Source organism: Lithobates pipiens, unplaced genomic scaffold (genome assembly GCF_037356315.1).
Source record: "Lithobates pipiens isolate NorthernLeopardFrog02 unplaced genomic scaffold, aLitPip1_a1.2 Scaffold_10, whole genome shotgun sequence".
Taxonomy (NCBI): Eukaryota; Metazoa; Chordata; class Amphibia; order Anura; family Ranidae; genus Lithobates; species Lithobates pipiens.
The window spans coordinates 188,434,587-188,574,123 of record NW_027507686.1 but is presented as its reverse complement, the minus strand read 5'-3'; the positions used below and the strand labels follow the sequence as shown (position 1 = coordinate 188,574,123).

Genomic DNA, 139,537 nt, shown 5'->3' with positions numbered 1-139,537 from the left:
CCCTGGGGGGGGTCGATTTGGGGGCCACCTCACCTCCTGATCTTCTCTCCCAAGTCCCTATCTCCCCTTTTCCCTCTCCCTCTGAGGGGTGTGTGTGTTCGCTGGATTCTCACCTGTGGGGGCTCTGTGCGGCTGGCGTTGGTCCTGGTCCCAGCCTGGGGGGGTCCCAAAAGGGTCTGTGGAGGTTGTTCTGGCTGTAGGCAGGCAGCACTGTTCTAGGTTTGTTCTGTCACCGCATGGCGCTGTCTGGCGGCCATCTTGGGTGTGGGAAAGGCTGTATTCCCCTTGTGAGCTTCAGCAGCCATCTTCTTTAGGATCTCCAATTAGTTACATTGGTGGCCATTTTCTTGAAGCCCGAGCGCTCTTTTCGCCGCAGTTCTCTTGTGGCAGCATTACATGTGCTCTCACTTGCTGTTTCCTGTGTCCACTGTGTGTACAGGACGCTGGATGGCTCCTTGCTGAATGCTGAAGCTAGCTCTGCAGAATGTTTCACCACTGTTATAAGCAGCTGCTGCTGACACAGTGTTCTCCTCTCTGCAACTGGGAACCTTCTAGGGACTACAGGCACTGCTAGTGGCATTCACAGAGGCCCCAGGGTGGTGAGTCTAGCGCTAAGTACACCCCCCCCCCCCCCCACGTGGCGGCAGCAGGAGGGTGGGACCTTCACTATCCTAAGTCCCCTAGCAGGTGGGAGACAGGCTAGGGTCTGCATGGCTTCAGAAACTGGTGTTTCTTCCCCTGAAATCCAGGCTATTGCAACCGATTCACCTGTGGATGGCGCGGTGCACGTGTGCACCCTGACGGCGGTCCTTGACACTTTTGTTGCAAAGATAGGGGCGGTGCACGCAAGAGGCCCCTGCCCTCCTGTCCTCTGGGGAGAGCTCTGATGCAGACTCGGGCCCTGCTCTGACCTATCAGACATAGCTGACCAGGACCATTCGGACAGTGAGGATGAGTCCCCGTTCGGGTCCGTACACGATAAAGCGCTAGTTGGAGCACTTATCACAGCTGTGTGTGATACCCTGAAGATACAGGAGCCAGCGGATCCCTCTGCTGATGTACAGGTCCCTTTTGGGTCCCGCAAGCCAACACGTTCACCTAAGGTGTTCCCGTATTTGACTTACTTTGACAAATTCATCTACAGGGAATGGGGTCGCCCGCAACGGACCTTTTCGGTCACCAAAAATTTGGCGGTGCGTTACCCCTTTGAGGAAAACCTTTTCAAAAAATGCTCGGCTCCTCCGGTCGTGGACCCCTGTATCTAGGTTAAATAAAGTAACCACAATCCCGGTTGAGGGGACTCCTGCATTCAAGGATCCCGTGGACAGGAAGGCCGGGGCGGTGGCTCGTTCCTTGTTTATGGTTGTGGGGTCAGCCGTGTGACCTGTACTGGCATCCGCACTGGTGTCGCAGACGCTGACTGAGTGAGCAAAACTTTTGCACCGCGAATTGGGAGAACAGAACGCCTCCCCTGTCTCGGTGGAGCTAGCAGACCAACTAGCGTAAGGTCTTAAGTACCTTTTGTGACACGGCCCTGGATACTCTCCCTCTGTTATCCAAGGCTTCAGTGTCAGCTGTGGTGCTGAGGCGCCTAATTTGGCTAAAATGCTGGTCTGCTGACCAGACATCCAAGAAAGCCCTGACGGATCTTCCCTTCCTTGGCGAGCGGCTCTTTGGAGCCTCGTTGGATGACATTATTAAAAATGCCACTGGTGGTAAAGCCCCGTACACACGAGCGGACTTTTCAACATCCAAAGTCCGTCAGACCGAGTCCGTCAGACTATCCGATCGTGTGTGGGCTGCAACGGACTTTAGCTTCGCAAAAGTCTGACGGACTTTAGAAATGAAGCATGCTTCAAATTTTCCCGACGGAACTCCGCCGGACCCGGTCCCCTTCGAAAAATCCGCTCGTGTGTATGCTACTCCGACGGACTAAAACCGACGCTAGGGCAGCTATTGGCTACTGGCTATGAACTTCCTTATTCGAATCCAGTCGTACGTCATCACGTTCGACTCCGTCGGAGTTTGGTGTGATGGTGTGTGTCCAAGTCCGTTTGGTCGAAAAGTCCGCCAGAACTCCGTCGGAACTCCTTTGGAGGTCTGTCGGACATAAGTCCTCTCGTGTGTACGGGGCTTAAGAGTACCCTACTCCCACAGGCCAGGAAGGCTAAGGAGCCTCGCTTACAAGCGGCTTTTTCGTCCGCCCAGTGCTTCGGCAAAATGCCCCCAGCCCGACAGGACGCCCACAGATGGTCAGAATCATCCCTGAAACCGCAAACTTGTGACCAAAAGTGCTACGGCATGAAGGTTTGCCCCCCACCCACTTATCGGGTGGGGGGGGGGGGTCATCTTCGGGAGTTTGCAGCCCGATGGACCTCCCGGTTATCCGACCAATGGGTCTGCAATCTGATTTCCACAGGCTACAAGATAGTTTCTCTCTTGGCCGCCAAACAGCTTCTTCCCCCTCCAGCATACCAGTGTCCCTGGTTCGCCGGGAGGCCCTGTTAGGGGGTGGTAAGGGACTTGCTGAATCAGGGTGATTGTACCGGTTCCGGAATTGGAATGTTTCCAGGGGGTTCTACTCAAATCTGTTTGTGGTTCCCAAGAAGGAAGGGATACGCCTGATCTTGGACTTGAAAGCCCTCAATCACTTTGTGAAGGTGCAGAGGTTCAGAATGGAATCAGTTCGCTCAGTAGTCGCTGTCCTCCATCAAGGGGACTACCTGGCATCCTTGAACATCCAGCATGCGTACCTGCACATACCCATATGCCTTCGGCATCAAAAATTTCAGCGTTTGGCAGTCGGGGAAGCCCACTACCAGTTTGTGGCTCTTCCGTTTGGCCTGGCATTAGCCCCCCGAGTCTTTACCAATGTTCTGGCTCCAGTATTGCCGTTGCTGAAGCAAAGTGGAATCGCGATCGTGGGTTACCTGGACGATCGCCTCCTGAGAGCATCTTCCGCCTCAGAGTTAGAGGAAGATGTGGCGATCACCATGCAGACACTGAGAATTTGGGTGGCTGTTGAACCTAAAGAAGTCTGTGATTGTGCCGACTCAGCGTCTGGAGTACTTAGGCTTGCTATTGGACTCCAGGGTAGCGGGGGTCTTTCTTCCCTCGGACAAGTTGCAGTCTCTCAGATCTGTGGTCAAGCTGCTGATGAACCGCAAGTGGTCGTCGCTCCGCTTTTGCATGCGAGTACTGGGGCTCGTGGTAGCCTCTTTCGAGGCAGTACCTTATGCCCAGTTCCACACCAGAGTCCTGCAGAAGGAGATCTTGACAAAATGGGACAAATCTCCGGACGCCAGGCTGGGGTGGAGTGATGGGAATTCAGTCGGCTCAGGGCCTCTGGTTGACGGACGAATCCAAGTTGCCAATCAACCTGCTAGAATTTAGGGCGATCAGGCTGTGCCTCCACACATGTTCGACGTGTCTTCAAGGCCGTCCGACCAGGATACGTTCCGGCTCTGTCAGCCATTTACATCCCGGGGGTGGAAAATTGGCAAGCGGACTATCTGAGTCGTCAGATGCTGGACCCAGGAGAATGGGCGTTGCATCCAAAGATATTCAGGCTCCTGTGCCTGAAATGGGGCACACCAGATGTGGATCTATTGGCCTCCCATCTCAATCGGAAGGTGCCAAGATTTGTGTCCAGGACTTGAGATCCGTGGGCAGATGTGTGAGACGCGCTGGTGGCTCAGTGGGATCAGTACCAGCTGATCTACGCCTTTCCTCCGCTAAAGCTGATACCGCACCTGCTGCGCAGAGTGGAAGCTCTGGCCAGAGGTCAAGCCTGCCCACCCAGTAGTCCAGGGGTTCATCACTTCTCAGATCGTCTATATCGGCAGTTAACCCGATGTAGTCGGACACCTGTCGGTCTAGGCATTCCCTGATGCTGGATCCGGATAACACCTGTCGATGGGTCGGCTGAAAGAATGACCTCATATCAGAAGTCACCAACACATATTCAAACAGCCCTCTTCTTGCAGGTGCTGTTGGATTGGTACCCGCAACTCTTTCTCTGGGAGTGGGAATTCCTCCTCTGCCAGCGCATGCAAAAGCAGAATGCAGCATTTCTCGAAGCAAGGTCTGTAAGTGCTCCATTCTGACAACCCTCTGTGATGGTGGCAACATTTCCACCATTTTGTGTTTGTACCGGGGGTCTAAGTACGTTGCCACCCAGTACTGGTCCTTGACCTTTATGCTTTTTATACGGGGGGGTCCCTGTTAAAACACTGGAGCATGAAGGTCCCCATTTGCACTAAACTGGAAGCGGTGTGGTGGCCTGGCTCCTGCTCATCATCCAGGATAATGTCATCCTCCTCGTTCTCCTCTCCCCATCCACGCACAACAACAGGGATCCCAGAAAGGTTTAAAGCATGCTCTTCTTGCTTCTCCTCATCCGCCCCCGCACCATCCTCCTCTGACTCCTCTTCAGACTCCTGTTGTTGACTTGTCTCAGATAGAGTAGCCCCCCCCCCCCAGGAATTCATTCAGCATTGCAACTTCCTCATCTTCCTGCTCCTCCACGGCTTGATCAATGACACCACGCAATGCACGCTCCATAGAGAAGGCATAAGGTACCATGTCACTGATGGTGCCATGGCTGCGACTGACCAGTTTGGTGATCTCATCAAATGGACGTAGAAGTCTGCATGCGTCGCTCATGAGCAGCCACTGGCGTGGTGTAAAAAAAAACAAAAAACAAGCTCCCCAGAACCTGTTCTGCACGTTTCTGCTGGAGCAGCCTATCAAGCATATAGAAGGTTGAGTTCCATCGTGTCGGGCAATCGCAAATCGACGTCTGACCGGCAGATTGTGTCGCCGCTGAATGTCAGCAAGGCGAGCTATGGCCATGTGAGATCTTCTGAAATGGGCCGAGATTTTCCTTGCCTGCTGCAAGATGTCCTGGACCCCAGGGTATTTGACAACTAATCGCTGCACGACCAAGTTAAAGAAGTGTGCCATGCATGGCACGTGTGTAATTTTGCCCTGTTTCAATGCGCTAAGCAGATTGGCACCGTTGTCACACACCACTTTACCAACTGTCAAATTGAGTGGTGTTAGCGACTGATCTGCCTGTGAACGCAAAGCTGAAAGGAGTGCAGGGCCAGTGTGGCTCTTGGCTTCCAGGCACAACAGACGCAGCACATCGTGGCAACGTCTCACCTGGCATGTCGAATAGGTTCTGAGGATCTTGGGCGGCGCAGCGGAAGAGACGCTAGCAGCGGAAAAGGAGGAGTCAGCCGAGGAGGATGGGGAGGAGAAGAAGAGGCAGGCCTGCATGCAATCTGTGGAGGTAAAACCAAATCTACACGGGTGCCACAGGTTACATGCTTGACGGCTGTCAGAAGGTTCACCCAGTGGCCAGTAAAAGTTATATACCTTCCCTGCCCGTGTTTTCTAGCCCACGTGTCTGTGGTCAGATGTATCTTGGCATCGACACTATGTGCCAGAGATACATTCACTTGCCGCTGAACATGGCCATATAGCTCTGGGATGCCCTTCCGTGAGAAATACTTCCTTTCCACGACCTTCTATTGTGGTTTTGCAATGGCCACAAATTTTTGAAAGGCCTCGGAGTCCACCAGTTTATATGGCAGTAGTTGGCGGGCTATCAGTTCTGACAAGCCAGCCGTCAACCGTTGGGCAAGAAGGTTATCCAGTGTCATCATTTTTTTACGCTCGAACATTTGGCCCACGGAAGCCTGCCTTTTTCCAGAAAAACGTGAGGACGGCATGATGGAAGGTGGAGTGGAGGACAATTGTGAGGAGAGATGAGAAGGAGAAGTAGAAGACGAGGCTGAACGGTAAGAGCCTGGAGTGTGGCTTTGTGGGTTCCGTTGCTCCCGCTGGGCTCGGTGATGGCAGCTCATGTGCCTACTTAAGGCGGTTGTCCCTAGGTGAGTGTTGGGCTTACCGCGACTTATGTGTTGGCTGCAGATGGGAACACTATTGTCAGCAGTGGACACGTTAAAAAAAGCCCACACTGCGGAGCCATGTGCCGGCATCCTGGGAGCGCCAGATGTGACCGTACATGGTTGATGCCTCGCTCCTGATACATTAGCAGTCTGCTTTGTCCCTCCTGCGCAATCTAAGTTCCGCCTGCTTCTCCTCCCTATCTGTTGGTCCATATCTCCCTCTGAACTCCCCTCCTCTTCCTCTCTTGTGGGCACCCACGTGACATCACTAGACACGTCATCATCGACGTCACCTTCCCCACCGCTATAATTAGAGATCTTGGAGTAGGCAGCAACACCAGGGACCAACCTCCTCCCTGGGCTGATCTGGGTACTGTCGTCAGACTGCTGAGTGGCGGTTGTTGCTACCTCCTCTTCCTGATCCAATGCCAAGAGTGGCTGCGCATCGGCAATGACTTGTGATGGATCGGAAAATTATTCCTGTGACTCAAGCGGAGGGTATATGGTGGTGGTGGTGGTGTTGGTGGTAGTGTCTTTGGGGGTGCACACAGCAGAGAGTGAAGAAGAGGGTGCAGATCGAGAGGATGAGGAGGGTGCAGAAGAGTAAGGCTGAGTGAGCCACTCAACCAAGTCTGGTGCGTCCTTTGACATAATCGCACACACCTTCTGCAATTTGCCACTTTGGCTCAAGCCTGCTGCTCCTGCCCTACCCCTATTACCCCTGCGGAAAAGCCTGCCTCTTCCTCTGCCTGTCATTTTTTAAATGACCCTGTGACAAAAGTCTCTACAGAAGTATGTATGTGGAAGAAGGTATATAATACCCCGCTTCAATCTGTCGTTTTGGGGGGGGGGGGGGCACTGATCTATCACACGAGTTATAATACTTTTTTCTAATTGCGTTTGTCACTCTTTGTAGTATCGCTGCAGAACCGCTCAACAGTCACAATGCTGCACAGTGAAAATGCACTATACTATGCTTTCTATATGTGCAAGTATTTTATATGTGTATTACACCCCTATATACTGCACACCAAATAGTACACCTATACCAGTCCTTAAAAGTACCTTTGTGGACCTAGTAGCTAGTGTTTTGCAGACTGTCCCTCAGTCCATACACTGATAAAAGACAGCTGCAGAATCGGTCAGCAATCAGCTCAGCAGTCAAGTATAATATGCTTTCTATATTTGAAAGAAAGTATATTATACGTGTACAACCCTATATACTGTACACCTATACCAGTCCTTAAAAAGGACCTTTGTGGACCTAGTAGCTAGTGATTTGCAGACTGTCCCTGCTCCAAACACCATACTGTCCCTCCCTACACTGATAAAAGACAGCTGCAGAATCGGTCAGCAAGCACTCAGCAGCACAGCAGTCAGTAGTGCACCATAATATACTTGAAAGAAAGTATATTATAGGTGTATTACAACTCTATATACTGTACACCTATACCAGTCCTTAAAAAGGACTTTTGTGGACCTAATAGTAATAGCTAGTGATAGACTGACTGTCCCTGCTCCACACAGCATCCTTTTTGCTACACTGACAAAAGACGGAATGTAAAATGGCTGCCAGATCAGATCTATTTATAAGGTAGGGGGTAAGTCCAATTGTCCATGTGCTGAAATGTCTCAATTGGCTGTCCTGTACCCCATGATGGATGTGTCATGGGTCAAAGTTCTTCACAATGTAAACAAATATGGCCACGCAAACAGCTCCAGAAGTCCGCCGGTTTGGCGAATCGCGAATGAGCAAAATTTGCCGTGAACCAACCGCCGGGCGAACCGCAAGGCCATCTCTATCCACGAGGACAACAGAGTTCATTGTTGTTGAAATGCATGCACCGCAAGATCTGTGTCCTGGTCATGGAGGCAGAGAACACAGGCATATGGTGAATTGGGTCAATGGACCAATATGACCACAACTGACTCTTTTTAGTTATGCCTATGAGGGGGAATAGGCCCAGGAAGGTCTTAAATTTGGAGACCGTAATTGGTCTCCAATCAATGGCAAGGGAGGACTGGGGATTAGTGGCAATGAACTGACCATCGTACAAATTACTTTGGTCCACAATAGATCTATAGAGATCTTCGGTGACAAACAGTGAATAAAAATCAAGTGACGTAAAATCAACTGTTTCCACCTGAATTCCGGGTTAGCCAGTGAATGGGGCAAGTAAGGGTGCTGCAGAAGTGGTGGGTTCCCAATTAGGATTAGTGAATGCAGCAGGAAGGGCACTTATGGGCTCGACAGGCCTGTCTTTGTCTTCTTGGTGGCAGCAGGACACTACTTGTGCTTGCCACCTCGCCAGCTTGAACTGCACTTATGGGACTCGCCACGTCACCACATGTTACTGCAGTGCTGGTTTGACTATGAGCCGGGTGTACTAGGCCACTGGTGCTTGCCAGATCACGAGAAGGATGAGCGGCACTAGTACTTCTCTGCTCCATATGAGAGCCCTGTGGTTCTTGCACCTCAACAACAGCAGAAGAAGAAGATTGGGGTCTGGTATGCCTGACCTTGGCAGGGACCACAAGTCCATCGTCAGAGCTATCTGTCATGGAGCCGCTGTGGTCTACAGGATCATATTCTGAGCCTGAATCTGACAGATGAGTGACTTCCTCTTCACCATCTGTCATGCTCAGAAATGTGTATGCTTCTTCACTAGTGTACCTTCGATTTGCCATTTTGGGCTCTAAATTTACTGGTACACTAGTAAAACTCACAGGTAAAAAAAAAAGCTCCTAGGCTGTCAGCAACTGTATCAAACGCTATCAAAAAACTGTTAGCGATTGCTAGTATTTGTTTAGTGACAGTGATCGATAGATACTGCACTTGAGTGGGCTGGGCTGTGCGGAGGGGCAAAACGCAGGTGCTAGCAGGTATCTGGGCTGATCCCGCTAACACTGCGTTTTTGGAAACCCTAAACTGCTGGGGACACTAGTATAGATCTGATCAGATCAGATAGCGATCCGTTACACTATAGACACTATACTGCTAAGGGAGGTGTATGCATGGGTGTTAGCGGTACTGCCACTAATCTGACGCTGCCTGGGGTGACGCAGACCCTATCTGACCCTAAAACCTAACTGATATCACCACTGGGCGATCATCAGGGGGTTAAACCTTTATTGGGTAATAAACGGCGTGTATAAAAAAACGAACTAACCAGTGTCACCCGTAACACTTCTATGGTGATCACTGGTGAAAGGGTTAACTAGGGGGCTAAAAACTTTATTAGGTAGTATATGGGGGTATCTGACACTATAAAAAGCTGATGTGAACCTAAATAACTAACAGGCTAACTAGCGTCACCGTGACACTTATACAGCGATCAGAAAAATGAACGCTTAGTGACACTGGCGACGGGGTGAAAGGGTTAACTGGGAGGTGATCAAGGGGTTAAACCTTTATTAGCGCAGGTTAGGGGGGTACCCTAGACCTAAAGGGGCCTACCACTAACTGCCCTAACACTTATAACAGTCACAAATAACACCAATGCAGTGATCAGGAAAAAAAAATCTGCTATTGATGTCAGTGTGATGGGGGGGGCGGGGTGTATGTGCCTATGTGTACTGGTGTTGGTGCAACTCACATTGATGTCTTCTCTCCTCGGGAGCTGAAATGAAAAGGCTCCACGAGGAGAGATGACATCACTTCTGCTTACATTACAGAAGCAGAGGAAGCTTCTCATTCGTCAGGAGCAATCGTGAGCGATTGCGCCCCCCGCCTGTGGGAGGGGATTAACGTACCCATACATTACTCTGCCTGTCCGTACCATTCTGTCATAGTATATCTACGTGAGGCGAAGTGGTTAAGAGTTGTATGTTTTTTTTGTTTTTTTATTTTAGCTTTAGTTAAATTACTTTCTGTGCCTTTTTATAGATTGAAACAAAAAAGGGAAAAGCTGTATATGAAAAAGAATCTTATAATTTGTGAAAACAGTTAATGGATAAGTTCACCTTTTTGTAAAATGTTACAGATGCACCGGTCTCTGCCGATCCCCGTTTTGACAGCGAGCGGCGGGGATCTTCTCCCATGTTCGCTTTCACAATCTTAAAAACAAAACAAACAAAAAAACCCCGGCTCACGCCTGCTCGGCCGCTTCATTAATTTGCCGTGTTCTGTGAATGTGAAAACTAGAAGTACCAACAGTCTTTGTGGCTGTCAACTTGTTCTCATTGAACTACCAGGGCGCCGTTGATCGCTCTTGTTAGTTCATTGAGTCTTCCTGCCAGAGTATAAGGCTGGCCATACATTATCCAATTTTCTTCTATAGATTTCCTTTAGATTTACCAAAACCATATAATATGAGGTCAAATCTCAACAGTTTCAGTTTGTGTGCAATCAGGCAGGCCCGTGTACTACACAGTTGAAGGTAAATCTAAAGGAAATTGAATAAGAAAATTGTATGGTGTATGGCCAGCTTAAGCTACACAAACAGTCTGCAGGACTGTGGGCACAATGCTTTGTAGGTCACTTCCTAACAAAAAAATAAATGCTTATTTTACCTGCAAATAAAATGTGTATTTTTTTTTTTTTTGGGAAAGCTGAACTTCTCCTTTACCCTGGCCCTAACCATCATTTTATAAGATTGCCACCTTCACTCAAAAGATCAATTTGGGTTTGAGATAATCATCTCCCTAGTGTGAGCAGTAATACAGACCTATGAAGTCCCAGTGTGAACACCTGCCCATGGTCTATTACTCCACTGATAAACTCCCTTTGCAGCACGGCCTGGGTTAAGTTTCATCTCATTATATCAGTAGTAGGGATGAGCCGAACACCCCCCGGTTGGGTTCGCACCAGAACTTTCGAACGGACCGAAAATTTGTGCGAACTTTAGAACCCCATTAAAGTCTATGGGACTCGAACATTCGAATTAAAAAGTGCTAATTTTAATGGCTAATTTGCAAGATACTGTCCTAAAAAGTGTTTGGGGACCTGGCTCCATGCCTAAAATGTTTTTAAAAATGGCCGTTTTTGCAGGAGCACTGATTTTAATGACAATTAAAGTGAAAAAAAAAAGTGAAATATTCCTTTAAATATTGTGCCTGGGGGTGTCTATAGTATGCCTGTGAAGTGCCACGTGTTTCCCGTGTTTAGAACAGTCCCTGCACAAAATTACATTTAACAGAAAAAAAGTCATTTAAAACTGCATGCGGTTTTAATGTAATATCTGGTTCCGGCAATATGGATGAAAATCCCCTTTGGGTCTTGTACGGATATTAATGGGAACCCCCTACCCATATTAAAAAAAGGAAAGACGTGGGGCTCCCAGGCCCTATATACTCAGAACAGCAGTATACAGGCAGTGCAAACAAGATAGGGACTGTGTAGCTTTGTTGTGCTAAGTAGAATCTGTTTGTAATTTTGAACTGGTACATTTTTAAAGTGTAGCTCCAGTCAAAAAATCTATTTTTAAGCTTTTTGGAAAACATAGGGAAGGGTTATCACCCCTTTATAATTTGTTTTGTCGTCCGTCTTTTTTCATCTCACTTCCTGTTGTCTCCTTCCGTTTGCAAGTAGCAGACGTTTGTAAGTTGGATGTTTGAAAGTAGGGGCCTGCCCTATATGCTCTGCAGAAATGGCGGAACAAGGTGTTGGTGTTGCCACAACATTGTAAGCCCTCAAAGTGACTCTTGGTGGGTGCTGGAGTGCCCTGCTGTGAACGATTATATCAAGAATTGTAATTACATGCCATTGTTGAACAGTGGTAGAAAAATTGGGCCTTTGGTGGTTGTGGTGCTTGTGTCACAACACTATAAGTCCTCACAGTTACTCTCGGTGGGCACAGGAACGGGCCCTGCTGTGAAATATTATATCAAGAATTGTAATTACATGCCCCTGTTAAACAGGGGCTGAAAAATTGGGCTGGTGGTGCTGGTGCCACGACACTGCAACCTCTCCCATATACTCTAGTTGTAGTGCAGGAATGAGCCCTGCTGCAAAGCATTGCATCAAAAATTGTAATTAAACAGGGGCTTAAAAATTGGGCTGGTAGCATCACCCAGAACCAAAAATGTTCTTCCAAGATATCAGCGGAAAAATCAGAATTGTGCGAGGTGTAAATTAAGATCCGCTTAATAGTAGCCAACATCCCAACATGAAATACTATAGAAGTTTTCCCCTTAACCACTTGCTTACTGGGCACTTAAACCCCCCTCAGTCCCAGACCAATTTTCAGCTTTCAGCGCTGATGCACTTTGAATGACAATTGCGCGGGCATACAACACTGTACCCAAATGAAATTTTTATCATTTTTTTCCCACAAATAGAGCTTTCTTTTGGTGGTATTTAGTTACAGCTCGGAGTTTTATTTTTTGCTAAACAAACAAAAAAAGATGCAAAAAAATAAAAATAAATAAATCATGTTTTAATAGTTTGTTATAAAATTTTGCAAACGGGTCATTTTTCTCCTTCATTGAAGTGCGCTGATTAGGCGGCACTGATGGCTGCATTGGTGGGCACTGATGGGCTGCATTGGTGGGCACTGATGGGCTGCATTGGTGGGCACTGATGGGCTGCACTGGTGGGCACTGATAGGCATAGTTAAGGCGGCACTAATAGGCACAGATAAGGCGGCACCGATGGGCACAGATAAGGCGGCACTGATGGGCAAAGATGGGCACATAAGATGGCACGGATGGGTGGCACAGATGGGTGGCACGGATGGGTGGCACGGATGGGCACTGATAGGTACCACAGATAGATGGGACTGATGGGCACTGATAGGTGGCACTGATAGGTGGCTCTGATAGGTGGCACTGCTGGGCACTGATGGGCGGCACTGCTGGGCACTGATGGGCGGCACTGCTGGGCACTGATTGGCGGCACTGGGGTGCAGCACCTTTGAGGCAGATTGGGTGGCACTGTGGGTGGCACTGTGGGTGGCACTGTGGGTGGCACTGTGGGGTGGCACTGTGGGTGGCACTGTGGGTGGCACTGTGGGCACTATGGGCACTGACGGGGGGCACTTACTTTTGCGTTTTATTTTACTTCAGGATGGCACTGCGGGAGGCAGGTGGGCACTGGCAGGTGGCAGGTGGTCCCTTGTATTGATGGCCGTGATCGGGACTGATGTCCCGATCACGGCCGCCGGTGATCGGCTTTTTTTTTTTCTCCTCGTGCTGTCAGCGCGAGGAGGAATAATAGCCGATTACCGGCTCCGTTCTATCACATGATCAGCTGTCATTGGCTGACAGCTGATCACGTGATAAGGGGTCGGGATCGACCCCTTGCACGGATCGGTGATCAGGCGAGTCTCACGGACTCGCCGATCACAGAGCGCGCCGCGCGCGCCCCTCAGGGGGCGCGCAGGCCGCTCGTATCCGGGACGACGTCAATAGACGTAGTCCCGGAAATGTAGGTCCGCGCTGTTGCCGTCATTTGGCAATAGCGCGGATCTGTAGTGGTTAAAGAAGGCGGGACTTTTTAGGCATAGACTGTGACACCAATTGATTTGGTAGAAATATATAAAAAAATAATTTTATTTCAACATAGAAAGAAAAAACAAAGAATATTATATTAACATACATTTCCGAACAGGAGAAAGGGACACATTACTTCCTCCATGTGCATATATTTATAGAACCAGAAAACATTTGCTTCCTACATCTTATTCCAAAGGAACAGACTTCTATGACATTGTATATAGGCGTATTCAAAGCATTCTACAAACAAGGTCAGATTGCGTTAATATTGTGCATCCAATGTAACCTACGCGTTACGGAGTTATCTTACTCCTTCTTCAGGGATGATCCATTTTAGCACACTTAAATTTACAAAATAGTAGAATCTATAAAAACATAAGAAATATATATATATATATATATATATATATATATATATATATATATATATATATATATTGTGGCAGCAGGCAGGTGAAGTCACCTGGTTGTATCCAGGATGGTAAATATGTGTGTCCTAGATTCAGGCTTTATGCAGACTTTTACAATTAGAGGGGAAGAGTTAATGAGCCCAGCTGAAGCAAGTGGGCTCATTAAGGCCTCTACAAAAAACCCCAGCATGCATAGGGAGATGCTCCATCCTGGAACCAGTTTTGTGTTGTATAGACTGGGGAGTGTGTCACCTGTACTGTGCGGTGAGTTAACGCCTGTGTGGCAAAACCTTTACAACAAAGGCAGGGACTGGTACAGCACAAGGCTGTAACCAGTTGTTAGACAGGGAGCCTATGTGTGTAGTTAGAGGTCAAGCTGACCAGGATTTATTTTCTTGTTTTATTTTGTTTGGCTGTTATATGTATCACTGCATGGAGCATAAATAAACCGGATCTTTTGTTTTTTGAACCTACACCGCTGTCTGCTGTGCCTGACTTTGTGTTGTGAACCCATCCAGGGGGTCACACACACCCGCTGCCGAGCTAACCCCTCACAGTTGGTGGAGAATGCGGGCACTTTTTTTTTTTGTTAAGGCCAGCATGGAGGAGATACTGAGACAGCTGGCTCTAGCAAATGCAAACCAGCAACAAGCAAATGCAAATCAGCAGCAAACAAATGCAGCTTTACAAAAGAGCCTTGCAGCTCAACAACAGAGCCTTGCAGCCCAGCAGCAGACAAATGCAACTTTGCAGCAGAGTTTGGAAAATCAGCAGAAGGCTCACCAGCAGAGTTTGGAAGCTCAGCAACAAGCCCAGCAGCGATCTGAAGCCCGCTTCATAGACCTGTTGCAGAAGCAAGAGCAGAATTTTCAACAGAAAATAGAGACATTAATACAGCAACGTCCGCAGACCAATGAAGCAAGTGGTTACAATAATACCGCATCCTTTGGTGTGAGCCGTTTACTGACAAAAATGGCTGGAGAGGATGATCCAGAGGTGTTTTTGACCACATTTGAAAGGACTGCTGAAAGGGAAAAGTGGACTAAGGAGCAATGGGCTGGACTGGTGGCCCCTCTGTTAACTGGGGAATCGCAGAAAGCTTATTATGACCTAGAGCCTGACCAAGCAAAAGACTATGTGGTGCTAAAAGCAGAAATATTGGCACGGCTGGGTGTCACCCTGGCAGTCCGGGCTCAGCGTGTGCATAACTGGACTTTTCAGGTTGGAAAACCTCCCAGGTCTCAAATGTGTGATCTCATTCACCTGAGCAGGAAGTGGCTGCAGCCAGAGACTTTGACTGCACCAAACATTGTGGAACGTGTGGTTATGGATCGTTTCCTGAGAGCTCTTCCTACTGCCATCCAAAAATGGGTAAGCCATGGAGACCCAGAAAATGCAGATAAACTTGTGGATCTGGTTGAGAGGTACTTGGCTACAGAGAACCTGACCACCTCTTCCAGGGACTCACAGACTTTCCCCCCTAAGACCAGATCATCCCCAGTGGCGGGTAAGATGACTCCAAGGGGTGAGGGTGGAGAGAGTGAGAGGGTGGGAGTTCTACCTAAGGTCTGGCGGGAGCAGCCCAGGAAGCCCATGCTGCAAGAGGCAGCGAAAAAGATTATTTGCTACCGCTGCCGGCAAGAGGGACATATTGCAGCCAATTGCCCAGTTGTGGATGAGCCTATGCAATGTGACTTTATAAGGGAGAGACGTCAGTCGCTGTTTGCGACAGTTGCATGCACTGCCATTCGGGGACCTGAGAAACATTTATGTAAAATGTGTTTTAATGGTAGACATGTTGATGTGTTGCTAGATTCAGGTAGCCTGGTAACATTGATAAAAGCTGAATTAGTTACTACAGAGGTCTCTGGGAAGAACAGGGTGGCTGTTATTTGTGTGCATGGGGACACCCGAGAGTATCCTGTAACTTCAGTGTTTTTTGAGACCCCCAAAGGTAACCTCTCTCATCAGGTGGGGTTAGTGGCTCACTTACCACATGATGCTATTGTGGGAAGGGATTTTCCAAAATTCTGGGAACTCTGGGATTGTCCTGAGGCCCCCATTGGTGCCCCTATAAACCAGGAAGATGACCAGAATTCCTCTGGGAGTGGTGAGGACTCTCCTGAATTTCCCTTGTCGGTATTGGCGGGGGAAACTCGAGAAACTGGGGAGGAGCCAACATCCTCAGATGAAAACATGCCGTCTGTGGAGTTTTCGGATCTTGAGGTTCACAGGGAAAATTTTGCCACAGAACAGTTAAAAGACCCCACCCTAATAAAGTCACGGGAAAATGTGGTGAAAATAGATGGCGAGTTAGTGAACCCAGATAAGACTTGCCCTTATCCTTACTTCACTATGGAAAGGGACCTGCTATATCGAGTGGCTCAAAGGGCAGAAGAAACCATTGAGCAACTTGTAGTGCCCAAACCTTACAGGAAGTTGGTGTTAGAATTGGCTCATGGACACATTCTGGGAGGTCATCTGGGGACAGAAAAAACCAGAGAGAGGGTATTGCAGAGATTCTATTGGCCTGGGGTCATGAAGGAAATAGAAAAGTATTGTTCCTCCTGCCCTGTGTGTCAGAAGTCGGCACCTATGCCACATTTCCGTAACCCACTGGTACCTCTTCCTATCATTGAGGTCCCCTTTGAGAGGATCGCAATGGATTTGGTAGGTCCGATAATGAAGTCTGCTAGGGGGCATCAGTACATTTTGGTTATATTGGACTATGCCACCCGTTATCCGGAAGCAATTCCTCTCCGAAATACCTCGGCCAAAACCATAGCCAAAGAGCTATCCCTTGTTTTTAGCCGCGTGGGTATTTGTAAGGAACTGCTTACGGACCAAGGTACACCCTTTATGTCCCGGGTTATGAAAGAATTATGCAAGTTGTACAAAGTGAAGCAATTGCGTACATCTGTGTATCACCCCCAAACAGATGGGTTGGTTGAAAGATTCAACAAAACCCTAAAACAAATGTTAAAGAAGGTGGTGGATAGAGATGGAAAGAATTGGGATTGTCTAATACCTTATCTGATGTTTGCCATTAGGGAGGTACCCCAATCCTCTACGGGTTTCTCACCCTTCGAGTTGCTCTATGGGAGACACCCAAGAGGGCTGCTGGATATCGCCAAGGAAACTTGGGAAAATGAGAGTTCTCCTCACAGGAGTGTGATTGAGCATGTCGCCCTGATGCAAGATAGAATTGCACAAGTAATGCCAATTGTAAAGGAACATTTAACCCAAGCGCAGTTAGCACAGCAGAGAGTGTACAACCGTGGGGCCAAGACCTGTACTTTTTCCCCGGGGGATAGGGTCTTGGTGCTAGTCCCTACGGTTGAAAGCAAATTTCTGGCCAAATGGCAAGGTCCATATGAAGTAATTGAAAAAATTAGTGAGGTGAACTACAGGGTTAGACAGCCAGGAAGGCGAAAGCCGGAGCAGATCTATCACGTCAATCTGCTGAAAGCCTGGAGGGATAGGGAATCCCTAGTCGCAGAGACTTTGTCACAAGTACAGCCTGATTGCTTAGTTCCTGAGGTTGGAATAGCAGACACCTTATCGAAACCCCAACAACAGGAGGTTAAAGAGTTTGTACTTCGTAACAAAGAGATTTTCTCTGAGCTTCCGGGACAAACATCTGGCGTAGAGCATGACATTATCACCCCGCCAGGAGAAAGGGTAAAACTAAAACCTTATAGAATACCAGAGGCCCGACGGGAGGCAATACGTGGGGAGGTTCAAAGGATGCTGGAATTGGGTGTGATAGAGGAGTCCCAGAGTGACTGGTCCAGTCCTATTGTACTAGTGCCCAAACCTGATGGGAGCTGGCGGTTTTGTAACGATTTTAGACAATTAAATAAAGTTACAAAATTTGACACCTACCCCATGCCACGTATAGATGAGTTGATTGACCGGCTGGGAACAGCCCGATATATGACAACTCTTGATCTCACCAAAGGGTATTGGCAAATTCCCCTGGCCGAGTCGGCCAAGGAGAAAACTGCGTTTGTAACCCCAGATGGGGCATTCCAATATAAGAGAATGCCGTTTGGGTTACAGAATGCACCGGCAACATTCCAGAGGAAAATGGATAAGATTCTGAGGCCCCATCAGAAATATGCTGCAGCTTACCTGGATGATGTGATTATCCATAGCACAGACTGGGTCTCACATTTGCCAAAAGTACAAGCAGTCCTAGACTCTATCCGGGAAGCTGGGTTCACGGCCAATCCAAAGAAGTGTACCATTGGACAGGAGGAGGCCAAATATCTTGGGTACACTATTGGGAGGGGGGTGATAAAACCCCAAGTCAATAAAGTCGAGGCCATACAGAGTTGGCCACGTCCCAACAGCAAGAAACAGGTACGAGCCTTTCTGGGAATCGCTGGCTATTATCGACGATTCATTCCCCATTTTGCTTCTCAGGCTGTGCCCCTCACCAACCTGACAAAAGGGAAAGAGTCGGTTATGGTTAAATGGTCCCCAGAGGCTGAGGAAGCATTTCAGTCCTTAAAAACAGCCTTATGTAGCCAGCCAGTGTTGTACTCACCAGACTTCTCTAAGGACTTTGTGGTACAAACTGATGCATCAGACGTTGGGTTAGGAGCAGTGTTATCCCAGGTCTGGAACGGGGAAGAGCACCCAGTCATTTACCTCAGCAGGAAGTTAAAGTCCCATGAGGTAAATTACTCCACGATTGAGAAGGAATGTTTAGCAGTGAAGTGGGCTCTAGATTCCCTTCGGTACTATCTGCTGGGTAGGCACTTTGACCTGGTGACTGATCACGCTCCTTTAAAGTGGATGGCTCAGAACAAGGAGACCAATAGAAGAGTAAATAGGTGGTTCCTGGCCCTACAGGAATTTAACTTTACAGTTAAGCATCGCCCTGGTGTTAAAATGGGGAATGTGGATGCTTTGTCTCGGATACATGCGTGTCTGACTGCTGGTGTTACAACCCCAAGGTTGAAACAAGAGGGGGGGGTATGTGGCAGCAGGCAGGTGAAGTCACCTGGTTGTATCCAGGATGGTAAATATGTGTGTCCTAGATTCAGGCTTTATGCAGACTTTTACAATTAGAGGGGAAGAGTTAATGAGCCCAGCTGAAGCAAGTGGGCTCATTAAGGCCTCTACAAAAAACCCCAGCATGCATAGGGAGATGCTCCATCCTGGAACCAGTTTTGTGTTGTATAGACTGGGGAGTGTGTCACCTGTACTGTGCGGTGAGTTAACGCCTGTGTGGCAAAACCTTTACAACAAAGGCAGGGACTGGTACAGCACAAGGCTGTACCCAGTTGTTAGACAGGGAGTCTATGTGTGTAGTTAGAGGTCAAGCTGACCAGGATTTATTTTCTTGTTTTATTTTGTTTGGCTGTTATATGTATCACTGCATGGAGCATAAATAAACCGGATCTTTTGTTTTTTGAACCTACACCGCTGTCTGCTGTGCCTGACTTTGTGTTGTGAACCCATCCAGGGGGTCACACACACCCGCTGCCGAGCTAACCCCTCACAGTATACACACACACACACACACACACACTTTCAAAAAAAAAAAAAAAAACACACACCACAACGCACCACTAAAACGCATCACCTATATATACGATCTTCACTCCAAGATGCAGGTCTAGGCTCATAATAAGGGGGGGGATGTTTGACCACCTTCTTGGATGGGAACCGGGACCGCAGTGATAGGCGGACTGTAAGGGAGGAGGTGTACAAGTAAAGTAAATGCATGTCAAATTTTCACATGCCTAGATTTTAAATAAGTATTGCATGTGTTTTACTACAGCGCCAATAATGGCAGATAAAGGTTCTATATGTTAACCCTCTTGTATGACTTCCGTCATTACATTTGTACTAAGAGGGAAACACCCCTAAAGAAAGGGGGGAACTTTATCTAAAAAAAGCTAATAATATTGCAAAATCTTTAAAAAAAAAAAAAAATCTTACCCAAAAGCGTTTCATAGAGTAGTTTGCTGTGTCCCGAAGGGAAAACACCTGAGATTCCTATGTTAGAATTGTTAAAATGAGATGCCCAAATGTTGCAACTCTCTTAAATGTTTAAGGCAATCTATTTGGCTTAAAGTCGCCGCAATCTCTCTGTAGTCCAAGGATTTTGGTGCTATGGGAGAAAAGGATTCCCCCAAGAGATAGACGTGTCAGGTCCAGCCTAAAATGGGAAGGGGAAGGACAATTATATCCGTTAAAGCGGAGGTCCACCCTAAAGTGGACCTTCCGCTCATCGGAACCCTATCCCCCTCCGGTGCCACAATCGGCACCTTTCAGGGGGGAGGGGGGTGCAGTTACCTGGATAATCCAGGTAACTGCACCCACTTCCGGGACAGCTCTCTGCGGAAAGGGGCGCAACTTACGCCCCTTTCCGCAAGTGCCCGCCCCTTCCCGCAAGTGCCCCGCTGCCTGCTGGGAAACACACAGCTCCCAGAGGCAGCGGGGAGCATCCTTATTGCGCAGCGCAATTCGCGCATGCACAGTAGGGAACCGGGAAATGAAGCCGAAAGGCTCCATTTCCTGATTCCCATACCCAAGATGGCGGCGGCAGGACCCGACAGACGACCTAGCGATCGGCTTCGGGTGCCGACATCGCGGGCGCGCTGGACAGGTAAGTGTCACTATTTTAAAAGTCAGCAGCTGCAGTATTTGTAGCTGCTGGCTTTTAAAAAAAAAAAAAAAAAACGCGGAGTCCCGGTGGACTCCCGCTTTAATTCCCCTTCATTTTTCAATAAGGCTGCATACAGACCAACATAAAAAAGTATATATATTTCCTTACCTTAAATTGTATCTCTCAGCAAGTCACCTCCTCCATGGCCATTGCAGACTGATAACAGACTGCTCCTGGCCCATTAAAGTACCTCACCGCCCCACCTCCTTCCCTCCCCTTCCAGGTGAAGTAAATATTACTCACCTGTGAGTCCTATCACCTAAGCGCGGTTCCCCGGGTGTGCGGCGCACGACGTCGCCCCATGCCCACATCCAAAATGGCGCCATGGGAGGAGTGACGTCATGCGTCACGCTCCCACCGACAGGCATGCGCAGATCGTACCTTAGCCCTGGAGTTGGCCAAACAGTGTTGTTCATTAAACTACATCCCCCAGGAAGCACAGTGCCAGCAAAAGTGTCAGCAACTGCACATTCATGTAGGATGTGTAAACGCATATAACCTCACGTTCGTCCGAGATGTCTATAGGGCGAGCATGGGTGAAAAACCTAGGGAGACAGAGAAACGGGAAGCTGGGGTGATCAGACTCCCATCCCATTTCTGTTACAGGTATACCGATGAGCGAGAGAAAAGGCCACCAGGGGGGAAAAACAAAAGGTACCTGCCAACCAAGGGCAGGCTTCTCCCCTCCATAGTGGCCTTAGCGTGCCGGGATCCCATCCAGAAGAGCCCCATGGTGTTCAAAGAGCCAAAATTCACCTAATCGAGGGGGGAAGAATCACTGCGGTCCCGGTTCCCATCCAAGAAGGTGGTGTTTTTTGTTTTTTTTTCTTTTTGAAATTGTACGTATATATATATATATATATATATATATATATATATATATATATATATAAAAATTATTTCTTATGTTTTTATAGATTCTACTATTTTGTAAATTTAAGTGTGCTAAAATGGATCATCCCTGAAGAAGGAGTAAGATAACTCCGTAACGCGTAGGTTACATTGGATGCACAATATTAACGCAATCTGACCTTGTTTGTAGAATGCTTTGAATACGCCTATATACAATGTCATAGAAGTCTGTTCCTTTGGAATGAGATGTAGGAAGCACATTTTTTCTGGTTCTATAAATATATGCACATGGAGGAAGTAATGTGTCCCTTTCTCCTGTTCGGAAATGTATGTTAATATATTATTCTTTGTTTTTTCTTTCTATGTTGAAATAAAATTTATTTTTTTATATATTTTTACCAAATCAATTGGTGTCACAGTCTATGCCTAAAAAGTCCCGCCTTCTTTAAGGGGAAAACTTCTATAAGATATCAGCGGAAGAGGATAGACAATCAACATAACATGACAGTCAATCAGCATAGGCAGTCTTGAAGGGATGTGATATTTAAAAAAAAATTATTCGGTTACATCAGCTTCAGGTGCTTGGTAGCTGTGGGTGATCCAAGACTGATTCATCTTTATGAAGGTCAGTCGATTAACCGAGTCGGTGGACAGGCGCAACCTGTGATCAGTAACAAAGCCACCAGCAGCACTGAAGGTGCGTTCCAAAAGAACGCTGGATGCAGAATAGGCCAGTAGCTCAATTACATACTGTGCAAGCTCTGACCAGTGATCCATCCTCAAGACCCAGTAAGCCAGAGGATTTTCGGTGGGAAAGGTGTCCAAGTCTGACCTTGCCCCTAGGTATTCCTGCACCATGTAAATCAGACGCTGGCGATGGTTGCTGGAACCGATCATACCTTGGGAATTGACTAAAAAATTGTCTGAACGCATCGGTCAGACGGCCACCTTCTCCACCGCTCCTTCTGACCGATGTCTCAGCAACACGTTGTCCAGGACCAGGAGTTTGTAACCTCCCAATCTATGGGAACGCGTTGCACAGACCTTTCTGCAAGGCCGGAGATGTCTCATCCTCTGTACCGTGGATCAAGGAGAGTGGCCAGCCAGTAATGGTCCCTCTCCTTGATCCGAAGAATATGAGGATCCTTCCGCAGGCTTTGCAGGATCAGGGAGGCCATGCAGCGTAGGTTAGCTGAGGCATTCGGTCCGGAGTCCTCTGGGTCACTAAGGACAACATGATCCGCAGCTACCTCCTCCCAGCCACATACAAGTCCACGGGTTTCTTGGGACTGTAAATCATCCCTACAAGACTGCTGCTGCTGCTGATGCTGAGTGCCAGCCTCCACCTCCATGCTGACACAATCATCCTCCTCCTCGTCCTCTTCCTGTGTGATGGATGGGACAGCAGGAACACTGTCTGGATAAAGGGGGCCTTGAGAGGCAAGGAAGTCCTCCTCTTCCTGCCTCTGTTCTGCCTCAAGTGCCCTGTCCATTATTGCACGGAGCGTATGCTCCAAGAGATGGACAAGAGGTACAGTGTCACTGATGCATGCACTGTCACTGCTCACCATCCTTGTGGCCTCCTCAAACGGTGACAGGACAGTGCATGCATCCCTGATCATGCCCCACTGGTGTGGTGAGAAAAAACTGAGCTCCCCTGACCCTGTCCTGGTGCCGTAGTCGCACAGGTACTCATTGATGGCCCTTTGCTGTGTGTGCAGCCGCTGCAGCATGGCCAACGTTGAGTTCCACCTGGTGGGCATGTCACATATAAGGCGGTTCTTGGGCAGGTTCAACTCCTTTTGGAGCTCAGCCCACCTCTCGGCCTGCCCCTGCAGAGCTGACAATATATCTGCCCCAGTGTGGCTCCTGTCCCCCAAACAAACCAGCGCAAGCACGGCATGGCATATTTTTGCCTGGGTACTTGCGTAGCCCCTTGAACGCCTACGGAGCACCGCTGGTTCTTCGGACAGAGCACTGGAAGAGGCCATGGAGGAAGAAGAAGAGGAGGGGGTGGAGGAGAGAGGTGTGTCACAACCAGTAGTAGCATTTTGGAGGCGTGGTGGCGGAACAACCTCCAACACTACTGCACCTTGTCCTGCATCCTTCCCAGCTGCCAGAAGAGTGACCCAATGGGCCGTGAAAGACAGGTAACGTCCCTGTCCATGCCTGCTGGACCATGAGTCAGCGGTAATATGCACCTTACCGCTGACTGCCCTGTCTAGCGAGGCAAGGAAATTGCCTTCCACATGCCGGTAGAGAGCAGAAATTGCCTTCTGTGAGAAAAAGTGGCGTTTGGGGACCTGCCACTGAGGAACCGCACATTGTACAAACTCACGGAAGGGGGCCGGGTCTACCAACTGAATAGGTAGCAGTTGAAGTGCTAGCAATTTAGCCAAGCTAGCATTCAACCGCTGGGCATGTGGATGGCTGAGAGTGAACTTCTTTCAACGGTCCAGCAGCTGGGGCAGGGAAATTTGCCTGCTATAATCGGACGTGAATGGACTGCTAGCAGAGTGCCCGGAAGCACTTGGCTGTGACACACCTAATTCTACACCTTCATTCCTCTCAGAGCAGGTTTCAGAGAGGACTGAAGGTCTAGTGGGGTTGGAGATCCCAGCTGATGTCCGCTTTGTTCTTTGGTGTGGGTCTTTTAGGTACGCTTGCCAACGAGCTGCATGGCAGGTCAACATATGTCTGGTCAAGCATGTGGTGCCCAAGCGGCTGATGTTTTGGCCACGTGAGATACGCTTGAGACATATGTTGCAAATAGCAGCGGTGCGATCTGATGCACTCGTCTCAAAAAAGGCCCACACCAAAGAACTTTTAGATTAACGCAGCTCGGAGGTGTGATTCAGTCAGTTTGCTGCCCCTAAGCTGGCCCCCGGAGGGCATCCTGCCTCGTTGGACATGTGCCTCCTCCTCCTTCTCCTCTCTCCTACCAGGCACCCACGTGGAGTCAGTGCCCTCATCATCCCCTCCCTCTTCATCGCTGGAGCAAACCTGGCAGTATGCTGCAGCTTGTGGAACATGACTGCCAGATTGCTGTCCTTCTTGAGCATCCCCTCTATCTGCGCTCACGCTACTGCCTTCCTCTAGCTGAGTATCATCATCAGAGCCTACAAAACACTGGGCATCCTCCTGGAGCATGTACCCAACACTGTGCTCAAAGAGTTCAGGGGACTCCTTAGGAGGACGTGGTGGGTCTAGGGAAGGAGTCACTGATGATGACATTGAGACGAGGGAAGAGGATGCTTTGGCAGCTGCTTTGCTAGTACCCTGAGCCTGGGTGAGAGAGGATGAGGAGGATGAAGAGGGCTTGGTCATGCACTCTACCAAGTCTTCGGCATGATGCGGCTCAACACGTCCAGCTGCCTAAAATAAGGACAAGCATGTCCCATGGCCACGTGCTGATGATGACGATGCACCCCATCCACGACCAGCGCTGTTGTCTCTAGACACAGAGCCTGCTTGCCCTCTTTTATCCACTCGTGCCTGTCTGCCTCTCCTTGTTGGCCTTCCAGACATGGTAATGGCCTGAAGGGAGATGGGAAAACCAGCAATTGGGTAGTGTATATTGTGCTGGAGGCACACAACACCCACTAACTCCTGCAGATGCCTTTATTATAGAACAGGAATTAAAGGGTAGATACTGGTGTATACTGTGCTGTGCTGGAGGCACACAACACCAACTAACTCCTGCAGATGGCTCAATTAGAGAAGAGCTATATAGGTGGATAATGGTTTATACTGCGGTCAGGGCACACAGACAACACCCACAATCTCCTACAGCTGACTGAAAGCTCTATTACAAAAGAGCAATATAGCTAGCTGTATAGGTGGATATAATGGTGTATAGTGCGGTCAGGGCACGCAGACAACACCCACACTCTCCTACAGCTGACTGAAAGCTCTATTACAGAAGAGCAATATAGCTAGCTATATAGGTGGATATAATGGTGTATAGTGCGGTCAGGGCATGCAGACAACACGCACAATCTCCTACAACTGACTGAAAGCTCTATTACAGAAGAGCAATATAGCTAGCTATATAGGTGGATATAATGGTGTATACTGCGGTCAGGGCACGCAGACAACACCCACAATCTCCTACAACTGACTGAAAGCTCTATTACAGAAGAGCAATATAGCTAGCTATATAGGTGGATATAATGGTGTATACTGCGGTCAGGGCACGCAGACAACACCCACAAACTCCTGCAGATTGCTAAAAGCTCAATTACAGAAGAGCAAGAATGCTAAATCGGCTGATAACGAACGGTGTATACTGTGTTGAAGGTACACAAACACCCACTAACTCCTACAGATGCCAACACACTACACAAGGCCGCCGCGCTGGCGGTCTTATATAGTGTGGGGCGTGTACTACACAGCCTGAGCTATGATTGGCCACAGGCATCCTGCCTGTGGCCAATCATGGCTCTCCTCGCTGCCGGCGCTGTGATTGGCCAAGCATGTGGGGTCACAGTGCATGCTTGACCAATCATGAGCCAGCAATGCACTTTGATGGCGCAGTGCATTGTGGGCCGTGAGCGCCACACAAATTTGGCACGAACGGCCCATAACGTGCGATATTCGCCGAACGTGCGAACAGCCGATGTTCGACTCGAACATCAAGCTCATCCCTAATCAGTATAGGGATCAGCATTGCTGGAGCAGCAATACAGAATCAAGGCGCTTTCTGCAAGAGCTCTATTGAGATAAAATAAATGTGGTATGGCTTAAATCCTAGATGTTTAGCTGTATGCCAAAAGAGTTGAGTAAATCCCTTTTTTTTTTTCTTTATATAACCATGTAAACTATTGATAAAAACAGCAGCAAAGAGGGATAACTGTATGAAGTTGTTTCCCACAGCCACAGCAGCTAATTAGGTTGCACCCAATATTCTTTGGGATAATAAAACAGGAAATCATATTGCTCACTGCAGGAACCCCCCCCCCCCATCCTCAACCCCCGTACTTTTCGTCCGGCTTTATAAACAGGCATTTGAGCATATAAGTTTAGTTTTGGTGTTGTTGGAGGAGCTAGAAAATTATGAGAGCATACACAATGGGGCAGGAAGAACACAAAAATTGTGCAGATGGCGTGTCTGCTGGAAATGAAACACAAGAAACTTGTACTGAGAGAACATTGCTGGCCTCTCCTTATAAAAGTACTAGTTACTTGGCTGTCATTCTGATCCAGTAGCTTCAGTATGCTTGTTCCAGGTAAGTGCATCAAGGTGCTGAAGCCAGACAGGTAAGTAGCATTTTTAATAGGTGGTCTGCAATGGCAGCCTGCATGTTTCTCTCAGGTTACTTTAACTGGATACTCCAGTCAGCAAGGTGTGTAAAAATATAACTGTATAACTGTGTACTCCTTTACAAACCCCCCCCCCCCCCCCCCCCCAATCACTGAGCTACAAATTGCAATTCCATAGAAAAGAACAAATTTGCTTTAAAAAAAATAAAACAGTTCCAAGTAATTTACCCATAGCCTTTACTTAAGATACAGAGCAGTTTAAGGCACCTTTCACATGGGTAACCGAGAGGGGATCTTAGGCCTCTTTCACACGGCCGATCCATTCAGGTCCGCCTGTCAGTTATTCAGGCGGACCTGAACGGATGCTCCATAGAGCTCTATGGAGCATCGGATGTCAGCGGTGACATGTCCGCTGCCATCTGACCCGCTCCGATCCGAAAAAGTGTGACGAAGAAAAAAAAACTATTTTTCCACCCGTCATCGGATCGGGTGACGATGGACTCTACGGTCCATCGTCACCCGATCTCCCATAGGGGAGAGCGGCGCTCTGACACGTCCGTCCCTGTGCAGAGATGGACCTGTCATCTTCCTGCTCAGTGGAGATCGCTCCGGCGATCCCCACTGAGCAAGCGGATATCCATGGGGCAGATCAGCACTGATCCACCCCAAGTGAAAGAGGCCCAAGACTGATCTCCTGCTGGGTCAGGTCAGAACAATTTTCCTGTGATGGAGGGAGAAGGGACCCCTGTAATTCCTATGAGTGGCCGGATGTAAGTGTACATGTGTTCATCTATATCTGCCCATATAAGGGTCAGTAAAAGCAGACTAGGGACACAAACCTACTGCGCTTGTTCTGATAAACCTGAATGTGAAAGGATATAGACAGACGAGCCACCTGTAGAGATATAGTGCTGTCAGTTTTTGATCCATTAATCACAATTAAAAAACATTCCTGGAACACCCATTTGGAGGGGTCCAGCATTCCTGTGTGGCTACCTTTCCTCGTCTACCTACCCCCTAAATTTGGGCTTTATGTGACCCCTGGTTGCCGAGCCACGACCCTCAAAGTCAATCTTTTTTTTAAATGGCCATATCTTAAGGGAAGAGGCCTGGAGCTGCAGCTCCAATAGCCCCGATGTTAATCCGGCCCTGCCTATAGCAAGCTACTCAAAATCATACAAAAATTAAACCCGCCTACCTTGCATCACATTCATTGCTGATGGGCCACTAGGTGGTGCTGTGCTATATAAATATATATTTTTACTTGTTATGTATAAATAGCTAGCGGAGCATAACCAATCACATGAAGATCCCTGCGTATAAATCCCTACTGCCCACACAATAAACACACATTTTTATACAAAATAAACAGGTTTACAATAGTTTTATTAAGTATAAAAATAAGCAGTAAGGACAGCACACTCCATGGAGTAGTTCCACCAACTCAGCAGGTTACACGACTTTGTGCTGATGATATCTGTTCCACATTCAGTCCATAGACTAGTCCAAAGAGTTCAGGCAAGCTGTTTACTCTGGCCTGCCCTTGTAGTCCTCCAGGTGAGCAAGGATCCATCCAGATGGAATCAAGAAAACTGAGAAAAATGCGACCAGTCCAATGGCTTGGTCCTAAAAAAGATACAAGGTAGATGGTTTACCCAAGTGGAAAAGTTCTACAGTTATCACTGTCAGAGATTTGCATGTGTATGTAATCAAGAACTAAAGTGTATTGGGAATGCTGATATAAATAGATAGTGGCGATTAACTGTACCTGAGCACCATAAACCAAAAATGCTATTTAATTCATTTTTAATATTCAAAGAGAACTCGTCCATGCTTTATTTTGTTGAGAAACCACTTTGGAAAGCACCCCCCTAACATTTCTAGCCACTGTTAGACTGTATTCATACCTATGCATTTTTATTGCTTTTTTCATTTTGCAGATTTGCACTACAGAACGTGTTCTATAAGAAACCATGTTAAATGGACTGTAGTGCAAATCTACAAAATGCAAAAAGCACTAGAACTGCATAGGTGTGAATCCAGCTTTACTACTCTTGAGTAATGGCAGATTATTCATGTAGAATTTACTTCCTGGAATTCATCTACCCTTAGCTCAGGCATGCAGACAAGAAGACGTACTTAGTGAGGGGGGAAAAAAAGTATTTGATCCCCTGCTGATTTTGTACGTTTGCCCATTATAATTTTAATGGTAAGTTTATTTTAACAGTGAGAGACAGAATAACAAAAAAATCCAGAAAAACACATTTCAAAAAAGTTATAGATTGATTTGCATTTTAATGAGTGAAATAAGAACTTGACCCCTTTGCAAAACAGGACTTAATACTTGGTGGCAAAACCCTTGTTGGCAATCACAGAGGTCAGATGTTTCTTGTAGTTGGGCACCAGGTTTGCACACATCTCAGGAGGGATTTTTGTCCCACTACTATTTGCAGATCCTCTCCAAGTCATTAAGGTTTTGAGGCTTTTGATACTCTTCGGCTCCCTCCACCTATTTTCTTTAAGGTCTGGAGACTGGCTAAGCCACTCCAGGACCTTAATGTGCTTCTTCTTGAGCCACATAATGTTTCAACCTCCATGTTTGACAAAGAAAAAGCATTGGGATGTATGACATCATTTTGGTTTAGGCCAGAAACCAGGAAGCAAATGAAGAAGAGTTTAGTTCCTCTTTAAAGCATATCTAAACCAAAAAACTAAATATTTTGCAGCATGCAAGTCCTTATATGTAGTGGTTGCATTCGTTTTTTCTTTTTTTTCCGTGATTTTTTTTACCTGATAGTCCTTTGTCTACCATACTTCCTGTCCCTTCATATCTAAACTTATTCTCCATTCTAAGCAGGCAGCCATAGTGGTCACAAAGGTTGGACCTTAAGTACACCCACCTTAAGCAAGCCATTGATTATGCAGTTTTGCACGAGTCAAAATAAAAGAAGAAACCCATTAGTTACTATGGGCAACATACACCAAGTGTATAAGGGGTGTAGAAATGTCTACCTCTACCAAAGACAGTAAGAAAGGGGGGGGGGGGGGGAGAATGTAAGGCCGTCCATAGATCAAAATCGGTCAAATTTAATTTAGATCTGCCTGTGGCTGACCTTACATTCTCTCCCCCCCCCCCCCTTTGTACTGTTTTTTTGGTAGAGGCAGACAATTCTACACCCCTTATATACTTTTGGTGTAATAGTAATGTAATGGATTGCTTCTTTCATTTTCCAACACACATTAGATTTACTAGTAAGTAATGTAGGTAAAACTGTGGTTCACGTAAAAACATCTTGGATTTTTCAAGTGTTTTGAGCAGGAAGCACATAATTTCTTTCCTGTTCAGTGAATATAGTCATATCTGTGAGGAAATCTGTTCTCCGTGCTTCATTTATGGTTACCAGTATATGTTTCTTCAATCTAAACACAAACTGCTGGTCTAAAGAGAAAATCTGACAAATATATGCAATAAAAAATTAAATATAATGATTTTGGTATACACTAAAGTCTGTGTCTATGGCAAAGTGAATCTGCATGGGAGTAGTTTTATAATTATCAATCAGCTGCTGCATCTGCAGGGCTCTAATGAAGAAACTTGCAGGGTCTGCAGCCCTTTATATGTGATCCCCTTTAATGCCACGTACACACGATCGGAAATTCTCGTCGGAAAAAGCTCTGATGGTTTTCCCATCGGAGTTCCGACGGAATTTCGCACAAACTGCCTTGCCTACACACGGGCACACCAAATTCCGACAGTCAATAACACTGCAACATACAATACGTTCAACAGCACTATAAAAGGGAATTTTAATGCTTCTGAGCATGCATCGAATTGTTTACGAATTGTTTAATTTTGCGTGTCGGAATTGCATACACACCATCGGAAAATCCAAGGCTCTCAATCTAAAGTCCATCGGAAATGTCGACAGAAAAAGACTGATGGGCATACACATGGTCGGAAAATCTGATGAAAAGCTCCCATCGGACTGTTTCCATCGGAAATTCCAGTCGTGTGTACGCGGCATTAGAGTATCTCACCAAAAAATAAAATTTTTTGCTGCAGGGGATGCCTGAAATCTAACTTGTATCTTAGTGCAGACTTCTGGGAAAATCAGTAAGCCAATCACACAAGCAGAATATTACATATCTAGGGGGCGTTCTGTACACCATCTGTTTACAGAACGACTCCAGGTAGTCATATTGCATTGCATTTTACAGAAAATCACAGCAACTGCAGATTGAAAAGGAAAGGTAATTTTTAATAACACTCAATTACAATATGACTTGTGTAGCAAATGTATATGCTATATTAGTTACTCTTTAAAGTGTAAGTTCATCTTTCTATACTTTTTTTCTTCTTAATTCCAGCTCCCCTATGTACCAATATAGCATTTATGTACTTTTTTCGCAAAAATATCAAAGCTTTCCATTAAATCTACAGTCACTTTGTGTCTTAATCCACGTTTCCAGACATTTCCATTAGTAATGTCTTCTTCCTGATCAGACTTTAGGCCATGACAAAGGAAGGAGTTGACCAGCTGATCTCATTAGCACACACCCTGCATCATCTACCCACCCATTGCCAGGTCCATTTTTTTCAAATTAATAGCAATAAATCAGTGAGGATCGCCCCTCTCACTAAATACACAATATACAATCAGATTGCATAGTGTATGGCCATGTTTATACACCTAAAATTACTAGTTGCTAATGATTACTGATGGAAATGTCTGGAAACGTGGATTAGGACAAGAAAAGTAAGTGACTGTAGATTTAATGGAAAGCTTTGATATTGTTGCAAAAAAAGTACATGCTATACTAGTACATGAATGCTATATTGGTGCATAGGAGAGCTGGAATTTGGAAAAAAAAGTGTACAAAGGTGACCTTACCCTTTAAAGGGTAACTCCACTTTCGTGGCAAACAAAATTAGCAAAAATGTACGATATTGCAGCTTAGCAATTCTTAGATGTGGTGGCTGCATTAGTCTTCCTTTTTATTTATTTTCAATTGGTGATCTGTCCACTGTCAGTTATTTTTAAACTTCCTTTAACCGTTTGCCGACCATATTACTCACAGCGGGCAAGTCCGCAAGTCAACTCTACTGCGCTGGATCACATACCTAGTATGTGATCCAGCACTTCTGGGTTGGGGGCATGCAGGCACACCGCTGGCGGCCTGCACCCACTGTCATTATACACAGTGGGAGCTGATCGCCGGGTACCGTGGACTCAATGTCTGCCACTATCTGCCCATCGTTCATTACACAGACAGAACGGCAGTCTACCTATGCAAACAAGACAGACTGCCGTTCTGTCATTAGGGAAGGCACGGATCCTGTGTTTCAGCAAAACAGGGACACGAATCAATGCCTTCCCTTAGTGAAAGCAACTCACCCACTGTACACAAGCACTGGCTAGGAACACATTTAATCCTTTGATTGCCCCTGATGTTAACCCCTTCCCAGACAGTGTCATTAGTACAGTGACAGTGCATTTTTTTTGTCAATTAAAAAAATCAATATATGCTTATTGTTATTTTTAACCAAAAATGTGTAGCAGAATACATATTGAGGTAAATTGAAAACATTTGATTTAAAACTTTTTTTTAATTATTATTGGATGTGTTTTATAGCAGAACGTAAAAAATTTTTTTTGTTTATAGCGCAAAAAATAAAAACCACAGAGGCAGTGGTACTAGTAAAAAGGCTTGATTTAAATCAACTCAACACACCCCCTGCACCCAGGAACAGTGCTGCAGCTGTTAATCATAGATTGATCCCTCACCTCACCTTTTTTCGATTGGTGTCAGAAAAACCTGTCATAATGGACTTATGCTGATAGCAGAGAGAAATGACACTTGGAGAGAGGTAAGTAAAAACTTTAGGAATATGCGCTTTGTTCGGATTTCATATCTGAAGTCCACTTTTAAAGGAATAAAGTGGTGTCTTCTCTCAGCAGCAGCAGAATGATGAGATAATCCTTCTGCTTACTCTGATCTCTCCTTCTTTCAGCATGTCCCTTGTCAACACAGTCCATAGGCAAGTCCTGCCAATCCCTTTTGCACCGTAACTTGAAACATAACCTCCTACGCTTTGGTGTGGTGCTTAGGGGTAAGATGGACTCTTCTCTCAGCTTTGACCTTACAAGTATAGAGCACAGGCGTCTTGCTGCCCTCTTAGGACTGTCGGTATCCTTGCACAAACTACAAAACAGAGGGCACACCGACCTAGTGCATATTCATAACAAAATCTATATTAAAAAAGTAAAATAAGTGGGTACTCACAAACAAATGTTTGATACAAGCATGTCTAAAGACATAGACAAGACCACCTCCAATACACCATACTCAGCTGCTGGCATGGGAAGACCTCTAAACGTCCATGGGTGGTTGACGTGTTTTGAGGGCTAGGCCCTCTTCCTCAGTGCAAGAGGTTAGACGTGCTTGTGTCAAATGCAGGTTTGTGAGTACCCACTTGTTTTACTTGAATAAAGATATTGTTATAATAATGCCTCTGCTTTGTTGTTTTGTAGTTTGTGCAAGGAATCCCTTTTGGAGTCTGAGCTCTGTTGTACAGGGGCAGGCAAAAAGCCAATTCCAAGTCAAATTCAGGTGTTTTCATTGGTTGCATTAAAAAAAAAAAAAAACGTTTTTATATATTTATATATATATATATATATATATATACACATACATACATACATACATACATACATACATACATACATACATACATACATACATACATACATACATACATACATACATACATACATACATACATACATAATTTTTTTTTTTTTTTTTATGAATACAGAGCTATGCAAATCTATGTATTTATATCTGCTTGGAGTTACTGTAAAGCCTCATACACACGATAGGACTTTGTACAAACTTTCCCTTGGATTTTTGTACAAAGGGCGTCGGCCCTGAACTTGTATTGCATACACACAGCAGGACTTTTTCAGCCAACTTTCACCAAATCACGTGGTTTTTCGGCTCTTTACCGCCACCTTTGGTCAACTTCTGTATTGTTGTCTGATCTTTTGCATTGGTTCTGAGCATGCCCGTTTGTACTTTGTACAAAAGTCCTATGGTTTTCTGTACACACGATCAGACTTTGCTCCATCGGACTTTTGTTGCCAGAAAGTTTGTCCGTTCGCACAGCCAACAAAAGTCAGATGAAAACCAAAAAAGTTTGTCCGATGGAGCGTACACACGGTCGGACGTTGCTCCAAAACAGCTAATTTGCATGTTTGTTGTCAAAAAGTCTGATCGTGTGTATGGGCCTTAAGAAATCTTAAGATTGGACCTCATATTATATGGTTTTGGTAAATCTGAAGACAGAAATCTGCAGAAAATCAAATTGTGTGTATGAGGTCTAAGGCTCGGGTCACACTGGAACCGGCTGCGGAACGCACAGGAGAGCTGTGCATCCATGTTCCCCGTTTCAAGGACGAATCAGGGCCAAATCTATGCCTGAATTCAGCCCTGAAACGGATCTAAAGACGCACAGCGTTCCTGTGCAGTGCCCTCCGCAGCCTCAACAGAGAAAGGTGAACTGGCTCCATAGGGAGCCGGTCACATTCACCTGCTATGCCAATTGGAATGCGGTTAAACCCACATTCACAGGTGTGAACCCGGCCTTACACTGCATCCTAAATGCATTTGTGTTTTTATTTTTGACAGCTAAACAGCCTTTTGCAATGGGAATATTGTACCACAATTGCGAGCCTAGCGCTTGCGGTCCCATCCTTTTGAAAGGCCCGTGTTTAGCAGTGGAGATCCCTGCTGAACATGACATGGGGGGGATCATTTTTTGCTACTTCATGTGTACACCCCCTTCTGCCTTTACAAGTGAAGCAAGGAGAGGGAGTTAAAAATGTGGCTCAACTGCCTATTTGCACCGCCCCCAAAACCACAATCCTTATATGAGACTGCAGCACACTGCATGATTTAAATAAAGACCATTATAATTGGAACTTTCCTTATAACTTGGGGTATGTGTCCTAGATTGTATTATTGATTACATCTTTTTGCTATTAAAGTGAATTGATTTTATTTTTTATTTCTCTAAGAGCGCACGCCAAGACGGATCTATGTGACCGCTGTGTCCCCTGGGAGTTGCAGGCCTCTGTCTAGTGACGGGGACATTTCCCAAGGTCAGTAGGCTCGTGCCGCTTCCGCCCCCTTTCCATGGAATATTAACAGAAACCTTCACAAGGGAGGGGTAGGGGGCTGCATGCTGCGAGTATTAGAATGAGGATGTGTGAATGAATGCCTGCCAAGCTCTCGCACAGCAGAGACAACCAGTAAATTATAGCATATGTGAATGAGCACTCTGTGGGGGGGGATTGAGGGGGTGAGTATGAACAGATGTATGGAGGATATGATTCTCTTTCACACTCTATAAGATGCAGTTCTGCACTGACCGCGGACGTATTCGTAGAAAGCCGTAGCTTAGACCTATGAGATAATCGTGACTCAGCCTTTCCGGGAAACAGGTGTGCGACTTATGGCGCCTTCGTGTAGCAGAGCTTACGCTCGCAGGGAAGTCGTATTTTTGCCTTAGTCTTGTGACCTTTGCCTCGTTTGCAACCGCCCTCCTTATCATAATTGTGCAATGAGGAAATAAAAAATGTATTTCACAGCCCATAGAGCTTGAGGATTTTTTTTTTTTTTTTTGATTGGTTGAACTAGACTGACTTGCATTTATTTTCAACCAGACAGACTTGGAGGGTTATTTACTAAAGGCAAATCCACTTTGAAAGTGCAGTTGCTGTAGATCTGAGGGGGACATGCAGGAAAAATAAAAAACAGCTTGCACATGATTGGATGATAAAATCAGCAGAGCTTCCACTCATCTCAGATCTACAGTGACTGAACCTCCAAGTGCACTTGTAACGCAAAGTGGATTTGCCTTTAGTAAATCAACCCCAATGTAACTTCGCTTAGTATTGACGTGGGACGTGATACTCAAAGACTTATACAAAGCATCCGAAACCTGATACCCTGAAAAGAGCATGTTTGCTTTATTGAATCCTATTTGCAATGTGCTGCGTTTTGCTGTGACATTCATACAGGTATGTAAAAGATAAATCAACTACAAATACGTGATTATGTTAACAAAACATGAAAAAAAAAAAAAATGTAAAACGTGTGTTTTATTTCCTGTATTTGAATCCCTTTTTCGTAGAAAAAAACAAAACAAAAACACATTTTATTGGAAAGCTAGTTACGTATCACTTTTAAAGCATGCTTCCCCCATAAGTTAAAATTTAACGTCCCACTTCTTGACTTACCATTGCCGAAATTGTAACATTCTCCCTCTTCTGGGAAGCCCATGCCTTGTTGGTGATCCGAGGGTTCACTGTTTGGCGCAGGAGGCCAATCGTCCTGGTAAATAGTGCCATGGCTGTAGTCTCAGCAATTGTCAGCTGCTGCTCTCTCTGCCTGTGTCAGGTGTAAAGTCCACTATCCTTCGACAAGGGAGGGGTTTCCTCTCCCAGCCTCCTATTGGTGATCTGTACGCCGGTACTGTAATGGTTAAAATGAAACGTTCAGATAAGCACGTACATTGATCTATATATACAGACTAGGGCGGGGATAAAGAAAAGGGTGGGGATCTCAATCAGCCCTTTAAATATGTGTCACCTCCTATAATGTCATTAGTACATACAGTAGAGGGAAACTTTCTGTCCTCACCCCATTCATCTGCTGATATTTAGGGGGATTTCTTCTGATCTGGCACTAGAAGTTTTGTTCTTCTTCTGCAGGTTCCCTTGCTGTGCAGTGTGTGCGGTGCTGGCGTAGTGTGACAGCTGTGACAGTCCATCAACCTGTCACTCAACCTCCCACAGCATTTCTTTGACTTTTTCTTCTTTCTGTATTATCTTGTTGCATTTTGTCACGTACTTTTTTTTTTCTGTTCCTGTTCTTGTCTCCTGTCTCGTTGTCATTGTGGTTTCTTCCTTATTCTGAACTTCATGTGCCTGGGCTTGCTCGATCCCTCCCCCTCATACCAGCACTTAGAGGGCTCTGGTTCTTGCCACGCTTTGTTGATAGGAGCTTCCTCTCCAGCAGCAATCTGTTAGGTTGCGCTAGATGCTTTTTCAGCCTGAAAATGCTTCAGAAGCAGCCTGTAGGAAGTATGATCATAGTAATTATTATCACGCATGCTACAATCTGGTCATTTGTTTCAATTGGCAAATCAGTCAATCTTTCATTTGTTTTTATTTAGTCAGAAAAATATTAAGTATTGCATATGAATATTTCTTATTTACCACAACGTGCTCAAATGTGCTCTTCATCACTTCTGCTGAGTTGCTTTAGTGCTATGCAGTGAATAGCCCAGGCAGTTTGATCTCTCTTTGCTCATTGTCTTTATGCAATGCATACTATAATAGCTCAATGAATCAGAGAACATGTCCATGTTTTCTCTTGCTAGCTTATGCTTGTATTTGATTTGTCAGAAGCTGGCCATATACTGGCCATAAAGTGTGAATGGACAAATCTCCCACTGCGGCCTTTTGTATTTTGTCAACCGCCCCTGCTGGCTGTCAAAATACCTTAAGCCCTCGTTCAAATTGGGCCGATTTGGCATGCGATTTGACACGTCAAATCGCTCACCAAATCGGCGGCTATTGCCAGCAATGGCACCTTCTGAATCGGTGCAGTGCCAACTATGCTGCGCCGGTGTAGTGTCATATTTTGCTGCCTATCACAGGATGCTGCGGAAGTGACGTTGCCGCCAGAAATTGCGTACTGCGCATGCGCGATGCGTTCCAAACACTCGCACCGTGCGTTCCAACATAGTTTCGGCAATACAGTTCAGCGAAACCATCACATAATGTTACGGAAGTGATGTTACACACAACACAAACACTGGGCCGAGCGTCACAACACTAATACTTCCCTTGTTACCTAGTATCATTTTTTACTAACCATGCTGAGCTACGTGCCGTGTTAGGTTCTGCATTGCTGGGACTTGTAGTGCCTATCCTGAGCTACATGCTTCAATGTTCAGTGTTCTCAATGATCAATGTCCTCATCCTTATCCCCGTGCTTCAATGTTCAGTGCCTCATCCTTATCCCCGAGCTTCAATGTTCAGTGTCCTCATCCCTATCCCTGTGCTTCAATGTTCAGTGTCCTCATCCTTATCTCTGTGCTTCAATGTTCAGTGTCCTCATCCCTATCCCTGTGCTTCAATGTTCAGTGTCCTCATCCTTATCTCTGTGCTTCAATGTTCAGTGTCCTCATCCTTATCTCTGTGCTTCAATGTTCAGTGTCCTCATCCTTATCTCTGTGCTTCAATGTTCAGTGTCCTCATCCTTATCCCCGAGCTTCAATGTTCAGTGTCCTCATCCCTATCCCTGTGCTTCAATGTTCGGTGTCCTTATCCTTATCTCTGTGCTTCAATGATCAGTGTCCTCATCTTTATCCCCGAGCTTCAATGTTCAGTGTCCTCATCCTTATCCCCGTGCTTTAATGTTCAGTGCCTCATCCTTATCCCCGAGCTTCAATGTTCAGTGTCCTCATCCTTATCCCCGTGCTTCAATGTTCAGTGCCTCATCCTTATCCCCGTGCTTCAATGTTCAGTGCCTCATCCTTATCCCCGTGCTTCAATGTTCAGTGCCTCATCCTTATCCCCGAGCTTCAATGTTCAGTGTCCTCATCCCTATCCCTGTGCTTCAATGTTCAGTGTCCTCATCCTTATCTCTGTGCTTCAATGTTCAGTGTCCTCATCCCTATCCCTGTGCTTCAATGTTCAGTGTCCTCATCCTTATCTCTGTGCTTCAATGTTCAGTGTCCTCATCCTTATCTCTGTGCTTCAATGTTCAGTGTCCTCATCCTTATCCCCGAGCTTCAATGTTCAGTGTCCTCATCCCTATCCCTGTGCTTCAATGTTCGGTGTCCTTATCCTTATCTCTGTGCTTCAATGATCAGTGTCCTCATCTTTATCCCCGAGCTTCAATGTTCAGTGTCCTCATCCTTATCCCCGTGCTTTAATGTTCAGTGCCTCATCCTTATCCCCGAGCTTCAATGTTCAGTGTCCTCATCCTTATCCCCGTGCTTCAATGTTCAGTGCCTCATCCTTATCCCCGTGCTTCAATGTTCAGTGCCTCATCCTTATCCCCGTGCTTCAATGTTCAGTGCCTCATCCTTATCCCCGAGCTTCAATGTTCAGTGTCCTCATCCCTATCCCTGTGCTTCAATGTTCAGTGTCCTCATCCTTATCTCTGTGCTTCAATGTTCAGTGTCCTCATCCCTATCCCTGTGCTTCAATGTTCAGTGTCCTCATCCTTATCTCTGTGCTTCAATGTTCAGTGTCCTCATCCTTATCTCTGTGCTTCAATGTTCAGTGTCCTCATCCTTATCTCTGTGCTTCAATGTTCAGTGTCCTCATCCTTATCCCGGAGCTTCAATGTTCAGTGTCCTCATCCTTATCTCTGTGCTTCAATGTTCAGTGTCCTCATCCCTATCCCCATGCTTCAATGTTCAGTGTCCTCATCCTTATCCCCGAGCTTCAATGTTCAGTGTCCTCATCCTTATCCCCGAGCCTCAATGTTCAGTGTCCTCATCCTTATCCCCATGCTTCAATGTTCAGTGTCCTCATCGAAGCAGGGGGATAAGGATGAGGACACTGAACATTGAAGCACGGGGATAAGGATGAGGACACTGAACATTAAAGCACGGGGATAAGGATGAGGACACTGAACATTGAAGCAGGGGGATAGGGATGAGGACACTGAACATTGAAGCTCGCGGATAGGGATGAGGACACTGAACATTGAAGCTCGGGGATAAGGATGAGGCACTGAACATTGAAGCACAGGGATAAGGATGAGGACACTGAACATTGAAGCACAGGGATAGGGATGAGGACACTGAACATTGAAGCACAGGGATAGGGATGAGGACACTGAACATTGAAGCACAGGGATAAGGATGAGGACACTGAACATTGAAGCACAGGGATAAGGATGAGGACACTGAACATTGAAGCACGGGGATAAGGATGAGGACACTGAACATTGAAGCTCGCGGATAGGGATGAGGACACTGAACATTGAAGCTCGGGAATAAGGATGAGGCACTGAACATTGAAGCACGGGGATAAGGATGAGGACACTGAACATTGAAGCAGGGGGATAGGGATGAGGACACTGAACATTGAAGCTCGCGGATAGGGATGGGGACACTGAACATTGAAGCTCGGGGATAAGGATGAGGACACTGAACATTGAAGCTCGGGGATAAGGATGAGGACACTGAACATTGAAGCTCGGGGATAAGGATGAGGCACTGAACATTGAAGCACGGGGATAAGGATGAGGACACTGAACATTGAAGCAGGGGGATATGGATGAGGACACTGAACATTGAAGCATGGGGATAAGGATGAGGACACTGAACATTGAAGCAGGGGGATAGGGATGAGGACACTGAACATTGAAGCTCGCGGATAGGGATGAGGACACTGAACATTGAAGCTCGGGGAAAAGGATGAGGACACTGAACATTGAAGCTCGGGGATAAGGATGAGGCACTGAACATTGAAGCATGGGGATAAGGATGAGGACACTGAACATTGAAGCAGGGGGATATGGATGAGGACACTGAACATTGAAGCACGGGGATAAGGATGAGGACACTGAACATTGAAGCATGTAGCTCAGGATAGGCACTACAAGTCCCAGCAATGCAAAACCTAACACTGCACGTAGCTCAGCATGGTTGGTAAATAATGATACTAGGTAACAAGGGAAGTATTAGTGTTGTAACGCACGGCCCAGTGTTTGTGTTGTGTTTAACATCACTTCCGTAACATTATGTGATGGTTTCGCTGAACTGTATTGCCGAAACTATGTTGGAACGCACGGCGCGAGTGTTTGGAACGCATCGCGCATGCGCAGTACGCAATTTCTGGCGGCAACGTCACTTCCGCAGCATCCTGTGATAGGCAGCAAAATATGACACTACACCGCAACAGTTCTCACAAGTAGTTCCTGTACTACTTTTGGCAACTTCAGGGCGATTTGAATAGACACCTGTGCATGAACCCGCACAGATGTCTGTCAAATCTCCCCCGAAGTCAGACTGCATTGCCAGTTTGAAATCGTGCAAGTTCAGCTGAACTCACACGATTTCTAACCCACATTAGCGTGAACCCAGGCTAAACTGTTACTAAACTCAGGACCCTGCATTCACTATATCTGGTCGCCCACAGTACACAGAACATGGAAACACAATAGTTTTAGTAAATATAAACTGCTAAATACTTTTTCTCATCAGCAGTTAGAGCAGCCTTGTGATTTGTATCAGCGTGTGGTTAAAGCTTGTAGGAGGAGTTTTCATTCTCCTCTGATTGTCCTGTAAGGCTGCAGGACCCCTGACCCTCTATCCGGTCAGTGCTGATTGGCCCTGTGCTGATCACATGCACTGTCCCAAGAAAAAAAAAAAAAAGAAAAAAAAAAACACACCTCTCTAGCAATACACACCACACTGAGCATGTGCAGCTTGTTCCCTAAGGCTCTGTTCTATCAGGAGATAGATTGGAGTCAGTGGAAGAAGAGGAGGATCAGAGAGACAGGATCACACAGCCTTTCTACACAATGCAGAAGATTAACCCCTTAGGTTCCACAGTATAACAAGCATGTTTTACTGTATATCTCCTAATCCTTAGCTCTTTCACCTTAACCTGCCTGGTGGTATTCCCGAGTCTGGCTCAGGGTGGCATTTCAGTACTATGAGCGGTAACCCCGAGCCATACTCGGGATCGCATTGCAGGATACAGGGAGACTTACATACCTTGTCTCCTGGATCCTGCGATGTCCTCCCCGCTGTGTGTGCGAGCTCCTCCGATCGATTCACACAGTGCCCGAGTGCCGCCGAGCTCCGTTCCCTGCAACGTTATGACGCACGGGAGCGGAGATCGGCGCCAAATTCAAAAAAAGTAAAAACACAAAACACATACACATCCCCTTTGCCCCTAGTGGTCTGCCCAGTGCCCTGCATGCACTTTTATATTATAAAAACAGTTTTTTCTGCCTGGAATTTGGAGATTGTCCATAGCAACCAAAAAGTGTCCCTTTATATCAAAAGCGATTTTAGACCAGCTAGAAAACAGCGATAATAAATTAGAATCACTTGCAGAATTGAGCGATAGCGATTTGTGGGGAGATCCGTCATCAAACACTAAATCTAATGACAGCCACAATTATGCAAATTAGCAAATTTCTGTGTTTTTGGATTTGATAACATTATTAAATAATTTTATTATTTGTTATTATTTATAGTTATTTATTATATTATAAACTTTATCATTCCTGGAGTGTCTACTAGACTCTGGTTTGAACAGATTTTAGAGCGTTATTCCTAAGAATTGCAGGCCTACAATATAAAACACCAAATTTCCATGCAAAAAAATTGTACCGCTTTCAGCACCTAAAATCAGAAATAATCATACCGCCTGGGAGGTTAAATAAATACACACACTTTTTTTTGGACTGCTGCCACTCATCCTACCACCACTGATCCCATTCCCCCACCACTGCTGTCACTCATCTTATCCCATCCCATAGTTGCCAACATTGTAAAAAAAAAAATGTAGGGACACTTTTTAGGCTGTAGGTGGAGTCACATTATAATCAGGGGGCGGGGCATGCGTTAATGAGCGTAGTATGTGGGTAAAGAAAATGTGGCCGGAAAATGGGCGTGATTTGCCTTAAATAGTGGGCGTGGCTTAACGGGGTGGTCCTAGAAGGGGTTGTGGTTAGAGTCTGAGATGAATGAGCAATGGAGGGAGAAACAAAGAGGAGTAGGTAGGTCAAGACATCCAAACTGGTGCACTCACTCACAGGGCTGCTGTTAGAAATTATTGGGCCCCCGTACAGCCTATCTCATTGGGCCCCCCACCCCCTGAGGAGGGAAAGAGGGGGGGTCAGACAGAGAAGAGGGGGGGGTCAGACAAAGAAGAGGGGGGATCAGAGAGAGAAGATAGGGGTCAGACAAAGAAGAGGGGGGCCAGACAGAGAAGAGGGGGGGGTCAGACAGAGAAGAGGGGGTCACACAGAGGGGGGTGGCTGACAAGGCAGATGAGAGAGACTGTGAAACAAAAAATGCAGCGCTAAAGTGAAAAACACAATGACATATGGAAAGTGAGTAGATACAAACAATCCGTGCTTAAAGGAAGAGGTCTCACACTTTTTGTGAGAAAAAAATGCTAAAAATATTGCGTGTAGTATACAACACTCAATACAATATACATACAGCTGTATGTCATAAATAATAATTACGTGATGCAGTGAAAATAAAGCTGTATATTACAAAAAAAAATAAAAAATGGACTAATGTCAGTTCAGACTATGAAAAAAGTCCCTCTTATCATATTAGATGGAAGCAATCAATCTTCCCATCCAAATCATAGATCAAGGCGGGGAGGAAACCAACAACAATAGCCTGTTTGTCTGAAGTGGTATTTGAGGATTCAACCTTGTATGGATACAAGATGGATACTCTTACCGGAAATGTTGGACCCACCTGTCCTACGACAGTGGGTCTAAAGTGCTTGTAATCCCAAAGGATTAGGTTCCAGCTTTCGATGGAGTGAATCCTGGTGTATAATCCTCGTGTAGACATCCTTGGTCCTGGATAAAGGTGAGTATTCCCGAAGGTCACCAGCTGATATTCTCCAGACTCCAGGGCAATGTTGTTTTGGGAACCCAGTGTATCTGAACTTTACGTTGTAAATAGGGGCTCATACGGATGGTACATAAAATAAGAAAAAGAAAGCAAAGGGGCTCCGGATGGTGCAGATCAAAAAAAACTGTTGGTTTTATTAAAAATATATGATATACAAAAAATAATAATAAAAAGTGATCACAAAAGAGACTAGTAAAAAGCAATGTGGGGTGCACGTAATGCTGCCCAACGCGTTTCGACACTAACGGTCTTCAACAGGGGAACACTGTGTCCCCCCCACATTGCTGCTCTATAAATGCATTCGTCTAAAGTCGATCCGCCCAAAAAGTGGGCGGGACAGGAAATTGGGATATGTTATATGCTAATATATCCAACAAACACATATGGCTACCCGTCTGCAATCTTATCCCGATTGCAAACCAAAGTTGCATCCATCTTGTATCCATAGAAGGTTGAATCCTCAAATACCACTTCAGACAAACAGGCTATTGTTGTTGGTTTCCTCCCCGCCTTGATCTATGATTTGGATGGGAAGATTGATTGAACTGACATTGGTCAATTTTTTTGTAATATACAGCTTTATTTTCACTGCATCACGTAATTATTATTTATTACATACAGCTGTATGTATATTGTATAGAGTGTTGCATACTACACGCAATATTTTTTGCATTTTTTTCTCACAATAAGTGTGAGACCTCTTCCTTTAAGCACGGATTGGTGGTATGTACTCACTTTCCATATGTCATTGTGTTTTTCACTTTAGCGCTGCATTTTTTGTTTCACATTTATTCTAACTTTGTTTGTTTGAGTGTCAGCTGCTGGTTTGGTTGTAGTAGCGCAGGGTTTCCCCTCTTCACTACAGATGAGAGAGACTGACCTTAGGAGACAGAGACGCACAGCGTGAGCTAGGACTCACTCCGGCAGCATGCAGGGCTGGTGAAATTACTCACAGACACAGTCCAGCCATGCATCCACATGTGACCAGCAACTCCTCCAGGCGAATCACAGCCCCCATGTCCTCCGTCCATCCCGCACATGATCCGCTCGGCCAATCAATCACAGGACACCCACTGCTGCTCATTGCTGAGCTCAATGTTCTGGTCTTCAGGAAAATGGCGGCCGGCGAAGACATTATCTCCGCCGGCCGTGGACCTCTAGGGAAAAAAAAGGGATTTCCCGGGAAAAAAAATAAAAAATAAAAAAATCGGCAAAAAGTTCTAAATCCCGGGAAATTCTGGACTATTGGCAACTATGCCATCTCACCACTACTGATCCCATTCCATTTTTAGGCAGAGGAAGAGCTAAGGTTTTGGAGCAATATGATAAAATAACATAAAATACAAATATTTAGAGGTCTCCAACTAACCTTACAACAGTTGTGGTGCACCCCTCACCATTGCAGCTCCCCTTTTGTTTTATGATAATATGGATTTAGATAAATCTTCGGTTCTGCAAAGACAAACACAATCAGCGCGTGAGAGATTACAGATAAATACATATATAGTTATTTTGCAGCACTTCCTTCTCCTATAGATTAGGGTGACCAGATGTCCCCGGTTTCAGGACACTGTCCCCGGACCAAGTCTGTCCCCGGATTTGACTTCAATAGGAGCTGGGGCAATTTTTAAAGACAGTCAGTGCAGAATAAAAAATAATAAAAAAAAATTTAATTATACACCCCCGCTCCTACTAGCTTAGGGGGTGTATTTTTTTGCATTATCTGTGTCCCTTTCTGATGATGATGTACTGGTCGGAGCGGATGGACTATTTCTTCAGTTTCCGGCACATGCCCATTCAGCTCCGCTCACATGTTCTTCTGCCTTGGCTCAAATCCCGGCCAGCCGCCTGCCTGATTATCTCTACTTGCCTTCCCCGGCAGAGTAATTTTCCTCCGCTCCCCACCCGGTAATAGCCGGGACCCGGAGAGTGAGACCTGAGAGGCTGTGAGGCAGGTGGCGGCGGCATTGACAGGCAGAGAGAGGCAGCTGAGCTCAGCTAGCGATGTCCAGCAGCAGAAACAGAGGGGAAGCAGATCCAATCGTGGGACTGCCAGTGCCTTCAAGGCAGCAGGTACTAAGTAAAAGTTTTTTTAAACAAAACAAATTGTGCCAAATTCATAAAGACTGGAAAAAGGAAAAGCTATGTGTTGCCAATAGTAAGCAATCATATCCCTAATTTTATTTTCTCAGATCCTCTTGAAAATCGAACCGGATTTCAGTCTTTCTTCCAGTTTTTATAAACGTTGACCAGTGAGGTTGGCTTTAGTCCAGTCTAAGCCCTTGTACACAGGGTCGGAGAATCCGTCGGAATGTGTCCTATCGGACCGTGTTGTCGGATAATCCGACTGTGTGTGGTATGCATCGGACTGATTCCGTCGGAATATCCATCGGACCCAATTTTCCAACTTGTTGGAAATATTTCCCGACCAACTGGGCCGATTGGACATACTCCGATCATGTGTAGAGAATTTTGATCGGACCAAGTGCCACGCATGCTCAGATCAAATTCCTACATCAAAGCTATTGGCTACTAGCCTGAATGTAGTCCTATCGTAACAAAATTACGTCATCACGTTCTGAAAGATCGGATTTTTCGACAACTTTGTCCGACCGTGTGTATGCAACAGTTTCGGACAAGATCCGACGGACAAAATCCGACGGATTTGGTTGTCGAAATCTCCGACCGTGTGTACAGGGGCTAAGACCTGGTACCGGCTGAACGAAAAATTAAAAAACAAAACAAAAACTGACGGATCAATGTACTAAACACACGATGTGGGTTATTTACGAAAGGCAAATCCACTTTGCACTACAAGTGCACTTGGAAGTGCAGTCGCTGTAAATCTGAGGGGAAGATCTAAAATGAGGGGAAGTTCTGCTGATTTTATCATCCAATCATGTGCAAGTTAAAATGCTGTTTTTTATTTTCCTTGCACGTCCCCCTCAGATTTTAACCCCCTCTGTATTAGTAAAGCGATCTCCTCGCTGTGCTATTGTGTTCTGACAGAAGCCGACGCCCCACCTCGAACACAGCGGTCAGTGCTCTCTGCCAATGGACTGCCTATCACAGAGCGAGGACCCTCTTTTAAATTAAATGGACCCCGGGCAAACATTTTCAAAATCCGTTTACTGTGGCAGATCAGGCAGTGATTGTGATTTGTTGCCAGAGGTTACAGCACACGTTACGGCGCACTGATTAGTTGTTAGAGGTTAAAGCACATTATTACTGCTCACTGATTGGCTGCTAGAGGTTACTGCACATTACTGCTCACTGATTGGTAGTGATAGATTACTGCTTATCATTACAGCTCACTGATTGGTTGCTAGAGATTACAGCAGTGTGACAAAATACTAGTCCTCCTGGGATACAATTGAAAAACAAATTCTGTTGAGCATGCTGCAGAGAGTAGTGGGCATGACCAGATTGGGTATAAGAATGGCCTAAGCCAGTGATGGTGCACCTTGGCACCCCAGATGTTTTGACCTGTCAAATCGCATGACAAGTCACACCCTATTGCTGGCAATGGCCATGTTTAAAATTTCGCACTGATTTGAAAAAGTAGTTCCTGCACTACTTATGGTGATTTCAGGTGCAACTTGCATAGACATCTGTCCATGAAGTGGCACAGATGTCTTCCAAGTCACACCTGAAGTCGTGCTCACATGCGGCTTTGAAATAATAAGATTTCAGATTAATTTGCACAATTTCAAAGCTGCAGTCAATGTGAACGGGGACTCAAAGAGAATTATTAAACAGAACCAACCCTTGACCACCTACCTCTAAATGAACTTAGCAGCTGCATCGTTGACTACACATTGCCGTGACATCGATGCTTAGCTTTACTGTGGCGCCATTAAACTTGCCCATTGATGTCACAGTAGCCGCAGCCACAAGCCAAATGTACAGATAATCAGAGACTGCGGATGCGACTTCAGGAAATGACCAGAGACTGCGGATGCGACTACAGGAAATGACCAGAGATTGCGGATGCGACTACAGGAAATGACCAGAGACTGCAGCTGCAACTACAGGAAATGACCAGAGACTGCGGATGCGACTACAGCGAATGACAAGAGACTGCGGATGCCACTACAGGAAATGACCAGAGACTGTGGATGCCACTACAGGGAAGGATCAAAGACTGTGGATGCGACTACAGGAAATGACAAGAAATTGCGGATGCGACTACAGGAAATGACCAGAGACTGCAGATGTGGCTACAGGGAAGGATCAAAGACTGCGGATGCGACTACAGGAAATGACCAGAGACTGCGGATGCGACTACAGGAAATGACCAGAGACTGCAGATGCGACTACAGGAAATGACCAGAGACTGCGGCTGTGACTTCAGGAAACGACCAGAAACTGTAGCTGCAACTACAGAAAATGCCTAGAGACTGCGGCTGCGAGTACAGGAAATTACATAGTATAACAGTGAGTCTACTGTATACAGGCAGTGTGTATTGGCCTGAGAGACCTACCTGGCCAATGTGCTCACCTTCCGCTCTTAGAGATCCGGGGTGGTGCTTTCCGCGATAGGGGGCAGGGCTTTCAGTTGTCCAGGGGAGGCTCTCAGATGTACAGCAGAGGCACTCTCAGCGCTCCCTCTCTGCTCCGAGCCTCTGAGCACATACAGGCTACATGGGGCAGGGCAGGGTCAGAGCTTCAATAGAACTCAGTCCCCACCCCTCCCTGCTGATAGGCTCGGCTTGGGCTGAGAGAGGCTCTATCAGCCCCGGGCCGGCACACCCCAGTGGTCGGATGTTGTAACAGCAGGCTCAGGCAGCACACAACAACAGCATGTGTGAGTCAGTGCCTGCCGAGTGCGGCGATGTAGTTGAAGCACACATAACATTACTACTTCTGCACTGATGCTCTGGGAGCATTTTAACACCCAACCCCCCCCCCCCCCTTATCTACGTCCCTGCTTACATACAGGTATATCATGTTAGAGGCTACATAAACTACTCAAGCATTTACATCCAATCAGGTAGTCTCTAAAGCTGGCCATAAATGGATCGAAATTCTGCCAGTTCAAATTCATTCCATGTATGGGCATCCTCATTGTACACAAGTCGATCCATCAATCGACTTGTGTACAACCAGCATATTGGGTATTTCCCAAACAATTAGTGCCATCGGCCATAGCCAGCAACGCTGATCATTGTATTCTGCTGGCAGGGAAGGCTCCCATCAGCAGAACACAGTAGCGCAGAGGGAAGGGAGGGATTCTCCCATCAATATCGTCTGTGACCCGATGCGCGTGGCCAGCAGGCACGATCATCGCCGGCCAAGCCCGATCACATGAACCAGCATGGGGGTATCTGTGTGTGTAAACACAAAATCCCTGTGCTGTCAGAGGAGAGGAGCCATATCATTTGTTCCTACAATGTAGAGAATGCTGAGGGAACACACATTTAACCCCTTGATCGCCCCCTAGTGTTAACCCCTTTCCTGCCAGTGACATTTACACAGTAATCAATGCATTTTTATAGCACTGATTGCTGTATAAATGACAATGGTCTCAAAAAAGTGTCAAAAGTCTCTGATCTGTCCATTGCAATGTCGCAGTACCGCTAAAAATCACAGATCGCCGACATTGCTAGTAAATAAAAAAAATGGCATTAATCTATAATTGTTGCGCAAACCAATCTACGATTATTGCGATTTTTTTTTATTATAATTATTTATTTTTTTACCAAAAATATGTAGAATATATATTGGTCTAAATTGATGAAGAAATGTTTTAAAAAAAAAACTTTTTGGGATATTTAGTATAGCATTATTTTTCAAAATTGTCGCTCTTTTTTTTTGTTTATAGCACAAAAAATAAAAACCGCAGAGGTGATCAAATACCACCAAAAGAAAGCTCCATTTGTGGGGAAGAAGGACGCAAATTTATTTTGGGTACAGCGTCGAACAACCGTGCAATTGTCAGTTAAAGTGTTGCAGTGCCAAATTGTAAAAAGTGCTTTAGTCAGGAAGGGGGTAAAATCTTCCCGGGGCTGAAGTGGTTAACAATGCATTTGTATGTTTCTCTAAAGAAAGCATGGCACTAAGGGGCACTATACACATTATAATCTGAGCATACAATCAACTTTAGATTTACAAAAACTATGGAACATAAGGACCTACCTAATTTATCCAATCAACCTGTATCCAAGGCAGACTCCTGTACTACATAGTTCATAGAACTTAAAGAGATTGTACAGTACATGTAACGTGTGATGTATAGCTAGAATAAATCTGGTCTTACATGGATTGAAATTCAGCTGGTTCAGCAGGGATGGTCATGGCCACGGTCGTTGAACAGAATTCAATCTACCGACTGGCTTCTGTTCGACTGTCCTGTTGACAAAAATAAAAAGGTTCAATCACTGCTGTAGGCTATAGCTGGCAGCGCTGATCAGTTTATTCTGACAGTAGAGAGGTATCCCCACTGTCAGAATATAATGACACAGCAGGGAGGATTCCTCCACCACCTCAAATGTGTGGATGGGGAAATCGGGCCAGTTCTTTCATTTCTCCCTGCTGGTTGAACAAAAAAAACGGACTCATCTATGACCAGTGGCAGTGCGTACATAGAGGACGCAGGAGCGCCGCCCCCCCCTCTCCTGCACCGCTCTATCACCAATAGATAGATTCATGCATTGCATGAATCTATCTATTGTCGCCACTGCCGCCCCCTATTCAGGTGTCCGGCCCCTTGTCGGGCGCCGGGCATCTGAATTACAGCGGCGGGGTTTCTTTGGAAGTGCCTGACTAGAGCTGTCGGCTCTGATAGGCGTCCTGATTAGAGCCGTGGACTAGGTTTCCAAAAGGGTAAACAGTGTTGTGTTAGAGAAGCGAATACATCGCTTTCCTAACACTGACCCACCTCTCAGCTAATCAGGTTGCCGGGTCTGTGTTACTTGTCAACTGATTGGCTGAAATCACAGGTACTGTATTTGAGCACCAGCCACCACTGTCTATGACCAGCCTGACACTTGTTTCTGGTGCACATGATGAGGAATGAAAATCGAAAAGAAAATGCTTGTGTACTTTGTGGTAGGTGCCAGCCTGCACATGCCTCATTTATCAGGCAGAGAACATAACAAGCCCATACCCCTATAAATGCTGTAACTGCTCTTCTTCAGTGGAGGCTTCCAACAGCCATTCATGGAGCAGAGCTAAACAGGCAGCTCATTGATGGGAAAAAAACATTGAGTACTATGCCTGGAAGGTGGTCTGGCACTGCACACTTTGTTCACAGTTAAATCCGTATTAAACCCAAAATCAAAAATTTAATATTTTGCAGCTTACCAATCATTAGATGTAGTGGTTGCATTTGTTTTCTTCTTTTAGTTGTTTTTCTCTCTGATTTCACCAGGTGATCTGGCCAGTATTACACCTCCTGTAATAGAATGCTCCCATTCAGGATGAATGAGTACAGGGGGCACCTTTGGACAGCAGAATTGTCAGTCTGGGGTGGGGGAAGAACTGTTAGCCCTTGTACACACGGTCAGAGAATCCGTCGGAATGTGTCCTATCGGACCGTGTTGTCGGATATTCCGACTGTGTGTGGTATGCATTGGACTGATTCCGTCGGAATATCGGTCGGACCAAGTTTTCCAACTTGCTGGAAATATTTTCCGACAAACTGGTCCGATCGGACATACTCCGATCATGTGTAGCCTACTCCGACAGACAAGGTGCCACGCATGCTCACATTCAAATTCCGACACGGAAGCGCTCGTTCAGGTAAAACTACTGCTCGTAAGCGATATAGCACATTCGTCACGCTGCAATGTTAAAAATTCTTTCATCAAGCGCATTCTCTTGTTCTTTACAATGCTGCAAGAACGAACTTCTTTTGATGCTCATAGTCACACACACTTCTCCCAAATGTATTTCATTACTCTTTTTTTAACCATTTCAGCAATACAATTTTAGTTTGCGTCACATCTACACAATTTTAGATTTTGTTTATTCTTTTTTGGATGCTTTTTTTTTTGGATTCCCTAAAAATCTCCTTTAAAGACAGCTTGCTCATTTATCCTTTTTTTGGGGTGTTTTGTGTGTGTAAACTTACCACAACATTATTGTATTTTTGAGATTTTCTTTTTTAATCTACAGGAGCTTGTTTAGTGTTGGTGCCCCTTGATATTCATTTCACTAATTTTTTGGGAAATGTACCTGCCTGCTCACAAATAACCTGGCCTTTTGGAAGGAAAACACACACACAAGTATTTCATCAATCAAAAAAACCTTTATTTTGGTCGCAATAAACTAAAAAGAGGAGCACAGCACTGGAGAAACTTGTTACTTTGGTGCAGCCTTTGGCCCCCAGGGCAGACATGAACAAATTAGACTACAAAAATTGGTGGCCTGAGGAGTACATATCTCAGGGAGAGAAGTCTGGTCCCGAAGTCCTAGAGAACAGGAAATTCAGATGCCATTTATGTCCTCAGGATGTGGATCTTCAAGAGGCTGCATCTTCTGGCAGACCAGACTGAACCCAGGCTATCACTCACTCGTCTTCCTTCGGCACTTCCCTCCAGGCATCCTTCGAGGCTGTGGCTGGGCTCCTGTAGTTGGGGCACAAGGAGGAGGGCGTTGGTCAACCTCCGGGCTCCCACTTGCCACAGCCTCCCCCCGACTGAGGTCTTCCTGTGTATGAAAAGGGGACATAGTTTTAGTTTTTTGATCATCAATCACACCATTTTGTGCTCCTGGCTTTTGCAAATTGAATATTACCAAATAGAACAGACTATCATTCTGAGCCCAGCATTTTTCATTCCCGTCCCAATCATTTTTGGTCACTACTGTCTATTGAGATGTAAACCACTTTGATAAATCACAACTTACTGATCAATAAGAACATCTAGTTAACTTCATTAAATGTAACACAAGAAATATGTTCAACAATGCAATACCTGTCTCAAGCTGGGCCCCACCACATGTTGCTGCCTGGAAGGCCCAGGTTGGACATCAGAAGCCTCAGCTGGGGGTGAAGGATGCCTTGAAGGAAGACTGGAGAGTGGTGGCCTGGGCACCCCCTGGTCTACCAGAAAATGCAGCCTGTCAAAGTGAACCATCCTGGGGTAATAAACGGCATCTGTATCTCCTGCTCTTAAGGACTCCAGGTGCTTCTTTCTCTCCCTGAAATATGTAATCCTCATGGCCCCAATTTTCCTATTCAAGCAGTCTAGTCCAGTGAAGCACCAAGTTAAAAATTTTACTTTCGTTTGCACGTTCGTCACGTCCGCGCCTCACTCTCTTCCCAGATCATACGGACGATACACGCGTGTTGCGTTTTATATACAGTGCGCATGTGTGAAACTCCGCCCGCCCCTGACGTTCTTTCTAGACTATTCCCCGCCCCTTTGCTTCTGGCGCAGTGGGGAGAGCACATGGCAGAGAGAACGCAGGTGCGCACTAATAATAGTTCTACTAACGAGGAGGAGGGTGAGGAAAGCCCGGAGCCTGAAACGTCCCGATCCAGGAAGACAAGATTTAAGGCCTCAAATATGTCTTTTGGAGAGATGCTGGACATATTGAACAGGACCTACTATGATGATGATCATGAATAAAGTTGTAAAGAGTCTTCATAAGAATTTTGGGGTACGCCGATCCAAGGATCAACTGAGAAAACGCTGGTCAGACCTGAAACTGAGGGAGCACGAGCAGTACCTAAGGATCAAGCGTGTTCTTTAAAAAAGTAAGTAGTTGTCGTGTGTTCATATGATTATTCTTGCTTGCATACATGTTCCATGTGCTTTGATTTCATGTTGTGCATTTTAAAATGGCCACTTTCAAGTTCATGGTTTCATTCGTTCGTAAGAAACATCGTTCTGCAGGGAAGTATTCCAGCTTAACAAAGTGTACCCAATAATGTTCTCACCTTGGAACTCGGCCCAATAACACAATTGTACAACACTTCCAAGAAATGTTTCAGATTCCTATTTCTGCCCTCTGTGTGCTAATTAATCTTTGTTTACATTCTCATAGGGGAGAGAAGACTCGGCAAGTATGAAGACACCAGGGACCACACCCCTCCCAAAGAAGGCCAACTTCCAAAAGCAGAAACAGAGGAGCAGGAGCAGGAGGAGGAAGGAGAGATCGTGGAGGTTGGGCAAATTGTCACCACAACAGGTGAGTGTCGGAGAACACAGCTTCCGGTAAGCTCAGCAATGTATATCACCATATTTTTATTACATGGTGTGTTTTTTGCTTTATTTTGTAGGTGATGTGGAAGAAGATTCCCGATTTTACCAGTGAAAGTGCCCAGATCTTGAGCAGGGAGATAATGGGGTGCAATCATGATTTGGAAATTATCCAACAAAACATCATTGATGTTTTGGGTAGAGTGTGAAACAACAAAAACTAGATAGGGTTTTATTTTTGCTCTTTTAAAAACTAAATGTTGTATTTATCGAAATTCCAAATTTGGAAGATGAGTGTATAAACATGCGCCATCATGGGGATCAATGTACATGTTTTGTGGAAAGTGTCTGAGATGAAGGGGTTGCAGCCCCAAAGCATGTACATTGATCCCCCATGATGGGAGATAGCACATGTTGACACACTGTGTGCATCTTCCAAATTTGTTTTTTTCAGGGGTGACACCCCATGTGATGGCAATATCAGCCCAGTTTGTACATACTCATGTCTGATATTGTCTTCACTTTTCAAAGTTGAACTTTGTAAGTTCCTGTGTTCAGTATTTTACGGTTTGATACATGCCTGTTCACACAAAAACAACAAGGAAACAAAATTCTCATTAAACTCTGTTTTGGATACACACAATTTATTGGTTTGTTGTAAAAACCTTTTCGAAACGCACATGTGAATGTGCTTGTATTAAAAAGTTTAATTATCAACAATGTGTGGCATTAAAATGTATTTGTAGTCAAATTTTAGTTTGTGCTGAGAAGGAGTGTGATTTACTAAAGGAAACTCCACTTTGCACTCCAAGTGCAGTTTCAGGTGTACTTTTGCAGTGCACTTGTAGTGCATAGTGGATGTGTCTTTAGTAAAAAGCACCCACAGTGATGTGTAAATTTGGACAATCATGCCATTTTCCTGCCATGGTGCTGAAAATGAGCATGATTTTGGTCAGTAATGCACTACATACATTAGTTACAAAAAGAAGGTGTGTGTGTAGCAGACCCACAACATAATAACATTATCTGAAGAAGAGACTGTCCCCTCATCTCGCTCTGAACTTGGGTTTGCACTGTTGGTGAAAAAGGCACAACTTTCAAAAAAATGGCAAAGTGGGAGGCCACAGTCATTCCTGTGGCGTTGAAGGACACTGTGTAGTAAAACAAGAACAAAAATTAGTAATTTGACAAATCAACATTGCAAGCAGATTAGACACCCTCATTTTTGGTCTAAATTAGTATAACATTTTGGGAACTGAGTATTTAAAGCCTAAAGTATAAGGTCCCCTTATGAGAGTCATCACCCCCCCCCCCATGATGGGCCCTTGCTAAAAAATGAGGGGGGATGTTTTGGACAGGTAACCCTCTCCACTTGATTGAGAGCTGAATGCCTAAATAATGTGTGATACTTTGGGAAGCCCCTCCTTACTTACACTATTGGCAGCCCACCGGACAGGTAAGAAGTGTCATAATAACAAAATGAAAACAAAATGGAAGAACATTTTGACATTCTTACATTACATTACATAGCAAGAAAAGTTATGTGTTAAAAAAAAAAATTGCATTTGAAAGTATTGAGGCAGGCCCTTTTACACTACATGCTTTGGTGAATTCGTCCATAAGGCTGGGTTCACACTGCTGCGGGGGGAGATCCGGATGTGATTCGCACCCGCACTGCAGTGCAAATCACATCCGATCTCCGTAGCGATGCGAGTTCAGCCATACAGATAGTATGGCTGAATTCGCATCGCTCCCGCAGCAAACTCGCACGGGACCCTTTTTTTGGTCCGCAACAGAATCGGATCGCATGGGTGTTCACACCATGCGATCCGATTCCTGTGCGAGTCGGCAGATCGCACTGCGATATGCGGACGGATCTGGGGGTGTCATTAACATATCATTGACACTCCCAGCCGTCCGCATAGGGCAGTGTGAACTGCCGGCGGGAGTAATGCGATGCGGGAAAACGCCGTGGATTCGCGGCGTTCCCGCATCGCAGCGGTGTGAACCCGGCCTAAATGTGACCATCAAAAAGGTAGGTATAGTGTGTATTGGGTTTTGTCAAGTCATCAGATATAGGATTGCTATCAGCTGAGCTAGCAGTTGGGGGGAGGGGGGTTCCTAATGAGTTTGACACAACCCCAAAAATTTAAAAAAGGTCACTTTGCATGAATTGAAGCACACACATCACATTTGTAGACATTTTAGGGGGTGTTTAGGGGAAAGCAATACTATGGAGCTGAAAAAAAACATTGTTAAGTGACTAGACTATAGTTTTATGGGCCAAGAAGAGCATGGTGAGGAAGTTAGTGAGGAAAATATGCCTGAGGACAAAGGGGCAGAGCATATGAATTAGAGCATATTGCAATGATGGTAATTAGGGAATGAGGAAAGAAATGCAAGACATTAGCAATCATGAAATACATAGAATGGGATGTTAAAGGATAAAACTTAGCTTCATATAGTCCTTCTGCAGGACCTGAATGATGGCAGAACAGGTCTCTGGAATAATGATCCCCAGAGCCTGGGGGGAGATGCCTGTAGAGAACTTGAGGTCCTGAAGGCTTCTCCCTGTCGCCAAGTAGCGCAACGTGGTGATGAGCCTCTGCTCCGGAGTGATGGCTTGCCGCATGCAGGTATCCTGCCTGGTGATATAAGGGGTCAGCAAAGCCAGTAGACGGTGAAAAACGGGGTCCGTCATCCGGAGATAATTCCTGAAATGATCAGGATTATTCTCGCGGATCTCACGGAGCAAAGGCATGTGAGAGAACTGGTCACGCTGGCGCAACCAATTCTTGGTCCACAAACGCCTCCCCTCCCTGTTCATGGACTGGGCTTGTGTCAAAGTAACAACCCCAACACGAAGCCCCTGCACAGCACAAACTCTATGATGAGTACGTAGACGAAACATGGTTTGAAAACGGTCGGCTGGTCAGAACGGACACCAGAAAGCACCGATAAACAGCAAGTCCTGAAAGAACGACCTGAATAGCAGAAGCAAGCAGACAATAAAAAATGCCTTTCAAAGCGTACTATACCAAGATATAGTCCACAATGAGAAACAAATACCTAATGACTGCACGCACTGATTATCAGATACGCAAAGACAAGCAGAAACCGAAGAGCAGTAGCGATCTGAATCACCAATGTGAAAAGCGCGAATCGTCTCTCCCCAAACTTCTACTAACACGAGATCAGCAGAAGGAGCCCAAAGGGTGCCGGACGTGGTGCTAAACTTCCCTTTTCTAGTCCCGCCGTACACAGCTTAAGTCACCGCGTTCTTGGCAACCGCAAAATCCGACAACTGGGTCCGACCATGTGTATGCAACAGTTTCGGACAAAATCCGTCGGACAAAATTTGACGGATTTGGTTGGCAGAATGTCCGACCGTGTGTACAGGGGCTTAGATGTACTAGCAGATTTAAATACACAAACTAAAGCCAAACTCCAGCTCACACTTTATAAGCAGTTACAGCAAAACATTTTTTTTTTACTTTCGGGATAAAAGTTTAACATATAGAAAAAAAAAGTCTGATCATTGTATGCAGTGTTAAATGGTTTGTATCATCTCTGTAAACCGACACATCTAGAAGAGAGCTTGTTCTTTTGGAAAACAACCGACTTACTGGCTGGATCACCAAATAGAAGAAAGAAAGCCTAAAAAAAGATTCCTAATGCAGCCATCATATCTAAGCATTAATAAGCTGCAATATAATAATTGTTTGCTGTTAGGATTAATGACACTTTAAAGCAGGTGCGGGCAGCAGCTCCGGTGTCCCCTCCAGCAAGGCAGGTGGGCCCCATCTAGGTGGGAAGGTGTGGGCAGCGGCTCCGGTGTCCTGTCCAGCACAGCGGGCGGGCATCATCTAGGTTGTGAGGTGTGGGCAGCGGCTCCGGTGTCCCCTCCAGCAAGGCGGGCGGGCCCCATCTAAGTGGGGAAGTGTGGGCAGTGGCTCTGGTGTCCCCTCCAGCATGGAGGGCAGGCCCCATCTAGGTGGTGAGGTGCGGGCAGCGGTTCCAGGGTCTCCTGATTGGCGGGTAGGAGATTTAGTGTGAAAATAGCAAATATTAATTTGCTATCTCACAGAACTGGGTGGGCTTCGGGAGCAGTGCGCCCAGAGCTATGCTGGGAACTCAGCCTGCTCTCCTCCAATAATCAGACTTGTCCTGACCCCCCCCTGCACAGTCATTCATTGGGGAAGACCAGTGTGTTGCTGTTCTATTATGCCCCGTACACACGAGAGGGATTAAGTCTGACAGACCTCCAAAGGAGTTCCGCCGGAGTTCCGACGGAGTTCTGGCGGACTTTTCGGCCGAACGGACTTGACCACACACCATCACACCAAACTCCGACGGAGTCGAACGTGATGACGTACGTGGATTCGACGTAGGAAGTTCATAGCCAGTAGCCAATAGCTGCCCTAGCGTCGGTTTTAGTCCGTCGGAGTAGCACACACACGAGCGAATTTTTCGAAGGGGACCGGGTCCGGCGGAGTTCCGTCAGGAAAATTTGAAGCATGCTTCATTTCTAAAGTCCGTCAGACTTTTGCGAAGCTAAAGTCCGTTGCAGCCCACACACGATCGGATAGTCTGACGGACTCGGTCTGACGGACTTTGGATGTTGAAAAGTCCGCTCGTGTGTACGGGGCTTTAGATCTGGCATCAACTATGTAGTGGAAGGGCCTGCCTGATTTCATACCAACTGTTTGTCCTTATATTGCATGGTTTTTGGTAAATCTAAGGGCCGGTTCACACTATGTGCGTTCTTCCTCATGGATAAGTAAACAATAGTTTTCTGTGTGTCACATTCACACCAGCACACAGGGCTTGTCTGCTTTACAGAGCTGTGTGATATTACCAGGGCCGGACTTACCATTGGGCTTGAATGGGCTCAAGCCCCTGGGCCCCACCCAATAGGGGGCCCCGCGGGCCCCACCGAGATACATATCCGAGTGTACCCGGCTACTCTCGGGACTGTGAGAGGATCCGAGAGCCGCAGAGAGGACCCGAGAGCCGCAGAGAGGACCCGAGAGCCGCCAAAAGGACCCGAGAGCTGCAGGGAGGACCCGAGAGCCGCCGAGAGCCACTAAGAGGACCCGAGAGCCACCAAGAGGACCCAAGAGCCGGCGAGAGCCGTTGAGAGCCGCCGAGAGGACCCAAGAGCCGCCGAGAGGACCCGAGAGTCGCAGAGAGGACCCGAGAGCCGCCAAAAGGACCCGAGAGCTGCAGGGAGGACCTGAGAGCCACGAGAGCCACTGAGAGGACCCAAGAGCCACCAAGAGGACCCAAGAGCCGGCGAGAGCCGTTGAGAGCCGCCGAGAGGACCCGAGAGCCGTCGAGAGGACCCGAGAGCCGCCAAGATACACAGGACTGTATCTCGGTGGTGCCATTTTTAAACTTCAAGACTGCAATGACAAAGCTACACTGACAAGGCTGCAATGACACTGACAAGGCTGCAGATGGATGGGCAAGGCTGCAGATGGACACTGATAAGGCTGCATTGATGGGCATTTAAATGTAAGTTTTTTCCTTAAACTTCCCTCCTTAGCCCTTGTACACACGGTCGGAGATTCCGACGGAATGTGTCCTATCGGACCGTTTTGTCGGATATTCCGACTGTGTGTGGTCTGCATCGGACTGTTCCGACGGACCAACTTTTCCAACTTTTTCCAACAAAATGCTCCAATTGGACATACTCCGATCATGTGTAGAGAATTCCGATCGGACAAAGTGCCACGCATGCTCAGATCAAATTCCTACACCAAAGCTATTGGCTACTAGCCTGAACGTAGTCCCGTCGTAACGAAATAACGTCATCACGTCGGATTTTCCGACAACTTTGTCCGACCGTGTGTATGCAACAGTTTCGGACAAAATCCGACGGATTTGGTTGTCAGAATCTCTGACCGTGTGTACAAGGGCTAAAAGTTTTTTTCCTTAAAATTCCCTCCTAAACTTGGGGTGCGTGTTATACGCCGATAAATACGGTAATGTATAGAAGGTAGGGCCCCGAAAGTGACTCAAGCCCAGGGGCCCCCAACACCCTAAGTCCTGCCCTGGATATTACACAACATGTTTGATAATATCACACCTCTCTGGATGGCCCTGCATGTCACCACACAGCAAGTGCAATGCGCTGTGCTGATGTGCAGTGATATGAATGAAGTGTGCACTTCACATAATGTTCCAAAAAATATATACTGTCTGTTCACCCTACAAGGTTACCGAAAATCAATACTTAAAGTGTTACTAAACCCAGGACCCTGCATTCACTATATCTGGTCTCCCACAGTACACAGAACATGGAAATGCAATTATTTTAGTAACTATAAACTGCTAAACATCTTTTCTTATCAGCAGTTAGAGTCTATCAGTGTCTGGTTAAAGCTTGTAGGAGGAGTTTTCATTCTCCCCTAATTATCCTATGAGGCTACATGACCCCAACCCTCTGTCTGGACAGTGCCGATTGGCCGTGTGCTGATCACATGCGCTATTCCAAGAAAAAATAAAAACGCTAGCAATACACACCAAACTGAGCATGTGCAGCTTGCCCCCAAGGCTCTTTACTATAAGGAAATGGTTTGAGGACTGTGAAAGAAGGGGAAGACAAGAGAAGGCAGGATTAAACAGCCTCTTTAAACAATGCAGAGGATTAACCCCTTACGTTCCACAGTGAATATAACAAGCATGCTTTACTGCATATACAGACTGATATTACTATTGTGGGTTTAGTAACACTAACAATGGACCGCCCACCATTGTTATACGTTGATACTTTGAAGAGGAGTATCATTGTTATGGCAACAGCTAGCTGCCATAACCCTGGTATCCTCTTCTTCAGCCGGGGGTCCGCTTCAAGATAAAAGTAGTCTCGGCGGCGGAATCACTGCAATTTCACTTTTATCGGCGGCGGAAGATATGCCCTCCGTCACCCTCCGCCGCTTACCGGTGCCAGCGATAGCGGCGGAGGAGATCAGATCCTCTCCCTAGCCTGACATGGAGATGATTGAGGGGAAGATGGCCCACCCATCTCCATATCTTTGCAGGGCGGAAGCGATGTCAAAATGTCACTTCCGCCCATCGCTCTTAAAGACGAAGTAAACCCTGATGGGTTTACTTCCTCTTTCATTCCCTGCAAAGGCAAAGCATAATGGACTACTATGCATCGCATAGTAGTCCATTATGTGTCACTTACCTGACACAGGAGCCAGCTTACACAGGAGCCAGCGAAGTCATCGATCTCCCCTGTAGTCCGACGCATCCATCTTCTCGGTGGGGTCTCGCAGCTCCGCCGCTGTCATTCGGCGAAGCCGCGATGACGTCACTCCCGCGCATTGACGATGCCGCGCTCAGTGCGCCTGCGCGCCGCTACAGCGGTGCCTGTCTTCAGGCAAATATCTCCTAAATCGTATAGGTTTAGGAGATATTTCTTGGACCTACAGGTAAGCCTTAGCCCTTGTACACACTGTCGGAGATTCAGATGGAATGTGTCCGATCGGAGCGTTTTGTCGGATATTCCGACTGTGTGTGGTCTGCATCGGACGGTTTCCGTCGGAATATCCGTCGGACCAAATTTTCCAACTTGCCGGAAATATTTTCCGACAAAATGCTCCAATCGGACATACTCCGATCATATGTAGAGAATTCCGATCGGACAAAGTGCCACGCATGCTCAAATCAAATTCCTACATCAAAGCTATTGGCTACTAGCCTGAACATAGTCCCGTCGTAACGAAATAATGTCATCACGTTCTGAACGATCAGATTTTCCGACAACTTCATCCGACCGTGTGTATGCAACAGTTTCGGACAAGATCCGTCGTACAAAATTCGACGGACAGAATCCGACGGATTTGGTTGTCGGAATCTCCGACTGTGTGTACAAGGGCTTAATCTAGGCTTACCTGTAGGTCAAAGTGGTTTGTAAGGGTTTACAACCACTTTAAAGGGCCATTTTTTTCTAATGACATTTTTTTTCTGCATTTTAGTGTAAATATGAGATCAGAGGTCTTTTTGACCCCCAGATCTCATATTTAAGAGGTCCTGTAATATAGTGATGTTTAAAATTCTTGTAATAGGAATAAAAGTGACAAAATTTTTATTAAAAGAACAGTGTAAAAATAAAAAATAAAAGGTAAAATAAATAAGAAACAAAAATGTTTTAAACGCTCCCCGTCCATTTTCATGTATTCTACATTAAAAGAGAACTGGTGATAGATTCTCATGCTGCAGCAGAAGGAGTGAAACTCCCGATGGGTATGGCTGAACTGGAAATCCTCTTCAACAGACCTGCAAAAACCCAGAAAAGAATAAACAGTTTTGGGTAAACTTCTAGAAGTAAAAAATACCCATTAAAATGTGTGTAAACTGGCAATTTTCTTATGAAAAAATTTACTTGCATAAAAAATCTTCACATGTTGCTGATGGACAGCAATTCGTATCTCTTGATATGTTATATTGTACCCTTCTTATACTCTATGCCAGGGGTATTGGATTAAAATTAATGTCCGATCAGTAAAATTTTCTTCCAGCAAAGTTACATCACCCCCCCCCCCCCCCCACCCCTAGCATTCCTTTCTGCCACCTGGGTCCAGATGGAACATGGACTCAGTCCGCATCCGGGCCGTGGTCCGTCATTTAGGGATGCCTGCTCTATGTTATATGATCTGGATCATCTATATAATGCACACTTTTTGTACTAACCTTCTTTACTTCTTTTTGGTATTTTGTTCTTGCTCTTATTCAATTATGCGTTAAACATTGTAAAACTCAATAAAAATTTACAGAATTAATTTTTTTATATTTTTCCCATGATTAGTATGTTAAAAATGTTTAACTTTGATATTATGCATTAGTGAAAATTAGCTGTCAGACAGAGGCCTAGGGAGCATAGGCACCGCATCCCACAAATGAGAAGAATCCACATAGAACAAAGCAAAGGGATTTTAAGGTGCCAGACAAATTTTGTTATTTTTACTATTTCTTTTTCTGGCACCTTAAAAATCCCTTTGCTGTGTTCTATGTGGACTCCTTTGATATTATGAATTTTCTGCCTAGCTGGTTGTCTAAGTTAGAAAGTGTAATCTAAGCTAGATAATCAGCTGCTTTCTGCTCTTCACCAACAACGGTTTCTCTCTTCAGGTGAATTTTCCAGCTGTCATGCACTTCCTGAAACCGTTGTCGGCCAATCCAGTATAGTATTCATTAACTACGCCGCTGTCCTGCCCAGTCCCACCCAGCACCACCCCATCCCTCCTAGCCTTCAGCAGACTGTACAGGGGGTCCTCCTGTCTTCACATATTTTGATGTGTGTGTGATTGTAAACATAAAAAACTCACACTTCCAGCAGATAAGGCCAGTGCAACACTCGCTGTAGAAGAGTCAGGATGGAACTTGTGGGGCCAAATGTGTCCTGTTACTATGGAAATGGTATAAATGGACAATGTGCCTGGTGATGATGCCTATGCAGTGAAATTAAGAACGTGTAGCTGCCCCTTTAAAAGTTTTTTTTTTTTATTCACTATCACTATTCACTATGGACTACGCAAACTCGCTTTACATAGGATTACCACAATATCAACTTGCGCGATTACAACTGATCCAAAACACAGCGGCAAGGCTGATAACAGGAAAAAAACCCTGGGAATCCATCTCTCCTTCGCTGAGGAGCTTACATTGGTTAACCGTAAAAAAATCGGATCCCGTTCAAGACCCTTTGCCTCACCCACAAATGCGTGCATAGAGAAGCTCCGCAATACCTAATGGAGAAAATAAATCATTACACACCAAACCGCAGTCTTCGATTCAGCCAACAAAAACCTCCCCCTCGTGCCCAAAGCCCGGTATAAATCCAAGAGGGATCGGAGATTCGCTGTCCAAGGGCCTCGGCTATGGAATGCTCTACCAATCAACATCCGCCTGGAAGAAAATCACCTGGCTTTTAGGAAAAAACTCAAGACCTTCCTCTTTTAGCAGATGATCAAAGCTCGCCACAGCGCCTAGAGGCGATTCAGTTCGCATTGTGCGCTATACAAGTATTTCATTCATTCATTCATTCACTATGGAAATGATGCCGCCAAACAGCAGGCATGTGGCGTCATTTCCTCAAATTTATTATTTACTCAGCGTCCTGAATTCTGGGCATGACATCCTGCCAGTTACCTGTTACTATGGAAATGATGCTGCCAAACAGCAGGCGTGCAGTGCCATTTCCTCAAATTATTATTTACTCAGCGTCCTGCATTCCAGAAGAGAGGTCCTGCCAGGTATCTTTGTCACTTCCAGAAATTACGTAGATACCAGCCAGGCGACACACCCAGGAGCGGCAAATAGCGGTGGGCGAACGGATATTGATGAATGGTCATGTGGCATGCGGACGTTGGCTATAAAATAAGCGATAAGGGGACAACTTTAAAACTTTTGAAAAATGCGGATCGGTTAATAATAGTGATTATGTTGGATTGATGGTTTTTGGTGGGGATGCCTTTCCTTCTACTTTAACAGTTAGCATTTTTCCCAGCTATCTCTGTTGTCTAAAAAACACCTCCCCTTTTTTTAAAAGGAGAGAGGAAGGTATTATATGGTCCTAACACACTTCTTTCCTAGGATGACAACGCTGCTGCTACAGGATACAGTACAGTTGTCACCCTAGGACAGGAATTGTGTTCCTGGCAGAATCACCAGGTGAGAATAAAGAAGTAAAAAAATAATAATTCAGTCACCACATCATATGTCTCACACACACGGTTGGATTTTCCGACGGAAAATGTTTGATGGAAGCTTTTTGTCAGAAATTCCGACCATGTGTAGGCTCCATCAGACATTTTCCATCTGCATTTCTGTCACACAAAATTTGAGATCTGGCTCTCAAATTTTCCGACAACAAAATCTGTTGTCGGAAATTCCGATCGCGTGTACACAATTCCGATGCACAAAGTTCCACGCATGCTCTGAATCAAGCAGAAGAGCCGCACTGGCTATTGAACTTAATTTTTCTCGGCTCGTCGTACAACTTGTACATCACCGCGTTCTTGACGTTCGCAATTTCTGACCAATTTTGTGTGACCGTGTGTATGCAAGACCAGTTTGAGCCAACGTCCATCAGAAAAAATCCATGGATTTTGTTCAATGTTCAATCATGTGTACGGGGCAGAAGGCCGGCCTTGCATGATTCAAATCTCAGCCAGTTCAGCAGGAACCGGCTGAGATTTGAACCGTTAATGGGCAGGCTGAATGTACCAAGTTGATCAACTGATTGACTTGAGTATAAACAGCCTGCCATATTCTCTTACAATTATCGTTAGTGGCTGCTATAGCCGCTAGCGATAATCACTGTCTGCTTGCAGAGGCGAGCCGAGGCAGGCACCCACTGGTTCCATCAGGCTTCATCTCACCTGAAGTGGCAAGCCTTCCTTGTCTAAAAGGTAAACTGCAATGCATTCAATTTTGTCCTTGGGTTTAGATATGCTTTAAAGAATATCTCCAATACAAATGTTCATTTTAAAATTGCACGTAAATTCAAAAAGTTTTGCTTTAGATTTGAGTGTGTGGAGGGGTAAGGGCCTCTATTGGGTTTTGTTTTGCTGACTGTGTCCCATTAGGGAATCACCCTATTTGTCCAGGTTGTGGGGAATTGCTGGTAAGTAGTGTCGCGGGGGCTTCCTCCGCGCCAGGGGTGTCGCTGGTGGCTGCGTGGACGACAGCGGGGGACAAAGGGACGCCCGTCGCTGGCAGCATACAGGCGGCTGTGAGCGCTCCGGTGACATCGGTGGTGACGTCCCCGGGATTGGTTCCTGGAGATGGTGCGGCGAAGACTGTGTTGGAACCCAAGCCGTCAGAAGGGACTGCGGATGGGGTGAGGTTGGCCGACTCAGCAAAAAGGGAGGTCTACGTCTGCTTCGAGGTCCCATTAGGTGCACATCTTAAAGCTGAGATGAAGGAAAGAATATGGAAAGGGGAGTACATTGAGATATTTGCTTTGTTGCCACTGGAAAAGTTTAACCTAGACAAGGTTAAACCAGAGAAAAGCAAAAAGGAGGAAGAGGAGAAGCGACGCTACCGCTTGATTCTTAGGACTTTTAGAAATTGGCTTCAGGCATTCACCATTTTGGCCAGCGTGATCGGGGAGAAGACGCTGGAGTGCTGTTCTGCTCTTTTCTGCTATTTGGACATTAGCGAGGCCCAGAGAATGTATGGGGGTGTGGCGTGGTTACGCTATGATGAACAATTTCATCAGCATAAGGCGGTTAGGCCCTCCCTAAGATGGGACTACAAGGATATAGGCTTGTGGATGAAGATAATGACCCAGGCGAGAACATTTCCACAACCCTTTCAGGGGCAGGGTCGGGGGTGCTAGTGCCCCAACACCATCGGTGTAAGGGGTACTGCTGGCAGTTCAATGATAGCACATGTAGATTCGGAGGCTTGTGACGGTTTCGTCACAAATGCTCCGGATGCGGAGGTTTACACCCTCTGTCGAAGTGTTTCAAGCAGGGTAAAGCGAAGTCGACAGACACTGGAAAAAGAGGGAACCCCAGTGAAGGTGGAAAAAATGGTCCCCTTCCTCAATAGGTATCCGCGGCACAGTTTCTATTACAGGGGTTTGCTGAGGGTTTTAATATTCCTTGTACTTTGTCCACCGTTCCTTCAGTGGGAGATAATTTACGCTCCACAAAATTGCATCCGGAGGTGGTTTTCAGCAAAATTATCCAAGGAAGTGTCCATGGGTAGGATGGCGGGACCGTTTTCTTTCCCTCCTTTGGCGGATTTGGTGGTTTCTCCGCCTGGGGTGGTCCCCAAGAAGGAACACAATAAATTCTGCCTGATTCACCACCTGTCGCACCTGGGGGCGGGTCGGTTAATGATGCTACTGACCCACAGTTGTGCGGTGTCCTACGCCTCTTTTGATAATGCCATTAAATGGGTGCGTAAGTTTGGTAAGGGTGCGCTGTTGGCGAAAACTGACATTGAGACAACTTTTCGATTACTTCCCGTCCATCTGCAGAGTTTTCGTTTTTTGGGCTGCGCTTGGGATTTCATGGACCGCTGTTTACCCATGGGTTGCGCTATTTCCTGTTAATTTTTCTAAACTTTCAGTTCCTTTCTGGACTGGGTACTGTGTGATGTGTCTGGTTGGCAATCCGTCGTCCATTATTTAGACGATTTTTTGGTAGTAGGCCCTCCTGGGATGAGGATTTGCCAGATTTTGTTGTCAACTTTACAGCATGTTTCCCAGATTTTTGGTGTGCCGTTGGTCCAGTTGAGGAACTTACGTTTCTGGGTATCATTATCGATACAGTTCGGATGGAATGCAGGCTTCCTGATGATAAACTTGAGGATCTTCGTGGAATGGTTGATATTGCATGTAGTTGCAAGAAGTTGCAATTACGATCCCTGTAGTTGATTCTGGGAAAGCTAAATTTTGCCTGCCGCATCATGCCTATGGGGCGGGTTTTTTGCAGGCTGCTGCCACCGCTGGGGAAAAATCTCCACATTATTATGTGTGGCTCCACAGGGCACATTGTGAGGATCTACGGTTCTGGAAAACTTTTCTTGATGAGTACAATGGGAGATTCTTATGGATGGAAGTGGTGGTGTCCAATTTTGACTTGGAACTTTATATGGATGCGGCTAGCTCGGTTGGGTATGCAGCATATTTTGGTGGAAGTTGGAGTGCGGGGCATTGGCCAGTCGTGAAGCAGTTCAGAATTCATCGGTCACCTGGTGCTATTGGAATTATTTCCAATATTGTTGGTGGTGGAAATTTGGGGACAGGAATTTGGGAATAAGCGGGTGCGGTTTCACTGCAATAATTTAGGGGTTGTGCAAGCATTTAACTAAATTACTTCTTCTTCTCCGCCAGTTGTGTGTCTTCTTCTGCATTTGGTTTTGCAATGTTTGAGTTTAAATGCTTTTATATTTGCTGTTCATTTGCCTGGGGTGAATAACACAGTGGCGGATGCCCTTTCTGTCTGCAGTGGAAGAAATTCAGCCATTTGGCACCGGAAGCGGAGCAGTTCGGAATGCCATGCTCGGATTACTTATGGGAGGTCGTTTGCCACAGTAGCTGGATTGATTCAGCGGTCAGTTTGTTCTGATACCTGGACAGCTTACGAATGGGTTTGGGATGAATGGCACAGGCTGGTAAGTTTGGTGGGGGAGTGCTTTCAGGATGACGATAGGTTACACATCCTGCTGTATTATATTGGAAAAAATTGTAGGGTGTTTTTCGATCTCCTCTGAATAAAAAGATGGCTGTTTTGTCATTTCTTTTCCAGCTCTCGGGGTTGGCGGACATCACAAAATATTTTCTAGTTATAAAAGCTTTGCGAGGTTACAGGAAGGGGCGGCGGGTGCCTGATTCCCGCCGTCTAGTTTCTTTCAGGATGCTGGTTTTACTGTTGAATCAGTTGCCGACAGTCTGTTCGACACCTTTTTGAAGCAGTTCTCTTCAAGGTGGCCTTTGTTTTGGCTTTTTTCGGGGGTCTTCAGATTGGGGAATTAGTTAGCCCTTCTACTAGAGTTGGGGGTGGGTTAGTTGTTTCCGAGGTCACAGTTCAGGGAGACAAGTTGTATTTGTGCATTAAAAAATCTAAAAACGGACCAGTTGGGCCATGGGGCTACTGTCGTGCTCGGCAGAGTTCCTAATTCTCCGGCCTGCCCGGTCGCAGCTGTGGTCACTTGGTTAAGAGTCCGGACTGTGGGGCCGGGACCTTTGTTGAAACACGCTGATGGTTCGGCATTGTCTCGTTTCCAGTTTGTTTCAATTTTTAGGAAATGCTTGCGGGTGGCTGCTTTTGATCCGGGGGCTTATGCTTCCCATTCGTTTCGCATTGGGGCCACCACAGAGGCGGTCATGTCGGGTTTGGACAACCAGATCTTACAGCGGATTGGTCGATGGGAATCCAGGCGTTTTTGATTGTATGTTTGTCCGCATCTCCTTGGATTTGTTTGTTGTTATCGTACCCCTGTATATGTGATGGTAGTGGCCAGTTTTGTTCTGTTTGTCTTTGTGTGTCTTGGGGTGTTTTGTTACCCTGTTATTTTTGTTCTTGTATTTTATGTTTTTCAGACAGAGAATGTTTGGTGTGGATAATCAGCCATGCCTATGTTTTTTGGGGTGCAAAAAGGGCAGCGGTCAGACCGGATGGCAGGCAATTAGGCTTCCCAAGGAACCTGGCCAGAGTGCGGTAGATCAGAGTCCCGGGCATGCTGTGGTCTAGGGTATTGCCTGAAGTACACTGGTATGCCAGATTGGATAGACCCCCGGACATTAGGGCTTTGGGGGTAGGGCCATACGGAATTGGAGGGTGACAACTGGCTCTATCTGCGAGGGGACCGTGTTCACTTGAAAGCTGTTGGCATAGATATGTGGTGCTTGGGCCTGCAGGATGGTATCCAGAGGGCGTTGGGTGTATGGCTGGCCACTCAAGTGTGAAGTTTACTGCTTGGGCATCGGTGGCAGGGGTCTCAGGGTTTTTGAAGGTGAGCATGGTCAAAATTTTATGTGGAGTATGGTGGGAGGGGCTCACCTTTGGTATGGGTACCTTCCCGAATTAAGGGACGTCATTAAGACAAGAATGGTATTGGGGCTGTATCAGGTTGGCAAGGTGTTACAAATTGTCCCCGAGCCGGGGTATTCGCGGCTGGGGGCCGTGGTACGAAAAGGTTGCTTGATACAGCATATTTGGTAGACCATGCTCGCCTCCAAATACCTGCTCTAAGAGTCAGTTAGTTAGGAGGATATATTATGGTTGATGTTTTTCATTGTTTAATAAAAGACTGCTATGGCCATTTAAAACCCATAAAAGTCTGGTGTCTTATTTGTGTTAAAGTTGGTGAGTTAGTATTAAGTTGGTCACGGCACCCGGTAAGTCTGCAATACACCAGTCATGACAACCATTGTCACTGCAACTAAAAATCAGAGAGAAACCAAAACCTGTTGTCCCCAGAAAAAGAATAGGAGGAAAATGCTCCACAACTTTAGAGACTTTCTGTACATCTACAGTACAGGAAGTGAAGGGAAATGTCCCCAATGGGATGCAGATGGCAAGACCTCACAAGGGTTTAATAATTTCCCACCAGAAAAAAGGTTTTGGGCAGAGGGCGGCACAGTGACTTTGTTGTTAGAACTTATACCTTGCAGCACTGAGGTCCTTGGTTCACATCCTGGCCAGAACACTGTCTGCATGGAGTCTGCACATTCTTTTCCCACACTCTAAAGATGTGCTGGTAGGTTCCTGACTAAATTGGTGCTAGTGTGTTTATACGCATAGGACAATAGATAGGGATCTTAGATTGTAAGCTCCTTGAGCAGAGGGACTGATATAATTATGCAGTATGTAAAGCTTTCTGGAAATTGTGGGTGCTGTATAGATACCTGTAAAAAAAAAAAAAAACAGTGAAGCTTGGTCAATTACATTGTTGTCCCTAGAACACATTGGGGGGTTATTTACGAAAGGCGAAACCACTTTGCATTGCAAGTGCACTTGGAAGTGCAGTCGCTCTCAATCTAAGGGGTAGATCTGAAAAAAGTGTAAGCTCTGCTGATTTTATCATCCAATCATGTGCAAGCTAAAATGCTGTTTTTTATTTTCCTTGCATGTCCCCCTCAGATCTACAGCGACTTTACTTCCAAGTGCACCTGCAGTGCACAGTGGATTTTCCTTAAAGAGGAAGTAAACCCTGATGGGTTTACTTCCTCTTTTTTTCCCTGCAAAGGTAAAGCATAATGGACTACTATGCATCGCATAGTAGCTCATTATGTGTCACTTACCTGACACAGGAGCCAGCGAAGTCGCCGCTGATCCCTGTAGTCCGCCGCGTCCATCTTGCTGGTGGCGTCTCGCAGCTCCGACCAATGACAGCGGCGCAACCGCGATGACGTCACTCCCGCGCATGCGCACGGGAGTCGCGCCTCGCAGCTCCGTTGCTGTCATACGGCGAAGCCGCGATGACGTCACTCCCGCGCATGCGCACGGGAGTCGACAAATTTGGCAAATCCATTCTTGGATTTGCCGCATTTAGTGCGCCTGCGCGCCGCTGTCTACGGCGCATGCGCCGTAGACAGCGGTGCCCATTTTCGGGCAAATATCTCCTAAACCATATAGGTTTAGGAGATATTGCTTGGTCCTACAGGTAAGCCTTAATCTAGGCTTACCTATAGGTCCAAGTTGTTTGGAAGGGTTTACTTCCTCTTTAAGTAAATAGCCCCGTTGCATTGCAAGGAATCATTGGGGGTTATTTACTAAAGGCAAATCCACTTTGCACTTGGAAGTACAGTCGCTGTAGATCTGAGGGGGGCGTGCAAGAAAAATAAAAAACAGCATTTTAGCTTGTACGTGATTGGATGATAAAATCAGCAGAGCTTCCCCTCATTTCAGATCTTTCCCTCAGATCTACAGCGACTGCATTTCCAAGTGCACTAGTAGTGCAAAGTGGATTTCCCTTTAGTATAGAAACTGTCTCTGTTCCCTCTGTGTAGCGCATGACTCTATGACAGATGGGAGCCTGTAACCCATCCCAAGGTCTGTCTCGTAAATTAGCCATTTCCAAACAAATGTGGTGACACTGTGCTTGTGCATGCACTGTGTTTAGTCAAGCTGTTTAAAAGATGTCAATATAAAAGACACACATGGAGGTATGTGTCAGCATCTGAACAGTGTATTACCAGTGCCTGGGGATATAAGATTTACATGAACGGCTCAATGGTTACCTACAGATAAATGGAAAACATGTATCTTACAAGTATTGTATACTCGGTGCACAACCTTTAATGTGCATGGCATGTTTCAAAGGGCACAACTACATATCAGGGTTCCTGTAGTAAAATTCCAATGGGGACCCCCAGCTACCTTTATTTTGTGGCACCTAGCACTATCAACTGAAGATACTGCCATTGATTTAAAGTGTCACTGAACCCAGGACCCTGCATTTACTATAGCTGGTCTCCCACAGTACACAGAACATGGAAATGCAATTATTTTAGTCAGGGACAGATTAAGAGCAACATGAGCCTGGTGCTAAGGATTTTGGTGGGCCTTTTTATGAAAATAAATAAAAAGAGGGGACAAGAGATAGGGTGGTGGGAAAGAGGGGGTTGAAGGGGGCGAGAGGGAGAGAACAGGGTGAAAGAGAGGGGATGAGAGATAGAGGGGGTGAAGGGGTAAAAGAGAGGGGGGTGAGAGTGAGGGGGTTAGTCTGTGTGTGTGTGTGGGGGGGGGGGGGGGGGTGGGAGGCAGCACAGCATAGTACATTACGGGGGGGGGGGGGTAGCACAGTACTTACATAGTTGGCACAACACATTACATGGTGGATACATGGATACAGCACATTTAATGGTGGGCAAAGCACATTACATGGTTGGCACTGCCCAATACAGCACACTACAAGGTAGGCACAGTACATTATATGGTGGGCACAGCATATGACATGGTTGGTACTGCACAACACAGCACATTGCATGGTTGGTGGGCACAACACAGCACATGCACAAGGTCGGCACAGGACCTTATATGGTGGGCACAGCACATGACATGGCGGGCACAGCTGAGCACATTATATGGTGGGCACTGCACATTACAAGTGGGCACTGTACATTATATGGTGGGCACAACATATTATATGTTGGGTACTGCACATGGCATAGTGGGCACTGCACACCACATGACATGGTGGGCACTGCACGACACAGCACTGCACATTACATTGTGATCACAGCACATTAAATTGTGGACAGCGCACATGACATGGTGAGCCCTGCACAGCACATTCCATTGTGGGTACTACACATGCCATGGTGGACAATGTACAGCACATTACATGGTGGGTACAGCACATGACATGGTTGGCACTGCACAGAAATTTACATGGTGGGCACTGCACATAACATGATGGACACTGCATGGCACAGCGCATTTCATGGTGGGCAATGCAACTGCACATTGCATGTTAGGAACAGCATATTACATGGTGGGCACTGCTGAACAGCACAGCACATTACACAGTGGGCACAACACACTACATGCTGAGCACACTTGGCGGGGGGGCACAGAACAGCACATGACGTGGTGGGCACTGCATGGAACAGCACATTACATGTTGAGCACTACGCATTACATGGTGGGATCACTGCATGACACAGCACATGACATGGTGGACACAGCAAATTATATAGCAGGCATTACAAGGCACAGCATATGACATGGTGGGCAATGAATGGCACAGCACCTGACATGGTGGGTACATCACATGACATGGTGGGCACTGCACATTACATGGCAGGCACTGCATGGCACAGTACATGATGGGCACTGCATGGCACATCGCATGATATGGTGGGCACTGCATATTACATGGTGGGAACAGCACATGACATGGTGGGTACTGCAAGGCAGAGCGCGACATGGTGGGCACTGCACATTACATGGTGGGTACTGCAAGGCACAGCACGACATAGTGGGCACTGCACATCAAATGAAGAGCAATGCAATGCAGTATGCACAGCACATTACATGGAGGGCACTGCAATGTACTGCACATGACATGGTGGGCACTGCACATTACATAGTAAACACTGCAATGAACAGCAAATGACATCCTGGGCACAGCACATTGCATGGGGGCACTGCAATGCACAGCACATGACATAGTGGGCACAGCACATTACATGGGGGCACTGCAATGCACATGACATGGTGGGCAGGACATGGTAGGTACTGCACATGACATGGTGGGCAGGACATGGTAGGTACTGCACATGACATGGTGGGCACTGCAAGGCACTGCACATCTCATGAAGAGCAATGCAATGCACAGCACATTAGATGGAGGGCACTGCAATTTACAGCACATGATATGGTGGGCACTGCACATTACATAGTGAGCACTGCAATGCACAGAAATTGACATACTGGGCACAGCACATTACATGGGGGCACTGCAATGCACATGACATGGTGGGCACAGCATGACATGGTGGGCACTGCACGTGACATGGTGGGCACTGCTTTACACAGCATATGACATAGTGGGCATAGCACATTGCATTGTGGGCACTGCAATGCACAGCACATGACATGATGGGCACTGGGTACAAGAGAACACATTACATGGGGGGCACTGGGTACAAGAGAGCACATTACATGGGGGGCACTGGGCACAAGAGAGCACATTACATGGGGGGCACTGGGCACAAGAGAGCACATTACATGGGGGGAAGCAGCAGTGTGTCCCCTAGCACAATAATTACACAACACCTCTCTGACAAATTTACTAACCTTATGTCAACAGCATGGGAGATGTCCTTCCTCCCGGGCTCCTGCTGGTGAGGAGAACATCAGTGCCCCTCCCCCAGACAGCTCCCAGACACAGAGGATCTGTGTGAGTGTAACAGATCCTGTGATAGCAGTCAGACATCTGTAGAGATAAGCCTTGGCTGCAGTGACTACACTTGTCTCCTCCATGTGTGCAGTGCACAGAGGGCCCCTCTTCCTTCCAGAAGGCACACAGATATTGATAAGCTACTGGCATGGGCCTATATTGGGAGAGGGGCCTGGAGCTTCAGCTCCACAAGCCCCTATGTTAATCCGGCCCTGATTTTAGTCAATATAAACGGCTAAATATTGTTTCTCATTGGCAGTCTTGTGACTTCTATCAGTGTCCAGCCGATCACTGGTTACATCTTGTAGGAGGCGTTTTCATTCTACTCTGACTGTCCTTTGAGGCTGCATGACCCCTGACCCTCTGTCTGGACAGTGCTGATTGGCCCTGTGCTCATCACATTCACCCCCCCCCCCCTAAAAAAAAAACTAGCAATACACACTAATCCGAGTATGTGCAGAGTGCCCCCAAGGCTCTGTACCATTAGCAGATGGATTGGGGACTGTGTAAGAAGAGGAGGATCAGAGATGGCAGGATCAAACAGCCTTTTTACACAATGCAGATGATTAACCCCTAAGGATCCACAGTGAGAATAACAAGCATGCTTTACTGCATATACAGACTGAGGTTACTGTTGTGGGTTTAGTAACAGTTTAACATAAATATGCCTAATGCATATCAGACATCCATTATTTTATTCTGATTAGCACGGGATTGGTGAACAGATCGGCTGATGAATCGGGAAAAAAAAGGGAACAGATGTCTCCTTTGTAGAAATCCATGTCTGCACATTTTTTTTTTCCAGGGGCTTGTGAATGGAGTTAAAAGGACCCATGTTATGGGAAGGTGAATATAAACAAACATGTTTAGGTTCAAAACAAATGGAAAAGGATGCAAACCTTTTCAATATTTTTTATTTTTTTTTGGATCTAGGTGGTCTTGGAGGTAATTGGATGGACAGTAAATACTAACATTGAATTTATAATCAGATTCGCCTGAAAACTGACAGAGGGATCTGATCAGACCACTGTTGTGAAAGGACCCCAAGGCTTTATATACATGGCTGAACAGGGGCCCTACAGCATGCAGAACCTGCGCATTCACTTTCCTGGGCCCCACAGCTGCCCATTGAGATGAATCAGAAGGTGTAGCTGCACACAGTTAGGCCATGTTGACACTGATCTAAGACTGAAGCCGCAGGACCTCCAATCTAACTTTGCTTCAGGTTCAAATTCCATGCGACTTCAATGAACGGGATCCGATTTTGATCCGACTTTGAGATGATTGTGACTTGTACTTTGACCAATTAAAACTATTCCTTTAACTCATCATGCCGTAGTTCGTGTTGTCACAAGGGGCCACATAGCTATATAATAACTGTCAGACACCAGAGCTCACATAACCGCGGGAGCCAGGATCGGAGGAGAAACTTTTTTTTTATTTTCAGTGAGTTGGCAGCAGAGGGAGGGTGGGGGAAGCAGAGCCAGAAGACATGGGTGGGGGAAGCGTAGGGAGAAGACATTGGTGGGGGAAGTGGAGAGAGAAGACATGGGTGGGGGAAGTGAAGGGAGAAGACGGGTGGGTGAAGCAGATGGAGAAGCAGATGGAGAAGACATGGGTGGGGAAAGCTGAGGGAGAAGGCATGGGTGGGCGAAGCGGAGGGAGAAGACATGGGTGGGGGAAGCGGAGGGAGAAGACATGGGTGGGCGAAGCGGAGAGAGAAGACATGGGTTGGGGAAGCGAAGAGAAGAAGACATGGGTGGGGGAAGTGGAGAGAGAAGACATGAGTGGGGGAAGCGGAGGGAGAAGACATGGGTGGGCTAAGCGGTGGGAGAAGTGGAGGGAGAAGACATGGTTGGGGGAAGCGGAGAGAGAAGACATGGGTGGGGGAAGCGGAGAGAGAAGACATGGGTGGGGGAAGCGGGGAGAGAAGACATGGGTGGAGGAAGCGGAGAGAGAAGACATGGGTGGGGGAAGCGGAGAGAGAAGACATGGGTGGGGGAAGCGGAGAGAGAGAGAAGACATGGGTGGAGGAAGCGGAGAGAGAAGACATGGGTGGGGGAAGAGGAGAGAGAAGACATGGGTGGGGAAAGCAGAGAGAGAAGACTTTCGGTGGAGGAAACGGAGAGAGAAGATATCGGTGAGGAACTGGAGAAGGAAGACATTGTGATTGCCATTGGAGCTACGACGAGGGACATTCTTCATTTTTAACAAAGAACTTGTCAAAAAACCGTCTCATGTTTTTTGTACCACTATACTGCCTTTTGCAATGCATGTGGTTGCTGTGCAGGCTTTTTAAGGTTCAAAAAGGGGGCAAGTAGGAGGCATAATGCCTCTTCACTGCCTGTAAAAAAAGCAATTCACCATGGATTGCTGTTCAGAGGGCTGATGCTGGTTTACAATCCACACCACAACTATTATATAAACTAACAAATTTAAAAACACAAATTAGTTAACAATGTTCAGCACATAATATCTTAGACACAGTCCATAGATGAAGTTTTGCAACATCCAAAGGCATATGCGTATTATTGTGTGGCCAACTTTTGTTATGAAATATAAAGGGTCTATTTATTTTATTTTATAAAACATTTGTTGGATGAATGTCACCAGCATTTGTCTAGGCTACATGAATTTTCCCCATATTTTCTCTAATACTATGATTTCCTATGATTGTTACCACCATGTAGTGGTAAACTGTCTGATTTAGGTATTTCAGAGAAATATACCACATGTTGGAGCTCATAATCACAGGATGATATAGTATAATGCCGCGTACACACGTAGCCGACTATCTGGCGGACTTCCCGCCGGACTGTCCGCCGGACTTTCCGAACGGGCTACTTGCCCACACACGGCACTTTTTCAGCGGACTCATACGGCTTACTAAGTCCGCCGGACTATCCGCCGTACTTATAAAATGAACGGACTCGCCCACACACGCGGAGGAAAGTTCGCTCATTTTGAGCGTGTTTCCAGGTAGACGGGGCCAGCGAAGGAGGCGTCGCTGGCCCCGTCACCTGGTATGGACTTAAAGGGGAACCCCCCCAGGTCCACATCAGACACTTGTCCGAGCACGCTACCCGGCCGGCCAGGAAAAGGGGGGACGAGCGAGCGCTCCCCTCCTGAGCCGTACCAGGCCGCGTGCCCTCAACATGGGGGGTGCCTTGGGGAAGGGGGGGCGCGAGGACAAGGGCCTCTTCCCCACAACCCTGGCCGTTGGTTGTCTGGGTCTGGGGGCGGTGGGCTTATCGGAATCCGGGAGCCCCCTTTAATAAGGGGGCCCCCGAATACCGGCCCCCCACCCTATGTGAATGAGTATGGGGTACAATGTACCCCATACTCATTCACCTGTAAAAAAAAGTAAAAAATAAAACACAACACACAAGGGTTAAAATAGTTTATTGCACAGCTCCGGGGGTCTTCCGTCTTCGGGGGTCTTCTCGCCGGACTCCTCCGCTATCTTCTGCTAGCTCTTTTGCTAGCGGAGGAGCCCAGCTTTCTTCTTCACCGCCGCCCTCTTCTTCCGACTCGGGGGTCTTGTCCCCCTCTTCGGTTCTTCTTGCCGGGCCACCGTGCCTTCTTCTAGCTCTTTTACAGGCGGTGGCCCGGCCTTCTGTCACCTCTGTCGACGTCTTCTGTTCTTCTCTTCTTCTCTTCAGATGTTGCCTCGTCGCTCTCTCTGCTCACAATGACCGGGACACGGCGCGCGGCGACTTATATAGGGACATCATCGGATGATGTCCCCGCCCAGTATGATGTCACAGTCCCAGAGGATGCTTGACTTGACTTGAGTTCGCCGGACTTTTCCACCGGATTGTTTGATCGTGTGTACGCGGCATAAGAAAAGATACGGGGGGAAATTTATGCCGTCTGGTCGAATGTTTGTGACCTCCGTCCAATTATTGTTTTATAAATACACATGCATCGGATTTCCGGCCGCCGTATGCGCAGTAATAGCCTCAAAAAACCAGAGCGAACTGCACATGCGTTGGATTGGTTGGTTTTCATACTGACATTGATAAATCTGTTCAGCATTTTGCCATTTTATTTGTACACTGCTCTGCTGTAGATCATTTTTATTACACATTCTGTCATAGGAGATCCAGCCCAGGAGGTGATTGATGATTCTGTGGATTCCGTACGGCCACTGACAGAGAGCAATTTTTAACTAGGGAATTTGATACGAATCGGTAATTTTCCTTTCCTGGCACAAAAGCATGGCAGAATACTTGTGGGTAAGCCCTGCCCCCTCATACCACAGAACTGACTACCCAATTAGTGTAAGCTCCACCCAGATGTCTGCGTTCACAATACAAACTGTGAACAAGGGTGGGATATGTATGCTGTCATACTTATGTGCCAGAAAAAGAAAATGACAGAGAGTTATGCTCCATACACACTTTTAGTTTTTCTGCTGAGTTTTTGCATCAGATTTACCAAAACCATGTAGCACAAGGGCCTGCCTGATTGCATACAATTGGAAACTCCTAAGGTTTGACCTCATATTATATGGTTTTGCTAAATCTGAAGGAAAAACTCAGCAGAAAAACTGATAGTGTGTATGAGGATTTAGGTATACAATTTTTCAGTTTTGCTGGTACAAGCATGACAGGATATAGCAATGAAAACCAGGGAGGGTGATCGTAGTGCGCATGCGTCGGATTCCCGGCCGACACATGCACTAATTTTTCTAATGTGCTTTCTAATTTTTACATCTGTCTGGCGATGTTTTTTGTACGCTGAATGACGTCACTTTGCAGCTCAGACAGGCGGTGCTGAAGCGATCTGTGTGGTAATTTCATCATTTTATTGAGCTTGGTGGTTTTATTATCATGAATATTATGGGATGGAGGGAAGTACACTGTCAGTATGTATATACAGTACAGACCAAAAGTTTGGACGCACCTTCTCATTCAAAGAGTTTTCTTTATTTTCATGACTATGAAAATTGTAGATGCACACTGAAGGCATCAAAACTATGAATTAACACATGTGGAATTATATACTGAACAAAAAAGTGTGAAACAACTGAAAATATGTCTTATATTCTAGGTTCTTCAAAGTAGCCATCTTTTGCTTTGATTACTGCTCCGCACACTCTTGGCATTCTGTTGATGAGCTTCAAGAGGTAGTCACCTGAAATGGCTTTCCAACAGTCTTGAAGGAGTTCCCAGAGATGCTTATTGGCCCTTTTGCCTTCACTCTGCGGTCCGGCTCACCCCAAACCATCTCGATTGGGTTCAGGTCCGGTGACTGTGGAGGCCAGGTCATCTGGCGCAGCACCCCATCACTCTTCTTCTTGGTCAAATAGCCCTTACACAGCCTGGAGGTGTGTTTGGGGTCATTGTTCTGTTGAAAAATAAATGATGGTCCAACTAAACGCAAACCAGATGGAATAGCATGCCGCTGCACGATGCTGTGGTAGCCATGCTGGTTCAGTATGCCTTCAATTTTGAATAAATCCCCAACAGTGTCACCAGCAAAGCACCCGCACACCATCACACCTCCTCCTCCATGCTTCACGGTGGGAACCAGGCATGTAGAGTCCATCCGTTCACCTCTTCTGCGTCGCACAAAGACACGGTGGTTGGAAATAAAGATCTCAAACTTGGACTCATCAGACCAAAGCACAGATTTCCACTGGTCTAATGTCCATTCCTTGTGTTCTTTAGCCCAAACAAGTCTCTTCTGCTTGTTGCCTGTCCTCAGCAGTGGTTTCCTAGCAGCTATTTTACCATGAAGGCCTGATTCACACAGTCTCCTCTTAACAGTTGTTCTAGAGATGTGTCTGCCGCTAGAACTCTGTGTGGCATTGACCTGTTCTCTAATCTGAGCTGCTGTTAACCTGCGATTTCTGAGGCTGGTGACTCAGATGAACTTATCGCCTGCAGCAGAGGTGACTCTTGGGCCGCGTACACACGCGGGGACTGTTCGCTCAACTTTGTCCGTCAAACAGTTTCAGCGAAAAGTCCGCTCAAAATTAGCATGGACGGACTTGCCCACACATGACGAACGAACAGTTTGCTGAAACCGTGCGCGATGACGTGAACGGCACGTACGACGGGACGGAAAATACGACGTCCTATACACTGCATTACAACTTTCGGCGTGTAAATCCTTTCTGAGCATGCGTGGAACTTAGTTTGACGAACAAGCCTACACACGAGGGGACTGTTCGCTGAAACCAAGTTTCAGCGGACAGTTTTTCGGAATTTCCGAAAAACTTTGTTCAGCAGACTGTTCGCTGAAACTGTCCGCTGAAAGCCCACACACGGGCGGACTGTCCGCCGAAACACTGTTCAGCGGACAAAGTTGGGCGAACAGTCCCCGCGTGTGTACGCGGCCTCAGTCTTCCTTTCCTGGGGCGGTCCTCATGTGAGCCAGTTTCTTTGTAGCGCTTGATGACTGACCTTCATTTCTTAGGGTCCTTTCACACGGGGCGGATCAGTTCTGATCCGCCCCGTGGATATCCGCTTGCTCAGCGGGGATCACTCCGCCGATCCCCGCTGAGCAGGGAGATGACAGGTCTGTCTCTGCACACTGCGCAGGGACGGACCTGTCACAGCGCCGCTCTCCCCTATGGGAGATCGGATGACGACGGACCGCAGTGCCCGTCGTCACCCGATCCGATCCGCAGACGGATGGAAAAAATAGCTTTTTCCTCCGTTACACTTTTTCGGATCGGAGCGGGTCGGATGTCAGCGGACATGTCACCGCTGACATCCGACGCTCCATAGAGCTCTATGGAGCACCCGTTCAGGTCCGCCTGAAAAACTGACAGGCGGGCCTGAACGGGACGTCAGTGTGAAAGGGGCCTTAAAGTAATGATGGCCACTCGTTTTTCTTTACTTAGCTGCTTTTTTTTCTTGCCATAATACAAATTCTAACAGTGTGTTCAGTAGGACTATCAGCTGTGTACTGTATCCACCTTCTGCACAACACAACGGATGGTCCCAACCCCATTTATAGGCTTGAAATCCCACTTATTAAACCTGACAGGGCACACCTGTGAAGTGAAAACCATTTCAGGTGACTACCTCTTGAAGCTCATCAACAGAATGCCAAGAGTGTGTGAAGCAGTAATCAAAGCAAAAGGTGGCTACTTTGAAGACCTTAGAATATAAGACATATTTTCAGTTGTTTCACACTTTTTTGTTCAGTATATAATTCCACATGTGTTAATTCACAGTTTTGATGCCTTCAGTGTGAATCTACAATTTTCATAGTCATGAAAATAAAGAAAACTCTTTGAATGAGAAGGTGTGTCAAAACTTTTGTTCTGTACTGTAGGTATTCCTAGAATGTATTGGGAAGTGTAATGCTGGGCTGCCCGTATATATAGTAGATGACAAACATATCATATAAGAGAAAAGATTCCAATAAATGTATAACACATAAAGCAATACACACAGTATAATATAATAAAAATCTTGCAGCAACACCCGCCAGACCACCAAACCCCCCCCCCCCCCCCCCCACCGAATAATGACCTCAACAGTGACAATAGCAAATGCTGTGAGAATACAATACACAGGAATAATATAAAAAAGAAGAAAAAACATAAATAAATAAACACTCTGCTGCCCTGCTAACACAAACGTGTAGAATACGCTTTTATCCAGCCTCAGCTCCCAAATATCACACCAGGGGAAAGATGTCTGTGTGTCCCCTCTAGGGCAGCGGGGTGTTTATTGTTATATATGTATGTGTTATATTATTCGCGTGTTGCACCAATACCCTTTTTTTTTTTTAGCGAGTGGGAGTACCAATACTTTCGGTCAAGTACACGCCGATACCGAGTACCGATACTTTGCAGTTGAGTGGTGAGGGAATCTGCATGCGATTTAGACAGGAATCGCACCGTATTCCTGTTCAGATCACATGCATATCTTTTCACTTTGATTTGCGTCCATTCATTTTGTATAGACGCAAAGTATTGTATTGGGAGCATACTCGGTATCAGCGAATTCCTAATTGTCACTGTTGATTTCACAGTCCCTTCCCATCTCATTATTATTTAGTTCATCATTCAGTTTAGTGTGTGGGGATTTGGTGGTCTAGCGGGTGTTTCCATGAGATTTTTATTTTATTGTACTGTGTGTATTGTTTTATTTGTTATACATTTTGTAGTATCTTTTCTCTTACATGGTGTGTTTGTCATCTATTATAGTTCTATATGGTGACTCGTCCAGCCTCCATAGAAGAGAATTGGACGCACACAGCTGGACTCCACTGATGATTATTGCTTTAGCATTTCCCGAGTCACCTGCTGCCTGACCCGTCGCCAAGATGGGGTAAGTGCCGGCCAGGCTACGAGCGGGGTAGGTGACCTTGTTAAATGCAGCCGGGGGGGGGGGGGGGCACACTGGCTGCATTTCATGGGCACAGTAGCTGCATTTCATGGGCGCAGTGGCTGCATTTCATGTGCGCAGTGGCTGCGTTTCCAACCAGCCCCCAATCACTGCTAGAGATGGAGATCTGCCTGCGATCGCTCAGTCACTGTGCAGGGAGCGCGCTCTGAGCAACAAACCCTCTGCTGCCCATGGATGCACATGTGTGGTGTGTAGCCAGCTATAGCTGGCTACAGTGCGGACATCCAGTTCTGGGAGACCGTCATATGATTTCCTCCCCTGATCACACGCACCCGCTCTGTGATCGACATGTCCTCCAGACACGGCTGATCACAGATTGAGGTAAAGAGACAATCAGTGGCTCTTTACCATGTGATCAGTTGTGTCCAATCAGAACAGAAGCTGGTTGTTGGCATTCATTTCCTCACACTGACAGCGTTTTTTGTTGTGCGGTCCAGTTTTTACAGCTTATTCATTTGAATGGGCTGTAAAACATACAGAATTGCAGAATAAGTAGTGCAAGCACAACTTTTTCAGTATGCACTGCACCATACCACAGTACCATGAGATTTGGTGGCCGCAGACGTGCTGCATTTGGGGTGCTATTACCAATGCATTAGCACCTGCGTGCATCTTGCAAATGCTGCACATTTTTGGCCACATTTATCTGTTGTGCAGGAAATGCACATGAAACGCGCCTTTCCTGCACCGCATTTTGTTGTGAGCTGGCTCTTAATGTTCTAGATGGAAATCAAGTAATATTCCATCAAAAATAAAAAGGAAAAACATTGAAGTGTCTTTGTTGACCTCCTCCTGCAACTGCCTGGCTGTCATACTGATCCTTCAGGTTCAATACAGCATAAGGCACTGATCTGAAGCAAGCAAGTATGTGAAGTGAAGTCTGACGGGGGCGTGCCCTGGATATGACCGAGTGAAGTCGCATATTCTGAGAGTTCCCGGAATCACTTTGCCCTTCCCGGCAAAATCAACCAGATATGACCGGTATGCTTATTGCAAAACGGCATATACGCAGAGTGTCAACATGGGTGACCCGTTCCAGCATGTCAATATACAGCAATACTTCTCACAAATCCAGACTCTCCCCGGGAGCTAGATTGGCAGCTTCATGCGGCAGCCTCCAGGTGTTCCTGCACCCAGGTGTTTTACAGGCATCCTCCATGCCAGGCATAATTTTTAAGGCATTTTCTGTGCCAAAGAAGCCACACCTGCTGTGTACAGCCTGCCATACAAGTGAATGGCTGTATACGGCCATGCTCTTGTAAACGCTGATGCTTCTTTGCTTCAGTGTTGTGCATGTGCATCTGATGTACACTATATTACTAAAAGTATTAGGATGCCTGCCTTTACACGCACATGAACTTTAATGACGTCCCAGTCTTAGTCTGTTGGGTTCAATATTGAGTTGACCTCCCTTTGCAGCTATAACAGCTTCAGCTCTTCTAGGAAGGCTGTCCACAAGGTTTAGGAGTGTGTCTATGGGAATGTTTGACCAGAAGCCCATTTGTGAGGTCAGTCACTGATGTTGGGGGAGAAGATTTGTCTCTCAGTCTCCACTCAAATTCATAGGTGTTCTATCGGGTTGAGGTCAGGGCTCTATGCAAGTCAGTCAAGTTCCTCCACCCCAAACTTGCTCATTCATGTCTTTATGGACCTTGCTTTGTGCACTGGTCCAAATCATTTGATTGAGGGGGGATTATGGTGTGGGGTTGTTTATCGGGGGTTGGGCTTGGCCCCTTAGTTCCAGTGAAGGAAATTCTTAAGGCCTCAGCATACCAAGACTAAGGATGAGCTCAGGCGTGTTCACATGGTCCACGTGCAGAGCCCGCCAGGAAGTTGGCACAGCACTAATCAGAGGCAGTGAGACATTGCCCGATCTCTGCAGCCGCACATCGGGACAATGTCTCACTGCCTGTGATTAGCGCAGCACTGCGCCGACTTCCTGGCAGGCTCTTCATGTGGACCATGTGAACACGCCTGAGCTCATCCATAACCAAGACATATTGGACAATTTCATGCTCCTAACTTTGTTGGAACAGTTTGGGGATGGCCTCTTCCTGTTCCAACATGACTGCACACAAGTGCACAAAGCAAGGTCCATAAAGACATGGATGAGCGAGTTTGGGGTGGAGGAACTTGACTGGCCTGCACAGAGTACTGACCTCAACTTCAAAGAACACCTTTGGAATGAATTAGAGAGGAGACTGCAAGACAGGCCTTCTTGTCCAACATTGGTACCTGACCTCACAAATGCGTTACTGGAAGAATAGTCAAACATTCCCATAGACACACTCTTAAGCCTTGTGGACACCCTTCCCAGAAGAGTTGAACTTGTTACAGCTGCATAGGGTGGGCCAACAACAATATAGAGAACCCTACGGACTAAGACTGGGATGCCATTAAAGTTCATGTGTGTGTAGAGGCAGGTGTCCCAATACTTTTGGCAATAAGTATTTTGTAAGGGCCAGTACCAACAAGCATAGTTCCTGTGCAATTTGAGTGCAGTATGTTTTCAGCCTATTAATGTCAATGGGCTGAAATCACAATGCATGCACCAAAAGTAGTACACATACTACTTTAATGCTGGGCTCACACTAGTGCGAATTGGGCCGGGTCACACATCTCATGTGCGGCTGCGGAGCGAATTGCACAAGGGTCCTGTGCGTCTTTGGCTCCATTTCAGCCAAACATTTGGGCCTGATTTGTCCCTAAAATGGACAACAGGGATGCACCGACCCCTGCTGTGAGCTGCATGCACATCAAGTGTGAACCCAGCCTTAGAAACATACTGCTACTGGATTGTAAGGTACTTTGGTACCATGTGATCCAGTGCTGGCAAACGCACTGCGTTTGTGATCTGTGTTTGTGTTGACTTTACACTGACACCCGCTGCAGACACATCGTGATTTGAACGTGGTGTGGGAAACGCACACAGAACACAGGTTTTAGACACCATGTTACTGTGTGAACCGGCACTAAAGGCGGAAGTTTCATGTTCAGAATATATGCTGGAAAATACAGTGCACAAGCATGCGCAGGTAGACAGCAGTGTAAAGAAGCAGACCACAAGACCACGGCCACGTACAGCCATTACCTTTGTAGGCTGTATGCGGCGGTGCTCCTCTCTGAGCTTGGGGGAAGCGCCGGGAAGTTACGCTGGGCATAGAAAAATGCCTACAAAATTTTAGTGTGCATCAACCCTTATGCTGCGTACACACGACCGGACTTTCCGGCAAACTAGGTCCGAAGGGATTAGTCCGTCGGACAATCCGATCGTCTGTGGGCTAGTCCAATCGTTTTAAAAAAAAAATCCAACGGACCCAGAAACAGAACACGTTTCAAATCTATCCGATAAACTCAATTCCGAGGAACTAAAATCGGGAAAACCATTAGTCTGTGTGCTGGTCCGACAGACCAAATACAACGCAAGGGAAGCTATTTGCTACTGGCTATTGAACTTCCTTGTTTAGTCCTGTTTACGTCATCACGTTCAAAACGAACAGACTTTCGAAAGGACTTAGTCCGTTTCTGTGTGGCCAAGTCTGTTTGTTCGGAAAGTCCATCGAAAGTCTGCTGAAAGTCCGTCGGGAAGATCGTCGGACCTAGTCTGCCGGAAAGTCCGGTCGTGTGTACGCGGCATAACTGTACTGGTGTTACTTTTTATTATGTAACCCTAAATTCATTGTTAATATCACCAATTTAAATCCAGATCTCCAGAATCCGTACAAACTATCAAGCAATTTAGGTTACAAAACATCATATTTGACTGTTTAGCGCAATATAGTGAATATTAAATGCAAAAGTAAGTCAGTTTTTTTTTTCTACAACACTGCAATCTTCCTTTAAAATACAATTGCCTTAGCATAGCTCATTCAGCCTCTGATGGTCATCATGGGTTAAAATAAACATGAAAGTATTTATAATGGATGACGTTACAAAGGGAGGAACAATTCTATTAAGAGTGGGGGTAGGAAGACAATGTCATATGAAGGACCATATATAGATCCTATATGTAGATGCTCCCAAGCTAAGGTCATTGTTAGATCATCCATCTAGAGATGAACACCAGTGACGTAGTAAGCCTATAGGACTGCACTGCGATTGGCCCACAGGATATCTGCAGACATGCAATGAATGAATGCCCTTGCAGCATGAAGTCAGCTGGTTTGCATATGATTGTGTGTCATGTATATTATAATTGTCTAGTTTGGAAATTGCAGTTGCTAAAAGCAGGCCCATGCTTTGCTCAAGTAGAATAGATGTGAAGATGTGTATAAAAAGGAAAAAACGCTTGCTTAACCACTTCAGCCCCGGAAGATTTTACCCCTTCCTGACAAGAGCACTTTTTACAATTCGGCACTGCATCGCTTTAACAGACAATTGAGCCATCATGCAATTTTTCATTCGTTTTAAATGTTTGCGCTATAAACAAAAAATAGCGATAATTTTGAAAAAAAAACACAATATTTTTTTACTATAATACATATCCCCAAAAATGTTTTTAAAAAACACATTTCTTCATCAGTTTAGGCCAATATATATTCAAACATATTTTTGGTAAAAAAAAAAAAAAGAAAGAAATCGCAATAAGCATATATTCATTGGTTTGCGCAAAAGTTATATCGTCTACAAACTATGGGAAAGATTTATGTCATTTTTATTATTATTATTTTACTAGTAATGGTGGTGATCTGCGATTTTTAGCAATACTGCGACATTGCACCAGACAGATCGGACACTTTTGACACATTTTTTGTGCCATTGACATTTCTACAGCAATCAGTGCTATAAAAATGCACTGATTACTGTGTAAATGTCACTGATAGGGAAGGGGTTAACACTATGGGGCGATCAAGGTGTTAAATGTGTGTTCCCTCGATTTGTTCTAACTGTATGGGGATAGGACTGACTAGGGGAGGAGACAGATCGTTGTTCCTACTTGGGGTAAAGCCCAACTCCAGGATCAAAGTAACTCCCCTTCCATCTCCTCTCTCTGGGGAACAAAAATGTAATCCAAATTCCCATTTTCTCTTACCTTAAAGGGTAACTCCACTTCCATGGGGAAAAAGAGCAAATAAATAAAAAAATAATATAGCTTATACAATTGCAACAGAAGTCATATTGTAATTGAATGTTATTAAAAATGACCTTTCCTTTTCAATCTGCAGCTGCTGTAATTTTCTGTAAATGCAGATATGGCTGCCTGGAGTTGTTCTGTGCACAGTGTGTACTGACCACTCCCCAGAAACATAATTTCCTGCTTGTGTGATTGGCTCACCAATTTTCCAAGAAGTCTGCCTAAGATACAAGTCAGATTTCAAGCATCCCCTGCAACAAAAAAGGGAGACCCGGAATGGCTGGACTGGAGGGAAGGTAATGAAGGGCCGGGCATGACAGTGCTGGCTAAGGTAGCGTAGGTAAGGGTTAAAGCTGAGAAGGAATAATGGGGGAGAAGTAAAGAGAGATAGAAGGGAAGGAGGAGGAGCTGTATAAAAGAGTGGAGTGGGCAGAGCGAAGGTGCAGTGCGGGAAGGAGACAGAGAGAGGAGGCAGTTTTACTCACTGCTCCTCTATCATGGCGGAGATCGAGGCTTTTCTGGCGGGATTGCGGCGGATGGCGGAGGAGAGGGGACCGGACTGGCTGCAGAGGCGCTTGCGAGAGCTGGCAGATGCGGCAGGAGCGGACCCCAGGACTGGTGAGCAGATTCCGCGCTTTTCTCCAGTGTGCTGAGGAGCCCAGGGGAGGACCGATTGATCCCCCCAGCCAAGAGACCACAGCGGGACACTGCAGGCCTGGGGCGGTCCACATGCCGCCGACCTGTGTCTGGGGGCGGGGCAGCAGACGCACGAGGTAATGGCTCCAGCCTAGGGAGAGACAGAAGGGAGAAGGGGGCAGCAGCAGCAGGGCCCAGCTACTCAGGAGGGATGGCTGAGCGGGATGGATCCACGGTTGGGAAGGTGGCGAGTGGCAGACATGGAGCAGCTCATCATGTGCAGGGCCGGGGATCGCCTGCAGGGTGTTCAACAGGGAAAGCTGGAAGGGGCGCCCGAACATCTGCATCCCCGGGGGCTGGCAGGGCTGGTGCTCACCGCCAGTCTGCCATGGACTTCTCGGCCGGAGGGGTGGCGGCACCGTTGCGGGCTGTGGCATCGGCCACTGGGGTCTCTTCCCCCGGGGGGCTTACGCCCCCGCCTACCTGGGACCAGGATGCCAGGTCTGAAGGGGAGGTCTCGGACGATGAGGAACCACAAGAGCCAGCAGGGGATGTCACCGGTCCGGCTGTGGGGAGAGTTCCTGGACAGCCAGGTGAGTCGCAAGATTCTTTGTCACTGACTAATGCTTTGCAGGATTTGTTGGGGGTGGTTCAGGCGGGTGCAGGGGGTCGGTAGCGCCTGCCAGGCAGGACATGGAGGGGGCCAGGGTCCGGGGCGATGGCGGGGGAAAGCCGGTGATACTGGCAAGGATGCTTCCTTTTCTAAGTAGATATCCGGAGAGGGAAGCGGCTCGGTGCTGCTGGCGGGATTTTGAGACGGCTTTAGGATTCCCTGTTCACTGACGGCGGTGTCGCCGGTGGCGGAGAACTTAAAGTCGGCTTTGCAGCATCCGGGGATGGTGGATGACAAATTGGGGAAGGAGGTGGCACTGGGGCAGATGGGGGGACCATTCGGGGATATGCCTTGGCCTGACTTGGTCGTTTCCCAGTTGGGGGGGGTCCCCAAGAAGGAGGTGGTAAAATTTCGCCTGATCCATCACTTGTCCTTTCCGAAAGGGGGCTTGGTCAACGATTTCATTGACCCAGAGGTGTGCACGGTATCGTACACGTCGTTTGACGCGGCAGTTCGGTGGGTGCGGCAATATGGACGGGGGGCATTGATGGCCAAAGCCGATATCGAATCGGCTTTCCGGTAGCTCCCGGTTCATCCCGACAGCTTTCGGCTGTTGGGGTGCCACGGGTGTGGTCAATTCTACGTGGATAAGTGTCTGCCTATGGGTTGCTCGATTTCGTGCGCCTATTTTGAGACGTTTAGCTACTTTTTGGAGTAGGTGGTGAGGGATGTTTCGGGCCTGGAGTCAGTTATCCATTATTTGGATGACTTCCTCTGTGTGGGCCCATCTGCCTCCGCTGTGTGTGCGATTCTGCTGTCCACGTTGCAGCACATTGCTGGCAGGTTTGGGGTCCCCTTGGCGGCCGATAAAACGGAGGGTCCTACGTCAGAGCTAAGTTTCCTGGGTATAGTGATTGATTCCAGGCCGATGGAATGGCGGTTACCTAGGAACAAGTTGGAGGAGTTGCAGCGGGAGATCAGGGAAATCCAGGGGAGGAGTAAGGTCCAGTTGTGGACCTTACAGTCTTTCCTGGGTAAGCTGAACTTCCCTTGCAGGATCATTCCCATGGGGAGGATTTTCTGCCGGCGGCTATCAGCAGCTACAGCTGGGGGCAGGGTCCCGACTCATTTTGTGCGGCTGCGCCGGGAACATAGGGAGGACTTACGGGTGTGGCATGAGTTTTTGTCCTCCTACAATGGTAGGGCCATGTGGATGGCTGGCCTGGTCAGCAACTTTGATGTGGACCTGGCCACGGATGCGGCGGGTTCTACAGGGTATGGTGCATTCTTCAAGGGCAGATGGAGCGTGGAGCCTTGGCCGCAGTCTTGGGTGGCAGCGGGTTTGCTGGGGAATCTGGTTCTGCTGGAGCTTTTTCCTGTGGTGCTAGCATTGGAGCTCTGGGGGGACGAGTGTAGGAATTTGAAATTGCGCATCAATTGCAACAACATGGGTGTTGCACAAGTTGTTAACCGCATTTCAGCTTCTTCGCCTCTGGTCATACGGCTGATGCGGCAGTTAGTTTTTCCGTGTTTACAGTTGAATGTGTTTATTTATGCTGTGCATATCCCTTGCCCGGAGTGGATTTGGAGGCTGCCATTGGAATCGCCGCAGGATGGATCAGGCAGTCGGTAAGTGCGTCTACGTGGTCAGCTTACTCGAGGGTTTGGACGGAGTGGTCTGGATTGGCTTGCGAGGCAAGGGTAAGTGATTGGGGACCCGATAGGCATTTACTGGTGCTCTATTTCGTGGCTTGGAATATTGAGCGGGGGATGTCGGTGTCCGCCATTGAACGAAAACTGGCAGGTCTCACGTTCCTATTTAAGTTGATGCGAGAGGAGGATTGGACTAAAGATTTTTGGGTACGGTAGGCATTAAAGGGGTACTGCAAGCGGAACAGGAGGAAGGATTTACGGAGGCCGGTCACATTTGCAAATCTTCAGGCGATGTGTGCCCGGCTGGGGTCTATCTGTACATCGGGCCATGAGGCGCAGCTGTTAACAGTGGCGTTTTCCTTGGCTTTTTATAGTGAATAGATACCTAACATGTCACGCTTTAAAATTGTGCACGCTCGTGGAATGGTACATAAAAACCTCCATAGGTGATGCTTTAATTTTTTTTTTTTACAGGAAGTCTAGTGCTAGTTATTGTTCTCGCCCTAATGATCGCAACGATACCTCACGTGTGGTTTGAACACAGTTTACATATGCGGGTGCGACTTACGTATGGGTTCGCTTCTGCGCACAATCTCTTATTTTTTATGTGTTATTTTTATGTTGTCCCTTTTAATTATTTTTTTTTTTTTTATCACTTTTTTTCCCTACAGAATTACAAGGAATTTAAACATCCCTTCTAATAGAAATAAGCATGATGTGTCTTTATTGAGAGATCTGGGGTCAAAAAGATCCCAGTTCTCTCATTTACCTTTAAACTAAAAACAAAACAAAAAAAAAAAACTGAAAAAATGACTGTTGCCTTTAAGGGAAAAATAAAAATCCCTTATTTATGCCCGAGAACTGGATGTTAAGTCAGACGCTGCTCCGGTCCTCCAAGGGCATAGAGCCAAGTTGGGGGCTAAGTTGCCCCCACTAACGGCTCCGGTAAGCATGCAAACCACCGGAAAGCACCGGGGGGGGGGGGGGGGGGGTCACCTCTCCCACTTTTATCGGAAAGCCGGCTGCCGGCTGTAAATAGTAGCTAGCTGCTGCTATAACCCCAGTATTTAACGTCAAAAACATGATGTATATTTACAAGTGGCACGAGAAATAAGCAAATAAAAATGTATATAACGTTGTGACACAAGTCATATTGTAATTGAATGTTATTAAAAATTACCTTTCCTTTTCAATCTGCAGTGGTGTAATTTGCTGTAAAATACAATGCAGTTACCTGGGGGTGTTCTGTTATTTCCTGCTTTTGAGATTGACTTACTGATTTTGCTTGAAGTCTGCAATATGATACGAATCAGATTTTGAGCATCCCCTGCAACAAAAATTTTTTTTGGGTGAAATACGCTGGGAAATCATATCTAAAGGGATGCAAACCCTGCAAGTTTCCTCATAAGAGCCCTACAGGCGCAGCAGCGGACTGATAATTATAAAACTACTTCCATTCAGATTGACATTACACAGACAAACAGCTGTTCCTTCAGAATAACAAAAGGTAGGAATCTGCAGCAAAGTTTGTTACAATCCCTGCAATATACACAGATCACCCAGAAGGGAATGTTTTTTTTTCGCAACAAAAGTGAAGTTACACTTTAAGCCACCGTCAAGTGATTATCCAGCACTGGGTCCTTCTCCACTCTACTTCCTGGAGAAGTCCTTCTCCTCATTGGTAAAAATCTAAATCAAAAACAAATGTGTTTTTTAGCCTTTTATCACAGATATGGGAAAAAAAGAAAGAATGTACAACATAGTAAAAGCAGTGCAGGGGTCAGGACTATGTAAGATGCAGCACTGTATACAGAATGCCAATAATATTGTTTGTGGGTAAAAATATGCCCTATAGTTGGTGTAAGAAAGTGAAGTAGTAGACCCCTCCAGGTCTAGGCCCCCCTCCCCATAGAAGACCTTCAGTGCACAGGTGTCCTGCACCCCAACACCCTTTTTCTCTCCACTACAGACAAGCCCTGGATTTGGGGACCGTTCATTTACATGCATTATTTACAGTTCAACCATCGGGCATTGCTCCAGCGGCCGCTAGGAGTTCAATTCGAATACAGTAAAACCTTAGGCTGCGAGTATAATTAGTTCTAGAAACATGCTTGTAATCCAAAGCACTTGTATATCAAAGCAAATTTCCCCATAAGAAATAATGGAAACTCAAATCATTTGTTCCACAACCATTTATCCATAGGTCCTTCAGTTTATAGTCCATATAAAAAAAATTATAGCAATGTAATAGGTTCTGTAAACATAAAATGTCCATTCACAAATGGAAGCCTCCACAAGGGGATTAGAAGCAAAATCCAGCAGGAGCTACAGAGTATAAAAGAGAAGAGAGGCGCCTCTAAGTGTAGCAATATGTTGCTAAATGTACCTTCATTAAATGTAATCATATTGCTACACTTAGAGGCGCCTCTCTTCTATTTTATACTCAGTTGTGACCTGACGCTACTTGTTTGGTCAAACTTTATTTACAAATTTTGCTTGTCTTGCAAAACACTCTCAAACCAAGGTTTTATTTTACCTCTATTAGGACTTGACATCTGAGTTGTATCCGCCTACAGACATTGTATCCGCCTACAGACATTGTCCTAAATTCTGCCACTATGGACTATTTGGTGAAGTGTCGACAGGATCTCCTCCTGCACTGGCAGCAACACTATATAGCCAAATTATGATGAATTGGATGCCTATTGAGTTTCCCTTAAGAAGCGGAGGTACAGCTCGGCGAAATATGTTGGATTAATCTATGCAAATTAATGAATCTACATATCTGCTGTAAATAACAAGTATTGGCTTATATTAGCCATAGTATGCACATTTACATGTTTGTATGATATTTTTTATGTTTTGTATAATAAATGCATTTTTAAATATATTTGTTATCTGTGTTCACCTCAGTGACGATCTCACATCCTTTCAGTGGCGGAATTATAGGGGTCGCCAAGATCGCCATGGCGACCGGGCCCCTTGCTGCAGGGCCTTGAGGGCCCCCTGTACTCTTCCATAGGAGGGGAGGCTGAGAGGAGCCCCCCGATCATCAGCCGAACTGAAATCGGCACTGTGCGGGAGCTCCTCACATTAGAGTAAAGTGTGTATGCTCTTTGTCTCCCCCTACAGTGCAGTACCCGGCAGGAAGAGCCAAGGTAAATGTCTGCCGTTTTTTTTATAAGACTAGCTACTGTATGTGTTTATGTGTGTGTGTGTGTGAGCATGCATGTATGTATGTGTGTGAGCATGCATGTATGTGTGTGTGTGAGCATGCTTATATGTGCTTGTGTGTGTGAGCATGCATGTATGTGTGTGTGTGTGAGCATGCATGTATGTGTGTGAGCATGCATGTATGTGTGTGTGAGCATGCTTGTGTGTGTGTGTGTGTGTGTGTGAGCATGCTTGTATGTGTGCGTGTGAGCATGCATGTATGTGTGTGTGTATGTGAGAATGCTTGTATTTGTGTGTGTGTGTTCATATATGTATGTGTATGTATGCATGTGTGTGTGCGCGCATGTATGTGAGTGTGCATGTATGCATATGTATGTATGTGAATGTGCATGCGTTTATCAGTGGCGGTGCATCAAAAAGGGTGCACAGGTGCCGCCCTCTCTCTCCAGCCACCCCCTCTATGACCAAGGGATAGATTCATGCATAGCATAGCATGAATCTATCCATGGCCACCACTGTCACCTCCATATTTAGGTGTCTGGTCCCTTTTGGGGTGCTGAGCACCTGAATTACAGCGGCGGGGAGTGTTTTTGCAGCACCTGATTAAAACCATGGGCTCTAATAGGCTTCAAAATAGGTGAACTGCGAGCGCCATGCTTGACGCTCACAGTCCCAGGTGTGTTAGAAAAGTGAATTAATATTCACTTTCCTAACACTGAACTGCCTCTCCACCAATCAGGTGTGTGGGTCTGTTACCCATCACCTGATTGGCTGAAACGATAGGAGCAGCTTTTGGACGCCTATCAGGAGGAGAGGACGGGAGATGAGGATGGCAGGAGATGCATGGAGGACCCCGCTCATGGCCGTTACCCGCTGCCCCACCAAGACAGGGTAAGTGGCGGGCAGACAGCGAGCGGGTGGTGAGGATTCGCAGTGGCAGAATTTGATGGGCACACCAACAGCATTTGATATGCACAGTGGCGGCATTTGATGGGCACAGTGTCAGCATTTGATGGGCACAGTGTCAGCATTTGATGGGCACAGCGGTGGCGTTTGATGGGCACAGCGGTGGCGTTTGATGGGCACAGTGGTGGCGTTTGATGGGCACAGTGGCTGTAATTGATGTTTTTTAAATCGATTCCTTTATATGTGGCCACCCACTTGGGACTGGGCCCTGGTGTTCCACCATCGGGCTCGGAGAAAAGAGCCCTGTCCGGAGGTCGGGGGGGCTCCAAGGTTTCCTGCATCGGGGCCCTGAAGGTTCTAGTTACGCCACTGCATCCTTTAAAGTCCTACTTTTCCTTGGGTAGAGAATTTCTCTCATCTATTCCCAATTCTTACTCTGTTTGTATCTAGCACAGGATGTGGGTGAGAGACACTCCTTGGAACTGGTTACATTTTATTCTAGTTATGCTGGTTGTGCCCAAGTCAATTGATGGATCAACTTGGGTTCATTCAGCCTGCCCATAGATGGTTGGAACCATCTATGGCCAGCTTAAGGCAGCTCATACGTGGGTCATTTTCGACGTGGATGGGAGGATCCTCCCTGCTGAGCCTTTGTTTTTTGACAGGGGGGAGACTTCCTCATCCTCAGAACACATTGATTAGCACCGACTGCTATAGCCGGCGGCACTGATCCAGCAAGGAAAGTCCAACAGAGCTGTTGTACAATAGATCGGCTTCTGTACAACCTCCCTGCCCATACAGTGATTTAAATTCAACCAGTCCCTGATGAACTGGATGAATTTCCATCCATGTGTGGCCAGCTTAACTTATTCAATGTGGGCACAGTACCACCAAGAAAAGGAATATATTGAAAACTTGTTGCATAACAGACTCTGCTGGAAGACTGAACTCAACATTTGCTAGGAATGGGAGGAATTCTCACACTGGGGTTCTGGATAGATATACGGACCCGGCAGGGGACTGAGCCTGGCTTCATTCCACCTAGAAAAGAAAAATCTTTGAGGGCAGTTTGTATTCCAAGATCCACACAGCCAATGAACACAAGCTTGATTTATTGCCATCTTATTACACGCAGTGCTGTTTGTTTTCTGGTATTATAAGACTAGCAGAGGGAAAGCGAGAGTTCCAGGCTGAGATTACTCATCCCTTAATGACAATACAAGGTTATAGTCCGGGGATGAGTAAGTTCAAAGGCCAGCGCTTAGGTCAATCACCCAAAAAGTAAATTAAAATAGACTCCAGCTGGAGTTACCCTATCACCCCAAATAGGTTCTATAGATATAAGCAATATATTCCAAGCGCTGGCACAACCCTCAAATCAGTGTCATGTGTAGCACTAACCCCTGAAGGAGCCGCTGGTTATTTTTTGAGCTTAACGTTACCTTCCACTTCTTCTTATTGCACGTCTAGGGGATGTCCTGTGGTAGATGACCCAGCAACTTGAGACTGACAATAGATCCAGTTGAATGGATTCTGTCTGCAAACTTCAACCATTGAACAGTCTTCTACTTGGGATCAGAGGGTTGGAAAGGAAAGTTCAGCTACTCTCAATGTCATTCGCAACTGGATGAGCACTCGGGTTGGACAGTCCCTCTCTCACAAGGCCCAGCAGCCAACAAGGTGCTCACTCAGGAACAAAAACATTAATCACGACGTTGTTGCAGAACACATAGGAAACTAAGCTGTAGAACACTTGTAGGATACCTGGATCTTTTAACCAGCTTGGTGATATCCACAAGTCCGGATTCTCTTGGTTACTTCAGCCCTTCCAGGCTCTTGTTTAAGAAAACCAATCTCACTCGTGGTAATCTTCTAAAGAGTCCTCCCCTGGAATGCTTGAAGCTCAATGGGACTCTCCCAAAGCGGAGACGGCACCCAACCACCTCAGAATCCTCCTTTAGTTTCCCTGCCTTGGGCTAGCCAGCCCCGAGGCATTAAAGTCAGGTGGATCCGCACCCCAGGCCATAGCCTTCCTGGGGTCTGGTCAGGAGAGCCAGGACCAAGTACTCAACACTTCATACTGGACCGGAACCCGAACCACATGACCTCCATGTCTTAAATACCCTCTCCCAGAAGGCACAGCAGGAGGGCCACTCCCACTGACCTGGCTCTGAAAGAGAGTAACCAAACACCTGACTAGACCATAGTTCAATGCCTCCCACCAGAGACAGCGCCCCCCTGTGGCCAGACTGAACATTTCACAGCCCAGTCAGACTGACACAAAGGTTTAATGTAGACAAATAGGCCCAAACCAAACTGTAGTCTGGGTAAAGTTTTAACTTTGAAAAACATAGCGGGTGCTCTTTAGGAGCATGCCGCTACACATGTATTCATACATACCTGCCACTTTATTAGGTACACCTTGCTAGTATCCGGTTGGACCCCCTTTTGACTTCAGAACTGCCTTATTTGTGGCATAGATTCAACAAGGTGAAACATTCCTTAGAAATTTTGGGCCAAATTGACATGATAGCATCACATAGAAAATTTGTCGGCTACACAGCCATGATGTGAATCTCCTGTTCCACCACATCTCAAAGGTGCTCTATTGGATGAGATCTGGTGATTGTGGAGGCCATTAGAGAACAATGAACTCATTGTCATGTTTAAGAAACCAGTGGTGAGATGATTCGAGTTTTGTGACATGGTGCATTATCCTGCTGGAAGGAGCCATCAGAAGATGGGTACAGTGTAGTCATAAAGGGATGGACATGGTCAGCAACAATACTCAGGTAGGCTGTGGCATTTAAACAATGCTCAATTGGTACTAAGGAGCCCAAAGTGCACCAAGAAAATATTCCCCACACCACCACCAGCCTGAACCGTTGATACAAGGCAGGATGGATCCATGTTTTCATGTTGTTTACGCCAAAACCTGACACTACCATCTGAATATTGCACTGTAATTAAGACTCCTCAGACCAGGCAATGTTTTTCCAGTTTTCTATTGTCTAATTTTTCTGTGCGAATTATAGTCTGTTTCCTATTCTTAGCTGACAGGAGTGGCACCCGGTCTGATCTTCTGCTGCTGTAGCCAATCTTCTTCAAGGTTCAATGTGTTGTGCATTTAGAGATGGTATTCTGCATTCTTGGTTGTAACGAGTGGTTACTTGAGTTACTGATGACTTTCTATCATCTCAAACCAGTCTGCCCATTCTCCTCTGACATCAACAAGGCATTTTCCTCCACGCAACTGCCGCTCACTGGACATTTTCTTTTTTCGGACCATTCTCTGTAACCCCTAGAGATGGTTGTGTGTGAAAATCCCAGTAGATCAGCAGTTTTTGAAATACTCAGACCAGCCTGTCTGGCATTAACAACCATGCCACGTTCAAAGTCACTTAAATCCCCTTTCTTCCTCATTCTAAAGCTTGGTTTGAACTTCGGCAAGTCATCTTCACCACGTCTTGATGCCTAAATACACGGAGTTGCTGGCATGTAATTGATTTATTAGCAATTTGTTTTACCAAGCAATTGAACAGGTGTACCTAATACAGTGGCCGGTGTGTGTATGTATTAAATACAGTACATATAAAGAATCTTAATATATCTTCCATACTGTACAGTATTCAAAAATGATAAACACTCACCAGATAATTTGACCCTCGCAGATAAATGGGTCATTATAAGCACGTGCAACTATACAGATAGTCACCAGGTGTCACTCTCCCTCTTTTCCACCAATACTTCCAGACTCCATTTATTTCTTAATTCCTCCTGTAAATTAATAGAAACCAAGAAAAAATTATCATAATCGTATTTTACAAAAAGAAAAAAAGATAAGTCAATAACAAAAAGGAACTGTGCTCACATAAATGTGAAAAGTGCAATCCTTATATTAACCAAATGTGCACCCAATTTTCCACTCCAACCACCATACTACACCCACTTTCAGTGGAATCTCAGCAGATGAATCAACCCCTAGATCTTATTGGGTCATATATAGCATGTCATGGTGATCTCCTTTGGTCCCTGAACTGACTCCTGCTGGACACCTTATATAGCTTTTTCTCCTCTGTAGGAATGGCTGTTTGTCCTTCTGGGGCTCCCTTATGACAATGGCCAGGGAAACGGCAAGAAAAATCTGATATAAAAAAAAAACACAGACACCACAACATGCCATCACTGGGTGTAATCTTATTAATCTCCTGCGCCCCTCTCTGATTTAGCTTAACTGTGTCCCTGAGGCCTTTCATTCCCTATCTTCATGTTTAAAATATACTGTAACTAAAGGCAAAACCTTTTTTTTAAGTTTTGGACAGAGTGGAGATTAATCAGAACACCTACTGGTTTTTATTGCAGTCTGTGCTCTGGTTAGAGAGATTCACCCTCTCTATTTGTCATGTTTACCATCATCATCGAAAGCAAAAGTAAAGAAAACTCCAAATTTTGGGGTGTCCCCAGAAAGATAATCGAAGGGAAATTTTCCAATGGAGACACTAGTTCTGTGATCTGGGGGTCCCCAAGGAATCCTTTTAATTTACGGGGATTATCTCTCACTTCCTGTTTTGGCTATGAGACTGGAAGTGAAGGGAAATCTCCCCAATGGGACACAGATGGCAAAAAATAAACTGACATGGGTTATAACCTCTCAATTACTCTATTCAAAATGAAAAAAAGTTTTGCCTATAGTTCTACTTTAAGGCTTGCCAAATGCTATTCTATTAGAATAAGAGTCCATCGGTGTATATTAACCACTTAACAACCAGCCCATAGCCGAATGACGGCTACAGGGTGGTTGTTTAACTCTGAGAGGCCATCACATGATGTCCTCCCAGAATTTCACCCTTGTGCGCCTCCCTGGGGCATGCATTCGAGAGCATCCGCGTGGACCTGGCGCATCACGGATCACGGTAAACGGGCGCTCATTGCGGGCGTTTACCACGTGATCGCTCCGTCAAATGACATAACATGACACCGGTTCCTCCCTCCCCTCTCTGTACCGATCGGTAAAGCGGAGGGGGAAGAGATCATTGTCAGCAGCACTGTGGGCTGGATCTGCAGTGCACACAGTGCTGCTCACCGAAAATTAACCCCTCAATTCCCTGCCAATACTCTGAAATACCCTGCCAATACTCTGCAATACCCAATACCCTGCCAATACTCTGCAATACTCTGCAATACACAATACCCTGCCAATACTCTGCAATACCCAGCAACACTCTGCAATACCCTGCCAATACTCTACAATACCCAATACCCAGCAAAACTCTGCAATACCCAATACCCAGCCAATACTCTGCAATACCCAATACCCTGCCAATGCTCTGCAATACCCAATACTCTGCAATACCCAATACCCTGCCAATAGTCTGCAATACCCTGCCAATAGTCTGCAATACCCTGCCAATAATCTGCAATACCCTGCCATACTCTGCAATACCCAATACCCTGCCAATACTCTGTAATACTATTTATACCATTACATGACCATATCCACTGTCACTACCGAATAAATCCAAATAGTGGCAGTTAAAGAGAATTAAAGAGAATTGCAATGTAGGTTTAATGGAGGTACTAGTGAGAGATCAGGACTGGTGACTGCTCATAATTATCCCCATCTCCAATTACTGCTACCTTGATGACCATACATATGCAGATTTCCGAGAGATTTTTATCTCATGCTTCCTAATAGAAGCGTAATATTGGAACTGCTGAATATATGGAACTTTCAGTCACAGTATCATAGGAAAGCCTGACATGTGTGACAAATAGTGCTCTTTAAATACAACTGGATTTGAATATATTCAATTCACTGCCATTGATTGTTACATTTTTAGTATTGTCTGCCATTTATGCCACTGCTTGCAAAAGGCTGAAAGTAAAGGCTTCAGGTTTGCTACTCTTTGCTATAAGTGATTAAGTAGGAGACTCAGAGTTATAATAAATTGACTGAACTAACTGAGAGATCTTCATGAGACTGTTATAATCCCGAGCCTCAGATATTCCTATTTCAACCGAAGAGAATTGCTATGTAGGTTAAATGGAGGTACTAATGAGAGATTAGGACCGTTGTCTGGTCATAATTATCCCCATTTCCAATTACTGCTACTTTGATGACCATACATGTGCATATTTCCGAGAGATTTTTATCTCATGCTTCCAAATAGAAGCGTATTATTGGTACAATTTGATCATACTCGGTATAATGTATGGCCATAGGAGGCGCCTCTATCTGTTTTATTGTTGTATGTATGAGTATGTCTGGTTTTGTTTGTTGAAAGTCAGGGTGTATGAACTGTGCAGATAAGGATGATCTTTGGGTCATCTTTGGTTAATGTTGTGTAAACATCTAGGATCGATTTGATGCAATTCAATCAAGGTTTATTGTTTTATGTATAGAAAGAAATAAAAATATTTTTGATATTAATCAAATGTCCTATGTGTTCACCGAAACCTAAGGTATCTACTTTTCTTTTCTCCTGGTGTTGGTACTCAAGTTAAAAGCGGGACACAACAGCAGGGGAAAAGTCTCTTTTCTTTCTTTTTTTCTGAATACTCTGTAATACCCTGCAATACTCTGCAATACCCAATACCCTGCCAATACTCTGCAATACTCTGCAATACCCTGCCAATACTCTGCAATACCCTGCCAATACTCTGAAATACCCTGCCAATACTCTGCCATTTTTTTATTTTTTATTTCAGGCTTTCCAGCCTAGAGGTGAGATGCGGGGTCTTATTGACCCCATATCTCACTGTAAAGAGAACCTTTCATGCCATATTCCTATTACAAGGGATTTTTACATTCCTTGTAATAGGAATAAAAGTTATCAAAAAATTTATTTTTGGGGAAAAATGTCAAACAAAAATAAATAAAGTAAAATGAACAATAAAACATATTTTTTTTTTAAAGCGCCCCTGTCCCCATGTGCTCGCATGCAGAAGCGAACGCATACGTAAGTCCCGCCCACATATGAAAACGGTGTTCAAACCACACATGTGAGGTATCACTGCAAACGTTAGAGCAAGAGCAATAATTTTGGCCCTAGACCTCTGTAACTCAAAACATGTAACCAGTAAAAAAACTTAAAGCGTCGCCTATGGGGATTTTTAAGTAGCGACGTTTGGCGCCATTCCACGAGCGTGTGCAATTTTGAAGGGTGACATGTTGGGTATCTATTTACTCGGCGTAACTTCATCTTTCACATTGGGCTAACTTTACTGTTTTTTTTTTTTAAGCACAAAACAGTTTTTTTTCCAAAAAAACATGTTTGAAAAATTGCTGCGCAAATACCGTGCATGATAAAAAGTTGCAACGACCACCATTGTATTCTCTAGATTCTTTGCTAAAAAAACATATATAATGTTTTGGGGTTCTATGTAATTTTCTAGCAAATAAATTATGATTTTTACATGTAGGAGAGAAATGTCAGAATTGGCCTGGGTGCTCCAGAACGCCTGCAGGTGCTCCCTGCATGTTGGGCCTCTGTATGTGGCCACACTGTGTAAAAGTCTCACACACGTGGTATTGCCATACTCGGGAGTAATAGCAGAATGTGTTTTGGGGTGTAATTTGTGGTATGCATATGCTGTGTGTGAGAAATAACCTGATATGACAATTTTGTGAAAAAAAAAGGAAAAAAATCTTGATTTTGCAAAGAATTGTAGGAAAAAATGACAACTTCAAAAAGCTCATCATGCCTCTTACTAAATACCTTGGAATGCCTTCTTTCCAAAAAGGGGTCATTTGGGGGGTATTTGTACTTTTATGGCATGTTAGGGTCTCAAGAAATGAGATAGGCCGTCAGTACTTCAGGTGTGATCAATTTTCCGATATTGGCACCTTAGCTTGTGGACTCTATAACTTTCACAAAGACCAAATAATAGCCACCAATTTGTACTTATTTTTACCAAAGATATGTAGTAGTATAAATTTTGGCCAAAATTTATGAAGAAAAATTACTAATTTGCTAAATTTTATAATAGAGGGGCATGGCCTGGACAGCGATGGTGTAGGTCGCCTGTGAGCTGAGCTCCGCTCTCGACTTATCCTTACCAGTCACCCTGCTAGCCTATAACCGGCAGTGAATCGCCAGTGGTTACCCGGGACGATTGTGGACACTCCTGGCTGTGACATCGCAATGTCCCCGACGAAAAAAAACAATGCTGCCACGTCCTCCCTGGAAAAGTACCGGAGGCTCGACAAGGACAGGGACCAAGATGGTGCCTCCTCGCAGAGGGCGGAACAGTAGACGGCAAGTGACACTAACAAGGTGCTTGAAGCCATCTCCATGTGCCAGACGTCCCTGACCACCAAAATCGAGGAAATACGGGTGGATATCTCGCTGATAAGGCAGGACATGACCAAGCTCAGGGACCGTGTCAAGGAAACAGAGGATAGGATCAGCCAGGCTGGAGATGTGTTGCACCCGCTCCAGCACTCCCACGCGGAGGTACAGCGACAACTACAACTCTTAATCTTGAAACAAGATGATTTGGAGAATAGGGCCCGCCGGTCGAACCTTCGCTTCGTGGGGCTACCAGAGGGTGCAGAGGGCCAAGATCCACCTACCTTCCTGGAGAATCTGCTGATCAATACCTACGGCAGGGAGGCCTTTTCAACCTCGTTTGTTGTGGAGCGAGCGCATCGCATGCCCGCCAAGCGACCACCGGAGGGAGCGCCGTCGCGCACGTTCATCGCCAAGTTGAACTTTCAGGACCGAGACACCATTCTGCGCTTGAATAGTTACATAGTTAGTCAGGTTGAAAAAAGACACAAGTCCACCCAGTTCAACCAAAAAAAAAAAATATATATATATATATATATATATATATACACACACACACATATAATAAATATACCAGCCCAGATACCCAATACCAAGACCGGATTTTCCCCCAGATCAACTTTACCTATAAATTTTAGTACCCAGTTATATTACGTACACTTAGGAAATAACCCAGGCCTTTCTTAAAGCAATCTACTGAGCTGGCCATAACCACCTCTGCAGGGAGTCTATTCCACATTTTCACAGCTCTTACTGTGAAGAAACCTTTCCGTATTTGGAGATGAAATCTCTTATCCTCTAGACGTAAAGAGTGCCCCCTTGTCCTCATTGTTGACTGTAAAGTGAATAACTCGACACCAAGTTCCCTATATGGACCCCTTATATATTTGTATATGTTGATCAAGTCCCCCCTTAATCTCCTCTTATCAAGAGAGAATAAATTCAGTTCCTCTAATCTTTCCTCATAGCTGAGTTCCTCCATGCCTCTTATCAGTTTGGTTGCCCTTCTCTGCACTTTCTCCAGTTCCCCAATATCCTTTTTGAGAACTGGTGCCCAAAACTGAACGGCATATTCCAGATGAGGTCTTATTAATGATTTGAACAGGGGCAAAATTATGTCTCTCTCTCTGGAGTACATACCTCTCTTAATACAGGAAAGGACTTTGCTCGCTTTGGAAACCGCAGCTTGGCACTGCATGCTATTATTTAGCTTATGATCTACCAAAACCCCCAGATCCTTCTCCACTATAGATTCCCCCAGTTGTACTCCCTCTAGTGTGTATGATGCATGCATATTCTTAGCCCCCAAGTGCATAACCTTACATTTCTCAACATTAAACCTCATCTGCCACATAGTCGCCCAATTAGACAGAGCATCCAGGTCGGCTTGAAAATTGGTGACATCCTGTAAGGACGTTATTGCACTGCATAGCTTGGTGTCATCTGCGAAGATGGAAATGTTACTCTTGATCCCAGACCCAATATCATTTATAAAGATGTTAAAAAGCAAGGGTCCCAGCACTGAACCTTGGGGTACAATAGGGAGAAGGGTAATATACCCTTCCAGGCTGGCCGTCTGATGGTATTCCCGGACTTTTCGGCGGAGGTCCAAAAGCAGAGAGCCCGCTTCGTGGAGATCAAGCAACGACTGAGGACCCATCACCTGAAATACGCGATGCTGTACCCAGCAAGGCTCCGCATCATCGGTGAGGATCGTGCACATTTTTTTGAAGATGCGGCGCAAGCGGCGGACTGGCTGGACAGGAGGGAAGCAGCTAGAAACCGTCCGGCCTAGAGGAAGAATGCACGGGCTACCACATGGGGGTAAGACATTACCTTGACTGTTGCCGTACTGAAGGATCCCCCATACTTCTTTTTGGCTGACACTGTTTAGTTGTTCTGGGGTCAATTTCTTAATTTTTTCTATTTCTTTTTTTACCGGCTGGCAAATGAGGACAGCAGGGAGCCCTTGCTCATGGATGAGTGGCCTTAGTTCTCTACTCCTCGGGGACGCCTTACAGTAGAGCTGAGGGGCAGAGCTTAGACTTACCGCTATATGCCATTTGCACCATGCTGCCTAGCGGGCCCGGAAGATTGTACTTAGCTGTGGGCACCAGAACTGTTGCTGAAGAGGGGGATGGCTTTGATACTTGTTTTTTTTTTCTCCCCCCCTTTTTTATTATTATTTTGTTTTATGGTATATTTTCCGAATGGCTGATATGTATTGCAAATGGACATTTCATACTATATCTGGACTTTTACGTATTTCATAATTTGTATGCCAAGTCGAGGGCGGGGGCTGTTGGCTCTATTGCTCCTATAGGCTCAGCGGACCTGCCACAGTAGCCACTTCAGCGAGTGGACGCCCTCGGATAGGACGGGTACCTCGTTGGCCGCATGTGCAGGGGGTTGTGCTGAATGGCCGGTGGCGACCGCCTGGCTTTCCTTCTGTGCATAGCGTGCGAGCGAGGGCCTGGTAGGTTGGGGATGTATGCTCCAGCTATGTTGGGGGAGCTGAGGGCTGGGTAGGGGAGGGAGGGGGGGAATTTGTTAGGAGTTATGTTAAAAGTTGTGTTTATGTTGGTATGTGGGCGAGCTCATGGTACATGGGATGGATCGAATGCCTCAATAGTTGTGTCATACATGCGTGACTGGGGGGGAGGGGGGCACACCCTGGGGGTCGGTCCACCTGTTCAGGCTCATGGCTAGAATGTCACCAATAAATGACGGCCAATAAATTCTTAACATGGAACGTCCGCGGGATTAGGGACAAAATTAAACGCACCGCCATATTCGGTTGCCTAAAGACTTACAAGGCTGACATTGTGTTGACTGAGACGCACGTGACCGGCCAGCTCAAGCTTGCACTGCGGCGTTGCAGTTCTTGTGGCTAAGACGTTGCATTTTGGCCTGATTTCTATGCGGACGGACCCACAGGGTCGGTTTATCTTTATGCAGTGCACTATATACGGCAGGCAATACCTTATTATAGCCCTATATATACCACCCCCATATTCTGCATGCTTGGTTATAGAGGGACTGACGTACATGGCCCAATATCCGGGTACCCCAGCCATATGGCTCGGGGACTTCAACATGACCATAAATCCGCGTAGGGACAGGCTGCGAGGTGACACTGACCCGACCACCCCGACGGAGTCTAGGCTGGGCCGCACTCTTAATGAGTTCTCATTGACTGAGGTGTGGCAATATAGGAACCCAGACGCCACTGTGTCTTCCTGTTTCTCAGCAACGCACACCACTATGTCCCGGATTGATTATATCCATTCCTCGTGTCAGATGTCCTGCTCTCGCGGGTGGAGGACGCAGGGTACCACGCTAGATCCCTCTCGGACCATGCTTCCTGCTGGGCTGCTATCCGCCTGGCCCCTCAGGTGGGGCCCCGCTTTTGGTGCCTCAACCCTTTTTGGCTGACGGCGTTGGGGGGGGGGGGGGACCTGATGGGGTATTTTTTTGAAGTCAATAGGGGTACGGCAACGATGGGGGCAGTATGGGAAGCATTCAAAATACATGCCCGTTCTATTTTGATCAGCCGGATTAATAGACTGAAGGGAGCCTCTAAAACGGCCGCACAACAGGTGACGGAACAATTAGAATTGGCGACGACTGCTTTTATGTCTAATCCCACGCAGGCTAACGCCTCAGCGCTCAAACTACAAACACGAGTGTTAGATCAATTACATTATGAGCAGGCCAGGCGTAAACACTTTTTTTCAAACCAACGCATTTTTGAACAGGGCGAGAGGGCGGGAAAGCTCCTGGCATACCTGGCTCACCAGGATGCCAGGCCGCCGGTGGTGGTGTCCTTGCTAGACAGGAATAATACCCTGGTATCAGACCCGATGGCCGTTGCCGAGCTGTTTCGGCAATACTATGCTGAATTATATACATCTCGAGTGGCGGTTACGGTGCAGGAGACTCGGGCATTCCTGCGGAATGTCCCATTCACGCAACTGTCTGCGGTCCAGGCCGCGGAATTAGAGCTCCCCTTCACCAAGGGGGAGGTCGAGGCAACAATCTCATCTCTAGCGGCATCTAAGGCCCCTGGGCAGGATGGGCTGCCGCTAGACTTCTATGCGGCATATCCAGAGGTGCTAGTCCCTCAACTTCTCCAATTATACAATTTTCTATTCGAGTCTGGGTCCCTCCCCAATACTCTACGGCAGGCAATGCTAGTTGTTCTCCCGAAGCCGGGAAAGGACCCTCACCTCCCTAAATCGTACAGACCAATTTCTCTACTCCAGGTGGACATAAAAATAATGGCCAAAATTTTAGCATCCCGGCTGAACCCACATATCCTTTCCCTGATTCATCCGGACCAAACTGGGTTCATGCCAGGTAAGAACACGGCAATGAACATCCGTAGATTACACATGAACCTTCAAGCATGCCATGAGATGGTCGGTGCCAGGGTCGTGGTGGCGTTGGACGCTGCCAAGGCATTCGACTCCGTAGAGTGGGAGTATTTCTGGGAATGCCTTGGGCGTTTCGGGTTTGGTCCTAACTTTATAAAATTGGTTAAGGTGTTGTACTTTTCCCCAGAGGCCCGGGTAGCAGTGAATGGGCAACTGTCGGAACCACTACCTCTGAGACGGGGGACTAGGCAGGGCTGCCCGCTATCCCCGCTCCTGTACGCCTTGGCGGTAGAGCCGCTTGCGGCCTCCCTCCGATCCAACGCTGATATTCAAGGACTTCAGTCGGGCCCCCTCGTCGAGAAGGTGAGCATGTACGCGGACGACATGCTTCTCTATTTGGCAGATGAGGGGCCATAAATACGGGCTGCCCTTAGGACTATAGAGGAATTTGGAGTTCACTCGGGCCTCTGGGTTAACTGGTCTAAATCTCAGATATTGCCTATAGACGTGTCCCCCCCTGCCTGCGACGCAGCTTTGTTACCACTCATTCGGGTGTCCTTCATTCAATATTTGGGTATCCAGGTCACCAGGGAACCCCTAGAATATATTACAAATAAAATCTTACCACTGATCCCCTACCTGAAAACCAAAACCCAATCATGGGCCCGACTTCCCCTGGGAGTAATGGGCAGGATCAATTTGGTGAAAATGATCATTTTGCCCAAATTTCTGTATAAAATGTGGCACTCGCCCACTCTCATACCCCTAAAGATATTCAAAACACTGGACACTATCCTTAATACCTTTATCTGGGGGTCTGGGAGGCACAAACTGGCCTGGAACACGCTTAAGAACCCCACTGATCAAGGTGAAGCAGCACTCCCCAACCTCCACTCATATTACATTGCAGCCCAGCTATCCCATTTCTACCACCTGCATAAGTCGGACGGACCCAGATACCAAATGCTGTCATGCGGGAAGACCCACAGCCATGCTCATACCCCTCTTCAGGTTTTATTCAGGGGAAGAGAGAGTGGTAGTAATCCCCCTACTGGACCAACACAGGCACATATGAGACATTGCTCAAAGGATGATCGGGGCTGATTGGGTACATTCTCACACCCCACTGTGGCACAATCCCCAACTTGGGGAGCTCCAATCGTTACCAGGAGTAGGTTTATGGGCTTCCAGGGGCGTAGTGTACTTCAGGTTGTTACCTCATTGGGCATCCGCAGCTTTCATACGTTACAGGAGGAATTCGGAATACCCTCACATATGGCTTTTCGCTATGTACAGCTCTCTCATGCCCTTCGGGCCCAGTTTACGGACGGGTTCCCAAACCCCCAAGAGCTGTCCCTGGTGGGTGTCATTGTGGGGGAGGATCCCAGCAAGCTAATATCCACCGTATATACTCTCCTTAGAACGCGCGCGGTGTCCAGGATTGCTGAGGTAGCTAAACATAGATGGGAGGAGGAGGTAGGCCCGCTGGATACTGAAGACTGGGAAGACATTCTTACCAATGTCAAGTTAGCTTCCCCTAGGTCAGTGATGGCGAACCTTGGCACCCCAGATGTTTTGGAACTACATTTCCCATGAGGCTCATGCACTCTGCAGTGTAGTGGAGCATCATGGGAAATGTAGTTCCAAAACATCTGGGGTGCCAAGGTTCGCCATCACTGCCCTAGGTTATCAGATCAGCTAACTCAGCTTTATATAATACACAAGGCTTACCTCACGCCAATAAGAATTAGCAAATACAAAACATCCCAGGACCCGAGATGCCCGCATGCACATTTTATCATCTGATTTGGGCATGCCCGGATGTTCAGGCATATTGGCTAAGCATCATCCAGTTCTTGCATGACCACATGGGTTCCCCCCTACAAGTTGACCCTAAACTGTGTCTACTCGGGCTTTTGACCGATACACAGAATAATCAATGTCATACTGTTTTCCTCCATGAGACTCTGTTTAGTGCCAGGAAGCCGATTGCCAGGCTGTGGCTATGAACTGTACCTCTCACGATCAGAGCATGGATAGAGGAGGTGAATTTATCGCTGCCACTGAAGAAGGTTATTTACGCACATAGGGGATGCCCCAACAAGTATAATATGATTTGGAACAGGTGGCTTGCCAGTCCGGATACCTGTACGGATTTATCTTAACAGAACGCATCATGAGTGCTGAATGGTCTCATGGTTTGGGAACTATCTAAGACCTGTAGTTTTAGCTTAATGGGGGAGCTGACCGCTGGGTTGCAGGGGTAGGGAGGCAGTATGGAGGTGCCGGCTGAGTGAATTTGGCCTATATTGGCCAGGAGCGTGGCCCCCCGGGCGGCTTTGCTCCCCTGGCCCTCTCGGCGGCTGCTTGGGGGGCCCGGGGGGTGAGGTGCTTGGGTGGGCATGTCTGCAGTATGACCAACAAAACAATAAATTATCTGTGTATGCTGTATATCATATGTGAATGTGATTCGGTCGTTTTGATACCCTGTGTACATTGCTCGCTGTATGTCATGTTGTTATAACCACCAATAAACTTGTTGTTTTAAAAAAATAAATAAAAAATTTTATAACAGAAATTAAGAAAAATTCATTTTTTTTTACAGAATTTTCTGTCTTTTTTTTCTTTTATAGCACAAAAAATAAAAAACCCACCGGTGATTAACCACTTCAATACAGGGCACTTATAGACCTTCGTGCCCAGACCAATTTTGAGCTTTCAGCGCTGTCGCACTTTGAATGACAATTGCGCGGTCATGCTACACTGTACCCAAACTAAATTTTTATCATTTTGTTCCCACAAATAGAGCTTTCTTTTGGTGGTATTTAATCTCCTCTGGGATTTTTATTTTCTGCTAAACAAATAAAAAAAGACCGAAAATCTTGTTTCAGTTACAAAACTTTGTAAATAAGTAAGTTTTCTCCTTCATTGATGGGCACTGACGGGGCTGCAGTGACGGGCACTGATAAGGCGGCACTGATGGGCATGATGAGGTGGCACCAATGAAGTGGCACTGATAGGCGGCACCGATATGCGACACAGATAGGTGGCACGGATTGTCATGGATAGGTGGCACAGATTGGCATGGATAGGCGGCACGGATGGGCACTGATAGGCGGCACGGATGGGCACTGATAGGCGGCTAGGATGGGCACTGATAGGCGGCTAGGATGGGCACTGATAGGCGGCTAGGATAGGCACTGATAGGCGGCATTGTAATTTAAAGTATTGTAGGGATGGATGCCAATCAGTGCCAAACAATAATGCATGCCAATCAGTGATGCCCATTGTGGGCACTGATTGGCATCCATTATGGGCACTGATTTGCATTCATTATGGGCACTGGCTGGCATCCCTGGTGGTCTAGGGGGGCATACCTGGTGCTGGGCATCCCCTGGTGGTCTGGTGGCATCCCTGGTGGTCCAGTGTGGGCATCCTCGGGGGGGCTGTGCTGATAAATGATCAGCACAGACCCCCCTGTCAGAGGAGCAGCCGATCGGCTCTCCTCTACTCGCGTCTGATAGACACAAGTCAGGAAAAGCCGCTCACCTGCCCTTCCTATTTACACTGTGATCGGCCGTGATTGGACACGGCTGATCACGTGGTAAAGAGTCTCCGTTGGAGACTTTTTACTGAGATCGTAGTTGCGGGGTGTCAGACTGACACCCCGCAACAACGATCGCCACGATGCGTGCCCCCTGGGGTGCGCAGCGGCTTAATATCCTGATCACGTCATATGACGTCCGGTCAGGATATTAAAACCACTTTGCCACCATCATTTTTCTATATGGCGGGTGGCAAGTGGTTAAATACCACTTAGCCCCTGTACACACGGTCGGAGATTTCCACAACCAAATCCGTCAGATTTTGCCCGTCGGATTTTGTCCGTCGGATCTTGTCCGAAACTGTTGCATACACACGGTCGGACAAAGTTGGCGAAAAATCCGATCTTTCAGAACGTGATGACGTAATTTCGTTACGATGGGACTACATTCAGGCTAGTAGCCAATAGCTTTGATGTAGGAATTTGATCTGAGCATGCGTGGCACTTGGTCCGATCAAAATTCTCTACACATGATCGGAGTATGTCCGATTGGCCTAGTTGGTCGGGAAATATTTCCAACATGTTGGAAAATTGGGTCCGACGGATATTCCGACGGAATCAGTCCGATGCATGCCACACACAGTCGGATTATCCGACGACACGGTCAAATAGGACACATTCCAAACGGATTCTCCAACCCTGTGTACAAGGGCTAAAAGAAAGCTCTATTTGTGTGAAAAAAAGGACAAAAATGTCATATATGGGTACAGTGTTGCATGACTGAGTAATTGTCATTCAAAATGTGTGAGCCGAAGGCTGAATATTGGTCTGGTTATTAAGGGTGTTTAAGTGCCCAGTGGTCAAGTGGTTAAGGGCATTAATTGCTTCCCACCAGTGTTACAGTACGTATATATGCAATGGCAGGGAAGGTGGGCCTTAATATGTCCATGGGTAACTGTTTTGAAGTGGAGCCAGTGGGGCAGGGTTTCAATCTTTTGACCACTGTGACATCCAATCACAGAGGTGACGTCACGTTTTTGGGAAACCACCTCCACCTCTGCCATGGGGGCAGTGGCAAGGGGTTAACACTGGAAAGGGGATGACGACTGATGGATCTTAGACATGATGTCAGGGAAAGTCAAACCCCAATAACAAACTAAAACCAAGAGGGGCCCTGTGGAGGCTTTGCTGATTATAAAGGGCAATATCTTCCATCTTGTTGTGTCTGCTTTTAGGCAAGGCCCTTGCTAATAAAAGTTGGAGCACAGGTTCACTTTAAGTTTCATATAGCATAATAAAACCCTAGAAGTAGATTGATTCAACTCTGTAAACTTGCTATGGTCCCCTCATAAATTTTGTAAACATCAATTTTCAAGCTTTCAGAACACTTTTCATGTGGAATTCAGCCAGTCATCTCTGCCAGACTCCGGAAAGGAGATTAAATCCCAAGGCAACATTAGTGGAAACCATGTCCTGATTACTGAATATAGTAAACATCTCAGCAACTCCCAGAAACAGCTGGTTTTAAATCCAGCAAACTCCTAGTTTCACCCAAGTGAGGTAGTCATTACAAAAATAAATGTTAGTAATACACTCCACCAGTACATACATTGAAGTATACCCATAGACTAGGCATTTGCAGGAGACTGCATATCTCTTGTCTCCTAGAGAGCCCCCAAACACAGTATGGTTCATTATACAAATAAAAGTTCAGCCAAGAAGTGACTGCTTGGACTGATCTCCTACTGCTGCATGTCTCACGATCGGCCATCACATTGATAGGTCAAGGTTAAGTAACTTTTTTGTTTGTTCAACCCAGTGGGCTGAAAAAAAACTGAGGGGGTCACTATGCATTGTTAGTGCACTGATCTCCCTACTGCGCTATTGTGTTTTGACAGAGGGACTCCAGAACACACCAGTCAGTCCTCGCAGCCATTGGCTTAGAGAGCTAATCGGATGCCGATCGGCTGCTGCTTTTCCAGCATGCTCATTCGACAGAAGCCGGTCACGAGGTAGGCTTCTAGCAAACAAGCAGCTGTACACACTGGCTGAAAGTTGGTCAGTTTCTACTGTAACAGTTGATTTTGCCCAATATTTAGTCCATGTGTATGGATGGGGCTTAAGACACATGGTTCAGCAAGGATGGGATTTGAAGCCACTCTGCCACTTCAAACATGCACACACCATTTCTGCTTCATTCTGAGTCTAAAGCCCAGTACACACAGGCCGAATATCGACCCCCAAAATCAGCCGGTACAGTATAAACTGAACAACATTTGGACCGTATGTACAGGTTCTTGTCTGACAGAAGCTGATCTCATGACTGGCCTCTGTTGAACAAGCATGCTGGAAAACCAGCAGCCGATCGGCATCCAATGGCTGCGACCTCTAATCACTGTGTTCTGCAGTGCACAGTTACTACAACAAGCTTCTTGTGAGCCCGCTGGGTTGAACAAAACAAAAAATTCAAAGTGTGTACCAGAAGTACACTGCATTCACCTTGACTTGTTTAGTAATATTGAACACATTTCACCACCCACCAAAGTGGCTTCCTCAGTACACCTGAACGTGAGAACATAGTCCAACAGCATTTTTAATCACATAGATAATTAAAGCCTATTATACACTATAAGAAAATAGAAGAAATGATTGTTTGATTTTCCACAAAAGTGCGCATCATGATGTAACCAAAAGTGATATTAACTTGCACAAAAATTCTCGCAGACAGGCAATGTAGGTATATAACAACATAGTAGCAGAGGACCCTTCCAGCCATGTCCACCAAATATGTAAGATTATTTCTATAAGACTACTGTACACATTGAACGAAAAGCAGATGTTGTGTCAACCTACAATAAAAAATGTATGGCTTACACCTTCATTTTGTTTTTATCCAAACCATCAAAATGTGCTGTCGAAAGTAGGGTTGCACTTTTTTAAGACAGAGTACTGATACTTTTTCAAGTACTCGCCAAAAAGTTTTACCAATACATTTTTTTAATGTTGTGTGACAGTGGCACCAATATGCAGCACTGATGGGCACTAATAGGTGGCACTAATGAGGCGCGGACTGTGTCAGTAGTTTTTTATTTTTTTATTTTTACAATTTTCTTTTTTACATCATTAATTTCACCTTTAAATATTAATTGAATACAATTTTTTTTAAATCAGCCCTGTTGGGGGGGGGGGGATTTGGTGATAACAGATCCCTGACATCTCCCCTTTGAGACACTGAAAGGGACTAAGGACACAGATTCCCCAGTCCCTTTCCCTGCAGCCTCAGCTGCACTGAAAATTAATGGAGAGGAGACAAAGGCTCCTCTCCATTCATAAACTGAAGCATCGTAAACACAGATTACAATGTTTCAATTATGAATGGACAGAGTCAGTGAATACACAGTGTTCATTCAGGAAAGAAAGGAGCCAGTAAATTATAGATTTACGTGCTCCTTACTCTGCTCTCCATCCTGACAGATCTGGGACAGTAGGGACCGGAGGAGCCAAGGACCTGGATAGAGGGAGGAGGACTCCGCTGAGAGTAAGGAGAACACCTGAGAGAGGGAAGAGAACCCGGGGACTTGGAGAAAGGGAGGATGACACCGCTGAGAGAGAGGAGAACACCGGAGAACACCGGAGAGAGGGAGAAGGACTCGGGGGAACCGGGGACCCGGAGAGAAGGATGAGGACACCAGAGAGAGGGAGGAGGACCCAGGGAGCCGGGGACCCAGAGAGAGGGAGGAGGACCCAGAGGAGGACACGGGACAGTCGGGGGTGATCAGTGCGGAGGTGGGGACAGTTAAAAGCACCGATCTCCCTGTATAACTTTCAATAAAGCACCTGAAAGCCGTGAGAGGGAGAAGAAGAGAAGCGGCTCTCAGCTATACAGGGAGATTGGTTCTTTTAATTGCCCCCATCGTTACACCGATCACCTGTGAGGCTGTCCGCCCCCCCACCCCCCCCATGATAAGTGGTCTGATACAACAGGTATCGGAATTAGGCATCAGGGCATTTGCACAAATACCGATACCTGTGCAAATGCTTGGTATCGACACCAATACTAGTATCGGTGCATCCCTAGTCAAAAGCACTATACTAACTAAACAGATAATCGACCGATCATTCCTCTTATGGAAGTTTTTGGCCGATTTTGTTATTGTGTGTACTAGCCATTGGTTACTTTTTTTTCCAAGCACCATAGTATTAGAAAATGTGTCAGGCAGCTGCTGACCAAAACATGAATGGAGGTGTGAAAGTTTGTAATCAAAGTAAAATGGACTCAAAAGGTTTACTACCTCCCCAATGGTTTGCCTATAAGGTAAATTCCTTATTATAGAGTGTAGCTGCAGGTGAATGATGGTCTCGTTATAGCTTTGTGTTTCTGGCCAATACACTATCACAGGCAATTTTTGCCACAAAGTCTCTTGAATAAATAAGAAACTGGCAGATGATTGAAGTCACTGCCAAAATAGAAAATTCATTTGATGGTATATATTTTTTTTTTATTACAATCTTCGAATGAGGAGTAGGGGGGAACAGATCAATGATTTATTTTGTTGTGATCTGGGTGCTACTAGTTCAGTACAGCCCATGATAATGTATTCAGCACTGTCATGTGTGATGAAGGGGAGTCATATATACCCCATACCTGGAAATGTTAAACATTTCTCATTGCTCTAGGTCAGTGATGGCGAACCTTGGCACCCCAGATGTTTTAGAACTACATTTCCCATGATGCTCATGCACTCTGCAGTGTAGGTGAGCATCATGGGAAATGTAGTTCCAAAACATCTGGGGTGCCAAGGTTCGCCATCACTGCTCTAGGTGGACAAAACGAGTGAAGAGTAGATGCATATATGCAGAAGGAGGGAGGGGATACATTTCATAGAAATTAGGCTTGGTTCACACCTATGCAAGTTGCAGTTAATGCATATTCCAGGTACATTTTTCAATACACATTTTTGATCCATTGAAGTCTACAGAACCAAAAACACAACCTGCTGTTCCCCGACCCTTTCCATAAAATGCACAGATGTGAATGTGACCCATAGGAAACCATGTTAAATGTATTGTAGTGTTGGTAGGATGACCAGATGTCCCCAGTTTCCAGGGACAGTCCCCGAACTGAGGACACTGTCCCCGGACTAAGTTTGTCCCTGGTTTTGTCCCCGGCAAGGGCGGAGCCAGGTGGGTGCTTTAACCAGATGCCAACCAGCCTGCCGCTGTTATACTGCGAAAAGGTGGCTCGGTTGCGCAGTTCGCCATACTGGTACGTCAGTTCGTGCACTAGCTTTTGCGGGTGCGTGCCCACGGGTCCTGCGAACTCGATGTCTGCCAGCCACTCGAGATCGCAGGAAAGAGAGACAGAACGGGAATTTGCCTTTGTAAACAAGGCAGATCCCGGTTCTGACAGGGCAGGAGAGAGAAGTCAGCTGTTCCTAGTGATCAGAAACAGCAATCTCTCTCTACTCCCAGTCAGTCTGTCCCCCTGACAGTTAGAAAGCACCTCCTTAGGGAACACTTAACCCTTTGATCACCACTAGTGTTAACCCCTTCCCTGCCAGTGCCCTCTGACCAGTGCATTTTTATAACACTGATCGCTGTATTGGTGTTACTGGTCACCAAAAAAAGTCACTTAGGGTCAGATTTGTCTGCCGCAAGGTCGCAGTCCTGCTAAAATTCGCAGCTCGTGAAAACAATAAAAAAAAGTCCCTAAATCTTTCCCCTATTTTGTAGACGCTATAACTTTTGTGCAAACCAATTGATATAAGCTTATTATGATTTTTTTTTTACCAAAAATATGTAGCAGGAAACATATTGGCCTAAACTGTTGAATAAATTAGTTTTTTTATATATTTTTTTGCACAACCGCTCAATTGTCAGCTAAAATAATGCAGTGCCATATCACAAAAAATGGCCTGGTCAGGAAGTAGGTAAATCTTTCTGGGGCTGAAGTGGTTAAGCACCCCCAAAAATTCTTAAGCATCCTCATAGCACCCCAAAAATTTAGATGCCACTATTTGTATATGTCACAATTTTTTTTGTACCTGCACATCCTCTATTGATGCCAGAAGGCTGGGGACTTTTTCCTGTGGAGCCGATAATCTTTAGTTAGACCCCACAGCCTGATTTCAGAGGCAGATTGATATACAGCTTCTCTGCTGCTTCCTCAGTGAATAACAAAGCATTGTACCAGCCCTCTTCCACAGCCTGCCTGATTTGACTTCTAAACTAATCCGGAGGAATGCCAGCAGATCCATAGGAGGGGGGACAGGAGTGGAGAGAACAGAGCCTGCTATGGAGGATGGATTACAAGAGGCAGACAGATCATTTCTTAGCCTCTGCAGTGAACCCATGAGTCTAAAGAAACAGCTTCTGCCAGCAATGAGAGAGCAGATGCTGTTTTCACAGTGTGTGATACAGAAAGTTAGAAGAACAGCACTAGGGTAGGATGTCTGTGTGTTCTATCCCTCCTATCCATCCATCCCTCTCACTCCATTTATCCCTCCCTACATCCATCTCTCCTTCCTTCCATCCATCCATCCATCCATCCAGCTATCCCTTCCTCCATCCATCCCTTCCTCTTTCTAACTATTCCTCCCACCATCCCTCCCTCTATCCTCCCTTCATTTACCATCCCTCTATCCAACTATTCCTCCCTCCCTCCATTCCGCTATCTAACCATCCATCCAACCATTCCTTCCTCCATCCATCTAACCTTCCATCCAACCATCCCTCCCTCCATCATCCAACCATCCCTTCTTCCATCCATCCCTCTATTCATCCATCCCTCTATCCATCCATCAAACCCTCCCTCCTTCCATCTGTCCATCCAATCATCCCTCCCTCCATCCAACCAACCATCTCTGGTTCCATCCATCTAACCATTATGCCCTCCATTAATCCAAACATCTATCCATCCCTCCATCCAGGCATCTTGTACACAGGTGGCTGAGCCCATTCAGTGTAATTGCAGCCCAGCTGCAGTGTACAGCCCATCACTGACATGAATAGTTGTGTGCTGCTGTATTAGGCTGGGTTCACACTGCAGCGATGCGGGAACGCCGCGAATCCGCGGCGGGCTCCCGCATCGCATACCTCCCGGCAGCAGTTCACACTGCCTTATGCGAACTGCTGGGAGTGTCAGTGAAACGTTAATGACACCCCCAGATCAGTTCGCATATCGCAGTGCGATCTGCAAACTCGGACAGGAATCGGATCGCATGGTGTGAACACCAATGCGATCCGATTCTGCTGCGGACCAAAAAAAGGGTCCTGTGCGAGTTTGGGGTGGGTGCGATGCGAATTCAGCCATACTATCTGTATGGCTGAACTCGCATCGCAAAGAGATCGGATGTGATTTGCACTGCAGTGCCGTGTGAATCACATCCGGTTCTCGTAACCGCAGCAGTGTGAACCCAGCCTTAGACCCCTTTCACACCACACTGCCCATAGCGTCGGCGGTAAAACAGCGCTATTTTTAGCTGCGTTTTACCGCCGGATTTGCAGCACATTTCGCTCACTAGCGGGGTGCTTTTACCCCTGCTAGCAGAAAGGGTTAAACCCGCCAGCAATACGTTGCAATAGCGGCGTTTTGCCGGCGGTATTACAGTGTTGCCTCATTGATTTCAATGGGGAGCAACAGTGGAGGAGTGGTAAACACACCGCTCCTTCACCGCTCAAAAGAAGCCGCTGGCAGGACTTTTCCCTGATGTCCTGCCAGCGCACCGCTGTAGTGTGAAAGCCCTCGGGCTTTCACACTACAGACAATGGTGCAGCTTTTTTAGGGCAGATGCAGGCGCTATTTCTAACGCTATAGCTCCTGTAAAACTCCCTGGTGTGAAAGGGGTCTTACTCTATACAGTGATCATAAACAGCAGCGTACAACTATTCATGTCAGCGATGGGCTGTACACTGCACCTGGGCTGCAATAACACTGAATGGGCTCAGCCACCTGTGTGCAAGAGCCCTGAGGCTCGGTTCACACAGGGGCGACTTGTCCAGGCGACTTCACCGCCTGACAAGTCGCGCTCCGTTCTGTACTATGGAACCTTTCTAATAGGAGCAACTCAAGTCGCTCCGACTTAGAAAAAAGGTTCCTGTACTACTTTTGGGGCGACTTCAGGCGACTTGCATTGACTTCTATACAGAAGTCGTTTTGCAAGTCGCCGCTGAAGTCGTTTGCAGGTCACGTCTGTGAGTCGCGCTGCAAGTCGTGCCGCCCCTGTGTGAACCGAGCCTCAATCTCAATATAAGTAATGTGAACTGTCTCTCTGTACCATCTCTCACGTCTCATGTTAGGCCCCTTTCACACTGGCGTGTTTCTGCAAAACTTAAAATGCACTACAAAATGCATAGGTGTGAACCAGGCCTAAGTGGTACGTGGTCTTCAAAAATACACTTTTACCTTGCACTTTTAGGGCACAGGGACCGTGTCTTTGTAAAGCCCCCCCCTCCCCCGACTACTTTATATTCATCTCCATCACACCTGCCTTTCTATTCATCCAGTGCTGAAATGTATCCAGTCCTCTAACATCTAGGTAGGCAAGACCACTTTTAAAGTGGTAGTAAACCCTTTCCGACATTTTTACCTATAGGTAAGCTTTTAACCACTTGCTTACTGGGCACTTAAACCCCCCTCCTGTCCAGACCAATTTTCAGCTTTCAGCGCTGATGCACTTTGAATGACAATTGCGCGGGCATACAACACTGTACCCAAATTAAATTTTTATAATTTTTTTTCCCACAAATAGAGCTTTCTTTGGGTGGTATTTAATTACAGCTGGGATTTTTTTTTTCTAAACAAACAAAAAAAGATGCAAAAAAAAAAAAAAAAAAAAATCATGTTTAATAGTTTGTTATAAAATGTTGCAAACAGGTCATTTTTCTCCTTCATTGAAATGCGCTGATGAGGCGGCGCTGGTGGGCACTGATAGGCACAGTTAAGGCGGCATTAATAGGCACAGATAAGGTAGTACTAACGGACACAGATAAGGCAGCACGGATGGGCAAAGATAAGATGGCACGGATGGGTGGCACGGATGGGTGGCATGGATGGGTACCACTGATAGATGGGACTGATGGGCACTGATAGGTAGCTCTGATAGGTGGCACTGCTGGGCACTGATGGGCGGCACTGATGGGCACGGATATGTGGCACTGAGGTGCAGCACTGTTGTTGAGGCAGATTGTGGGCACTGATAGGTGGCACTGTGGGCACTGATGGGTGGCACTATGGGCACTGATATGTGGCACTATGGGCACTAATTTGTGGCCCTTTTTGCCATACTTTAGGTGGCACTGGCAGGGGGCATGTGGGCACCTATTGCGCTGGCCCCTGCTCGCCGTGCCACTGGTGATCGGCTTTTTTTTTCTCCTCGCGCTGTCAGCGCGAGGAAGAAGAATGGCCTATTACCGGCTCTGTTGTGATCACATGATCAGCTGTCATTGGCTGACAGCTGATCACGTGGTAAGAGGTCGGGATCGACCCCTTGCTCCGATCTGTGATCAGGCGAGTCTCAGGGGGCACGCAGGCCGCTCATGCACAGGACGACGTCAATAGACGTCATCCCGGAAAATCAGGTCAGCGCTGTAGCCGTCATTCGGCTATAGCGCGGATCTCAAGCGGTTAATAAAGCTTACCTGCAGGCAAAATAAATGTCTCCTTAATGGCACAGTTTAGGGGATATTTCAGTGAGTAGCAGCAGGTGCCATCACCGGCGCATGCGATCTGAAGGAACGACATGCCCATGCCATTCCTATGTGCCATGCCCGGGGCTCCCACACACATGCCCAGGAGTGATGTCATTGTGGTTTCTGGCCAGTCAGATGGCCAAAGCTTGTGAACCCTGAAGAAGACCGGGGGAAGATGGAACCGCTCTCAGCTGTGGCAGGGTGCGCTGGAGGCATCTGTTCTAAATATAAGTCTAACATAATGTGCTAGAATGCAGTGCATACTAGCACATTATTGCTTAAACCTGCAGGGTGGACCCCCCCCCCCCTTTTTTTTAGGTTAAATTTACTACTGCTTTAAGATAATCCAATATGTCTGTATGACAATGCTGGACCCGTGTTTGATTAGGTATCAAATGAAGAAACATACCGTGTCCTCTGAAGGTTCAGTGCCTGATGGAGGTATGGTGTCAGAGACTGGTATAGGTCTCTGGCTGCACACATGGATGATACGCCACTGGCTTAAGGTACCCTATGAGTCGGGTATAAAGCTCCATGATCAGTTGCTTGTATAACCTGAACTGCTTGGATAATTTTTCTTCATACATTTTGGCCAAAATTTATACTACCGTATATACTCGAGTATAGGTCGATCCGAATATAAGCCGAGGCCCTCAATTTACCACAAAAAATATGGGAAAACGTATTGACTCGTGTATAAGCCGAGGGTGAGACATGCCTGTCCATCCCTGTGTGTCCGTCCATCCCTGTGTGTCCGTCCATCCCTGTGTGTCCGTCCATCCCTGTGTGTCCGTCCATCCCTGTGTGTCCGTCCAGCCGCCCTGTGTGTCCAGCCGCCCTGTGTGTCCAGCCGCCCTGTGTGTCCAGCCTACCTGTGTCCTGAGCCTGTGTCCTTCTGCACATACGGCGGCCATGCCAGGATCGCCGCACCTCTTCTCGTCTGTGACAGATGGCGGCCATTCCACTGTTCAAAAGCCGCGCCTCCGTCTGTGATAGGCGGAACACTCAATTTCCCAGCAGTCTGTGTTCCGCCTATCACGGACATCCTCTCATCCTCGTCCGTAGTATGAGGATGAGCGGATGTCCGTGATAGGCGGACCACTGACTGCTGGGAAATTGAGTGTTCCGCCTATCACAGACAGGGAGGCGCAGGTTTTGAATAGTGGAATGGCCGCCGTCTGTCTGCACGACACGCTGATCAGTTAGACAGACGGTGGTGACTCAAGTATAAGCCGAGGGGGGCACTTTCAGCCTAAAAAAGGGGGCTGAAAATCTCGGCTTATACTCGAGTATATACGGTACTACATATCTTTGGTAAAAAAAGTACAAATTGGTGGATATTATTTGGTCTTTGTGAAAGTACTGACGGCCTATCTCAATTCTTGAGACCCTAACATGCCAGAAAAGTACAAATACCCCCAAATGACCCCTTTTTGGAAAGAAGACATTCCAAGGTATTTAGTAAGAGGCATGATGAGTTTTTTGAAGTTGTCATTTTTTCCTACAATTTTTTGCAATATCAAGATTTTTTTTCCTTTTTTTTCACAAAATTGTCATATTATCAGGTTATTTCTCACACACAGCATATGCATACCACAAATTACACCCCAAAACACATTCTGCTATTACTCCCGAGTACGGCGATACCACATGTGTGAGACTTTTACACAGCCTGGCCACATACAGAGGCCCAACATGCAGGGAGCACCATCAGGCATTCTGGAGCACCCAGGATAATTCTGACATTTCTCTCTTACATGTAAAAATCATCATTTATTTGCTAGAAAATTACATAGAACCCCAAAACATTATATATGTTTTTTTAGCAAAGACCCTAGAGAATACAATGGTGGTCGTTTTTACCATGCACGGTATTTGCGCAGAAATTTTTCAAACGCTTTTTTTGGAAAAAAAAACAGTTTTGTGCTTAAAAAAAAATAAAAATAAAATAAAGTTTGTCCAATGTTTTTGCATAATGTGAAAGATGAAGTAAATAGATACCTAAATAATAGTTAAATAGATACCTAACATGTCACTCTTCAAAATTGCACACGCTCGTGGAATGGCGTCAAACGCTGCTACTTAAAAATCCCTATAGTTGACCCTTTAAATTTATTTACTGGTTACATGTTTTGAGTTACAGAGAAGGTCTAGGGCCAAAATTATTGCTCTTACTCTTACTCAGCGATACCTCACATGTGTGGTTTGAACACTGTTTTCATATGTGGGCGGGACTTACGTATGTGTTTGCTTCTGCATGCGAGCACATGGGGACAGGGGCGCTTTACATTTTTTTTTTTTTTATTAATTTTACTTTATTTATTTTAGTTTGACATTTTTTTCCCCAAAAATAAATTTTTTGATCACTTTTATTCCTATTACAAGGAATGTAAACATCCCTTGTAATAGGAATATGGCATGACAGGTCCTCTTTACAGTGAGATATGGGGTCAATAAGACCCCACCCACATCTCACCTCTAGGCTGGGAAGCCTGAAATAAAGTATTGGCAGAGTATTGGCAGAGTATTGTCAGGGTATTGAAGAGTATTGCAGGGTATTGCAGAGTATTGGCAGGGTATTGGGTATTGCAGAGTATTGACAGGGTATTGCAGAGTATTGCTGGGTATTTCAGAGTATTGGCAGGGTATTGGGTATTGCAGAGTATTGCTGGGTATTTCAGAGTATTGGCAGGGTATTGGCTATTGCAGAGTATTGCAGGGTATTGCAGAGTATTGGCAGAGTATTGGGTATTGGCGGGGTATTGCAGAGTATTGGCAGGGTATTGGGTATTGCAGAGTATTGGCAGGGTATTGGGTATTGCAAAGTATTGGCAGGGTATTGGGTAGTGGCAGGGTATTGCAGAGTATTGGCAGGGTATTGGGTATTGCAAAGTATTGGCAGGGTATTGGGTATTGGCAGGGTATTGCAGAGTATTGGCAGGGTATTGGGTATTGCAGAGTATTGCATTGCAGAGTAATGGCAGGAAATTGAGGGGTTCATTTTCGGTGAGCAGCACTGTGGTCACTGCAGATGCAGCCCACAGCGCTGCTGACACCGATCTCTTCCCCCTCCGCTGTACCGATCGTTATGACACCGGTTTGTTTACAAGTGATCGTTCCTTTAAAAGGGAGGATCTTTTCCTCCTCCTCTTCTGCATTGCTTTAAATTCCAGAAGACTGGATTCAAAGGCTCCATAATTTTTGCTATGCCGTCTGCCAGGCTTCAGAAACAATTCTTATGCCATGTACACACGATTGGAAATTTGGCCAGCAAAAGACCGATGAGAGCTTTTGGTCAGAAAATGTGATCATGTGTATGCTGCATTGGACTTTTGCTGACTGAATTTCGGACAGCAAAAGATCGAGAGCATTTTCTCAATTTTTCGGTCGGAAAAAGTTCCTATCCAAAAATGCGTTCCTGTGTATGCAATTCCGATGTGTAAAAACTCATGCATGCTCAGATTCAAATATGAGACGGAAGCTATTGGCTATTGAACTTCCTTTTTCTAGTCCCGTCGTATGTGTTGTACGTCACCGAGTTCTTGATGATTGGAATTTGGTGTGAACGTGTGTATGCAAGACAGCTTGAGCGAAATCCCGTCGGGAAAACCATCAGAGCTTTTTGCGACCAAAATTCCGATCGTGTGTATGCGGCATTAACTAAAATCTAGCTGACAGCTGCTCCACCTTGCACTTTCCCGCCTATTTTTTAAACCGATTACTGGGGGATTTGACCATTGCCATAGTTATTGCATAATCGCAAGCTTGGACCAGTACTTAATTACCGCATTCCTTTTATTTATGTGTTTCCTTTTGTGAATTGACTTTAATGCCTTTTTATACGGTATTTACCAATTGGTTTTGGTGTTTCCGCTAACTGACATTTTTATTATCGCATGCGTTAAGTGGCCATGTGACCGTCATAACGCATGCGATAACCTTTAGTGAATTGTGCCCACTATCTAATGACCACCAAGCTGCTGGGACTCACCCAGCTCTTCCCAGAACTTCAGATCTTCTTCCTCAGAACGTCAGATCTGAGAGAATGCTGAAGCCACTGGAAGAGCATGACATTTTCAGAAGGAGAGGTCAGCAATGGCAGCCTCTGTGTTCTCTCTTTGTGGGTTTTCTTTAAAGTGTAAGTTCACCTTTTCAGAGAAAATAAAAGGGGGAACTAACACCATACACCTTCCCCACCCCCTGGTTCCAACTGTACTTACCTTTGTGGGTGATGCCCTGTTAGGCTGTTTGTTAGTGCCCATGCAGCTGGTGTAATGGTCTCGGTCTTCTCCCTTTTCTTTCTGCAGCACTTCTGAGATGAATCAGAGTGATTATGTGTGACAATGCTGACCAACCAGAATCGTTCTGTTCTGTCCCGGACACTCTGCAGAAAGAATAACCCAGATTTCAAATCCTTGGATCACCAAAAGAATGGGCACTTACATCTTATCACCCATGTAGGTACAGTAAGTACAATGGGAACAGGGGGGTGTATTAATTCACCCTTTCATTTTCTTTGAAAAGGTGAACTTACACAGAAAACTTGCAAAGAGAGAAAAGGTGGGCTGCCATTACCGACCTCTCCTTTTGAAAATGCCATGCTCTTCTAGTAACTTCACCACTCTAAGATCTGGAGTTCTGACAGCCCCATGTCTTTCTTATTTGCATGCTTGTTTTAGGTCAGACGCCCAGCAAGCATTAAAGCCCAAGACAGCCAAGGAGCAAATATTCCTAAAAGTCCACTAGTGGTATAAATCAGTAGTGCATCCATTCAGGGCGCACAGACGCCAGCCCCTCTCTCAAGCCCCTGTGTAGTATGGATAGATTTATGCATTGCATGAATCTATCCAAGGGCGCTGTAGCCACCCTCTATTAAGGTGTCTGGCGCCTTTTCAGATGCCGGGTGCCTGAATTACAGCGGCAGCGGGGGGGGGGGGGGGGTTTTGAAGCACCTGATTAGAGCCATAGGGTCTAATAGGCTTCAAAAAAGGTGAATTGCGAGCACAATGGTCCACCCAGGTGTGTTAGCAAAGCAAATTAATATTTGCTTTGCTAACACAGAACTGCCTCACAGCCAATCAGGAGGTGCAGATGTAATACCGGTCACCTAATTGGCTGAAGGCAGAGGCGATCTCATTGGCCGCCTAGCAGAACAGGAAGAAGACATGCCATCACAGGAGCCATCGCCGTGCTACCCGTCCCACAGCTCACTGCCTGACCCACTGCCTTACCCACCACCATAATGGGGTAAGTGCCAGGCAGGTGGCAGCTGGGTGAGCAGGCGGGGGGGGGGGGGGAAGGAGGTCACAGTGGCTGCATATTATGAGCACAGAGGCTGCAATTGATGGGGCACAGTTGGCTGCATATGATGGGGCACAGTGGCTGCATTTGATGGCACAGTAGCTGTAATTGATGTTTTTGTTTCAGAATTTTTCAGTTCGTTTGTGCCCACCAAAAATTTTGAACACTAGCCACCACTGGTATAAATAAATGTACTGTAATCTTGGTTTCCTTAACCACTTAACAACCGGCCCATAGCCGAATGACGGCTACAGGGCGGTTGTTTAACTCTGGGAGGCCGTCATATGACGTCCTCCCAGAATTCCGCTCTTGCGCGCACTCGAGAGCATCCATGACCGCCGCGTCCACAGGACCCGGCGCATCACGGATCATGGTAAACAGCCGCTCATCGCGGCCGTTTACCGCGTGATCGCTCCGTCAAATAATGGAGTGATCACTTGTAAACAAATCGGCGTCAAGTTATGACGCCGGTTCCTCCCTCCCCCTCTCTGTATCGATCGGTAAAGCGGAGGGGGAAGAGATCGGTGTCAGCAGCGCTGTGGGCTGCATCTGCAGTGCCCACATCGCTGCTCACCGAAATATAACCCCTCAATTCCCTGCCAATACTCTGCAATACCAGCCAATACTCTGCAATGCCAGCTGATACTCTGCAATACCCACCAATACTCTGCAATACCCACCAATACTCTGCAATGCCCGCTAATACTCTGCAATACCCGCCAATACTCTGCAATACCCGCCAATACTCTGCAATACCCGCCAATACTCTGCAATACCCGCCAATACTCGGCAATACCAGCTAATACTCTGCAATACCAGCCAATACTCTGCAATACCCGCCAATACTCTGCAATACCCGCCAATACTCTGCAATACCAGCTAATACTCTGCAGTACCCGCCAATACTCGGAGATACCCAGCCATACCCAGCCATACTCTGTGATACCCTGCAATACCCAGCCATAGACATCCCCCACCCCCCCTCCCACCGCCCTCCGGTGCTTCTACCGACTCGCCAATACGATCAAAGCCAGAATCTTTTTTTATTTTTTTATTTCAGGCTTCCCAGCTTAGAGGTGAGATGTGGGGTCTTATTGACCCCATATCTCACTATAAAGAGGACCTGTCATGCCATATTCCTATTACAAGGGATGTTTACATTCCTTGTAATAGGAATAAAAGTGATCAAAAAATTTATTTTTGGGAAAAAAAATGTCAAACTAACATAAATAAAGTAAAATGAACAATAAGAATTTTTTTTTTAAAGTGCCCCTGTCCCCATGTGCTCGCATGCAGAAGCGAACACATACGTAAGTCCCGCCCACATATGAAAACGGTGTTCAAACCACACATGTGAGGTATCGCTGCGAACGTTAGAGCGAGAGCAATAATTCTAGCCCTAGACCTCCTCTGTAACTCAAAACATGTAACCAGTAAAAAAAATTTAAAGGGTCGCCTATGGGGATTTTTAAGTAGCGACGTTTGGCGCCATTCCACGAGCGTGTGCAATTTTGAAGAGTGACATGTTAGGTATCTATTTACTCGGCGTAACTTCATCTTTCACATTATACAAAAATTGGGCTAACTTTACTGTGTTTTTTTTTTTTAAGCACAAAATTGTTTTTTTTCCAAAAAAAAGCATTCAAAAAATTGCTGCGCAAATACCGTGCGAGATAAAAAGTTGCAATGACCACCATTGTATTCTCCAGGGTGTTTGCTAAAAAAACATATATAATGTTTTGAGATTCTATGTAATTTTCTAGCAAATAAATTATGATTTTTACATGTAGGAGAGAAATGTCAGAATTGTCCTGGGTGCTCCAGAACGCCTGATGGTGCTCCCTGCATGTTGGGCCTCTGTATGTGGCCACACTGTGTAAAAGTCTTACACATGTGGTATCGCCGTACTCGGGAGTAATAGCAGAATGTGTTTTGGGGTGTAATTTGTGGTATGCATATGCTGTGTGTGAGAAATTAACTGATAATATGAAAATTTTGTGAAAAAAAAAGTAAAAAAAATCTTGATTTTGCAAAGAATTGTGGTAAAAAATGACAACTTCAAAAAACTCATCATGCCTCTTACTAAATACCCTGGGATGTCTTCTTTCCAAAAAGGGGTAATTTGGGGGGTATTTGTACTTTTCTGGCATGTTAGGGTCTCAAGAATTGAAATAGGCCGTCAGTACTTCAGGTGTGATAAATTTTCAGATATTGGCACCATAGCTTGTGGACTCTATAACTTTCACAAAGACCAAATAATATCCACCAATTTGTACTTATTTTTACCAAAGAAAAATTACTAATCTGCTAAATTTTATAACAGAAACAAAGAAAAATTCATTTTTTTACAGAATTTTCGGTCTTTTTTCTTGTATAGCACAAAATATAAAAAACCGAGCGGTGATTAAATACCACCAAAAGAAAGCTCTATTTGTGTGAAAAAAAGGACAAAAATTTCATATAGGTCCAGTGTTGCATGACTGAGTAATTGTCATTCAAAATGTGAGAGCACCGAAAGCTGAAAATTGGTCTGGTTATTAAAGCGGGAGTCCACCGGGACTCCGCGTTTTTTTTTTTTTTTTTAAAAGCCAGCAGCTACAAATACTGCAGCTGCTGACTTTTAAATAGTGACACTTACCTGTCCAGCGCGCCCGCGATGTCGGCACCCGAAGCCGATCGCTCGCTCGGCTGCCGGGTCCCGCCGCCATCTTGGGTATGGGAATCAGGAAATGGAGCCTTTCGGCTTCATTTCCCGGTTCCCTACTGCGCATGCGCGAGCCGCGCGGCGCAATCCGGACGGTCCCCGCTGCCTCTGGGAGCTGTGTGTTTCCCAGCAGGCAGCGGGGCACTTGCAGAAGGGGGCGGGCGCTTGCGGAACGGGGGCGTAACCTACGCTCGTTCCGCAGAGAGCTAGCCCGGAAGTGGGTGCAGTTACCTGGATTATCCAGGTAACTGCACCCCCCTCCCCCCTGAAAGGTGCCGATTGTGGCGCCGGAGGGGGGGGGATTCCGATGAGCGGAGGTCCATTTTAGGGTGGACCTCCGCTTTAAGGGTGTTTAAGTGCCCAGTGGTCAAGTGGTTAAACTGCTAAATAATGCTTGTGTTTATTAAAACATAATAAAAACACAAAAGTTCAAAATTCAATGCTTGTGTGTCTTCTATTAAAGTGGTTGTAAACCCTTACAACACACTTTGACCTACAGGTAAGCCTAGATTAAGGCTTACCTGTAGGTCCAAGAAATATCTCCTAAACCTATATGGTTTAGGAGATATTTGCCTGAAGACAGGCACCGCTGTCTACGGCACATGCGCCGTAGACAGCGGCACGCAGGCGCACTGAGCGCGGCATCTTCAACGACGGAGATGCCTCGTGTGTCGGCTCCCGTGCGCATGCGTGGGAGTGACATCATCGCGGCTTCGCCGAATGACAGCGGCGGAGCTGCAAGACCTCACTGAGAAAATGGAGGGGACAGCGGTGACTTCGCTGGCTCCTGTGTCAGGTAAGTGACACATAATGGACTACTATGCGATGCATAGTAGTCCATTATGCTTTGCCTTTGCAGGGAATGAAAGAGGAAGTAAACCCATCAGGGTTTACTTCCTCTTTAATCCTTCCTACAGTTACATCCCTTTTACACGGGCACTCCAAACAAGTCTGCCTGTCAGTTTTTCAAGCTGACCTGATTCAGATACTCCATTCACCTCTATAGAACAGTGAATGTCAATGGTGACATGTCTGCTGACATCCGCCGCTATATCTGATCATGTCTGTAAAATCCAGACGGATGGAAACCCTATTTTCCATCCCTCTGGAGGATCGGATCAGATGAAATCGGATGAAAATAGACATTGCGGTCCATTTTCATCCGATCTCCCCATAGAGTGGGGCTCTGACAGGTCCATCTCTGCAAAGTGATTGGAGACAGACCTGTCATCCACCTGCTCAGTGGGATCAACTGATTGATCCCCTCGCTGAGGAAGCAGAATCCGGTCAAGCCCGTGTGAAAAGACCCTTAAGTAGTGATGGCCGAACGGTTCGCCCGGCGGTCGTTTCGCGGCGAATTTCCGACATTCGCGGTCCGCACGTTCGAACGCCTTTTTCCGTCGTTCGCCGCGGCGGACTTACGTGTTTAATGTATACAAGAACTTTAACCTTTGGTGACACGTTTATCATGTGATACAGGACAGCCAATTGAGACATGACAGCACATGGACACTTGTACATTCCCCCTAACCTATAAATACACCCGATCCGGTGGCCATTTTACATTCTTTCTTCTGTTAAGATAGGGACAGGTTCCTGTGTGGAGTAGGGAGAGATAAACCACTAGCTATTTGGTACACAAAAGTTCTTTTCAGGACTGGTATAGGTGTTAGGTGTTGATAGGTTTGCTGTGCTGCTGATTCTTGCAGCAGCCTGAGTGTCTTTTGTTAGTTTAGAGAAAGGGAAAGGACGGTGTATGCTACAGGGACAGCCAGATTAGTCTTTCATCATCATCATCATCATCATCATCATTAGCTGTTACTATCAAGGTCCACAAAAGAGCTGTTCCAGTAACCACTAATCGTTCTCTTTTTTTGCCAATTTGTATAGGGACAGGAAGGAAGCAGTGTTGTCAGGCAGTGAGGGTAATTTTAAAGACTTGCTGTTATTATTAGTTCCACAAAGGTTCTTTTCAGGACTGGTATCAGTGGTACAGTAATAGGCTTGTACATGTATAATATTCTTTCTTCCAAATATAGAAAGGATATTATACTTGACTGCTGCCCTTCTGCTGCAGTCTGCTAAACATTCACAACTCACTTGTTCCACAAAAGTTCTTATAAGGACTGGTAACTTGGTATAGGGTGCTACGGTACATAGGCTTGAGTGCGGTACAGTCTGCTGTTCTGTAAGGACCGCTATCGGTCCACAATAGATAGGGTTGACGTGCACCACTGCTGACCGCTGCCCTATACTGCAGCAGTCCTTCAGCGGTATAGGGACTGACGTACAGTCTGCTAATCACTAACACACAACCTGCTTGTTCCACAAAAGTTCTTATAAGGACTGGTAACTTGGTATAGGGTGCTACGGTACATAGGCTTGAGTGCGGTACAGTCTGCTGTTCTGTAAGGACCGCTATCGGTCCACAATAGATAGGGTTGACGTGCACCACTGCTGACCGCTGCCCTATACTGCAGCAGTCCTTCAGCGGTATAGGGACTGACGTACAGTCTGCTAAAAACTAATACACAACCTGCTTGGTCCACAAAAGTTCTTATAAGGACTGGTAACTTGGTATAGGGTGCTACGGTACATAGGCTTGAGTGCGGTACAGTCTGCTGTTCTGTAAGGACCGCTATCGGTCCACAATAGATAGGGTTGACGTGCACCACTGCTGACCGCTCACCTATACTGCAGCAGTCCTTCAGCGGTATAGGGACTGACGTACAGTCTGCTAAACACTAATACACAACCTGCTTGTTCCACAAAAGTTCTTATAAGGACTGGTAACTTGGTATAGGGTGCTACGGTACATAGGCTTGAGTGCGGTACAGTCTGCTGTTCTGTAAGGACCGCTATCGGTCCACAATAGATAGGGTTGACGTGCACCACTGCTGACCGCTCACCTATACTGCAGCAGTCCTTCAGCGGTATAGGGACTGACGTACAGTCTGCTAAAAACTAATACACAACCTGCTTGGTCCACAAAAGTTCTTATAAGGACTGGTAACTTGGTATAGGGTGCTACGGTACATAGGCTTGAGTGCGGTACAGTCTGCTGTTCTGTAAGGACCGCTATCGGTCCACAATAGATAGGGTTGACGTGCACCACTGCTGACCGCTCACCTATACTGCAGCAGTCCTTCAGCGGTATAGGGACTGACGTACAGTCTGCTAAAAACTAATACACAACCTGCTTGGTCCACAAAAGTTCTTATAAGGACTGGTAACTTGGTATAGGGTGCTACGGTACATAGGCTTGAGTGCGGTACAGTCTGCTGTTCTGTAAGGACCGCTATCGGTCCACAATAGATAGGGTTGACGTGCACCACTGCTGACCGCTCACCTATACTGCAGCAGTCCTTCAGCGGTATAGGGACTGACGTACAGTCTGCTAAACACTAATACACAACCTGCTTGTTCCACAAAAGTTCTTATAAGGACTGGTAACTTGGTATAGGGTGCTACGGTACATAGGCTTGAGTGCGGTACAGTCTGCTGTTCTGTAAGGACCGCTATCGGTCCACAATAGATAGGGTTGACGTGCACCACTGCTGACCGCTCACCTATACTGCAGCAGTCCTTCAGCGGTATAGGGACTGACGTACAGTCTGCTAATCACTAACACACAACCTGCTTGTTCCACAAAAGTTCTTATAAGGACTGGTAACTTGGTATAGGGTGCTACGGTACATAGGCTTGAGTGCGGTACAGTCTGCTGTTCTGTAAGGACCGCTATCGGTCCACAATAGATAGGGTTGACGTGCACCACTGCTGACCGCTCACCTATACTGCAGCAGTCCTTCAGCGGTATAGGGACTGACGTACAGTCTGCTAAACACTAATACACAACCTGCTTGTTCCACAAAAGTTCTTATAAGGACTGGTAACTTGGTATAGGGTGCTACGGTACATAGGCTTGAGTGCGGTACAGTCTGCTGTTCTGTAAGGACCGCTATCGGTCCACAATAGATAGGGTTGACGTGCACCACTGCTGACCGCTCACCTATACTGCAGCAGTCCTTCAGCGGTATAGGGACTGACGTACAGTCTGCTAATCACTAACACACAACCTGCTTGTTCCACAAAAGTTCTTATAAGGACTGGTAACTTGGTATAGGGTGCTACGGTACATAGGCTTGAGTGCGGTACAGTCTGCTGTTCTGTAAGGACCGCTATCGGTCCACAATAGATAGGGTTGACGTGCACCACTGCTGACCGCTCACCTATACTGCAGCAGTCCTTCAGCGGTATAGGGACTGACGTACAGTCTGCTAAACACTAATACACAACCTGCTTGTTCCACAAAAGTTCTTATAAGGACTGGTAACTTGGTATAGGGTGCTACGGTACATAGGCTTGAGTGCGGTACAGTCTGCTGTTCTGTAAGGACCGCTATCGGTCCACAATAGATAGGGTTGACGTGCACCACTGCTGACCGCTGCCCTATACTGCAGCAGTCCTTCAGCGGTATAGGGACTGACGTACAGTCTGCTAAACACTAATACACAACCTGCTTGGTCCACAAAAGTTCTTATAAGGACTGGTAACTTGGTATAGGGTGCTACGGTACATAGGCTTGAGTGCGGTACAGTCTGCTGTTCTGTAAGGACCGCTATAGGTCCACAATAGATAGGGTTGACGTGCACCACTGCTGACCGCTCACCTATACTGCAGCAGTCCTTCAGCGGTATAGGGACTAAGAGTTTTGTCACAGGGTCATTTAAAAAATGACATGCAGAGGAAGAGGCAGGCCCTTCCGCAGGGGTGGTAGGGGTAGGGCAGGAGCAACAGGCTTGAGCCAAAGTGGGAAGTTGCAGAAGGTGCGTTCAATTACTTTAAAGGATGCACCAGACTTGGTTGAGTGGCTCGCTCAGCCTTACTCTTCTGCACCCTCCTCATCCTCTCGATCTGCACCCTCTTCTTCACTCTCTGCTATGTGCACCCCCAAAGACACTACCACCAACAACACGACCACCACCACCACCACCACATACCTTCCGCTTGAGTCACTGGAATTATTTTCCGATCCATATCAAGAGGACATTTCTGATGCGCAGCCACTCTTGGTATTGGATCAGGAAGAGGAGGTAGCAACAAGCGCTACTCAGCAGTCTGACGCCAGTACCCAGATCAGCCCAAGGAGGAGGTTGGTCCCCGGTGTTGCTGCCTACTCCGAGATCTCTACTTATAGCGGTGGGGAAGGTGACGTTGATGATGACGTGTCTAGTGATGTCACGTGGGTGCCCACAAGAGAGGAAGAGGAGGGGAGTTCAGAGGGAGATATGGACCAGCAGATAGGGAGGAGAAGCAGCAATGACTTACATTGCACAGCAGGGACAAAGCAGACTGCAAATGTATCAGGAGCGAGTCATCGACCATGTACGGTCACATCTGGCGCTCCCAGGACACCGGCACATGGCTCCGCAGTGTGGGCTTTTTTTAACGTGTCCGCTGCTGACAATAGCGTTGCCATCTGCAATCTTTGCAGTCAACGCGTTAGTCGCGGTAAGCCCAATACTCACCTAGGGACGACCGCCTTAAGAAGGCACATGAGCAGCCATCACCGAGCCCAGTGGGAGCAACGGAACACACAAAGCCACACTGCAGGCTCTCACCGTCCAGCCTCGTCTTCTACTTCTCCTTCTCCTCTCTCCTCACAATTGTCCTCCACTCCACCTTCCATCACGCCAAGCTCACATTTTTCTGCAAAAAGGCAGGCTTCCGTGGGCCTAATGTTTGAGCGTAAAAAAATGATGATGCCGGATAACCCTCTTGCCCAACGGTTGGCGGCTGGCTTGTCAGAACTCATAGCCCGCCAACTACTGCCATATAAACTGGTGGACTCGGAGGCCTTTCGCAAATTTGTGGCCATTGGAACACCACAATGGAAGGTCCCAGGAAGGAAGTATTTCTCAGAGAAGGGCATCCCAGAGCTATATGGCCATGTTCAGCGGCAAGTGAATGTATCTCTGGCACACAGTGTCGGTGCCAAGATACATCTGACCACAGACACGTGGTCTAGCAAACACGGGCAGGGAAGGTATATCAGTTTTACTGCCCACTGGGTGAACCTTCTGACGGCCGTCAAGCATGTAACCCGTGGCACCCGTGTAGATTTGGTTTTACCGCCACGGATTGCATGCAGGCCTGACTCTTCTTCTCCTCCTCCTACTCCATCCTCCTCCCTCTCCTCCTCAGCTGCCTCCTCCTTTTCCGCTGCTAGCGTCTCTTCCACTGCACCGCCCAAGCTCCCCAGAACCTATTCCACATGCCAGGTGAGACGTTGCCATGCCGTGCTGCGTCTGTTGTGCCTGGAAGCAAAGAGCCACACTGGCCCGGCACTCCTTTCAGCTTTGCGTTCACAGGCAGATGAGTGGCTAACACCGCTCAATTTGACAGTTGGTAAAGTGGTGTGTGACAACGGTGCCAATCTGCTTAGCGCATTGAAACAGGGCAAAATCACGCACGTGCCGTGCATGGCACACGTCTTAAACTTGGTCGTGCAGCGATTCCTTGTCAAATACCCTGGGGTCCAGGACATCTTGCGGCAGGCAAGGAAAATCTCGGCCCATTTCAGAAGATCTTACACGGCCATGGCTCGCCTTGCTGACATTCAGCGGCGACACCATCTGCCGGTCAGACGTCTTATTTGCGATTGCCCGACGCGATGGAACTCAACCTTCTATATGCTTGATAGGCTGCTCCAGCAGAAACGTGCAGTTAACGTCTACCTGTATGAACTCTGCGAAAGAAACGGTTCTGGGGAGCTGGGTTTTTTTTCACCGCGCCAGTGGCTGCTCATGCGCGACACATGCAGACTTCTGCGGCCATTTGAGGAGATCACCAAACTGGTCAGTCGCAGCCATGGCGCCATCAGTGACATGGTACCTTATGCCTTCTTTCTGGAGCGTGCATTGCGTCGTGTCATTGATCAGGCTGTGGAGGAGCAGGAGCGGGAAGATGAGGAAGTCGCAATGCTGGATGAATTCCCAGGGGGGGCTACTCTATCTGAGACAAGTCAACAACAGGAGTCTGATGAGGAGTCAGAGGAGGATGGTGCCGGGGCGGATGAGCAGGAGCAAGAAGAGCATGCTTTAAACCTTTCTGGGATCCCTGTTGTGCGAGGATGGGGAGAGGAGAATGAAGAGGACGACATTATCCTGGATGATGAGCAGGAGCCAGGCCACCACACCGCTTCCACTTTAGTGCAAATGGGGGCCTTCATGCTCCAGTGTTTTAATAGGGACCCCCGTATAAAAAGCATGAGGGTCAAGGACCAGTACTGGGTGGCAACGTACTTAGACCCCCGGTACAAACACAAAATGGCGGAAATGTTACCGCCGTCGCAGAGGGCTGTCAGAATGCAGCACTTCCAGGCCTTGCTTCGAGAAATGCTGCATTCTGCTTTTGCGTGCGCTGGCAGAGGAGCAATTCCCACTCCCAGAGAAGGATTTGCGGGTACCAATCCAACAGCGCCTGCAAGAAGAGGCCGGTTTGAAGATGTGTTGGTGACTTCGGATATGAGGTCATTCTTTCAGCCGACCCATCGACAGGTGTCATCCGGATCCAGCATCAGGGAACGCCTAGACCGTCAGGTGTCCGACTACATTGGGTTAACGGCCGATGTGGACGCTCTGAGGAGTGATGAACCCCTAGACTACTGGGTGGGCAGGCTTGACCTCTGGCCAGAGCTTGCCCAATTTGCAATCGAACTGTTGGCTTGCCCCTCATCCAGTGTCCTGTCCGAAAGGACGTTCAGCGCAGCAGGGGGGATTGTGACCGATAAGCGTACTCGCCTAGCTCACCACAGTGTTAACTACCTCACATTTCTAAAAATGAATGAGGCATGGATCTCGGAGGAATTCAACACATGTGACCAGTAGACCATGTATATGTCTATAAACTATTTTTTTAATCAAGCACACAGACCTTCTTAATTCATTTGGCTCACTTCCTTGACCCAAAAAAGCACACCGTACTATATGCCCCTACCCTCCTCTTTGAAGAGGTTGAGCGGTGTCATATTTCTACTGGGGCTGCTTATGATATCCCTGTGCTGTGCTGACTTCCTCCTGGGGGTTCTTATTATGAAGGGATCACACTATCCCTGTGCTGTGCTGACTTCCTCCTGGGGGTTCTTATTATGAGGGGATCACACCATCCCTGTGCTGTGCTGACTTCCTCCTGGGGCTGCTTACGGTGCTGCTGTCAGTGCTGTATGTCACGGTGCTGCTGTCAGCGCTGTATGTCACGGTGCTGCTGTCAGCGCTGTATGTCACGGTGCTGCTGTCAGCGCTGTATGTCACGGTGCTGCTGTCAGCGCTGTATGTCACGGTGCTGCTGTCAGCGCTGTATGTCACGGTGCTGCTGTCAGCGCTGTATGTCACGGTGCTGCTGTCAGCGCTGTATGTCACGGTGCTGCTGTCAGCGCTGTATGTCACGGTGCTGCTGTCAGCGCTGTATGTCACGGTGCTGCTGTCAGCGCTGTATGTCACGGTGCTGCTGTCAGCGCTGTATGTCACGGTGCTGCTGTCAGCGCTGTATGTCACGGTGCTGCTGTCAGTGCTCTGTATTACGGTGCTGCTGTCAGATGCCTCTATCACGGTGCATGTGTCATTCCGGTATGTCACGCTGCTGGTGATCATCTCCTGCACCCTCTTCTTTGCCTACCCTGGTCCCTGACCTTCCCTCTCCTCCATTGCCTTCATTAGCTCCATAGTCCTGAATTGTTAGAACAATTTCCCAAATAAAATAAAAATGCTTGTAGTTATCGATCCCAAATTCACCTCATACATGTATTATGTCATTGTCCAGATGGTGGGACTACGTTTTACCCCCTAATAATTACCACGTGGCCGCAAATTCGACATGAAGGTTTGCAAAGTTCGCCTCCCATTGAAGTCAATGGGGCCCGCGGCGAACGGTCGGTTTCGCGAACGTTTGGGTCCGTTCGCATTTCGCGTTCGCGAAACGTCCCGTCGGAAGTTCGTCCATCACTACCCTTAAGGCTTCCATCCATCTGGATTTCAGGGACAGGATCGGATATAGATGGATGTCAGCAGACATGTCACTGCTGACATCTGCTGCTCCGGAGAGGTGCATGGAGTGTCCGATCAGGTCCGCCTGAAAAACTGACAGACGGACCTGATCAGAGCAGCGTGTGATAGGGGCCTAAGGGTCTTATCTTATGAGAGTTTAACTTTTTAAATTATACTTCAGTGGGTCATAGCAAACATGATGTAAAAACAGGAACAGCCTCCAGATGTCGCACTAGGTATGCCACATCCCTTTGCTAGATGTTCATCCATGCCATGAATCCTTCTAAGTGTTAAAGGGAAAATCACAGCCCAAGTGTTGTAATTTATACACTCACATAATACAAATGCAAATTAACCAATCATCAGTGAAAAGATTAAAAGTGCAGATGACTGGTCAAACCACCACCAAGCACAAATCGGTGCACAAAATGGACTTTCACCAGAACTTGCGACCCTTCGGCTTTCACACTGGAGTGAAAGGAGCCGCTTTTTTCAGGCGCTATACAGGTGCTATTTTTTAACCCCCGATAGCGGCCGAAAAAGGGTTAAAACCACCCGCAAATGCGGCGCTTTGCAGGCTGGTTTGCAGCGCTGCCCCATTGTTTTCTATGGGAAGGGGCGCTTTAGGAGCAGTAAATACACCGCTCCTACAGCGCTCCAAAGATATGGCTTGCATGAATTTTTTGACCGCCCTGCAAGCGCACCGCTCCAGTGTGAAAGCCCTCGGGGCTTTCACACTGGAGAGACAGCAGCGGCTGTTTCAGGGCGCTTTGCAGGCGCCATTTTTAGCGCTGTAGCGCCTGCAAAGCGCCCCAGTGTGAAAGTGTGAAAAGGGGGCCTGATAATAACTAATTACCCCAGTATTGGTAACAGTGATAACAGCGAAATTTATTGCTTGCAGTATATTGTTTGGTCAGCACAGTGGCTAAGTGGTTAACGCTTCCACCTAGCAGCACTAGGGTCATTGGTGCAAATCTCAACCCACACAACTACCTGCCTGGAGTTTGCATGTTCTGCCTGTGTGGGTTTCCTCTGGGTGTTCCAGTTTCCTCCCACACTCCTACATGCTGGTAGGTTAATTGGCTCCTGTCCAAATTGGTCCTAGTATGTGTATGTATCAGGCTGGGTTTCCCCCGCATCCAATTTGCATGTCAGGAGATTGTGACTCTGGTGCAAATTGCACAGGCCTTCTGTGTGTCTTCTGGTCCCTTTCAGCTCCGAATCCAGCCAAAAATGTGGGCTTAAATCGGGCCTGAAATGGTGAATAGGGACGCACCGGACCCCCTGCTGTGAACCCAGCCTTAATGTGAGTTAGGGACCTTAGATTGTAAGCTCCTTGAGGGCAGGGACTGATGTAAATGTACAATATATATGTAATGTACTGTGTAAATTGACAGTTCCTTTAACTTCTTCAGATCCGCGCTTTAGCCAAATGACGGCTACAGTGCGGGGACTTTGCTGGGAGTATGTCAATAGATGTCCTCCGGTGCCCGAGCTCCCTCGCTGATCACATTGCGCGCTGTGCCCCCTGGAGGGCGCACGCAGCGCGCAATGCGATCAGCGAGTCTACGAGACTCCCGACCCCTTACCACATGATCAGCCGTCAGCTAATGACAGCTGATCATGTGATGTAAACAGAGCCGGTAATCAGCTATTTTTTCTCCTCGCCCTGATCACCGGTGGCTCTCAGAGGGACATCGGTGCCCACCTGCCAGTGCCCACAGTGCCACCCATCAGTACCCACAGTGCCACCTGTGTCACCAGTCAATGCTTCAACAGTGCTGCCCATCAGTGTCATCTACCAGTGCCCAATAGTGCTGCCTATCAGTGCCCACCAGTGCTACCATATCAGTGCCCACCAGTGCTACCATATCAGTGCCCACCAGTGCTGCCATATCAGCACATAATGAAGGAGAAAAATTACCTGTTTGCAAAATTTTATAACAAATTATGAAACATGATTTTTTTTTTCAAAATTTTCCATCTTTTTTTGTTTGTTTAGCAATAAATAAAAACCCCAGCTGTGATTAAATACCACCAAAGAAAGCTCTATTTGTGGGGAAAAAAAATGATCAAAATGTAATTTGGGTACAGTGTTGCATGACCCCGCAATTGTCATTCAAAGTGTGACAACGCTGAAAGCTGAAAATTGGTCTGGGCAGGAGGGGGGTTTAAGTGCCCTGTAAGCAAGTGGTTAATAAATAAATTTCAATGTAAAATCCTTTTGAGATTAAAATCAGGCATTCATGAGGCGACAGTATCACTTCCTGAATGCCTGTAAACTGGCCCTAAACCACCTCTGAAATGCAATCCACCCTAGATAGCTTTTCAGAGGTGTTATGAAAACATGTGCGAATGAGGCC

The 139,537-nt window shown here is 46.5% G+C and overlaps 2 long non-coding RNA genes across 3 annotated transcripts; one reads left to right on the top strand and one right to left on the bottom strand.

The window, feature by feature from the left end:
- Window positions 1–35,969: 35,969 nt before the first annotated feature.
- On the bottom strand, window positions 35,970–91,470 carry LOC143936668 (uncharacterized). Its single transcript, XR_013263649.1, has 4 exons — window positions 91,379–91,470; window positions 44,636–44,718; window positions 36,216–36,700; window positions 35,970–36,098 (listed from the first exon to the last, which is right to left on the bottom strand). It is a non-coding gene; the product is annotated as an uncharacterized LOC143936668 (long non-coding RNA).
- Window positions 81,936–93,034, top strand: LOC143936679 (uncharacterized). 2 transcript variants are annotated; one of them, XR_013263651.1, is made up of 2 exons: window positions 81,936–82,090; window positions 92,690–93,034. It is a non-coding gene; the product is annotated as an uncharacterized LOC143936679 (long non-coding RNA). The 2 variants fall into 2 exon arrangements; XR_013263650.1 differs by lacking the exon at window positions 81,936–82,090 and adding an exon at window positions 87,511–87,860.
- Window positions 93,035–139,537: the final 46,503 nt, after the last annotated feature.